This window comes from Artemia franciscana, chromosome 12 (assembly GCF_032884065.1).
Source record: "Artemia franciscana chromosome 12, ASM3288406v1, whole genome shotgun sequence".
Taxonomy (NCBI): Eukaryota; Metazoa; Arthropoda; class Branchiopoda; order Anostraca; family Artemiidae; genus Artemia; species Artemia franciscana.
The window spans coordinates 42,557,280-42,701,458 of NC_088874.1; the positions used below are offsets into that span (position 1 = coordinate 42,557,280).

General features: G+C 34.9%; 3 protein-coding genes and 1 long non-coding RNA gene across 7 annotated transcripts in view; 2 read left to right on the forward strand and 2 right to left on the reverse strand.

The window, feature by feature from the left end:
• LOC136034152 (uncharacterized) overlaps window positions 1–6,958 on the forward strand; it is a 91,502-nt gene extending 84,544 nt beyond the window's left edge. For all 4 annotated transcript variants that reach the window (XM_065715332.1, XM_065715333.1, XM_065715335.1 and 1 more), the window contains one exon: window positions 6,042–6,958. In XM_065715332.1, coding sequence (XP_065571404.1) covers window positions 6,042–6,121 — 80 coding nt within the window. In that variant the 3' untranslated portion in view covers window positions 6,122–6,958. The remainder of the gene's footprint in view (window positions 1–6,041) is intronic.
• An 8,317-nt stretch (window positions 6,959–15,275) lies between these two features.
• LOC136034153 (transcription elongation factor S-II-like) lies at window positions 15,276–40,954 on the reverse strand. Its single transcript, XM_065715337.1, has 6 exons — window positions 40,832–40,954; window positions 29,834–30,008; window positions 25,999–26,199; window positions 19,068–19,270; window positions 17,442–17,588; window positions 15,276–15,492 (listed from the first exon to the last, which is right to left on the reverse strand). The coding sequence occupies exons 1-6, from the start codon at window positions 40,892–40,894 to the stop codon at window positions 15,412–15,414; spliced, it is 870 nt and encodes a 289-aa protein (XP_065571409.1). The 5' UTR covers window positions 40,895–40,954; the 3' UTR covers window positions 15,276–15,411.
• Window positions 40,955–45,652: 4,698 nt separating this feature from the next.
• LOC136034220 (uncharacterized) lies at window positions 45,653–114,831 on the forward strand. Its single transcript, XR_010619147.1, has 3 exons — window positions 45,653–45,733; window positions 108,050–108,175; window positions 114,362–114,831. It is a non-coding gene; the product is annotated as an uncharacterized LOC136034220 (long non-coding RNA).
• Window positions 83,994–89,879, reverse strand: LOC136034154 (lactose-binding lectin l-2-like). The gene is made up of 2 exons (XM_065715338.1): window positions 89,811–89,879; window positions 83,994–85,550 (listed from the first exon to the last, which is right to left on the reverse strand). Exons 1-2 carry the CDS (start codon window positions 89,860–89,862, stop codon window positions 84,874–84,876), a joined length of 729 nt encoding a protein of 242 aa, XP_065571410.1. The 5' UTR covers window positions 89,863–89,879; the 3' UTR covers window positions 83,994–84,873.
• Window positions 114,832–144,179: the final 29,348 nt, after the last annotated feature.

The following is a 144,179-nucleotide window of genomic DNA, read 5'->3' on the forward strand; positions in this document are numbered from 1 at the left end:
ACATTTTGCGAGCCTACATGTGTAACTTCATACCGAAAGGATAATATACTTATATCATTGAATTCACTGGTTTCGGTCAATCTGATTGATCGAGCCGGAACTATAATACTAGTTAGCCTTTTATTAGAGAATGATCCAAACAAGCTTGAATGAATTCTTTATAAAAAAAAGCACTTTTAAAAACCACATATTACGAATGGAATAAAAAGGGGAAAAATACATTTTTAGGCTCTAAAAAATACTTTTGGTATACATATTTCAAAATTTTCTGAATGGTGTGAACTCTTATGCTCAAACTTATAAAAAATTTCTAAAAATTTAAACGTGGTGCACACTTCAGTCAACTGATATCTAACTATTATCATACAAGCACAATTTTATGAATGCTGTGGATGACAAATTCACAGTTCTTTATTTAAGTAAAATGAGCACCATATTTAAATTTTTAGAACTTTTTTTTACAAGTTTGAGTAAAAGAGCTTAAGTAAAACGTGGTAAAAATAGGCGAAATTTCCTCCTTCATATGTATTTACAGCCTGTTTACAGAGTATTTTTGAATATAAAAAAAAAATTGCAAACCAATTTGCAAAAAGTGTAATTCGGAAGATATATAAAGCTGAATCTCAGGTATCGAGTGAAAAAGGAATTGTTAACTCAAACTGAAACCTTACGACTACTCAATAATAAGATACAAAACACTCGTACAGGTAACACACACTTTCATATTACCTTAAGTTGCAACTTAGAGTTATCTAAGAATTTTTGCTTGTGAAGCTCCAGAGACAAGTTGTTTGCAGTGCTAAAATTCATCATTAATTATTTTTAAATGAATTATAATATATAAATTAATATTGAGGACCATTGCACGATCATTGTTATGGAACTGGATCTAGATTTAAAGGGGTTTCAGATACTAAACCAGATGTAACTCCGCGAGCTCCCAAAGATTTTTTTTTCATATTTCACTATAATTATCATGCACTAGCTATTTTTAGAACAATTTTCTATGACAAACTTTTTAACACATGCCTGTTTTCAGCTTTTATTTCAAAAGAGGTTAAACTAATTAAAGACCAACTGAAGGGACTCGGTTTTTCTCCAAATAAAATAGTATCCGATGCTATGTGTGTACCTTAAAAATAAAAGTAAATAAAAGATAGGAAATAATGACGAAGACCACACTGCCTTTCCATAAAAAAAATACAGAAGAGAGAATAATGAGGACTTTTCTTTTCCCAAAACAGTGGAATGAACAAAACCTATTTGAAAATGTCGGCCCTATATCTAAGGGCCTTTGCTGAACACGTCACTTAGGCATAGGGCCGAAATATTCAAATAGGTTTTGTTCATTCACTGTCTTGGGAAAAAAGTCCTCATTATTCTCTCTTCTGTATTTGTATAAAAGATAGGAAATTGCTAACTTTTTTGGCGAACATTTTCGTTCCATAGGGTAGGCTACTTCAAAGTGGCCATATTCACCAATATAATTTGATAATGCCAAAGCACAAAATGCTAACCATACACAATTTCTAGTTATAAATTATAAACAAAGAAATTTAATAAAGGAGCTTGAATTATTATTGGTCGAAGTTTTCACATGCTTTCGTTCCCCAGTAGTTCGGATGCACGTCAATGCAAACGTATACACGGGCTTCAAATTAGGGAAATGCATGAGGGAAGATGTATTTTTAAAAAATGTAGGGGGGGGGGTGTCAAGTTTGTTGTTTTATCGTTTTTTACAAGGTAAATACCAATAAATGTTTTTTTTTTATGAAAATACCTTCATACGTATATATAACACTACTTAATAATTTAGTTGTGTTTAAATTTTGAATCAAATTTTTGGAATGAAAGCAAACTCTTGATAAAATTAGTTACTTTGCATGTAATAGCACATGCAATTCAGTCAAAATACATTATGTACCCTTCAGCTGGTTTCAAGGGCATTCCAAGGAGAAGAGGGGGGGGCGGGGATACTGGGTTTAACCCCTCTACCCTATGCAAATATTTCTGAGAAATTGGCCGTGAAACTCCATGTAAAAACACTATTTCTCCTAAAAAATAAAATTATTGTTCCAACTTTTATATTGGTCTTGAAGATTCGGGTAAAAGACAAATAAGCCTCGCCTGAAGAAAGAATTGCATTTTAAAAGTGTGCAAAGTTGCATATTTCAATAGTCTCTGATTCCGCTTGTCTTGGCAAATGGTATTGGTATTTTGGGATATTTTGGTATACATTTGGTATATTGGCACACATTTGGTACATTGGCATATGGTATTGGTTTAATGGTATATGGTATTCTCTTACCAAACTTGGAGTAATTCCTTTGTAGTATTTGTTTCTCGTTCTTGATGGACTAATTGGTTGATTGGACTATGGTCAGGAATTGCCTCTCACGGTAACATCTCAACTAGACCCAAAGCTCGCCAGGGAGGATCGGTTTGCTACCGTATCCTGTTACTACTTTTCTTTTTTCGGTGTTGCCACGTGTTATTCCCTCGTATTTTTCATGTTTAACTATTTTGTCCTATATTACATATGCTTATAATATGGTGTTAATTAGCCGTTCTGAATTTAGCTTAGTTAAATCCTGCCAGCTTGTTTCTATACTTTGTTTGAATAAACTGGCCTCAGTTTAAATACTGACTAATGTGAATATTTAGTGCGTAACGCAAATTACCGAAATAACGATCTATATGAGACATACAAATCTTGTACTTCTGATTTTGCAAGTTATTATTGTTCAAGCTCAATTTATTAATATAATAATGCGCATAACAAATAAAATACACTGGGTCACCACGGAGAGATAGAGCTCGTGATTGTGGCAACCCGTCAATATTTACAACATAAAGAATATTAGTTGAAGATCCAATGCCCAAGTCCACGGCCCACCACACAAAGCCTGATTGTCTATGCCTAAGTGGTATAGAAACTGAAAGATTGTTCATGACTTTGGTGCTCCTCATATTCCGACGTCTTCAAGAGGAGGCCTACTTAGGGTCACCTCCTTTTCTACTTTTGTTCCATTGTTTTGATGCATTTGCTTTTTTAGTTGGGAAATTTTTATTTTATTTATTTGCTTTCTTTGCATTATTCCACTTCTCGTTTTTATACAGTCGGTTATCAATAAATTTTATTACTGTTAGTACAAGAATTCGTCAATATATTTTCAAAATAACTAATCAAAATACTTTCCAGTCATTGACTCCCTTAACAATGCGTTTAGACTTTTAAAAGAGCCGAACTATGGGTTTCTTGTGGCATTTACTAAAATAATTTTCAAAACGTCAGAAAGCTAGAAGTATTATTAAGTTGATTTTTGAAGTACAGGCGTTCCTCCCTTGTTCCAATTATTTGATTTTTTTCTAATTCTAATATTCAATGCTGCAGTTGGAATCGTGGTTCTATCCTTTTTGAACATCTTGTTGTGGCAAACAACAGAATTACGACAGTAATAAATTTTTTACGTCTTTCACTGTACCAGACCGCTAAAAACTAGTGGCCTAACTCCCTAGTCGACTCTTTGCCGTGGTTCCCCCCCTAGATTTGTCTCTGGCATTTACTATCAAAGTAAATCAGTAGATGGACTTTAAGGAATGGCCCCCCTCTTGAGACCATTCTAAGCGAAGATGCTATCTTTCATTTGTTTATATACACATTTACGCCATCGTTTGAAGTACCAAGGACATGAAAACGGAAACGTATTTTACCCCTATCCCCAACTTCGGTGCATTTATACCTGAAACCCGGGATTTTTTACGATTTTTCTTTTGGTTATTATCAAGTATCAGTATCTGCTATCTTTACGTTTGATGTGATTATTCATTTTAATTTCTGTCCTTTTTGAGCTTAATTTATTCTTTGGTAGAATAAATCTAGTTGTTGTTAGTTTCTATTATTATGGGACTTCAGTTCTGCTCGTCTTAAGTCTCAATATAGTTCTTTACTTTTCTTTGAAAAACTTCTTTGCAAGTTTTATAAACTAATTTCATTTGATTTTTGATTGCCGAAGTTTTATCATTAGCTAGTATTATGAATATTTCTTCAAATTTTCTGGTCTTCAGCATATGAAATAAAATATCGGATTCAAAATTGCAAAACACTACATTTATTAGCGTCATTCCCGCTAGACAACAACGGTGGCCACATCGAGCCATGGGTTCAATGAATATTCCAGGAAATAAAGGATACAATAAACCTATAAATATTTTGTTATTCTTATATCATTATATTATATCATTATTATATTATAAAAGGTAAAAAGGTAAAGGATACGGCATTAGACTTTACAGTCCCTACCGGCGGTGCTGATCTCCGTTTCTTAGCCCTTCAGCCAGGAAGTGGCTGATACTATACTATTATATCAGTATCAGTATAGTATACTATTATATCAGTATCAGTATAGTATAGTAATACTATACTATTATATCATATACGTCCTGGCCGAGTGGGTTGGTGCGCTGGATTCGGGATCCCTTGTCTGAGAGGACGCGGGTTCGAATCCCAGTGTTACCCAATTCTTCAGTTTGGGACGAGGGTCAGTGGCGTGACTCTGTAAGCTTAGCCAGAGTCGACCCAGCTCTAAATGGGTACCTGGAGAAATCTGGGGAAGGTAAACAGGAAGGGTGTGCGAAAGCACAGGATGGCTGGCCCCCAACCCCCCATTGCACTTCCTGGCTGATGGGCCAAGAAACGGAGATCAGCACCGCCGGTACGGACTGTAAAGTCTAATGCCGTATCCTTTACCTTTTTTTTTACTATTAAATTATTATATTATATTATAAACTAATTTAAATAAATTTTATAAATAAAATTATATTAATAAACTAAATATTTTGTTATTTGGTTATTATTATATCAAGTTTTTTTTTTGGCGCAAATTCTCCCCTTTGTTGCCACATTTGAACCGTGAAAAGAAACAAGCGGAAACTTTTCTTGTTTACAAACAAGCCTAACAAAACGGTTGCAACGCTCAATTTATCTACAGCTGATCGTCGAGTAATACAACAATTAATAGGATGATACAACCGTGATATTTACCTTGACTATTGAAAAAATATAGGCTAGTGGAAATATGAAAAAATTAAGTAGTAAAAGTGGCATTTAAAAGAAAAATTAGGATTCTATTGATATGTCAGTAGACAATTAAAGGGACAAACATAAGAAAATAGAATAGCCTAATTGGTCTTTCTAAAAAGATGTTTATGTAGCTAAATTAATTAACTAATAATTTGAAGTTTTTAATCTTGAATAAAGTTACTAATATTCATATTAATAACTTAATTAATGGCAGATTTTGTCTTTTGCTAAAGCAATCAGGAAAGTTCCACGTCTTGAGCTACATAATGCCATATCCTTTTCGTTCATTTTATGCTTATTTTCTACACACGTTCCTTACTTTCAAACTTAGCGCCCTCTCAGCATAAAAAAGCCTACTTCGTATGGACGTTTTTTCATCAAAAACTGAATTCCGGGGTTTTCTTAATTTTTTAAAAACGTATATGGTTGTGTAAGTTTCACATAACTAATTTATTAATACTAATTTCAGACTCAGATTTCACTTTTAAAGTCCTTGGTACTAAAAAACAAGGTAAAAAAGGAAAAGAATAGGGCATGAGACTTTACAGTCCCTACCGGTAGTGCTGATCTCCGTTTCTTAGCCCTTCAGCCAGGAAATACAATGGGGGGTTGGGGCCAACCGTCCTGTGCTTTCGCACACCCTTCCTGTTAACCTTCCCCAGATTTCTCCAGGTCCCCTTTTAGAGCTGGGTCGACTCTGGCTGAGCTTACAGAGTCACGCCACTGACCCCCGTCCCAAGCTAAATATTTGGGTACACGAGTATTCGAACCCTCGCCCTCTCTGACAAAGGATCCTGAATCCAGCGCACCGATCCACTCGGCCATGACTTAAAAACAAGGGAAGGATAAATGGTGTCTTTACAATTGCCAATGGTCCTGTCTTTTATATAGATTCCTTATTGCAAATTACTAATATTACTATTTTAATACAAGTTACTAAGCATATTTTATTTTCTAGGACTGGAAATCTACTTCTTTCTCGTTGTAATAAGCTTCTACAAAAATCTGAATGGAACTGTCATCGTTAGCAACGCTTAAAGTATCGTAATTTTGCAAAATCACCATTTGTTCTTAAATATAGTGTTTTAAAACTTCATCATAAGTATTTAAAAGAAGAATTTTCTAACATTTTGACATTGAACATTACCTATATGGGTGGTTTTTTTGTTTTATTTTTTTAGATTTTTTATTTGGCTTAAATAAGTGTTAGAATCTACTATCACATTCTAATGAAAAGTAGTAGAGCTGAAAGATTAAAGGAATTAAAAAATATGAAATAAAAATCTCGATAACACGGATCAATTTGTAACAATATAACCTTTTCCACATTAAAATAAAGTTTTACATTGTGTTACGGGCAAAAACCTACCAATGGTTTTGACTCGTTATCTTTATATTTTCTTTTATAAATTATTGGGAAAACGAAAAAGTCTAAAAAAGTTAAAATAAGTCTAAATATCATACGTGCTAATTACGTTACAGATCTTTGTGTTAAATACATATATTATTATCGAATATAAATATGCGAAACATTATACAAGTTAATATTTCTGCACTTCAGCTGGAAAATATTCTTTTTTACTTTGTTAGAGAAATTCTGTAGATTGAGAATTCACGAACCCCCCTCCCCTCCCCAAAGGGCTATTTTTGTCATTTCTTTGCTGTCTGGTTTATAATACTAGAGTACCTTGATATGTGTGTGTGTGTGTGTGTGTGTGTGCTTAACCCAGCTTGGAGCGTTTTGTTTTTACTGCCAGAGGCGCCTACGAGGACTGCCTTATCTGATTCTTGCTTTGCTAATGAGTGCCTTTTTTTCACCGTGAAGTTTTTCTCTGATTACTCAAAATTTTTAACAAATAAATCGTCTGTTTTGAATTGCACTTGTATCTAAATCACTAGGCTCCAGATTATTTTTCTGCATTTGCCAAATATGACGGGAAGCACAGCACTGCTTGGAGACTTAATGGTACAACATAAAATTCAAAGGGTGGAATTTATAGAAATATAAATAAGAATAAAGACAAGATTTTGCAACATTTTGCAGTCAGGTTTTGCCGTTAACCCGATTAACCCTCCCCTTTTTTTAGTCTCACCCCCTTTTTCTTAGAGCAAACTAAATAGCAAAAACTAGCGACAATCTGAACCTTTTCATTGTTCTATCTCTGTGCAGCAACAAAAATCACTGATAATTACCTTTAGTCAAGGTCGTATCCAGGGGAAGGGGGACCGAGTTTGACCCCTTCTCCTGAAATTTTTGTCCAACTCATAGAAACGTATCAAAAATGCACATATACAAATTTTTGAGGCTTCTTTAATTTTTCTGTTCTCTCCTTCCCCCAGAATCGAAACTCTGGATACGCTCTTGCTTTTGGTGTAATTGGATTTTTTCTTACGAAACAACCCTCTTTAAAAAAAAGTAAATAAATAGAAGTTGGGTTGTAAAACAAACTTCAAAACGAGCTTCGTACAAATCTTTATATACATGAAGTTAGTTGTGTTTATATGTGCATAGCAGAGAAGTAGAGAAGGCCTTCTCATAGAAACTTCTCATAGAAGGTCCAACTCATAGAAACGTATCAAAAATGCACTTATACAAGTTTTTGAGGCTTCTTGGAATTCTTATATGTACCCCACCCCCTCCTCGGAATCAAAACTCTGGATACGCTATTGCTTTTAGTATAATTGGATTTTTTTTTTCTTAAGAAAAAACCCTCTTTAAAAAAAAAAAAAAAATGGAAGTTTGGTTGTAAAACAAACTTTCAAAACGAGTTTCGTACAAATCTTTATATGCATGCATTTAGTTGTGTTTATATGTGCATAGCAGAGAAGTAGAGAAGGCCTTTAAGTGTGTATTAAGGAGGCGCAAAATGGAGGCCATGGATAAAACTGGCGAGGATTTGGAATATCCAGCCAGACGGTATAATAGTAAAATATTGAAGTGGTATGCTAAAAACTGAGGAAATAATCAATCTGGGTTCGTACCAGTTAAGGATAGTAAAGGGGACTCAATTAGTTATAAAAAAACGGTTGAAGAGAGATGGTCAGTACATTTTAAGAATGGTTTAAGCAGTGATAACGTTGTAGGAAAAGATGTAAAAAATAATGATACAATTATTTTATAGCTTGGAAGCAAAGGTTTATTTTTCGGAGAGGGCTTAGAAATAATTTTAAAACGATTAAAAATTAATAAGGCCTTGAGTACTAATAATGTTGTTAATGAGTTTTTGAAGTGTGATGGTTGTGAAGCTAGAGATAAATTAATAAAATTAATTTATTAATTTAAAACGATTAAAAATAAAAATTATGAATAATATGATACTGGTATGATAAAAAATTGGGAAAGAACAGTCAAACTGGACTTCTCCTAGTTAAAGATAGGAGCTGAACCCCAATTGGCGACAATAGAAGTGTGAAAAAGAGCTGGATAGAACACTTCGAGAATTTGTTGAGGCATGATGAAGTTGTAGGGAGAGATATATAAAAGCGGGGCAATTTGAAAGAGAAGGTAGACTTATTTTGCGAGGAAAAGCTAGAAGTAGTACTAAGAGGATAAAAAAAACAATAAGGCATCTGATGCTGATAATATTGTAAATGAGTTTTTGAATTTAGAAACAGTTCGGGAAGTATGCTTTTCAAAAACGGGAAATACCTAGTTTTCTTAGGAATATTTTAATTAAGTCCCTTTATAAGAACGAAAATGAAAGCAAGTGCGGTAAGTACGAAAACATTAGCGTGGTTTTAAAGGAAGAGAATTACTGAGCATGGTGATGCTTATTATTAAGTCATGATAGAAGAACAGCGTGGCTTTAGAAAGGGTAGAGGAAGTGCTGACCAAATTTTGACTTTTACATCTTGTACCCGGTGCTTGTATTATTCTGATTGACTTTGTTTTAAGGCACACGGCTATGGGAAAAAATGGAATCAAATGGGAAGGTAAAACTCTCCTCGACTTAGATTAGACAGATAATCTGAAAAGTTTTTAGATATAAGTGCAAGCGAAACGAAGGAATTTTTGAAAGTTAAGGGTGCACGAACAGGCTTACAAATTAACATTGGACATGGGATAGATGGCAGCGATAGGAACATAATGCTAGGTAACGAGAAAATCTATTAAGTGGATAGTTTTACCTACATGGGTAGAATTATTAGCATAGATTGTGGGTGCAGTAAAGATGTAAAAGTAAAATAGCCAGGGCACATGGTGTTTTTCTGCGATTGGAAATAGCTTGGAAGAATAGGAAGCTAAGTCTATAAACAGATATCAGAATATGAGGAACCACGGTCATGAGAGTCAGGGCCGTAACCAGGATTTTCGTAAGGGGGTGGGTACAGAAATTCTTCCCGTGGACTTCGTTTAACGGTCAGTCGTAGAGACCATCAGTCCATCCCTTGCGAACGAGGACGCGTCCACTAGGCATTAGTATCGCATTAGCCTACCAAGTATTTAAGTATTTATGTACATTATATATCTACAGAGCCAACCAAGAGTTTTTGTCAAGCAATTGTCAAGTTTTTATTAATATGCTGTTGTCCTGCCTTTTCTCCGCAACAGAAATGAAGTTGTGTACGGTTAATTGCTGGTTCGTGACTAGTCTAGCATTTTATTGCATCCTTCCAGTTCCTGAAGGGTTAAAAATTTCCTAGTTGATGATGGTTGCCTTTGCCAGCTGTTTCGGTCGAAAAAAGAAGACAGAATCGACAAAAAGTACCGTCCTCAGATGACGAATAGGGCAACCAACTGAAAAGAATGAACCAGCCCAACTGAAACTTCAACTTTCTTTTCTCAGATATTGGAAAAGTATATTCAATATCTGGAGTCCAAGGACTTTAGCAGACGAAGTTTGGACGCTGTGTCGAGTAACTACAATTTGTGGATAAACCGGCTGATGTCGTTTGGAGACAATAAGAATTGGTAATAGCGTGCTGCGAAGTGACTGTATCGAATGGAATGTGAATCAAGTTTAGCGTCCTCAAGTTTAACCTGAACATCAGCAACCACTTCCGTGTTATTTAAGACCACAGGGGTAGATGAACAATCCATAGACGACTCGCCAACGCTACTATTAGAAGTAACTAACCTTGTTCGCTTGGGGAAAAAAAAATAAAAAATGTTGTATCCCATTTTTTGGACCGCTCTTCACTTAACACAGTTGGAAACTAAACTGGCAACACAAACTGTCTTGTGATCCCTTTATGTTTCATCTTTCAAAATTACAAGTTCCACAATGTATGGACCCCTGACTGCAATAAATTAGTGATTATCATGGCTACTGTTGGCAAAAATTTATTTCTATGCATTTTTGTACTTTTGTACGATCTGGACATTTTTTTTTTTTTTGGGGGGGGGGGGTTACAACCTGGTAACCCCCCCCCCCCTTCCGGGTGCGATCTTGATGACAGTAATGAAATTTTGCTCTGAAGTGTGGCTGATGAAAAGGCCGATGAAGATTCTTGGCCGACCGAAGACCGGACAATCTTTTAATGGCTATAGGTCTAACAAGAAGCTTTGCAAAAAATCCCCTTTTCTAGGGCTATAATGAGAAAAGGGTTTAGATGAATAGGTCACATTTTGAAACTGAATGACAGATTGTCAGATTGCGTTTTCCAGTCATTTGTCTGGTACTATACAAAATGGAGGTCGTTCCCGATTAGGATAGGAAGTTGTCACAAGAAAGTATTTAAATGCAATTAAAACTGTAAGAGAGAGGGTGAAAGTGAGGTTTTAAATAGATTAGGACTTAGGAAGAACGTGCGCTGTTTGCTTCAGATGGTTTGCTACTACAGTGAGCTGTTAGTAGTAGTATTAGAAGGCAATAAAACCCACCAAGCGAGATAATTGCTAGCCAACAGGCCTGCAAACTGGGCAATTTGGATAGTAACTTGTATGGTTTTTCAGTCAAGAGGTCTAATCAGTAAAAAAAAAAAAAAAAAACATTTGCTACTTAAGGTCTTTCATGTAAAAGCTTAAATAAGAATCAAATATACAAAATAAAGCAAGTTATAGTAAACCAATTGCTCAAGATTTAAAATTACTACTACTACTGCTACTAACAACTCACCGGAGCCCCAAGCCACGTGAGGCCAACACAGCTACACACGCCCTCCTCCATCCCAATCTATCCAAAGTTTCCCTTTTTACACCCTCCCAGGAAGTTCCCATTTCCATTAAATCTTTCTTTATGATGTCCTCTCACCCGAGACAAGGACGACTTACTTTCCGTTTAGCCCTTGACGGTTGGCCGAAAAGGATACTCTTCGGCAATCTGTCATCCTTCATCCGCATAATGTGCCCAAGCCATCTCAACCTTTCTTTTATTACAGCCCTAAAAAGTAGGATTGAACTCCATTTTTCGTATAGCCTACTGTTTGAAATACGGTCAGTCAGTCGGGTACACAGAACAGTCCATAGGCAATTTCTCTGGAATAAATCTAGCAAATTTTCATCGCTTTTTGGAGCACCCACGCTTCACAGCCATATTTGACCTAACATGTCATCATTGTAGCTTCTAATATTCTATTCTTGGTTTGCAGACTTATCTTCATATTTTTCAAAACTTTTCTTTGAAATTTGAAAAAAACACCCTGAGACTTGGCTATTCTACCTTTAACATTGATGTGTGCTTTAAACAACCTTCTATCGACCCTTCAATCTTAACCAAAGCTAATTTCAAACTTAATTTTAACTCACGGCCAGATTTTTAGTTTCACTTCTTAGCAGTGTTGGGTGATAATTTGATTAAACGATATATCGATGCTGTTGCTTTCGATATTCGATTTCAATATTTGTGCTCAGTTTTTTTTTTGTTCAGATTAACAGATTAAAAGTTTTTTGCTCAGATTAACTTTAGGGTTTGGCAAATTCAATAACGAAATTTGCAATTAAAGAGTATTTCGCACCTTTTTTTTCCAAAGTTTGAAAAAAATAAAGACATTACATGAATGAACATTACAAAAAACTTATTTGGAATTACTCGGGCTCAGGATAAAGAAAAATAAGTTACTGGCTATTCAAATCAGCAACATGTCAATATTCTCCCCTGAGAATTGGTTCAGCCTTTCAGTGATTAAATCAAAAATATCATTTTTTTCAACTGAAAGCAAGGAGCAACATTAAAATTCAAAATAACACAAATTTTCCCGTATATAAGGGGGATAAACCATCCTCAATACCTCACACTTCACGCCAGAATTTTGTTTGCGTTTCAAAAATCTCCTGACTAATTAAACGGCTTTTGTGTTTTAGGCGTTATTTTTAAGTAATTAGGACAAAAAGGTTAAGATTGGAATAGAAAGCGAGGTATTGAGGAGGGAGATACGGGATAATCTCTGTTTTAATGCTGCTCTTTACTTTTAGTTTAAAAATTAGTTCTTTTTTTTAATTTAATTTCTGATCGTTTTTCAAATAATGCCGAAAATTTCCAGGCGGAATTATCCGCAATTTTTTTTTTTAAAGTTTCTCCAGCATAAGGTCAATTTTCAGCAGGGATGGAAATAATTCCATCCCTGCTGAAAATTCCCCATAAAAAATTTCTTGCGGACAATTCCGCCCGGAAAATTATTTTTAATATTATTTTAAAAATCCTATTCTCTTTTGAAAAAGACTTCTTTTTCTTTTAATTTCTAATCATTTTTCAAATCATACCGGAAATCCTCCCTGCGCAAAAATTTGTACCTGGAAGTTCTCCCGTCCCAGTGTCTCAGCGGAAGGCTTCTCTGAAGCGAAATTCTGCCATGGAGAATATCTCCTGCAGAAAATCCCTCCCCCCATCATAAAAACTTCAACTCTTTTGAAAATTTTCCCTGGGGTATTTCACCGGAATATCAAACGTGAAATTGAATTGGCAAAGACAAAGTAGGTCCAATAAAATGAATTTTTTACAAGAATTCTGGTTAATTCCCCCGTGTACAGTTTCCCTTTGAAAGATTATTTCCGAAAACTTCCCTCCCCATGGTAAATTCTCTCCTTGGGAAGTACCCCCTAAAAAAAGTCTTTTTACTCCTCAATAATAAATACTATACGTAAACACAGGACGAAAATCAAAAGTTACAACCTTTTCCCCAGATATAACTCTATTAACAAACAGGTAAACTCGCGTTCCATATTTTTACTTACTTTTGATGTGTCTTCCATTGTTGTTGACGGGTGACTGACCCAATACTTGAACACAACTAGTCTAGACGCTCAATCACAAGCGTCAATCGTTTCAGTCATTCAAACTTTCTATCAATCCCCGTCAACGCTTGACTGAAGCGTCAAACAGCTTCCTAGACGGTCAATCATGCTTGAATCAACCGATTGACCGAAGCTTGTGATCAAATGACTGACCTTCTAGGGCCTCCTTTAACAAAAAGTCCATCAAAATGATCCATATAAAGGGGGATAGAACACAGCCCTGCTTAACTCCTGATTCAATACAAAACCAGCTGCCAACCTCATTTCCTACCTTAACCACAGCAGTATTATTCTCGTACATCGTACTAATCACTTTAATGTATTTGTCTGGTGTACTATATAAGGACAAGATGTTTTCTAAACCTTTTCTATCAACAGAATCAAACGTTTGCTCATAATCGATAAAACTGAGGACCAAAGTTATTTGATAGCTCAGGCACTTCTCAATTATTAACCTAAGAGGGAAAATTTGGTCTCCACATCCTCTACCTTTTCTAAAACCGCACCATCCTTCTATTAAAATTTTGTCTATAGCATCTCTGCGTTTAAAAAGTATCATATTACTAAGTAATTCGCTAACTACAGAGACCAGACTAATGCCTCGATAATTACCACGCTCACTCATATTGCCTTTCTCATACAGTGGTTTAATTAAGGTTTTCCGAAAGTCGTTAGGTACTTCCCCCTTTTCAAAAATCACACTCAAAATCTTCAGTAACTTATTTCACCATATTTAAAAAAATCACTCACCAGACTGTCCACACCTTGAGCCTTATTACTTTTAAATCCTTTTAGTACTGCCGCCAATTCTTCCTCGAAACAAAAATCTTCCTACACATCCAAAACTTTTCCATTTTCCTCTATATATTTTCCTTCAACTCCATCTCGGTCTAGCACATTCTCAAAATGTTTGGCCCATCTCTCTTTAACTCTTTCATTTTCATTAATTGTGGCCCAATTTCTAATTTTAACTGGGACAAGTCCGGATTGACTTCTCCCTCTCAATTTATTAACATGCGAGTACACTATTTTACTACTATGCAGTCTAGTGGCATTTTCCAGATTCTCAGCAATTTTATCCATGGCCTCCACTTCACACCTTTTTAGTTCATATTTTAATTCTTTCTCCACTTTCTTTACGTTCCTTTTGTTTTCATATGATCTATCAATCAGATAATTCTTGTACAAGCCCCTTCTCCTCTCTATCAAACATAAAGCTTTTCCACTAATATTCATAGATGCAGTCCTAGAAGTCTGTAGCTATTACTGTTTTCTTTTTCTACACCAAATTTACTTAAGCTAGGATACCATCTATCCTTATTTCTACTGACCTAGTCGATAAAATCTCCTAGCACACCCATCATATTTCTACCTGGGACCCTGTCTATTTGCTCCTGTAACTGTAAGTAAAATTCATCAGAGTCACTAGTATCTCCGTTAGTCGGTTCTGCGGGAGCATATACTACTATAACTGATACCCAGAACTTTTAGTCATAAGATGAGCAATTAGTATTCTTTATTAATACTTTCTAAGCCTAAACAAGACTTAGAAGCTTTCTTATTCATCGTGGGACCTACTCTCTGTCTATGTACCTCAACCTCCCAGCCTGAATAAACACATTCTATATCACCTAATTGCTTCCTACCCCTAGGATATGAGTTTCTGAAACTCCTAATAAGTCAAGTTCGAGTTGTTTGAATTCGTCAGTCAAAATGTCGATACGATAGTCATTTTTTAACGTCGTAACGTTCCAAGTTCCAATTTTTAAGTTTTTAATCATTGAAATTATTTTGGCCTCAGGAAAAGCAATGATCCCCGATACCAGTGCAGAACAGGGATTACATATCTTCTCAAGTCTACACCGAAGCGCTTAAGCCGGCTTAGAACTCAATAGCAAGAAGTCAATGGGACCTCCAGTATGAATGGAGGCTTTGAGCAATTCTGAGCCCATCTTGGTCACAACATTGTTTTCAGCAGTTAGCAGTGCTCTCCTATCAACAAGAGTTGAATCCAAAATTACAGTAGTGTATATTTTTATTTTATATCTATCATCAAAATATTCGTTAAAACCAAAGTGACAGGGACAGTATTCGCTTTGATAATTTCACTATTAAAAAATAGTCTTAAACACGTACTTCACTGTCAAAAACTAATCTAGCAAAACTTCCAGCGATGGCCGCATTCATTACACAATACAAATGTTGTCATAGGTTCATCAGCACTTCTTGTTTGCAGCTAAAAGAAAAATGACAGCTATTATTATGACATTATATGACAAATGACATAATACATATAGCTATTATATGACAAATGTTGTCATAGGTTCATCAACACTTCTTGTTTGCAGCTTAAAGAAAAGACAATCAGCAAATGACAGCTATTATTGGAACCGAAAATTTTACGTCTGATAACTTGTTGAACCCAAAATCTTCCCATAACACAAGTTCAAATTGGTTTAAATCCTGTTTCATTCTTAGGCTAAATCTAATATTTTCAAGTGGGATCGTGAGTTCGAATCCCACAACCAATTACAATTTTATGTCAGAATAAAATCCTATTTTCAAGATTTTGAGGTTATTTTTCGAATTTTTTCAACATGGTTTTTTGAATGAAGAGATCTGCGTTTCGAAATTATCCCCCAGACCACCCCTTTCCTTCCAGGAGGGAGTCAGAAACAAACGATTTTTGTACGTCTAGATACAATACTTCATTTATTTCCTTGAGTGAAGTTAATTTGCCCTTTTCAAGCTTCAACCAGGTTTGCCACCAGGGGTATAATTTGCTATGGGGCAGGGGGAAGGGGCCAACTGCTCTTTCCAGACCCAAATTTGACCCCCTTCCCCCCAAAATGGAATTTAGTTTCTTCAAAAGTATTGTCAAAACTAAGATAACCCTACATAATTAAAGCATCCAGAGTAACAGGTAAGTTTTCTTTAATATGTCTTTGCCTTTATGGTACTATATGACTCATTTTCCAGTCATTTTCACTTGATTTGGAAAAATTGTTTCAAACTTAGCCCCCCCCCAGGATTTTGATGAAATTACTCCACTGTTAGCCACTTCTCATTTTATTTTCTGTATTTTGTAAAACATTTTGAACATTGACTGCTTTCAATATTACAACTAGAAAAAGAAACAATATATAATTAAGACCAAGCAACTGAGGTATTTACAACTTAAGCAACAAACTACGCTTTTCAAATTTTCGGGGATTTTAACGGGAAAGATATCGGTTGACAACCTTGTGTACGATCTAAGCAAATGCTATAGAAACACGTAAGCCAAATGGTTCAAACTATTAAAATAATAACATTGCAATGAGCAAACGACGATTATCAATTGCAGACGATTATGCCATGCAGGAACTTAAGGAATTTAACACTCTTTTAAAATTTTTGGGGATTTTAACGTTGAAAAAATCGTAATTTTCTAAGTAAGCTCCACTGAAACGTACGGACGGATGACTTATCTATTTACAAATGAACTGACGTCATTTTTATACAATCCCAAAAAGGGCTTACGCCCGATCTGCCTCTCAATCACTCGGACTATCTGTGTTGGCTTTTTCTACAATCAGCCATGTCTTGATGCCCGTAACTACCTGATTTTAATTCTAGTATTTTTTTTTTGTTTTTCCACTTTGCATTGTACAATATAGTATATAGAGTAACGAGTACCGAGAACCCTTTGTCAGCCTACTCATTCTTACTTCTATGAATACGTTATATTCCTATACTAATTGCTGTTTAATCCTACTTCGAGTCCATGGTCAAACCAGAGTTGCAACTACTAATTCCTAAAAACTGTCCCAAAGCCAGCTAAAAAAAGAGCATGTCTAGTTTGTTTGTCTTCAAAGAGAAAGATTACCTCTAACAAAAAGTGTTAGGATGTAGTGGTACAAAGATCGACCAAGGCGACAATGCATATTGCAAAAGTACCAAAAAAGGTCAAATAATATGTATTTAAAGTGAATATTTTGGGTTTAAGACGCCCACTCAAACTTTTTAGGTGGTTCCTCGTTTTTATGATGGACTGACCGCCTGTATACATAATAATACAGAACTACAAGTATCTAACACTATAATTTTGATAGTTTCAAAGGTTCAATTATCAAGGACAAGTACCACACATAATGGGGAATTGCGTTTTAAAAGTAAAACTAAAAATAATGTATATAATCTTACCTGATTATAGGTACAATTCCGTTTGTGACATTTGCCACACTTGAGCAGATCTGTTTTGGTTCCTTCAACAACTGCCAACTGAGAGTCTTCTATGCCTTCTTTGACAAACTTGTCACGAAGAGCTTTCATCTCAACAGACGCCATTTCCTGTAAATATGGTAAATGGCTATTTAAGAACATGGATTCTTAAAACAAGAACCAAGAGCTCATATGGCACTTGTACACACTATACCTCTCGAAGGAAACGAGGTATTTTGATGAAACTTGGTGTGAGGATTATTTGGGTGAAGAGTAAGGTCGAGTTGGTAGTTGGTAGATAGGCTTTGTGGCCTACATTTAGAGATGGGGGAGCGGTTTAAAGTAAGGGGCTAATAAAATATTTCTAAACAGCTAATGTGATAGTCGTCTGATCCAAATTTAAAATGGGGCATCTAAGACACAAAATCTTTCTATATATTAAATTTCATTAAGATCTGATCATCCATTCGCAAGATAAATATGCCTCAATTTCCATGATTTCCTCTCCCTCCAGCCCCCCAGATCAAGCAACCAGATCAAATCGGTCAAGCAACTGTTCTCAAGTAAATTTATGTAGGTCCTACACACACCTGCCAATTTTCATCGTCCTAGCACGTCCAGAAGCACCGAACTCGCCAAAGCACTGAAAATCCCCCCCCTCCAAAGAGAGTAGATCCGGTGAAACGTTTCAGTGCATAAATCCACTGAAACGCATGGACGGACGATACATAGGCTTATCTATCAACAAATGAATGGAATGGCTTGAGGATTTTTTGGGTTAAGAGTAAGGTCGAGTTGGTAGATGGGCTTTGTAACTACAGTACTCTATCGGTACTTCTGCTATTTCTTGCGTCGATTCATTTATGTATATAGGAGCACGGTTCACCTGTACGTTACGTCAGATAAGAGTGGCAATATGTTGTGAAATAGTGAAAAGGTTCCAAAAATTTTTCGAAAGTTGAAAAATTCCTAGTTACGGTTCGATGATACAAAATCAAGGTAGATTTTGCCAGAAAGATCTTGGAATAATTTCCTCTTCTTGAGTCGCGCTCCACGTTACATGTTTGTCGGGAGTGCTCCTCCTTTTGACAGGTAGAGACATGTCGCGTCTTAGAAAAAATTACTCTATGCTTTGTAAATATTTCCTATGTCTTTCTTCTAGGCAGATAGTGTTGAGCTCCGTGCTAAGCATAAATGCGCATCAGCAAATTCGCGCCTCATGCCACTTTCTTGTAAATAGTGTTTTAAGTGATTTTTAATGTCTATTTTTTTCTTATTTCTGATATACTCCGTTTCTTCCTTTGTGTTTTTATAGTAGGTCGATAAATAAAAAAACAAAGAAAGAAAAATCATGCAAGTATGCTCCACTTTAAGCCAGATGAACGTAAAAATAAGGTTCTTTCTCCATTGTTTTATTATTAATATAATTAATTTGAAACATGTTATGTGGAATAGCCCTTAAATATCATTACTTATACATAACAAGAAATACTTAGAAAAAGAATTGTTTTTGTCTTTAGAAAATTTTCTAATCACTAGCTTCTCCGATTTGTCAGTTCATTTTACTTCAACTTATGAAAAATAGTAAATCAAAATTTTTGATCTTACCTCTGGAGTCATTTTCGATAACTTAGAAGCGGACACAGCTCCAGTGAGAACGTTCAATCGAAGCATGTTATTACTTTTCAAATTCATAATTCGACTTCGTATTTTGTTCTTATATTTCTCGTTTGTAGACTTGAAATCAGCATGAATGGCGTCTTCAATCTGTTCTGCTACTAGACCTGGGTCATTGCTTCCATCAGGCATTTCTATAATAAAAGTCATTTTCTACAACGGGAGTTAATAAAGAGCCCTATTATATTTAGTGTTACCCTGGCTGCCCCCATTAGCTAAATATGGGTTGACTGTTTGTCTATTGTTCAGAGTTTGATCTTGGTATTCGGTGATAGGAACTCACGTTTAAACCTTCCCTCAGTAGCTGCCACCTTTTTTTACACATGCAAAAGGTCACTGGTTCAGGTTCATTTTAATAATAAAATAAGTTACAAAATGTCCAGAGCCCGGCTGAGAAGACAACTTCGTAATGCACGGGATGAAAAAAAACTTCTTTAAATAAATACAACATCCATACTTCACTACATTTAATTCAAACAAGTGTAATTAAACATATTCCCCGTCAATTGCCCGGTCAACAACACCAACCGTTGACGTGTCCAGCGAAACAAACATATAAATAAATAAAAGATACCAAGAACCCTATAGAATGCCCAGGTCCAATATACTACCCCCACGACATTGCTCCAAAGCCCTCTTCAATTACGATGTTGGAAGATACTAAACTGTAAAATGCACTTTTTGAAACGGTAAAAAAATGTCAGGTGCAAAATAAATGAAAATCTTCAGTGTAAAGTTTCAAGCGAAGCTGATGATAATACCGCCTATAACGAACCAAAAACAATAATAGGACGGTGTTGTGAACAACTTCAATGACCTTTCTGTGGCACATTCACGTTCGTCGAGATAAGATAAGGCTGTTTCTCATCTTTTAAAGCAAACCTGCCTCTAGAGAAAGGTAAACTAACCTGGGATGTTGTGATACCCCACTATTTTTGAAAATTTTCGAACAGAATAGATAACAATAACACTAAGAGCCTATGTCAAATAATAGTAGGGATGGGCCGTAAATATTTACCAAGATAATGAGGCTATCCCAGGGCGTATAAAGCAGTAATTTTTTTGCAAAAGTAAAACGGATCATACAAACGAGATTAGATAAAAAAATATCAGATATAACGGAAGAATTTATCACGAATAAAATCCATTTTTCAAAAATTCTGTTTTTAGCAGCTTGAAAGGAACTTCGTTATTCTTATGTTAATGCGCTTTTCAACGACTTTTCAACATAATTCAACAAAGCCGATCATCCGGAATATGATAAACGCATTAGCGATAGACTTCGACTAAACCCAATTGAAATGCATAAAGACTCAGGCTGAATACACATATTCCGCGTGGGAAGTAAGTGATGTGTTCTATCCTTTACTCTTAGCTCTTCCTAACAGAAACGTATACAGGATTTTTTCGAGAGGGGGAGGAGCGCCATAATAAATGGTTTTCGGGGAAGGGGTAAGAAGGGCAATAATAAAAGCACAAATTTTATTTGATTAATTTCAAAAAGACGTGCCCATAAATTTCCAATTATCCGGGGGGACGGTGACAGTAGGGTTGACTCTGGGCTCCCCTCCTCTGCGCACCTCCCTGAGTCTCAAATAACCCTATGCAACCCATAGGAGTGTACCAGCAAGCCTACCTTACCGCATAATAAATTGAAGCGCATATTAAATTATATTTTCGTGTTATTGGCAAGTGAACCAAACTAGCATTGTAATGCTAGACCCAAACAAAAACTAAGTCCATGGCAAGATTAATAAAAATTTTATATTCCTTTTGTAAAATTTTGTCTGTACAGAGTGCGTAAGTAAATTATGGTTATTGTTACAATTACAAAAAAGAGAAAAAAAGTGACGGAAAAGGATGCCTGCCTTGGAGAGGGGGAAATACCTTACCCCAACAAAGCCATATAAACCCAATAAATAGAAATTCTTCAATTCCCAGGCAAACTATTCCTTTTTTTTATCAAGGAATAATTCCTTTTAGTCGACTAAAGTTAATATCATTCATTAATAAAACGTAAAAATGAGAAATAAAGTGGACTGGGGCTTTCATAATAAAACAGGCCTTTGAATAAGTGAGCCTAATAGGTATTGAATAGTGTACAATGACACTGAACCTTAACGAACAAAATATTAACGCCGTGTCGTAAATCACAACCCATGAGTAGTTTCAAAGGTACAAGTAACTATTATGCAACTAACTAAAAGTACTAACTCCTGCCTAAATCATAATGTATATTAAATATTACCAGATAAAAAGATTATTTTAATTAGAAAACTGATTCCAAAAAAGCAAAAGACTGGCTTTAACTGACCCAGATTTTCGGCAGTGTTCGCCGAACATCTTGCATGGGAAATGGTGGTATGCACACTTAAAAGTTTATGGTGAAAATAAACAATTTGCTCATCACGTAAAGTACTAAAATATTATTCGGGTAGATTGTTATATATAAAAGAAATAATTTAATTTTTGAAGTACTAATAATTCGGGGAGTTTTTTTTTTTTTTTTTTTAAAGTTAAAAGCGTGCCATACCTTCAGAGTGCCACTATATTTCATTGCTTGAAGGCTGCATTTTTAACATTTATTCTCAAGAGGACTTTCTACAACCCCAGTTGTTACTAACAGTTTCCAGTTGACTAATATTTTTTTTTTCTTCTTAAGTTTACGGCCTCTTTTTAATACTTTGCATGTTGACTCAATGAAGCAAATTCGAACAATCAGGGCTTGTAATAATCCGTTAAAAAAATAGGTTTATTTTTTATCATATTCTTTATCATTTATAATTTATTTTTCATCATTTATTTTCATCATTACTTTATGTTTTTTCAAGTTTCAACGTATTTCGTACTTTGACTCAATGAAGTAAATTCGAATAATCAGGGCTCGTCATAATCAGTTTAAAAAGAAAATCTTATTTTGTCATATTTATTATTTAGCTTATTGGTTATAGTTTTCTATCCGCTAAAATTTATCTAAAATCATAAATTGAATCAACTCCAGGGTAATCAAAATATAGATGGCATAAGTAATTTTTCAACTTACAGTAAATATTTCCGAACGCTACCCATGTTATATTCAGAAAATTAGGGTTGCCACCACGGTATCAATTCTTGGAGCGCTACAATTGTCAAAATTTGCGTACTACATAGCAATTTTCGGTACTATAACCAACAAATTTACTGCAATATTGGTAAAACAGTGATGAAATAGCACTTTCGCTCTATTTTAGCAACCATGAGCACATGCTACAGTTCAACACATAATAAAATAGTGCAAAAATAGTATTCACGTGCTATAGGTGGCAACCCTGCTAGACATTCTCACCACAAGTGCTGACATACGCACAAACAAACGAAATAAAAAAAAAGTGGATTCAACTGATTTGAGTTGCGGAAACGCAGATAAAAATTTTTAAGATATGTATCTTATAAGGCTTTTACAAAAAGTATTAAAATACTATAATTTTCAAATTTTAATTTCACAAAATTTAAGAGGGGAGGGAGCTTGTTTTTTTTTTTTTTTATCTAGAGGAAGGAGCTATATTTTTGCTTTTTCCCGTTTTTTTTTAACGAAAATACGAAAAAATAATTTTTCCATGTAAATACCAAAAGAGGTATTTTAAATCAGAAAAATACAAAGACAAATGTATAAAGAGGATTAAGCTGACCTATTTTCTTTACATACAGCAGCAGCTTCTAAGATACAATTAAACTATAGATAAATTAACGGGTCGGTTGTAGTAATTTCAAAAGGCAGTCTGTTACACTATGTTTATTTACTATGTTTTCCAGATAGGTAAATATTGCTGTTTTTACGTTTTATATTCGGTCTCGTTTGAGGGGTTTTAGACTCCTTTTTAAAATTTTTAATAAAATTCCTTTCCAGAACTACAGAGAAACATTTAGTTTAATCAGAAAAAAACAAACAAACTATTTCTATTAAACGTCGATTGGGAGCACAATCCTTTAAAACCCGTTTTTTAACCTTCGGGGACATTAGCTCTTTCGGGTATTTTCGTTTTTAACGATAGGTTGTGGTTCTCTTTTTGTTCAGTTGCAACTACTGTTGCAACCATGATTTTCAGTAAAAGTAACACGGTGAAAAATACAATTTCCCTTACTTCTTGAGTACATCCCTTACTCACAAAACTTAGGCTAATTAAAAATAGAAAAAAGCAATATGATTTTTTCTTCGGAAGCATTGGCTTGTATATATCGATCTTTACATATCAAACAGTTCGTGGGAACGAACTGTAGTAAGGAGCAACCCGGCTCAATAGTAATCGTAACTCTAAAAAGCGGAATTTTGATACCAATAGTTACATCAAAAGAATGACATTTTGATGCTGATTTTAAAGATTTAAGTTTCCTGAAGTTTAGTCTTACCCATATAAAGCTACGAGTCTGAGAAAATTTGCCTTATTTTAGAAAATAGGGGGAAACACCCCCAAAAAGTAATAGAATCTTAACGAAAATCACACCATCAAATTCAGCGTATCAGAAAACCCTACTGTAGAAGTTTCACGCTCCTATCTAAAAAAATGTGGATTTTCGTATTTTTTTTTCCAGAAGTCAGATCACGGATCCGTGTTTATTTGTTTGTCTGTTGTTTTTTTTTTCCTGAGGTGATCGTATCGACCGAGTGGTCCTAGAATATCGTGAGAGGGCTCATTCTAACGGAAACTAAAAGTTCTAGTGCCCTTTTTAAGCGACCAAAAAATGGGAGGGCACCTAGGCCACCTTACACGCACTTTTTTCCCCAAAGTTAACAGATAAAAATCTTGAGATAGCCATTCTGTTCAGCTTAGTCAAGAACCTAATAAGTATGTCTTTGGGGGCGACTTAATCCCCTACAGTCCCCCGAGGAGGGGCTGCAAGTTAGAAACTTTGACCATTGTTTACATATAGTAATGGTTATTATGAAGAGCACGGACGTTTTCAGGGGGACTTTTTCGCGTTGGGGTGGGGGTGAGTCGGGGGGAGGGGGTTACGAGGGAGGATCTTTCCATGGAGGAATTTATCATGAGGGAAGAGAATTTCCATGAAAGGGGCGCAGGATTTTCTAGTATTATTAAAAAAAACAATGAGAAAATAAATAATTTTTTTCCAACTGAAAGTAATGAGCAACATTAAAACTTAAAATGAACGTCAAATATTAAATAAATAAGGGGGTTCATCTCCTCCACAATACCTTGTCCCTTACGCTAAAGTATTGACGAGGAGACAAACCCCGTCATATACGTAGTAAAGATACACAAATATAGAAGTTCGTTACGCAAGTTAATTCGTAAGGAAGGTATGTTTATTACTAACAAAAACGTTCGTAAAAAAATGAAAAAATCTAGTTGCATTTTTAAGTAAAAAAAAATTGAAGGGCAATTAGGCCTCCTCCCCCACCCCTTTTTTTTTTATCAGAATCGACCGATCAAAACTATATCGACCGATTTAAAATGTAGAGTTGTGACAAAGAGTCAAACTTTAGCATAAAGAACGGGTCGTTGAGGAGGGGACAACCCCTTTCATATACGGAATGATTTCAGTTGGTTTTAAGTTTTAATGTTGATCCTTACTTGCAGTTAAAAATAAATTTTTTTTATATATTTTATCTGAGAAGGAAGGGGAAAACCCTCTTGTCCGAAGCTTCTGTATTATGAATTCCAATGTTTAGTTTTAAGCTGCATTTCTTCTGATCTTCTGATTTGTAAAATGACCAAGAATCTAAGAACTCAACAAGGGTTCAAACTCTATTTCACAACTATTTTGTTTGCGAGAAAAGAGGATACTTAATGCTTAAAAGAAACCTACTAAATATATTAAGAACCCAATAAAACAAAAACAAGACCAATCGACAGAATAATGTTTAGTTTGACGAAATCAAATACAAATCTAAGCAGTTAAGTTTCTTTCTTGCAATGTCACATCACAGCTTTTAAAAGTCGAAGTTAAGACACCAAAAATGATTATTTGGACAAAGAAAAATCTGTAAGGAGGAAACACTATAAAAACGGTGTCCATGTGGCAAAATCAATTAAAAATATATTAATTTCTATAATATAATTAAAAAGGACTAAGAATTTGGGGGACAGGGGAAACTATTTTCCTTCAATATTTAGGAACCGGTAGTGCTGGAATATTTTTTCTTTTTCTATGCCTCTTCGGCTAATATTCCAAATTTTTTTTTACCAATTGAGATAATTGTCACTTTTCTGAAATGCACATTTTAATTTCTTAATTTCAACTTATGACAACAAAAACACAACAAGTGCCAAGAAAAAGCAGATAACATATTTAAAGTACTATTATTCATCTGCTATGAAATTAAAAAAGCTAATTTAAATCTTATAATTTTTTCCAATTAACAACAAAGAACAGTATAAGCTGGCTAACCATCTTATGACAAAAATATTGACAGAGAAATGTAACTAAAATTTAGAAACAGTAAAAACGAATGTCTTCAGCAAGGGTGTATACACAAAATTTTTTCGCGGGAGGGGGGATTTTACAAAAGGCATAAAAAATTTGTTTATATGCATCTTTGTTAATTTTTTTGATAGGTCGGATATTTTCTTCTTCTTCCTTTTTTTTTTTGGGGGGGGGGAGGGGTCAAACCTGGACCCCCCCCCCCAAACTGGATACAGCCTTGTTCTTAAGCTACTGTAATTCTATTGACAATTCAGATTATTTTCCAAAGAGATAACGCTACATATCACAAATATGTTAAACAAGATGTAAGACAACCCGCGGAGGAATTCAAAAAAAAAAAAAAAAAAAAAAAGTCGATGAGAGAATTTTCCCAGGTGTATTTACACCTCTTAACATAGACAATATCTAGTTAAGAAGAACCATAAAAACTATATAGTACCGCCGTCTCCACGGAGCACATTTTGGAGCATCTCTCGACATTTGAGCCGAACAGCATCGTTTGTATACGAGGGCAAGGCCGGAAAAGCACGCTGAAGTGCTGAGTTGTCTTCATCAGGTTTCGAAGCCTCTTCTTCTGCTGCCTCTTTCTTTTCCTTTTTATCATTGTTAACCTCTTTTCCAGATGAGGCGGCAGGTGGATCTGAAAATAACGACTTTAAATATCTGATCAAACCATGAACAAAAAATCACTGACAACAATCAGCCAAACTAAATACCAATCCATACCCATGGGTAGAAGGGTAGCTTTTAGATAACTAACAAGACCGTCTGAATTTTTAACTTTTTCCTCCAGTTAGTCAAATTGGCTTCCTCCAAAATAAGTCAGGTTTGTCAGAGCCAGACTAATAGTAAATCTTGCGCCGTGTCACTGATCCCCGAAGAACATAATATTAGCGATATTTCCTGAAACAAGACCCGTGCGTAGTCTTGTGTAATTCTGTATTTTCACAACATTGGAAGTGAAATTTTTAGGATAAGATAAAGGTAAGATATATTACAAAAAAAGCACACAGTAAATATAAGACACAGCAACACGTAAAGGCTCCGCAGCCTTTCAAGGAGGGGACATCTCATGATTTTCTAAACCCACTAACTCCCACTCTGAAAGTATGCCTTGGCTAATATCTATCTAATTTCTGAAACAAAGGCGGATGCAAGACTGACCAAGCTGGGTCTTAATAAGAAATTTTCAATTTACCTCAATAGCAAATCCGAACTCAATTTGGAAGGCAAAATAAAGGCAAGTAAAAATAGGTAATGCGATGCGGATATGTTATAAAATACAAGTATGAAATACTGATGAAATACTAATACTAATAAATACTAATTATGAAATACTAATATTTATATACAATTATAAATACATTTATAAAATACTGCCAGTATAAAAAACTCTCAGTAATAATCGATAGATTACCAGATTGCCAACGGTAGACCTTTTTGGGAAACATTCTAAGGCCAAAGGAAAAGCAGGCCGTCGTCCCAGAATTGACCGGGAAGAGGTCATAAATAAGGTTTAAGGGGAATTGGAACTTCTTGGGAGGGTATACAAAAGGAAGCTTTCTACAAATTGGGGCGGAGGAGGAGCGTGAATAGCTGCATCGGCCTGAGGCGGCTTAGTGCTTCAATGAGTTTTTCTTAATAGCCAACACACACGAGTTGAGAAAAACTTCTTGTAGGCAGTTAGCACCCCTCAATTGTTTTGTATTTTTAAATGTGTTTTGTGTTTTCAAACAATCCAAAACACAGTCCTTTATTTCAGGTTTTATGCTAAAAACGTTGCAGACTTTCCTTAGTTATTTAGCTTCACAAAGAATCAATATCTTCTTATTTTGGCTTCAAGACGATTTTCCATCCGCAGGTAATGAGGGTCACAAAGTCTTTCTATTATTTGTTCAATCTATGCACAAATGTTATCAAACAACAAGAAATTGATGATATTTCTATAAAGCCATCTTTAAGAGATAGCTGTAGACTTAAGAGCAGCAACAAGTTAATTACAGGTATCAGGTTTGCAACGTTGAGGTTCTTCCTAATATTTACTACTTCTTACTGGATGGATTGACATCCAAAAATCAAGCAGCTTAGAGATTCTGGAGTAGAGTCACAAAATCTGCGGATTATTTAAGAAGCTACTGCTCAGCCGGTAGAGTTTGTCACGCATAAGAGAGCTGACCAATACTATATCCAAGAATTGTAGCTGTATCCCAGAATTTCTGAGTCAGTTCACCTAGCAAGAAGTAGTAAATATATAGCCCACATATTTACTACTTATTGCTAAATGAACTGACTCAGGAATTCTCGGATATAGTTGCAAAATCTGCAGCATGGATCAGCTCGCTTATTCCTAGCAAACTATTCCTTTCTCAGGGTCAGAGAGTTGTTTTGATTCTACAACAAAAAATATTAACTTCCCTTGAAGAAAATAGCCAATTCTGTAAGAGTAGCCCAAATAGCCCATTACCTGCCCATTTCGCTTTTGAAGGAGCTCTTCTCCTACGCATGTCTCTGGACACTGGTGTTGATAAAATTATTTAAAAAGCTCCTGGCCAGTTACTCTGCTACCTCATTACATTTGATGTCTTGATGGCTGGGGATGTGCTCTCTTATTGTCAACATGGCTGAATCTGTAGGACATGGATTTGAAAACTGGATGTTAACATTTATACAACCGACTAATTATTATCAGCTAATTAATTTCCAAGAAAATACCCTACAAACTATAATAAAGACACGTAGATAATACTGACATAATTTGATTGTCAGGTTTTATCCATTCATTGATGTAGTTAAGAGAGCAAAAGCGGTAGAGTTGTATCTGGTCACAGCATCTTCTTGGGAGCTATTTAGATAAACACTTTTATATACATATATTTTTTTTATCTTATGAAATTTTAGGAGGGGGAAGTGCCAAAACTTATATCACTCCAGGGTATTGAGAAACTTGAATAGACGACTTTGGGTTTTAGTTTAGTATGGTATTTTTATACAAGTTTTGATGCTTTAAATGTTGCTCTGAATGTTTGTTAACACATTGTGACCTCTTCAAATTTTAATGAAAAAAGGTGTCAGACCAAACTTACAACAGAAGCATGGGCGCTATCAAGTGTACTACGTTCAACAAATTAAATAGTCATGCATATATTTCCTCGAGCCGTCCTAGCGCGGAGATTAGCAATCCAGACTGGAAATCCTGAGGTCAGGGGTTCGAGTCCTGGTGTCACAGGTTATTTGGTTTTGAGCCAAGGTCAATGGTGTGACTCTCTAAGCTCACCCAGGGTCGACTCTGCTCTACATGGATGGTTTTGAGCCGAGGTCAATGCTGTGACTTTTTAAGCTCACCCAGAGTCGACTCTGCTCTACATGGATACCTGGAAAAATCTGGAAAAAAAAACCAACCGAAATCGTCGTATGATTTGCCCCAAACTACGCATGGGACTCCCGACCGAAGGCATCGAATCATGAGACGGGTACCTGCGCAACGCAAACCATTGGTCAGCATTGGTCACCATTGGTCCGCGATAAAGTAAGTGTTTTTTTTTTTAACTTTAGTAAGTTACAAAAAGTATACATTTCTTTTGAAAGACTCTTCCGAAAATTGAACTGATAATTATACCAAACATTTTTCAAATATACTAAATTAAGAAGATTATTTAGAGTGGCTTTTGCATAATATTTGCTGATCAATTGAACAAAGGAGTTCGAGTCCTGGTTATTTGGTTTTGAGCCAAGGTCAATGGTGTGACTCTCTAAGCTCACCCAGAGTCGACCCAGCTCTACAAGGATTATTGGAAAAATCTGAAAAAAAACAAAAAAAACCGAAATCGTCGTATGATTTGCCCCAAACTACGCATGGGACTCCCGACCGAAGGCATCGAATCATGAGACCGGTACCTGCGCAACGCAAACCATTGGTCAGCATTCGTCACCATTGGTCCGCGATAAAGTAAGTGTTTTTTTTTTAAACTTTAGTAAGTTACAAAAAGTATACATTTCTTTTGAAAGACTCTTCCAAAAATTGAACTGATAATTATACCAAACATTTTTCAAATATACTAAATTAAGAAGATTATTTAGAGTGGCTTTTGCATAATATTTGCTGATCAATTGACCAAAGCTAACTGGGCAAAAGGTTAAAACAACAGTGAATTTACCACTTTCAGATGCTTCTTCGTCAAATTATTCAAAAATATGACTTGCTTCTATCACTGAGGTCTGAAGTAAAAGTCACACGAATTGGATGCCATTGTCTCAGACACCAATTGAGCACTTACCTAAGAATTTTTTCCAACTTTTAATTAATGCCTTCGACAAAAAAACGATTTCATCTTCCGTAGTGCTTTTCCTTAAAGAATTTACCGTCATTCCAATTCTGGTAGTTGTTAAAACTTCCAAATTGATTGGCAGCTCTTTCAGTGTCAGTAGGAGATCTTTGGCTTGAGATCCATCCTAAAACATACATTAAATTAAGCTCTGATGCAGGGCCGTAGCTAAAATTACGCCTCTCGAAAGTGATTCAACCATTGTGCAGGGATCCAACTACTGATAAAATATAAGTTTTAAAAAACTCCCCCTGGCTACATCACCAATATAGGAGGTAATCTATCCTAAAGATAAACACATTTCACATTATCATTTTATTGCCCTAAATGGCGATTGCGGTAAATACATCCTAAGAACATTTAATTTGTATTAAATACATTCATTAAATGGCTATACATGACGTACAACAAAGCAGAAAAAATAACAGAAGAGTAATAAAATTAAATAGCCGAAAAACGAGGATAATATCAGCCACTGGAACGAATAGAAGCGAAAATAAGCAGATATTTCGACAAGGACCTCGGCCAAGCCGTCGCGGAGTTTACTTCAAAAGGTTAATTTTCCTTCTTTTTTTTTTCAAGGCGGCTTGGCAGAGGTCCTTGTCAAAATATCTTCTTATTTTCGTTTGTTTTCGTTCCACTGGCTGACAATAACATCGTTTTTCGGCTATTTAATTTTATTATTTTTTCTGCATTGTCACAAGGCGATTGGGGGAAACTAAGGTACGTTATTAGTTGTTAAAACACAAAGATTATTGAAGATTGAATTATTATACGAAAAAAACGCTTCTTTCACTGGGTCTAGACTATAATAGTCATAGCCAGAACCTATTTTACCAGCAGGCTAAAAACCCGGATTGGAACCTGGTTTCATCGATTACATTCAGCTTGTTGTCAGCTAGAACCGCCCACACGCGCAGTGGCGTAGTAGGCTATAATTTTTGTACCAGTAGGAATCTGAATGTAATATTTTTATAGTACAAGGAGAAACATTTAATTGTTACAAGGTAATGAACGCATTTAATATGCATTTAGCGTTTAATATACTACCAAGAGGCTAAAGGTTTAATTCTAACTGAATAAATAAAATTGAAAAAGTAGAATTTTTTTCCTAATAAATGAAATTGAATAAGTAAAACTTGCATAGTGTATTATATATTTTCAAATATAAATATTTGTAATGTAATCCGCTTTCAGTGAAGCGCCACGCAGTAGGCTTTAGATTTTTAAAGTTAGGAAAGAAGGGAGTAACTAAATTCTTGTTTGTAGTGAAACCAAATTTTTCGTGAATGGTCTTGGGAAGGAATAAGGTTAAACTAAATATTTGATATATGATGATGTCAACTGCTGAAAAGCCAATCAGTCCAAAATTTGATTTTTCTGTAATTTCATTTTTTATTTACAATGTTGTAATAAGCACGTAAGAAAATGTTTGTAATAAAGCACCATTTTCAGGAAAGCGCCAATGACGCAGTAGGTTTTAGACTTTTACAGTTAGGGAAGGAGGCAGTACCCATACTCTTCTTTGGATTAATTTTTTGTTCGTTTCAACTTTGATTCGCCCATTTAATTAGAAATTTATTTGTTTTAACGTTTATTTGTTCATTTACATTAGCACTTTTGTTATGACCGTTTATTTAGTTTCTGTTCGTTTTGGGTTTCATTTATGCAAGAATAGTAAATATTTGTGTTCGTTTTAAGCTTGATCCGCATATTCAATTTAAGCTGTACACGTTTTAAGATTTATTTATTCATTTATATTAATACAGCAAAAGAATAAAAACAAAAGCAAAACGAACCAGAAGAATGCAAGAAGAGATAAAAAAAAAATCTAGAAACAAGATTTTCAAAAAGGAGAACCAAAAACAATTAACCCCCCCCCCTCCCGCATAAAAAAAAAGAAATCCAGTTAATAACGAGTCCAGTTGAGGATGGGACAGCCCTTTCATATACAGAATAATTTCTCTTCGTTTTAAGTTTTAATGTTGTTCCTTGCTTTCAGTTAAAAAAAAAACTTTTTTTTTATTAATTTCTGGACGTTTTTGAATTAATGCAGCTTTTGAATTTGGTTCAACATACATGAATAATTCAAACGAAATTTGCATATTGACTTTACTTTTTTGAAATAATAATAACCTTATAACAGCCCAAGTTTGATTTTTGTTTCAATTGTTTCAGAATGACTCCTGAATCACAAAGGCTATTTAATTAGAACAATAGCCTCTTTTAAAGGTTAAAAAAGAAACTTTAGCGTAAGAGCAAGCTACTGAGGAGAGGCAACCCGTCTCATATACGCAACATTTTCTGTTCTTTTTAAGTTTTAATGTGGCTTCTTACTTTCAGTTGAAAAAAGAAACTTGTTTTTTTATTTATTTAATTGCTTGTTTTTTAAATAATGTCGGTGTTTTATAAATGATGTCAGGAAATCCAGCTCCCCTCCACGGAAAATTCCCTTCCCCCACGAGAAATTTCTCCATGGAAAGATTCTCCCACGAAACTTAAATTAACGATATTTGCGGAACTAATTTTGTAAGGCATAGTAACAAAAAGGCCAAAGAGGTCGGAACTATTTTTATGAAAATGAGTCACAAGTTGAGCAATTCTCAAATGACTCAACTGAATGATAGAAAAGATCTTTAAAAGATATACATAATAATTTACGATCGTTTTAAGTTTTAATGTTAATCCTTACTTTCAGTTGGAAAAAACTAGTTTTGTTTCTAATTTAATAACAATCACGAGCCGAACACATACAATATCTTTGGTTTATTATCACATAAAAATTATAGTTATGAAGCTGCTAAGATTGGTCGGAAAATATCACAAAAAATTATTGCTTATATCGACCAATATTTTACAATTTTCGAACTTAAACGTAAAGAGCGAGGTATTGACGAGGGGGCGAACTTCCTCATACAAATAATATGAGGGGGTTGGCCTCCTCGTCAATACATAGCTCTTTACGTTAAAGTTCGAATTTTGTTCCTATTCTTTAAGAATGACTCCTGTATCACAAACGCCATTTAATTAGAATAACATAGCTCTTTTGAAATTACTAAAATACTTTAGCCGAAACATCGAGGCATTGACGAGGGGACGAACCCCTTCACATACGTAATAATTTCTGTTCGTTTTAAGTTTTAATGTTACTTCTTACTTTCAGTTGAAAAAAACTTGTTTTTTTAATTTAATCTCTGATCTTTTTTTCCTGGGAGGGTGTAACGAGGGAGGCTTTAAATAGATTAGGTTGGAGGAGGAGCGTGCGTAACTGTGTTGACCTCAGGCGGCTTGGTGCTACAGTGAGTTATTAGTAGTAGTAGTAGTAATTTTTTAAATAATGCTGGGATATCCAGAACCCCCTTCATAGAAATTATCTTCCCCCATGAAAAACTCCTCCATGGAAAGATCCTCCCACGTAACCCAATCCCCCCGCACCCCAGAAAACGTCTGTATACTAACCAATAGCAATACTACATGTAAACAATGGGCGAAGTTCATAACTTGCAGCCCTTCCCCCGGGGACGTTAGGTGATTAAGTCGTCCTCAAGGACATAGTTATCAGATATTTTTGCTAAGCTGAACAAATCGGCTATCTAAAAATTTCGACCCGGTGACTTTGGGAAAAAATGAGCGTGAGAGGGGGCCTAGTTGCCCGTCAATTTTTTGTAACTTAAAAAGTGCACTAGAACTTTTAATTTTCGTTTGAATGAGCCCTTTTGCAAAATTTTAGGACCACTGGGTCGGTACGATCACCCCTAAAAAAAAAAAAAAAACAAAAAAAAACTCATCTGTGATCTTTCTTCTGGCAAAAAACACACAATTCCACATTTGTGCAGATGGGAGCTTGAAACCTCTACAGTAGTGTTCTCTGATGCGCTGAATCTGATGGTGTGATTTTGATTAAGATTCTATGACTTTTCTCAAAAATAAGACAAATTTTCTGAGGCTCGTAACTTTTGATGGGTAGGACCAAACTTGATGAAACTTATATATTTAAAATCAAAATCAAAATTCAATTCCTTTGATAAATCTATTGGTATAAAAATTCCGTTTTTTACAGTTTTGGCTACTATTGAGCCGGGTCACTCTTTACTTACAGTTCGTTACAAAGAATTGTTTCATTTGTGTTTGTTTATTTTGTGTGAAATAAAATCTTGAATCTTTGAAAAAAAAAACACAGCCTATTACTCGACGAACAATAATTTTGGTTTGAAAAACTTCAAGTTTTACATTCATTATTCTTTAAAACGATTATACGTTATAGAAAAATAAAATAACGTTTATTTCATTTGAGTGAGCTGTTGAAAATAAAATATTTCAAAAAAAAAATCTTGATTGTCAAATAGTTGGTGGTAACTGTAACCAAGGAGCAACCCAGGTCAACAGTAACCAGAGCCTGAGAAAATTTGCCTTATTTTCGAAAAAGGGGGAAACACCCCTAAAAGACGTATATTCTTAAAGAAAATCATACCATCAGATTAAGCGTGTCAGAGAACCCTTCAGTAGAGGTTTCAAGCTCCTATCTGCAAAAATGTAGGATTTTGTGTTTTTTGCCTGAAGGAAAATCACGTATGCATGTTTCTTTGTGTTTTTTTTTTTATTTTTCCCCCAGGGGCGATCGTTTCGACCTAGAGATCCTAGAATGTCACGAGAGGGGGGCTCATTCAAACTGAAATTAAACGTTCTAGTGCCCTTTTTAAGTGACCGAGAAATTGGAAGGCAACTAGACCCACTCCCACGCTCATTTTTTCCCAAAGTCACCTGATCAAAATTTTGAGATAGTCATTTTGTTGAGCATAGTCAAAAAATCAAATAACTATGTCTTTGAGGACGACTTAATCCCCCAGACTCCCCGGAGGAAGGGCTGCAAGTTATGAACTTTGCCCATTGTCAAACAGTTCGTGGTAACAAACTGTAGTAAGGAGCGATCCGGCTCAATAGTAAACAAAACTCTAAAAAACGGAATTTTGATACTAAAAGACACATCAAAAGAATTAAATTTTCATGCTGATTTTAAATATACAAGTTTCATCAAATTTAGTCTCTGTCATCAAAAGTCACGAGCCTGAGAAAATTCGCCTTATTTTGGAAAATAGGGGGGAAATCACACCATCGCATTCAGCATATCAGAGAACGCTTTTGCAAATATTTCAAGCTCCTATCTACAGAAATGTGGAATTCCGCATTTTTTGCCAGAACACAGGTGCGAGTTTATTTGCTTATTTAATCCCTGAAACTAGAGACAAGACAGTCTTACTTTACTTCAATATTAAACTATCAAGCAGGCTTATAAAATAACCAGGAAAATTACTGGGCATTTTTGCAAGCTTGAAAAGCCTCTAAAACCCCATTTGGAACTAATAGCCCTTTGACAAAGGTAAAACCACTATATACCATTTCCCTTAATAGACAGAACTCCTTCCTAATGCCTTTTGCCAACTCTTCAAACAATTTTTAATTTCTACTGATTATGGTTATGGATGATTTCCTTACTGATTATGATCTACTGATTATGGTTATGGATGATTTCCCAACCAACAAGATTCAGCCAAGATAGGATGATTAGCGGACCTGCACAAAGGGGGCCAAAGAAATTCAAAGGAATTGCTCCAAATACTTCCTTACAAAAAGAGAAATAAGAAAACAACTCCAAAAGGGAGCTTTAAAACTAGCCATTATCTTATGGCTTCAAAAACTCGAAAAATATTCACTTACACAGTAAATTTTATTTGGATAAAACATTTTACTAATGTAAAACTTCTTTATTAAAAAATGAACATTAGACTTATACTCATTTAGATATCTAACATGAACAATACCACTACCATTGATGCAACAAAGGCTTAAAGATTCTCAATACAACTCATAAGGTCAATCCCTTGCTGAGTAAGGTAAAAAAAAAAAACTTCTTTTACCTCCTTGTTTTCAGAAAATGGCCTTTTGAGCCCAGAACACATAATGAAATGAAATATTAGCTTGATTTAAAAGTGCAATATGGTTGATTAAAAAGTCCAACTTAGGCTTTTGTCTAAAAATCCTTTTTTGCTGGCTAGTGTTTAAAACTTATACTGGATTTAACTTAATTTGAGGTTATTTCTTATAAAATAATTCTTTTGACAGAAGAAAATCAATTAAAGTAATGTGTCTGTTACCAACTAAATACCATTTTACTATCAGCATATTTTTTTTTCATTTTATCATCATTTACTGACAAAATTATAAGCATTTTTTGGGGTTACTCTTACTGGTAAGCTGCTCAGTGATGACATCTACTTTGGGACAAAAATTATTAATCTTTAGATCTACCCATTATGGATCCTCCATAATAGATGATGCACAATTATAAGCAACTGCACATATTTTCATGAAATATCAATTAGTTAAGACTACTATTACGATAACAATGTCTATTTTTACCCTTTATCTTATATGGACTAGACTAGACAATTTTCTAGACACTATGAACAAATATCTCACAGCATATCATTACTTTCTCTGCAACTGGGAATCTCAATGCATATAAATTGATGCTTATGAATTAATCCCCTATCTCAGATTCATCAATTGATGGCAGGATTGGCCCCTAAAGGAAAACCTACCAAAGGTTTTCCCTCTTTAAAAGAAAATCACAGTTTGGTCCCTAAAAATGGCAGAAAAGGCCACTCTCCCACTACAAAGTCTTTTTAATCACTGAAACAAAGCACTAGAGAATCCTATTCCTATTTTAACGAGCCATCTCACAATCTTCAAGGTCCCCTGTCTTATGCAATCACTCCATCAGAAAACTAAAGAAAATTCAAACAAAAAAACATTTCCATAATCTTTCTTTTGGGAAAAACCTAAAATTCAACAGCTTTGTATATGGAAGCTTGAAATTTCTAGTACAGGGCTTTCTGATATGGTAGATCTGAGGGTATAATTTTCATTAGGATTGTTTGATTTTTTTATGGTTGTTTCCTTCTGTTTTGAAAATCAGCCCAATTCATTTTTCATTAAAACATGAAAAATGTCATGTTTTATGAATCAATATCAAAAGACAATCATGTTGATGGATTAATTGTTGTTAAAATTTCTTTTTTTACTCCCTTCTTAGGTTGTTAATAAGAACTGTCTGATGCATAATAACCCTTATAGAGCCTATACCTAGAGTTCTTAGGCTAACCTAAACTACTTCAAGTGCAAGAGTAAGTGTGATATTGAACTATCTTAGGTAAAATTCTAGTTGATTAACTTCTAGCTATCTTGGAATGTTGTTGGGTTAGGGAATTGAAATTTTCAGGGGTAGGTCTACAGAAAAAAGTACATCCTGGGAAAGTATTTTGAGGTCCCTAACTATACCCCCTCCCCCCTCATCTATATAGTGCAGCTTTTTGTGCATTACAGCTTATATTTTGGTCAAATTTGACCCTATACTACTATTAGAAGTGTAAATCCTTGCTTACCTTAGAAAAAGTTAACTTTTCACTGTTTTTTAAGCTACTATATTTCATAATTAGATCACCAACATTAAATGACAATTATTACCTTTTATGGTATAGTCAAGACTGGAATGTGGGCATTTAAACAAACCCTTTGGTCAAGTTGAGACAACAATATTTTGACATGTTTTATCTAAAGGCCTTTAAACAGGGGTAAATAAACATGAGAACATTGAACTTAAGGGCTTTCTCACTTCAAATTACAATTAAGTGCAGGTTATCCTTAGCAATTCTTCTTGTAATTATTTATACAATATAATTTTTTATGTTAATCTATGGAAACTTTCAATATATATTCATGAAAGAAGAGGCTTTTTTAATTTTTGTCATATTGATGTAATATCAAACATGCCAGCTATATGTGATTACTATTGTGCTACTACAGGGCAGTTGCCCAAAAAAAACTTCAACAATTTGTTATTCAAGAATTAGTTTTTATAATATGGCAACCCTGCAAGTCTTCTGTTCTTACTTAGATAAATCATTTTTTTTGTCTCTTATTGGCTTTTCTGGTTTGTTTTTATTTATTCAGATTTCTTGTGTGTTAAAGGGCATATACAAGTTTTTGTTGGGGGGAGGAGGGGTGGAAAAAAAGTACTAAACAAAGGAACAATTTGTTTAGATGTATTTTTGTTACTTTTTAAAAATTGAAAAAAATTGGGCAAGGTTGAAACTTGGTAGCCAACACCCTGGGTATGGCTTTGATAGTTTCTATGTGTCAATAACATTTATTTTTTAAATCATAATGGTGTAGAGAAAGTCCGTTTGTTCAAAAAGGCTCAATAATGATTTTTAGAAACCTGAAGAGAGGCAAAACAGAAATCTGAGACCAGTGGTGTCAATTACAGGAGGGACAAGGAAACCACCCTATACTCCCCTCTAGACTTTTCATTGTTCATTGAAAATGCCTTTATTTTTATTTTCTTTGAAAAAGAAAGACAAATTCCCCCCCCCCACTATATTTTCAAAATGCATTTTACACCCCTCTAAATTTTGAGATTTGACACTGTCTTAGACAGGAGCTCTCAATTCAACAAACACAAAGAAGACTTATAAACAACTTACAGATTTGTTAGCAGTCTTTAACAATATTTCCATCATTATATCCAACTGCAAATAAATCTAACTTTTGAGCACCAAGGACAAATTGGGGGAGGCCCTTGTCAAAACATCTGCTTGATTTTTGTCTTCATATTTTGCTACTGGCTGACAAGATTCTCATTTCCTCAACTATTTGATTTTTTTTTCATTAATTATATCTTTTCCTTTCTTGGTTTCTCACAAAACATTAAGTTTTAAATATTACAGGAATGTGTTGATGCTTGTCTTAAGTTTAATATGGCTTTTTACTTTCCTTTGAAAAACTTCTTTTTTGGATAGTTGTGTTGTAATTAATGTTTATTAAGGGCTTATTTGTGGTTTATTTTGCTAATTTTAAATATATATTTATAAATCTATAGTGTATATATATATATATATATATATATATATATATATATATATATATATATATATATATATATATATATATATATATATATATATATATAATATACATAATATACATATATATTGTATTACTTTCAAAAGAGCTATATATTCTAATGGTAAAATTCTAGCTGAGTAACTTCTTGTTATCTCAGAAAGGGGTTAGGTTAGGAAAATGAAACTTTCAGGGATGGGTTTACAGGCTAAAGTATATCCTGGGAAGGTATTTCGAAGTACCTACCTCCACTCCTTCTCCCTCTAGAGGGCCCTGACCTTTGATGACCTTTAAAAATATGTATAATATAAAAGTGAAACCTTGCAAAATAAATCTTCTGCTTGAATGAAGTACAACAAAACTGCTTTCAGCTTCACAACTCTGCTCAATCTCAATTTATAAGATTTTAAAAATAAGAAAATATATTTCCTAAATTTGAAAAAAAAACATTGGTATGGCTCAGAATTCTAGTCAAATACAGGAATTACATTTTCAGAACTAAAGGCAGAGAAAAAGCAACTGGCAACTGAAAATTAAGGTAAAATATTGTTTTGTCAAAATTTCAATAGGTATAGACCTGTCATGTAGGCAAATTTCAGAACTCTCTATAGGGAGAAGGTGTGGAGGTGGATACTTTAAAATACCTTCCTAGGATATACTTTAGCCTGTAGACCCATCCCTAAAAGTTTCATTTTCTTAACCTAACCCCTTTCTGAGTTAGCAAGAAGTCACTCAACTAGAATTTTACCTAGAATCTTTGGTAAAATTCTAGTTAATTGACTTCTTGCTATCTAAGAAAGGATTTAGATTAGGAAAATGAAACTTTCAGGGATGAGTCTACAGGCTAAAGTGTGTCCTGGGAAAGTATTTTGAAGTACCTACCTCTACTCCTTTGCCCTCTAGAGGGCCCTGACTTTTGATGACCTTTAAAAATATGTGTTGTAAAAGTGAAACTTTGCCAAATACATCTTCTGCTTATTGAAGTACAACAAAATTGTTTTCAGCTTCATAACTTTGCTCAATCCCATTTTATAGGTTTTAAAGATATGCAAATACATTTCCTAAATTCTGAAAAAAAAACATTGATATGGATCAAAATTCTACTCAAATAACAAGAATTGCATTTTCAGAACTAAAGACAGAGAAAAAGCAACTAGTAACTGAAAATTAAGGTAGGCTAAAATGTTGTTTTGTCAAAATTTCAATAGGTATAGATCTGTCATGTAGGCAAATTTCAGGGCCCCTCTAGAAGGAGAAGGAGGTGGGTACTTTAAAATACCTTCCCAGGACATACTTTAGCCTGTAGACCCATCCATGAAAGTTTCATTTTCCTAACCTAAACCCTTTTTGAGATAGCAAAAAGTCAATTAACTAGAATTTTACCAGAATCTTTCCTTTAGAGTGGGCCTAATAGCCTAGTAGTCTAGGGTAATACTATATGCATCATTCTAGCTAGCTATATAGGCCTATAAAGGATTATAAGGGGGGGGTGTCAGAATTTAAATAATATTTTGAAAGCATTAAACAAATAGTCTAATGATATTAATTTTATTTCTATTGTTTTTCTGGTTCCTGTTTTGTAACATTTGACCCAGTTTACATGAACAAAGATTGAAACAAGAGATGCATGGTGGATTATAGCCTATTGTTTGGGTATGTATTTGCACATACATTAGGGAAGGGATCAGAAATAAAGTATAATGCAACTGCAGTCAAAATTTGTTAGCTACAATTGGTCTGCAAATTATGAAGTAGCCTAGCCAAAGATTGCTTTCTTAACATAATTCTTTCTTCATAGCCTAGACCCAATCCTCGACTCTTACCATATTTTCTTCTCAAGAGTCCCTAGTCTAGAACATTATCGCAAATTGTAAACTTTCATCAAGACAAGTCTACATTCAGACATTGGAAGGGGTTTGTCAAATTTACTGTAAACAACCCTTCAAATTAAACAAACCAAAAGGTCTGATCAATAAGACTTAAACTTACAGATCCAGATATTATCTTTTCAAGTTTTTTCTGAATCTTGATCACCTCATCTTCACAACCCATCTTTTTCTGTCAATAAAAAATTTGAATATAAAATACTTCTATTTCTTCGGTGAAGAAGTGTGGTTAGTTCGATCCTGTTTTTATTAAGGAACATCATTTCAACTCATTTCCACTTTCTACGTTTTATTAAAAAGTGATATCTCCTTAAATCGCAGCTTGGAGCGATATAAGGATTATCCATCCTTGTGATGCTCTATGAGAAAAAAAAAGAATTCGTTTGGTGTAGATTGTGGCTGTTAGATTAGACTCTTGTGGAGGACTCTGCAGCTTCCCAATTGTAAAGGAAACTCCTGGCAGACCCATTCCCTATCAAGGTGGGACTTGAACATGTCAATTGAAGTAGCAGAAACTGTTTCCTCAGAGAGCTGGTTCCACATATTGATGATTCTTTGGCTGAAGAAGTGGCTTCTATGTCTACTCGTGGAACGCTGCATGGAGAGCTTCAAAGAATGTCCTCTAGTACCAGAATGCAAGGGCTGTGCAAAGAGACCGGGAAGGGTATTTTTAGAGAGGATTTTTTTGGTTAAAATAATGTCACCCCTTTTCCGTCGGTATGTCAGCGTTGGCAGCTTCAAACGACGTAGTCTATCTTCGTATGGAAATTTATTCATGTTGGCAACCATCTTAGTGGCACGACGCTGGACATCCTCAAGCAACTTCCTATCTTTTTTGAAGAAAGGGGCTGCTAATGACATTCCAACCTCCAGGCGTGGACGTACAAGCGCCTTATATAACTTCATAAGAACTCTAGGGTGTCGGCTGGAGATGGTTCTTTTTATGATACCGAGGGTTTTATTTGCAGAAGATGAAACAGACTTAGCATGGCTGCTAAACTTTAATTGGTGATCTACAATAACCCCAAGATCTCTTTCATCGGAAACAGCAGAAAGGAAGTTGTCTTGAAGGAAATACTTATGATGCTTGTTATTTTTTCCAAAATGAATTACATGGCATTTGTCAACATTGAAAGTCAGAAGCCACATGTTAGCCCATCCTACTAGACTATCAAGATCTGTTTGAATTGATTGCTGGTCAGAGGGAGTAGCCGCTTTTCCAACTAGTTTTGAGTCATCAGCGTAAAGGGTAATAAGATTTGAAAGAAGGGTGGGTAATTCGTTAATATAGAAGTTGAAAAGTGTTGGTCCAAGAATAGTGCCCTGGGGCACGCCACTTAATACAGTTGTGGGAGAAGAGAAATGAGGAGTTCCTTGCAAATCAAAAACTCTGACACTCTGTGATCTTTCAGAAAGGAAGCCCCTAATCCACTGTACAACACTTTCGTTGACACCTGCAGCCCTCAATTTGATTATGAGGAATTCATGACAAACTTTGTCAAATGCTTTGTACAGATCAAGAAGAATCATGTCGACAGGAAAACCCTCATCAAGCAGTGTAGTCACTAATTCATATGTTTGGATAAGGTTAGTGTCCACAGATCTACCAGATCTGAAACCATGTTGTGATGTGGAAAGGATATTATTGACCTCAAGATGTTCAATTAGAGCTTTATTAACAAATCTCTCAAGCACCTTAACGACTGCAGAGGTGATGCTTATGGGACGGTAATTCTCTGCCGAGTCTCTTCGTCCCTTTTTATGGATCGGGGTTATATAAGATGTTTTCCAATCATGCGGTAGGTCCCCATTTTGAAGAGATAACTGGAACAGCATGCACAGGGGGTAGCTGAGAGCTTTTCGACACTCCCTAAGAAGACGTGGATGAACACCGTCTGGTCCCTTTGACTTATTTACATCAAGCTTCTCAAGGCTATTGAAAACCATTAATTCACCTACTGATAAATCAGGCATAGGGAAAAGCACTTCATACAATGGAGGATCTGGTGAGGAGGTGCCTGAATTTTGGGTAAAGGCAGAAGCAAATTGTGCATTTAGAATGTCAGCCTTATCTATTGGAGATGAGTGTAATACACTGTGGTCAACAAGGTCAGGAATAGTATGATGATTTGGGTTTTTAGAAGAGACATGTCTCCAAAAAGATTTTGGGTTTAACTTGATCTCAGAAGCCAAATTTTCTTCGTAGGCAGATTTCAGTTTTTTTACAGAATCTGTTACACGATTCCGTACTGCCTTATAAAATGACAGGGTCTCCTGGTTCCTCTTCTTCACATACCGTTTCCAAGCTCTAGATTTCTGGTTAATCAGCTTCTTAACTTCCTTAGTGAGGAAGGGAAGTGTTTTGGGCTGTTTCCTAAAAATAACCCTGGAATGTTTCTTTTCAAGAGCAAGAAGAGTTTTTTTGAAATTTAGCCACGACTCATTGATGTCACTGGTGATAAGCATTGACCAGTTTGCAGATGAAAGTTCCTGCTGTATTGCCTCATAGTCGGTGAAAGTCTGAGGACGAAATTTAGGTTGAGGACGACTATTTAGGGACAACACAGACAGAATAACTAGGTGGTCACTACTAGCAATTGGCGGTAAATAATCATTACGAATGAGGGAATCAGTATCACGCAAAATAACAAGGTCTAACAGCGAGGGATTCTGATCAGCTCTATAGCGTGTAGGCTTATCGATAGTCTGATGAAGAAAATTATTTGATAGGCAAGATAAAAAAGGTGAGTCTCTACTATTAGATGAAATATGTCCAGTTCCTTCAACCCACTCAATTGCAGGAAAATTAAAATCTCCAGTGATTATTAACTCAAATGAGCTAGGAAGGGAAATTGAAGGTGTCATTTCATCAATGATAGTTTTGAGGGCCAATTCACTATCTTCAGGGGAAAGAGCACTTGGACTTCGATAAACGCACCCAAGACGCAAATTTTTATTAGCAATGGAGATATCAAGCCATACACTTTCTATCAAAGATATATCAAGCATAGTAAGATTTACAACACTAACCTGGATACCATCTCTTACATAAACATCAACTCCTCTTCGACAATTTGAATGCTCCAAGTTGCTAAAAAGCTGATATCCCGGGATGTTTCAGTAGCCGCCAAAAAACTATGTTTCGGTAACAATTCAACAAAGCTCGCAATATCTGCTGCTTCCTCCCTAAGAAGCACTTCGGATTCTAGAAGCTTATTTGTCAGACAGTCAACATTGCTTGAAAGAACACGGAAAGTATTTTCAGAAAGGGGCTTCTGACTCAGGAAATTTGGCTGTTGAGACTCAGAGGTAATATCAGATATAGTACTTGAAAAACTTGAATCTGCTGAATTCTGACATGACACGAGCGAATTATTAGATATAACATTTGAATTAACATTAGCAGAAATAGCTCTTAAATCGACATGGGAAATATTTGGAGAAAGATTGGATGAAGCTTCACAAAAAATATCAACTGACGATTTATCAAAACGAAGCACTGGGGAAACAAAACTATTTACATGAGGATGCGATGATATAACTAGGTTTCCATCGTGGATTGCTTTGGAGGGGGCCGGGGTGGCGCTTCCCAACTGCGATGAGCGGCCTCGTTTTTTGGAACGATTTGGCCCTTGAAGATCATGAGGTTGGGTTCACCTGAGCTTATTCTTCTTTTCAACTCCTCAACTAAAGCCTTCCTCCTGTTTCTCTCTGTTTTGGATGCGTCACCACGAAATTGTATATCCTCGTGGAGCTCGCGGGAGCGGTTGATGATTGACCTTTTGATGACCAAGCTTGGGACAGTAAAAAGGACAGGAGGAGGGCGTGCAGATGGCAGAGAATTAGTAGGGATCGGAAGTCTTCTCACATTATTGATATGAACGTCTCTGAGCTTATACTTTTGATCAATATAAGACTTGATGAATAGTTGGTCATTGGGTTGCGGAGGGATCCCAAACGCAACAATGTTAAGGGCTCTACGTTGTCTGTCCCTTTCTTCAGAAAAGTGGCGCTGGATCTCACTATCAAGATGCTGGGTAAGATTGGCTTTGATGCTTGTTGTCTCTTGAAGAACTACCGTCTGGACTTCGGAACGCATTTCAGAGAGCGAGCATTTTTCGGACACCCGGGTTTCCAGTGCTGACACTTGTGATTTTATCTCACTGACAGTTTGTGAGATTTCAGCTTTTAATGATGTTTCCAAGTCTTTTAAAGATGCTTGGACAATTTCTTGAAAGGCCGCTTGAGATGGGATTTTATCAATAATCTCATTTTTCATGCTATCTATTGTAGCTTTTACGATATTCTCAACACTAGCATTTTGAGTATTAACAGATGTTGATCCGTATTTACATGCTGGGCACTTGATACAAATATCTACACGTCGGGAGATTTTAGTGATAAGCAGATATTCAGGTTCAGGCATGTCTAGACACTCGGTACATATCCACTTGTCACACCCATCACAAAGAATGGCATAAGAATCATTTTCTAATGCAATATTGCAGGCAAGACAATTGTCGGATCCTTTTTTCGGACTTATATGAGTCCTTTTTGGTCTTCTACTTGATGTGGCCTTAATTTCGCTAGGTGGCGGCATGATATGAGAAAAAATCGCTGGAAAAAAATGCGGGGGAAAAAAAGCTTTTCAGCCAACAGATATCAATTTATCACGGGGTTTTCAGAACTTGGGGGACCTGTGGGAAGCGCAGATACTCAAATCGCCTATCCCCAGCAGTTTAAGGATGAATATCCCGCCGGTACCAATATGGCTCTTCGTGTTTGTTATCGCTCTCTTCTGCACAGGTTTCCCCAAATGCAGAAAATAAACGAATCAGCTTACGTAATCTGTGGCTTTATAGAAGAAAAACAGATACTTCACAAATTTGGACCGGCAACACTGTATAGGCAAAAAAAGGAAGAACGGGATGATGTGCAATTCCCTGGAGAATTGAAAATAAAACGAATTGCCCAAAAGTCTGAATAAATCAATCACAGCACTGAGGTAGGTCCCTTAAATCAAAACCTAGGGTATCACAAGACCAGGGAAAATGCAAAAAACAAAGAAAAACAGTTTTATCTCACAGTTTAATACATATATATCCAGGGTTCAATGCTCATACAAAAACGATTCGCTGCAATATTTGAAGCGCAAAAAAATATTATGATATATCTAAACAGCACTACTCATAAAGAAATGTTCCACTGCAGTAGTTGAATTCTATAATATATCTAAACAGCATAGGCATGGGAAAAAGCTAAATCTAGTTGTATCAGCAATGAAAAATATGCAAAGAGCTAAACTTTTATTACTCGAGGCTAGCTATGCCCAAATCAAATATAATTCCTACCTAATATATGTATTTCCCTAAAAATATCCTTCTAGGTCATGAGGATTGAAATCTGGGATTAAAAGAAAATGGCCCTCATGCTGTTTGTCAGATTTTATTGACAAAATTCTGATAAATACAATATGTTTCTCATTAACTTGAAATTTACAGATATGAATTTGAACGGCTCAGTAAAAATATTCTCAAGCAGCCGTTGAACCGTTGTGACACATGGACTTACTGTAAAATCCAAGGAAAAAACGACAAATCACTCAAAAATGGCTATTTTTGCGTAAAAAGACGTCAGTGAGACCTTAGGATGGGTGACACTTGGCTGACATTGTAGTCAATTCAGGGATAAGAATATATATTAGGAACAACTCCAGTGACCATTATGCATAGCAGTAATTACCTTTTAAATTGAATATTGCTCAACTTTTGATCAAAAATTTTCTGATTGACCTATCAGACTCGGAAGTTGAAGCATATTTTTTCAGCTGGAAGAGATGGAACCTTTAAAATATGTTTTTTTTTATCTGTAATGGAATTCTGGCGAAGTATAAGAAATATATGTATTGGTAGAGGATATTATAGAAAAGACAATATTGGTACAAGGTGTTTTAACCAATTTCTTGCAATTTTAGTTTTATGCTTTTGGAGTTAAGTTTGACGTTAAAATAAAGAATGACTGCTTTTTTTCATTAAATTCGGTCTTTTTTTATTGAAAAATCTGAATATTGTATGGCTCGGGTATAAAAAAGAATAGGACAAACTTTTTTCCTTTATTAACGAATCAAATACAAAAGATAAGTTTTTTTTCATAACATTAAAGAAAGAAGCTGTGTCTTAGCAGAGGAAAATAAAAAAATAACAGAAGTTATAATGGAAAATGAACTAAAAGTCGTAAGAAAAGGGTATGAGGCTTTATTAAGAGCAAAATGAAAATGAAATCTTAAAAAATGCTCAAGGCAAAACTTAATCCATAAAATAGGTTTCTTAAAAAAAAGTAAGGAGCTCCATCAAACCAAAAATGAACAGAAATAAAAACAATAATCTATAAGTACAAAACTACCACAAATTATCATCAATAGATATATGAAATCCAAAACGAACAGATATTTTTTAAATAAATTTCCGAATCAAACCTAAAACGAGCAGACATTAACAAGCCTTCTGAAGACTAGAAGATAATTTGCACTTTACTGAAAACAAAATACATTCTAAATATTTTTACTTTTTGAATTTATTAAATAAAACATTATTAAGACTTTAAGTGAAAAATATCAGTGTATGTATATTAAATAGTCAATCCATATTCATTTTTTATTTCCAGTGAAGTCCAAAAAAATGTTCCGGTCTTGAGACAGAACATAGTCTTTCCGGAAGAGTCACTCTCAAGATCCTGAAACTAATCATGAGAAATCACTCTCAAGAAAAACCTTTAATAAAAAAAGCCTCCCTTCCCCACGATTAACTCTTTCTCCCATAAACTTTTGTAATCCTTCTTCTGGAAAAAAAGTACATCATTTAATTAATCATCAAGAAAATCAAATTACTTAAGCAGTGTAAATCAAATTACTTAAGCCACAATTGGTGAAAAGGATAGAGTTAAAGATAGATGGTAAAAACATTTTAAGAAATACTAATTCGTGATAGAGTTAAAGGAAAATATATAAAAGGAACTAAACGAAATTGGGACAGTTAGAACTTTAATGAAGATTTATTTTGTGAGGAGGAATTAGTAACTGTACTAAAAGATTAAAAATGGTGAGGCCACAGATGATGATAGTGCAGTAAATGAGTCTTTTATATAGAGTGGTTGTGACGTTACAGATAAGCTACTGAGGCTTGTGAATGCTTTTTGAAAAAGTGGTGGTACCTAACAATTTTATGAAAACTTTAATTAAGCCCCTCCATAAGCAAGGTGATAAGAGTAAATGCAGCAGTAATTATAAAGGCTTTAGCCTGTTTTATGTAGGTAGCAAATTGCTTAGTATATTGTATATGCCAGCCAACCGTCTAAGGCCAAACAAAAATCATGTATCTCCAAATAGAGTGGGAGGTGGTCCTAAGGAATAATATAAGGCTATAGGAACTTCTTGGGAAGGGATGAAGAGAGAAACTTTGAATAGATTGGGATGGAGAAAAATAATTTGTAGTTGTGTTGACATCAAGTGGCTTGGTACTGCAGTGACTTGTTAGAAGGAGTAGTAGTAGTAGGAAGCCCTGACCTTTGATAGTCTTTTTGTCATAATAGTAAATCTTTACAAAATATTTCTACTACTTAAATGAAGTATAGTTAAAGTCTACCGAACATTGTACCATTGCTAAATTAGAATTTGCAAAGTTTTAAAGGTCTTTGAATCTTTGTCTTAAATTTAGAAAAAAAAAACTTGAGAGACCGTGGTTTACATTTCCATTGAAATAACACGAGCTGTATATTCAAAACTAAACCCATAACCAAACGAAAAGACATTAAAAACTCTAAAGTAAGGCAAAAAATATTTGGTCAGCATTGAGATAGGTACTAAGTCCTAGAAATCCAAAAAAAGTTGAAAAGGTTGTCCACTCTTTCCTAGGACATATTTTTGGCCCTGGATTCATTCGTGAAAGTTTCATTCAACCTAACTCAACTTATTTCCAACATAACAAGAAGCCTCAAAACTGGAATTTTTCCCTTGGGAGCTGAGAGGACTATACATATATCGTTCGTATTCTATGATTGTTGTGAGTCTTTAGTTCCTCTGCTCTGGAGGTACAGGAGAGTTTCTAATTTCATAGCCATACCCATGTCACATGGATGAGTTCAGACTTTCATAGCCTATTTCAAAATCTGTTTTCCAATAAATTTTTTTGAAATACCCTGAGCATGGATCAAAATTTCCAAACAATAGACATTGGATTTCAGAATTTCCCAGCGGTTTTTGAAAAAAATATTATCACTATGAGTTATTACAAAATTTGTTTCAGGTAAATTGATACCATAAACAACCTTTTGTCCAATATAGTTTATATTGGACAATCTTGTCCAATATAAACTTTTTTAGTCTGTGTGGCCAAACTGTCTAGAATTTATTGGGCGGTCTTGCCCTAACTTGTAGAGCTTAGCTAAGCGATCCAAAAAAACAGCTGAAAACTAAAAGCCAAAATCAACTTTCCCTAAAATCTTAGAAAAAACTGTAACTTCTCTTTTTTTTTGCTGGAGATGGATAGAGTTAGTTTAAGAGGAACTTGTATCATTAGAAACTGTAAATCTTGTTTTTTTAATCAAACGGAGCAGGATATACTTTTTTAAAATTTAGTTAAGGGTTGTCTCTGAGACGTTACAGTATACCGGCTAGGAAAATGCCTAAAACTACCTCAAAGGAAATGTCATTTGATCAATTTCACAGCTCTTTACATTTTCTAAGGTTGAACCCATTTTGATTGAATACTTTGCCGAGAAAACACCATTGTCTTTTCAATCCAATCTCATAATCAAATAACTAATTCTCAATAGCTTTCAATGATAAGTAGTCCCCTGGAGAATATGCTAATGGACCGTTTCCCTTTGAGACGGTCAGCCGACGTTGACACTCACAAAATGATGTTTAAAGTATTAACTCCTCTTCAGCTATGGGTGACTTTAGGGGCGAAGTTTGTTTTTACCCGATACATGTTATACAAAAAAATCGTAATAATATCCACTGTAAAGTGAGCCAAAATATCGAAACACTTCATGTAAGTTGGGCTGAGAAGTAATAATATCTAGTCTAGGTTGGATAGAGAAGTCATTATACCTTGTCAGTCAGGCTGAAAAGTCTTGATATCTTTTGTAGTTGGATGTTCTAGGTGGTGTTTAGTGAAATTGGTGGTCCTAGGGGGAGGGAGGAGAAGCTGCTCCTTCCCTGCCTCTTGGCTATGCACATGATTAAAGAGATGGTCAATTGGCCAAAAAGACAATATTTACCCGCTACTACTACTACTACTACTGGTACAACTACCACTTTCGCTACTGAGTACCACTACTACTACTACCACTAAAAGTACTGCTTCTGTAGCAAGTACTACTTAGGCTGAGGGCATTGATGTGAACATATGAGGAAATGGTGATGGGCAAGTTAAATTAAATTAAAACTTTCAATGTGTATACAGATTATGAAAAGGGTGCATCAGTAGTATTTTTGGAACGGCTTACCGTATAAAGATAAAACTTCCAGGAAGTCATGAAGGAGATGTTCCACTGACCAAAAGGCAGTATGTATATGCTACTACTGCTATTAATACTGTTATCCCTACTTTTACTGCTACTGCTAGTACAACATTACTACCGCTACTACTGCTTCTATCACTACTACTACTCATAGGATGCTAGTAATATTAAGGGTAAGCGTATGAAAGTGAAAATTTGAGAGAATATTGAGGAAATTTTTCAACTAAATCAAAATACACAAAATGTGTGCAGATTGTCAAAAGGGTATATCTTAAGAAGGGGTTTGGGCATTAAGTTGGAACTTTCAGAAAATGCTTAAAAGGGGAAGATCAATTTACCTAAGGCAATATGTGCAGGGTACTATATATTGCTACCGCTGCTAATTTTACTACTACTACTGCTACTGCTAAACTACTCCAACTTCTACATCTGTTGCATGTATTTGTAAAGCTAAGAGTATTAAGATGAGAAGGGTGTCAAAAGGCGATCAAAAGGTTGAATTAACAATATCTTAGGAACGCTTTCGTGTGTTAAGTTGAAACTTACAGGGCCGGTTGTTGGGGATGTTTAACTACTCAAAATGCAGTATTTGTATCCTAACACTACTGCTACTACTTCTTCTACTGCTGCTATCTTTAGTACTACTACTTCTACTAAGGCTTATGCTCCTATTATTAATTCTACTGCTACTACTTTTACTACTCTTGTTAGTTTTGGGGAACATTGAAACAGCACTGAACTAAATCAAAACACACTAAGAGGATACGGGTTTTCAAGAGGAAGCTTCACGAACGGTTTATTGTATTAGGGTCAAATTTTCAGCTTATGTTGAGGGGGATTTTGAAGAAAAACGAAGTCGCTATGTGCATACTACAACTAATACTACTACCAGGCCGTTACGCATGGGGGGGGGGGCTTCTCTAATGTTTTTGGGCACTCGGTAAAAAAATTAGTAGGTAAAGTTGTGGTGTTAAGGTCTTTTTCTTACACCGCCAACATTTTTCGTTCGGTCAAATAAAGACCACAAAATGACTGAAATTTCATCTACAGAAATCTTGACCTTGGTTGATATTTTTAACTGAAAGTAAGGAGCGACATTAAAACATAAAACGAACAGAAATTACTTCGTATATGAAAGAGGCTGATTCCTCATCAATGCCCCGCTCTTTACGCTAAAGTTTGACTCTTTCTCTCAATTCTTCTTTTTAAAACAGTAAAAAACTTTATTGTAAAGAGCGGGGCGTTGATGAGGAAGCAGCATCTTTCATATACGAAGTAATTTCTGTTCGTTTTATGTTTTAATGTCACTCCTTACTTTCAGTTAAAAAAACTTGTTTTTTTATTTAATTTCTGAACGTTTTTGAATCAACGCATGTTTCGATTTTGGCTCTCTGCAGAGGAATAATTAAAACGGAATTTGCATTTTTTTCTTTTGCTAAATGGCTTTCTCATAATTTTGATCGAATGATTTTGAGAAAAAAAAGCGGGAGAGGTAGCCTAGTTGCCCTCCGATTTTTTGGTTAATTAAAAAGGCAACTAGAACTTTTAATTTTTTACGAATCTTTTTATTAGTAAAAGATTTACGTAACTTATAAATTAGCTTACGTAAAGAACTTTTGTATTCTCATATTTTGATTACATATATGAGGGGGTTCGCCCCCTCGTCAGTACCTCGCTCTTTACACTAAAGCTTAAATTTTGTCCCAGTTCATTAAGAATGACCTGAATCACAAAACCGTAGAATAAATAGTTGAAATTACTAGAAATACTTTAGCGTAAAGAGCAAGGTATTAGGAGGAGTTGAGCCCCTGATATGGGTAATAATTTCTGTTTGTTTTAAGTTTTAATGCTGTTCCTTACTTCCAGCTGAAAGAACTTTTTCACATTTATTTTTTCATTGTTTTTTTTTTTTTTTAAATAATGCTAGTAAATCCTGCGCTCCCTTCATGGAGATTTTCTTCCCCCATGACAAATTATCGATGGAAAGCTCCCCCAGCATATCCCCCTCTTCTGAACCCCTCCCCCCAACCAAAAAATCCTCCTGAAAACGCCTGTACACTTCCCAATAACCATTACTATATGTAAGCACTGGTCAAAGTTTGTAAGTTGTTGCCCCTCCCACGGGGACTGTGGGCGAGTAAGTCGTCCCCAAAGACATAGTAATAATGTTTTTCGACTACGTTGAATAAAATGGCTATCTCAGAATTTTGATCCGTTGACTTTGGTAAAATAATTAGCGTGGGAGGGGGCCTAGGTGCCCTCCAATTTTTTTAGTCACTGAAAAGGGGCACTAGAAATTTTCATTTCTGTTAGAATGAGCCCTCTTGCAATATTCTAGGACAACTGGGTCGATACGATCACCCCTGGGAAAAAAACAAAACAAAAAAAAAACAAAAAAACAAATAAACACGCATCCGTGATCTGCCTTCTGGCAAAAAATACAAACTTCCACATTTTTGCAGATAGGAGCTTGAAACTTCTACAGTAGGGTTCTCTGATACGTTGAATCTGATGGTGTGATTTTCGTTAAGATTCTATGACTTTTAGGGGGCGTTTTCCCCTATTTTCTAAAATAACGCAAATTTTCTCAGGCTCGTAACTTTTGATGAGTAAGACTAAACTTAATGAAACTTATATATTTCAAATCAGCATTAAAATGCGATTCTTTTGATTAGGTATTGGTATCAAAATTCCATTTTTTAGAGTTTTGGTTGCTATTGAGCCGGGTCGCTCCTTACTACAGTTCGTTACCACGAACTGTTTGAAACAGGAATTTTACCCACCCCTATCGTGATTTTACGAATCGTATTCGAAACCGACATTATGCTAACTATTGACAAAAACAGTCGGTAAATGGCCAGCCAGTCAGTAAAGTCCCTCGCTTCCCCAAAACATTTCGGTCAGTAATGCTTCTGGCTATTACCATAATTATGCTACTACGCAAGCTAAGCGTATTAAGGTGACGTTTTCAAGGAATATTTAGGTAGACGTTGAACGAAGTCAATATGAGCTATGAGCATGTAGATGGTCAAAAGGGTGCAATAGCAATATATTAGGTAAGGCTCTCAATATGAAGTTGGACCTTTCAGGGTATGTTGCGATGGATTTTGAACTAAAATGAAGGCATTATGCATGTACTATTAACCTAGAAATTATGATATCTGTAACAAAAGTCACTAAAAGTGACTTTTATTATATATAGCTTTTCTTGTATTATGATCATGACGGTCTCTATTAAAAGTAAAAAGATTTTCAAAAGCAGGGGTGAGCAGGCCATTCAAGTATTATACGAGAAAATCGCAACTTGGTAATCACGAATTTGGGATACATCCATTAACTTATTCTTTTTAAAATGCTCATGAGCAGGAACATCATCAGAATCATAAAATTCCGATAATAATTTTACAGCTCTATTCTGAAGTTTTTGTACTCTTTTAAAACATGTTACAAAATTACTTGCCCATATAGAGCATCCGTACCTAATATATGGACAAAATATTGAAAAATAAATCATTTTTAGAATCTTTTTGGGACTAGATTTTTAATTCTTCGCATCACCCCAAGACCTCTGCTTAATTTTTCAGCTATAGCATTTGAATGGTTTTTCCACGACAGTTTTTCATCAATTAAAAACCCCAAATATTTTGTTGTTGCTCTTTTTATCACATTTCCTCGAACCATAATTTGATCATTGCCAACACTTGACGAAAGTCTAGAGAATATCATGAAAAAAGTTTTAGAAAAGTTTAGGGTTAACAAATTTTGTTGAGAAAAAGTTAGAAATTCAGAGACACCATTATGAATTTTATTATACAAAACATCAAGCGAAGGCGCAGCTAGAAAGAGCAAAGTGTCATCTGCAAATAGGATCACATCAGCTTCCGACAGGTAATGATTCATTCGATCAATAAAAATGATGAAAAGGAGGGGTCCCAGGATTGACCCTTGTGGGACCCCGCACTCTATTTTCTTTTTTGAACATAAAAATGATCCATTCTGTACTATCTGATACCGGTCGTGTAGATATGATGAAAACCACTCAATGCTTGAACCCCTCACCCCAATCGAGGCGAGAACTTGAATAAGCCCTGGGTGGTCCACCGTATCGAACGCTTTTCTTATATCCAAAAATACAGCTGTAGGTATAAGACCAGCTTCAAACGCATCATTAATCCAATCAACCAATTTCAGGACTGCCATATCCGTAGATAGCCCTTTTCTGAACCCAAATAGGTTTTCCATTATAATTTTATTCTTTTCAATATAATAACTTAACTGGGCATGTACAGCTTTCTCATATAACTTAGAGAAAAATGGGAGAATAGATATAGGTCTTCGATTCGATGGGTCATCTTTTTTCCCTCCTTTATGAAGAGGAACCACTCTTGCAATTTTTAGTACTTGCAGGAAGACTCCATGATCCAGAGAAAGGTTGATGAGGTGCGTCAAGATAGGTAAGACACTCGTTTTTGCGGCTTTTATGAGTTTCAGCGAAAACTCATCCATCCCACTAGAACTAAGACGACCTTCCGTCGTCTCCATGGCTCTCACCTGCTCCCTACTGTGAAAATTACCCAAAAGTTTATATATTGTTTTCCATGTATTATTCATATTCCCTTGATTTTCATGAAATTCATTTTGGAAATGAAGTTTCTGAGCTTTCTCTTTTACCGAATTTAAAATATTCTGAAACTTTTTGAATTTTATAAAATTATCATTTGAACAATCCTTTAAATAATTCACATAAAGTTGGTTGTCTGCTTTATTGAAACTAGAATGGCTTTTGTTATCCATGGTTTCTTAGGAAAATTTCTATTAGGGTTGATTCTTCGTAAGGGACATGTTTCATTCATTACATTAGTCACTATCTCACTGAGGAGGTCATATGCTGCATTTAGACACTTTTCCTCCATTACACGTGAAAAATTCATTTCATCCATCTTATTTGCAAAACTGTTTAGGTTTTTACTTTTCATTTCACGGTAAAACGATGCCCTTGCACACCGTTTATTTTCCTTTGACTGATTCAGATTTATTTTACTTATTATAACCAGGTGATCTCACCCGTCGGACACAATCACATCTGCTTTGGATCTTTCAAGTAATCCACTATTAACGAAGAAATTATCAATTAAGGTGGCCGAAAGATGCAAAATCCGAGTTGGAATAGTTACAAGAGGAAAACTATCATGTGATACCATCATATTAACAAAATCTGAGGTATTCGCTTTTTTTTAGTAAATCAATATTAAAATCTCCCATCATAAATTTATTTTTATTTTCATTGTTAATTTTATCTAATAACAATTCAAATTCACCAATAAAAAAACTAATATCATATGACGGATTTTTATAAATTAACCCCTAAATCAAATTTTTTTTCCCTTCATTTTTTATTTCGATGAAAAGGGTTTCGGTCCTACCTTCCAGCCACAGGGTGAGGTCATCACTAACCCAATATTGGGTACCTTCATTTATCAAAATACATAGACCGCCCCGCTTCATGGTTGTCCGTTCTCTTCGCTTGCAAACATATCCATGAAAAGAAAAATCCCAGGGCAGTGACTTGCTAGAAACAAATGTCTCACATAGGCCTACAATGTACAGTTTCTTATCTAGTAAATTTAAAATATCACATAAAGGAGAATATGCCGTTCTTAGACCTTGAAAATTCCAGAAAACGATCGCTCTTTCATCTGCACTCACAGGTTTTGAATACTCATAAAGATTATTCGGATTTACATAATTACTTGGGCGACAATTTAACGAAAAATTATCGATGCATTCATCATCCTCCGCAAGTGTGTCACGAGCTTGGCTTCCAAGAATAAACCTGTTTTGTTCAAATTCATTCAAAGGGTCATCATATCTGTTCACGCTCATTTAAGGTGACTATTTAATACGAAAAAAAATTTGATAGGCAGAAAGAAGAAGGAAAAAGAAAGAGATAAACATGGAAGAAACTGACATTTTGCCTATAAAATGCAAAGTAGAAAACAAACATACAAGTAGTGCAACAACACAATTTCATAACTCAAAATTATGCGATCGAATTCGACAAATGGACCACTTCAGCCATAGCTCTAATTTTACGGATCTATCCTGCTGAGTCTTTTCCAAAAATTGTCCCGTTGTTCGACCAAACATTTCTGTTTCCGAGCTTACTTTTAGCCAAGTCAAGAATCTGTTTCTTTTTTGATGTTAGGTACTCGGTAACAAATATTTCCGACCGAGCAAGTTTTGACTTACATGAAAATACTTTTCTTGCAGTTTCAGCAGACTTGAACACAACCAACACAGGCGCAGGACGCTTTTTTGCATTTACAATGGTGTCCGAATCAGTAAAATTTGCTCGAAATTTAAATACAGAAATTATTGCGGTCGAAGAAAAATCAGAAATTTGCATTTTATCCGTAATCACATTCAATATACACTCAGAGATGGGAAGACCCCCACTTTGTTCAACACCATGAAACACAAGCTGATTTTGTCGTTTTTCCTGCTCCATACAATCAAGACGGGTTTCAAGCTGTTCAATCCTGTTTTCTAGGGCTAGGTTTGCGTTTTGGAGAGCCCGTAGTTTGTTTTCAATCTCATCTAACTTGGTCGAATACTCGACAAGTATAGAGTCGTGAATCTGAGAAACAATAGAGTCAATTATATCCCCAATATTTGATAATCCAACTTTTTCACGTACTTCTTTTTCAATATCATTTCGGATATTGGATTTTAGCGTGTCCAAGTTCGATAAAGCAGAATTTATTGAATTCGCCGATGTATCTGGTAAACTAGAACCACTAATTTCGAAATGCTTATCAGGAAAATCAGCTAATTTGGCAAAAGCGTTCGCAACGCCTAATTCATTTTTCTTCTTAGCCTCCTTTGAAATGCTAACAAAGGCCGAAAGCTGTGAGGCTGTTGTTGTCACGATTTCATGGCTTCCGTAACAAAATACAACATAGCATATTTTTTTTTGTTCTTGGCCTGAATTATATCCAACACTTGACATGGCCATGGTGGATAGTTTTTGAATTTTGCTAGAACAACAGCATCCTTTGTAAACTGAACCATTGAACGCCTCGTTGAATGCTCCAAACCAATAACAGGTCCATTGGCAATATTTGGGAGGTCTAAGAAGAAGACCAACCGCAGCGAAAACTCAGCTCAGTGCCGCTAGAAATGATGTATCACTGTTTGGAGCACTTAACTTGGGCAGTGTTGCTCGAAGAGGCGACATGGACGCCTTCTTCAAACTCGAAAAAAGTCAGTATCCTCCGGCTTTGACGTCTGATGGCCAGATTCGTGTCGGCAACAAGGCTGAACTTGCAGATGTCTTAATCAGCTTAACCCCAGCTGCTGAGGTTAACGTTCCAAATGTTACAGCAAAACTGATAGATAGAGCTGCTCTGATGCAAATGTTGAACCCAGGGAATTCAAAGACCTTCGGAGAGTATGCCGAAAAAGTGTTTTTTCCCATGATAAAGTATCAGCTCAGACATGTCGAGAGACTTGACCTCGTATTCGATGTTTACAGATTGGATAGTCTAAAGTCGTCTGTCAGAAGTCAGAGAGCCAAGGATTCATGACTAAAAGTTGTTCCGAACACACAAGTCCCATTGAAGTGGAAAGAATTCCTGCAAGTAGATGCAGACAAAACAGACTTGTTTAACCTGCTGTCCCAAGCTGTCCTGAAAAGGTCTTCAACGTCAAAACGAGTATATTACACTACTAAAAACTTGTGCATAGCTAACCAGGCATTCGAAGAGCGGAACCTTATCCAGTTATGTTCACAGGAAGAGGCTAACACCTGCCTTTTACTTCACGCTTGTGAGGCAGTCTTACAAGGGTATGCATCGATTCTTATATGAACAGTGGACACAGATGTGATTGTGACCTCATGCTTTGATCGCGTTGGAGTATCCAAATTATTTATTGCGTTTGGTGCCAGTACACTCCTAAAGTACGTTCCCATTCACAAAATTGTTCAGTCGCTCGGGCCGACGAAATCACAGGCAATTTCGTTCTTCCACGCGCTTACAGGATGTGATACCGTTTCTTCTTTTATCCACCACTTAAAGAGGCAGTTCTTCGCTACTTGGCAAAATATGCCCTGACTGATAGAGACTTTCCTTCAAATGACAAACCAGCCTTCCCAAGTGACAGAACTGCAAGTACACGACCTTGAACGCTTTGTCATGAAGACATACGACGGAAAACAAGACTGCGACGACGTGAATAAATTTAGGAAAGAAACATTTCTCCGACAAAAGACCAAGAGCATGCAGAGACTTCCTCCACCTAGTGCTTTGCTTTTACAAAATATGCTTAGAACTGAACTGAAGTCAGGTCATGTGTGGAGTCGCAGCCTGGAATCAACACCCACCCTTCCCAGTTTTTCTGACTTTGGCTGGGTCAGAGGCACCAATGGAAAGTGGCTTCCCAATTGGTTAGGTTCCCTTCCGCCAGCGTCAAAAGTCTGTCGTGAGACAGTGCGTTGTGGTTGCAAAAAAGGATGTGAAAGAAGGTGCATCTGCAGGAAATTTGACTTTAACTGTAGCCCACTATGCTGGTACAGATCAAAGTGCTTTAATTGTTGAACATATGACTATTCTTTTTACCAGAAGATTCGATTGATCTCATTGTGTTCCTGATAAAATTATAATTCTTAAATGCTTTAATCCCTCCGTTTAGCTATGTTGATTCATTTACAATAAATAAAGAGATGAAGAGTTAACAAGTATTTAACTGATTTTGGGTAGCAAATGTAAACAAAGGCCATAAATTGGACACGTCTTGATCTAATACCTAGGCAATTTATACTGTACAGACTGTATCACTATTAGGCGTATGTCGGAATGGCAGCACGATATTTAAAACTGCTGCATTAATTACTCCACTCCAGCCTGTTATATCGGGATCATGAACCTCGCGCGATTCGAAAACTGACATTTTCTTCCGCCATCTTTGATTTTAGACCCCAAGTGGATCAACAGTACAACTAAGGTATATTTAGGTCCATGTACGTGGGTTTTCAGAATCTGAAGTGTCGGTTGCTCCTAATCCGCCCATTTGAAGTCGTTACTTTTTGTTTTAACAAAACTTGTATTTTTCAACTGCCATCTTGAATCTGAAGCGCCTACCGACACTATGGTACAACTTAGGTTAGTTTTACGTTCATATTCGTTCACGTTCATATTACTTTTACATTAAAGAGCATGCTCGAACATACATCTAGGCCAATTTTGGTGCTTTCCTCAAGTTAAATAAGAAAAACAAGTTTTTTTTAAAAATGAAAGTAAGGAGCAACATTAAAACTTGAAACGAACAGAAATTACTCCGTATATGAAAGGGACTTTTCATCCTCAACGCCTCGCAAAATACGCTAAAGTTTGACTCTATATCTTAACTCTATTTTTAAAACAGTAAGAAAACGAAAAAAAAGAATTAAAAAAAAAAAAAAATTTTAAAGTAATGAAAACGAACTCTGATCATGTAGATTGTTGAAAGGGTGAAAAAACAATATCAAAATAACGGCTTAAATTATTAAGTTTGACCTTTTAAAGTGACAAATTTTGAGCTAGCCAGAAAGTACCATGCGTAGGCTCTTATGACAGACTCTTTACAAAACTTTATTTCTTTATTTTATGTTTACTCTCCCTGTGAAAGTATAGTTACACGCAAGCCTTTTTATGGCATGTTTTTACTACTGTTTTTACTACTTTTTATGCATAAACAAAATTGCATTTCTTGTGCATTTCTGAGTATCTTATTATAATTTTGCCTTACTATTTTAATTGGCTTGACGTCGCGTGTTTCATCAAAACTATGCAGAAGGAATGCAAGTTAGTTTCAATCATTCAAATACAGTTGCGCAATTCAAGGTACTCTTCCAATCTAGCACTTACAGTTGAGTACCTTCAAGATCATTTTCCTTAAGAACTATATATATATTGAAATGTGATTTTTTTTCATAAAGCTAAATATTATATTGAAAGAAAGCCTTTACTTCTCTAGTCGCTGATTCAGTAGTCTTTTCTTTTGTTGGGATTGTAGATTTTGTTGGGATTGTTGATTGCTTTTGTGTTGCTGGTATTAAAACAAGGTCTCACACAATATCGGTCTTAGCTAAAAACATGGGCTGTCTCGCCATTTGAACTGCACTGTAAACCCTTCATCTTCATGTCCAACGAAATGAACACACTCACTTGCATTGACGCTATATGAAGGTGAACCATCGTTCCAGCTTGTGAAGTCATACTCAATTCCATCTACATACTCAAAAGTTGAGTTTTTTCTCCCTTGTCCAACCCAAGACTTGTGTCTTAAGTCATCTTGAAACACGTAAATGAACTTATTCTTGTCTTCTGAGTGGAATGACGGGAAGCTTCCCTTTAGTGCTTCACATATTTCCGCGGCAACGTCAAAACGAGAAAATCTTTCTAAATATAGGAAACAGCAACAGTCATTTTCATTGCTGCAAACTAGGCTCCATTCATCCAAACAGTAGTCACCATTTTGGGAAACTCTAATTCTAGACTCTGTAAATAATGTTACGTCTTACGACAGTGAAAAATAATTAGAGTAAAATTTAGAATAAGAGATGATAGCTTCTTTGCTGTGCCATAACCCATAAATAACTTTGTTGTTCCTTGGGGTTATTACACCCTTACTTCTAGTGAAAATTTTTGTATCAACTGAAACTTAGATTAATTTACGGAATCGGAAAATCTTCTATATCAGATTATGACCCTGGAAAAAGGAAAGAAGAAAAAAATAGTTAACTACAACTATGTAAAAACTCTTCCTTCTAAAAGTCCTAAAAAGCTTGTTTGACATGATGTACAGAAATTTATTGCTATTTTTCACAATAAATAATCTATCTAGATCCCCTACTTAGAGATTGTGTACCCCCTTTCAAAATGTAAGCAGCTTTCCTATTGGCTCGACAGTTTAATGACAATACAATTTTATTAAGAATTTTTTTTATAGCCACACATAATGTTTTAAAGAAGTAGATTGAGATTTTTCTCGGATAAAGCTAGAAAAGTTTTCGGTACCACAAATAAAATCTGCAACATAATAAATGATATTTCGGCGAAGATAATGAAGAAGAAAAAACTTTTCATATTCAATAAGAGCTCTTCAATCACTTACAACGAAATTACCAACTAACATAGATTCTTTTCTTAATTAACCCATAAACCCAATTTTTAGAAAAATGTTAGAACGTCATAAAGATACAAATGAAAATGTTAATACACTGGAAAACAGAAATAACATCACAATAGAAACAAGAGAATATAATATCTATTAATTAAGTGACTTGAAAAAGTGAAAAGATGATTAAATTAGCTGATTACTATATTGATATGTCTCACTTCAGCTGCGTAATTTGCTAAGGGGTGGGGGAGGCTACTGTCCTCTCCAAAAATCAGTTTTCCCCCGTACGTCAGTCCCCCCCCAACTGAAATATAGTTTATACATAAACCTTATCAAAACGATCAGTTTTGACAAGGAGAAAGCGATCGGTTTCTTTTAGTATTTATTTGCCCTAATGGTAGTATATGGCTCATTTTTCATTTTTTACCGTCATTTTGACTTGATCTGGGAAAATTCGCTCCAGCTTTGCCGCTCTCCAGGATTATGACAAAATTACGCCACTGTCTCACGTGGCTTAATGTTTCGACAAATTGATATACCAACTAAAAAGTATAAATACGACAATGCATGTCGAATGAAAAACAATACAACTTATCGAACCAATCAGCAGCACGTCGATACAGATCACCATAAAACATAAAAGTGTTACAAATATAAAATCTAGAATCTTTACTAGAAACCCCGGGCTGAAAAGTCAGGAAACCAAGGGCACCAGCAGAAAACTTTCCAGGGGAGGGGGCAGACGCCAAAATAGCAATGGTCGTTGGGCGACAGTTTAAGGGATTGAGGGCACCAAACTAAGACTTTACCTTGAAGAGGACGAATTTTAAATCAATTTTAAGTTTTAAGAAGCTAATTGATTTAAAAGTATAATTATATATATATATATATATATATATATATATATATATATATATATATATATATATATATATATGTATATATCTATATATATAAAAATAAGTTGTCTGTGTGTGTGTGTGTGTCGACTGACGTCATGTTTGTGTGTCGACTGACGTCATTATAAGGATTGAGCTTTATGCGTCATGAAGTTGTTTGTCGACTGACGTCATGTTTGTCAACTGATGAAATTGCATACCGGGACACCGGGACACAAATGACGACCGGGACACAGGGAATATAAATGACGACCGGGAACATCAAAGAGAAATTACAGACTGGGACACCCGGATACAAATCACGACCGGGACACAGGGAATATAAATGACAACCGGGACATAGGGACACAACTACAACGGGGACGCCGGGGGCACAGGCGGGATATATAAATGACGACCGGGACACAGGGATTGTTCGAATAGAAATTACAGACCGGGATACAAATGACGACCGGGACACCGGGACACAGGGAATATAAATGACGACCGGGACAATCCAAGAGAAATTAAAAACTGGGATACCGGGACATAAATGACGACCGGGACACAGGGAATATAAATGACGACCGGGACACAGGGGCACATCATTAGAATAATGAGGTATAGATCTGAATACGGATTGTTTTTCCCATGGACATTTATATGTTGCATGTTCAAGAGTTAGTAAACCTGACAATCTATTTATATGCACAGACAATGGGACAGCGCAGAATGTTGTATATTCGCATGTTTTCCATAGTTAAAAATATATATATATATATATATATATCTATCTCTATTCACAGGTGGGACACAGGGACACAACTACAATGGCGCGTAACTAATATGGCGCGTAACGACTTACGCGCACGGGGGAGGCTTTGGGGGGCACGAAACGCCCCACCAACTAGGTGTTATGGTGGCGCGAAGCGCCACCCCAACAGCTAGTATATATATATATATATATACAAATATTATTATATTTTATATTTCAGTATAATTTTATACTAATTGACTAAAAACTATACTTTAGGCTTCCCAGTTGCAAAAGAAGTAATGCCAAACGGTGGTAGTGCTGGATTCAACCAAGTTGATTCGCTTCATTTTTAATCAAAGTAGACTACGTTTGATGATCTGTAATTGCGTATCAGCTATAATGAAGGAAGTGAGTCATTATTTAGGTGAGGGTAGGGTAGATTCCTACAAAAGTACATTTTAATGGACATACTGCTTACTCTTCCTGAGGCTTCGGATAAATGTTGAAAGAGGTAAGGGGGAAGCAGGAATCAATTAAAATGTTTCTCTATAAAACTAAAATGTTATATTCCCATATGCAAAAGATCAAAGGGGGAAAAGGCCTGGCAGGTCACAACCAACCCTGCCAGAAAATTTCTTTCGGATGGCAAGTACTGCTAGGAAATTAGTTTTTAGTAATTTTATATGGTAATATTTTGATTTTTCTATTTATGTGAAGAGTTTCAATTTATTTAAACGAATGTATATAATGTATTTATCGATAAGAAAATCCTATTGTAGAAGTTGTGATGGCTTCAGTTATGTAGAAGGTCAAAACGCTCACAGAATTTCCATCCATACTAACACTAATACTCCTTTTCATCAAACCGAGATTCTTTTGTAGTAAAATTAACAAGGACTTTTCACCAAAATTAGTAATCATCGCCAATTTTTAAAGTATATATCCAAAATTGAAATTGTAAATTTAAACGTAGGACGGTAAAAACGTAGGCCTGGGTATGATTTGGAAAAACAGTCAGAAATTAAATAAAAAAGAGCTTTTCATCTAAAACCAAGGAACGAGGTTTGGAACCTATTTGAACAAAATACTCGTTGTATGAACGAGGGCTGTCTGATCCTTAGCTCCCTACTCTTTACTGTGAAGATTGTTTTTTTCCGACTTCTTATGAAAATATACAATTGGACAAAAAAAGGTTTTTCAAAGCACTAAAAATAGTTTGTTTAATGAATAAAGTGTTGAGAAGGGGATATTCCCCTTGTATACGGAGTAATTTATATTTATTTTAAATTTTAACTTGCTCCTTACTTTAGTTGAAAAACCTTTTCTGTTTGTTTAACTACATTTCATGAAACTGTAAAGTTTTATTAATATAATGCTTTTGGTAGCGCAGAAAAAACTAACAATATTTCAATGGTCTCTGTTTGAATTTTGATGAATTATCAAACAGTTCATGGTAAAGAAATGTAAGTAAGGAGCGACTTGGCTCAATAGTAACCGAAGCTCAAAATAGCGGAATTATGATACCAATAGATAGATCAAAAGAATAGGCTTATATGAATTTCAATAAGTTTAGTCTTACCCATCAGAAGCTGCGAGCCTGAGAAAGTTTGTGTGATTTTCAAATAAAGGGGAAAAGACACCCTAGAAGTAATAGAATTTTAATGAAAAACAAATCGTTGATTTAGCTTATCAGATAACCCTAATGTAGAGGTTTCAAGTCCATATCTGCAAAAATGAGGAATTTTGTAATTTTTGCCAGAAGAAAGATTACGGATGCGTGTTTATTTGCTTTTTTCCCCTAGGGATGATTGTATCGTCCCAGTGGGCCTAGAACATCGGAGTATGATTCATTCTAGTTTTAGTACCCATTTTAGGTGACCAAAAAAATTAGAGGGCAAATAGACGCCCCCCTGCTACTTTTTTCTCCAAAATTTTCCGATCAAAGTTTTGGAGATAGTTTATATTTTAGCAAACACCAAAAACAAGAACAACAATAAGGAATTTCTCAAGACAGTGGGAAACAAATTAGAAGAAATATTTGTTTGACGGAACAAGTACAGATGATAATAATTTTGAAGTCAACAAAGCTATTTCGCTAATCTCTTGAAAGATATTTATATGGGTATTGTGTTTATACATACGGGTAGAAAAAATTGTCATTTTTGACGGAACTCATACAGTCAATCATAATTGTTAAATCAAAAATTTTTATGGAAAGAAAACTAGAATCATATTTGTTGTCATGGAAATATACTTAATCGAGGAGAGTTCTGTCAAAACAGTCAAATATATGGGTTATTAATATAACAAAACAACTATTAGGGAGAGGGCTTATGGTGCCTCTATATCTTTGTTCTAAGAGACCTCGGATAAAGAAACATCAATACCACCGCTAGCAAAGAGTTATAGAACAACTGGTAGTAAGGAAATACCACGATCAATGAATCCTATTCGAACGATGAATTTAGATTATGCATTAGATAAAAAATTACAGGGTGCAAGTCCCACATATCTGAATACACAAGAAGTAAATTTGTTTAAATTCTCTTTGATTATCGTTTCCACATATGGAAATTCTTCTTTTTATAGCATAGATGATTCGAATTGCCCAGTACCCATTGTAGCATAGATGGGTTTAAGGACCTAGTACCTCTTATAGCATAGATGGATCCAATGGGGAACATATTTTTTACATATACCTACCTACATAATCATAAATTTAACCTTACTATCTCAGTAATATTATACTGTTTGAACTTTACTTGACCACATATGTTGCCATAGGCATAGTGCAACCACTTGTATCGGAATAATAATGGGAATGACCGGCTATATCAGAACTTATTTCAGACGGAACTTATGGTAATCCATGCCCCACCTACGAAGTACCCCAAATGCCCCTCTACCAGCACCTCTCCCCCTAAAAAAACTAAAAACAAATCGTTATGTGTGTGTGTGTGTGTGTGTGTGTGTTTGTGTGTTTGTTTGATGTGTGTGATGGTGTTTGTGAGTGTATGTGCTTGTTTGTTAATAATTTTTTCTTATTTATTATACAAATGGTTCAAATAATATAAAATACAGCTTGTTATTATTTTTTATTTCAGCTTTGTAAAACAGTACCAAATTCAAAAGAAAATGACGTCTATTATCATTATTCTCATTTAACCTAGTTTTACTTTCACCACAAGCTCATGGGATACACAACCTCATTGATGATAAGGTGATACCTGTGTTGACGCCACCAGTGTAATTTAAAAATGATCACGAAATTGAATTATCTTCTGATGACAACGAATTAGAATGGTAGAAAAAATACTACTGAACGATTGCTTTTGAGAGGTGATTGATGATAATGTATCTCAAGATAATCTCCATATCAACTTGCCCTCTGATAACAACGACCTGGATTGGATTGATAAATTTTGGAAAGATTACTTTGGAGAGGCAAATGTGACTCCCCTAAATATTTGAATGGAGATGATCCCAGGTCAAACAAGGGTTATTGACCAAGAGGGTGACACTGGCTGGGTTGACCCCACCATTCATGAGGCGTTTGGGAAAATTATCAATGAACTTTATGATTCGCCCTCCTGCTCCACCCCTCTTACAAATAGGAAAAATCGGTAGTGGTGATGCAGTATAGGAAAACTCTTCAACGCCGACTGTATTGCCAGCTTTTCATCGGTTAAAATCTGCGTTACACAATTTATAAGTTTATAGGGCCACATTTTGGGATCCGTTTAATGCACTTATGGCTGGAAATATTATCACAGATCCAATAGACGTAGTACACTTCTATGTGGGAGAGATTTGTGCCCTCTTTTAACACCATATTTGGGAATGGGGTTGAAGAGATAATATAAAAGCATCCATCTAAGAAAAATTAAATGAGAAGTCGGATTATTTGTGTTTGCACTATGTGCAAAGAGAAGCAGTACCACTTCAACTGCACTTACATAATTTTGAGGCTGTATTCTTTGACTGGGTTGAAAGTATTGTGACAAAACTAGATAACTATAATGAAAGGAGGAGTGGTTTAGTAGTATTATCTATTGAAGACTTAGATGTAAATGTATATAAATTAAAAATGATTTAATTTTAGAGTTTGGAGTGGGAAGAGGGCTAAAGGTTCAAAATATAATTCAGATTTAGAAGGCTGTAGAGGTACACAAAACAAATTCGTTTTGGTACAGGCCTTCAGTGTGTCAAATGTGCATTCCTTATAAAAGCTTACAAATTGCTTGAAGAGAAAGCTAGTGATACGCATTTGGATGATTGGGCAGCTATTGAGGGCGGGGAAAAGTTTCCTAAAGTAGACTTTAATTGCTCAAAGTGTTAATATCCAGTAATGCTTAAATCAACTGATATTTTTCAGCGGACTAATGAGTATTTTAAGATTAGTGTTACTATTTTACAGTATGATACAGATATTGAGTAGGGTGAGCGCAAAGCTAACTAAACCTACGTTGCCCAGGCAACTTGAAGTGTTGCGGCGACCTTTGTCCAGCTTTGCCGACTAAATTGTTGCGAGAGCGACACTTTGGTTCTATTTCTTCGCTATTGATGAGTAATCACATGATCGAAGGCTATTCATCAGCGTTGAAAAAAACAACAACAAAATAGTATCGAAGAAGGGACTAAATTGACTGTGTAACCAGTTAAACTTTATCTTTTCCAATCGTAGACATCGTGAAGGATGAAAACTCGGAACAATATCTTATATAATCTAGATGGTATTATAAAGCTATTCCTAACTTTTCAGGGTCAAAATACCATAGATGACATTGTATTAATTATTACGAAACTATCTCATTGTTTTACATTCTCGTTTGTGCTTGTGTCTTTACTATCGGTTAAATGATGAAGTTATCAGCCTATCGAAGTTTTTAAAACGGTATTTTCAAACAAGAACGTAATCATTTATCACATGACCAAAAGCTATTCCTCAGCGTTGAAAAAAAAACAACTACAAAATAATATCGAAAGAAGGGACTAAATTGACTTTGTAGCCAGTTTGAATTTATCTTTTTCTATCGTAGACATCGTGACGGATAAAAACTTGGAACAATATCTTATATAATCTAGTTGGTATTATAAAGCTATCCGTAACTTTTCAGGATTACAATACCATAGGTGACACTAATTATTAAGGAACTACCTCATTGTTTTACGTTACCGTTTGTACCCGTTGCGTAAACACTTAGTTCTGACAGATTTAAAGAGATCGAATACAATGTGCACCAATTTGCACAAATTTCTAGCCCAAAGTGAACAGATTCTTACTTACAAGTCCCTCTCCCGTGATAGACATCAACTTTCCCCGGAAACAAATAAATGGATACACCAACTAGCAAAAGTTGTAAACCCCTCATCGCTGAAGATGATTGTAACTCAACAGCCGATTATTACTTACAATTGCCACACATGTCTTACCACTGGAACCAAATTGGTTTAACCATAAAATACACCGAAAAAAAATAATATGTACACCAACTAGCAAAAGTGGCAAACCCCGCCTTTCCAAAGATGATTATGAGCTAACAACCGTTTCTCGCCCAAAGAGAACCGATTCTTACTTACAAGTCCCTCTCCCGTGAAAGGCATCAAGTTCAGCAGAATAAAATAAATGGGTACACCAACTAGCATAGCTGCAAACCCCTTATTGCTGGAGTTGACTGTAGCCTAACAGCATATTATTACTTACAAGTCCCCTACATGCCTTACCACTGGAAACAAATTGGTTTTACCATCAAACACACTGGAAACAAATAATAGACACACCTACTAGTACAACTAGCAAATGTTGCTATGCCCTCATTGCCGAAGGTGATTATTACCTAACAGCCGACTGTTGCATACAAATCCTCTACGTGTCTCACAATTTGTATCGGCCTAGATTTCGTTTCAGTGTGTACCTTACTACTGAAGTTGTCAATCTCTTGAAACTTTCAAACTGGTATACCTCTTTTAAAGAATTTTTTACCAAAAAATGGATGTCATATACTGTGATAAGCTCATCAAGAGCTATCGATTGTAGTCGAAAAAAAAGATTTTTTTGCCGTAGGCCAACTTTCTAACGTCACCACTTAGAAAGGAGAAAAGGATAAGCTCCAATTTCCTTAGCAATGAGATAACTTTTAAAGTTTATTAGGCACATCTGATCCCATTTCTCTACCGCAATCCCAAGTCCGAAAAACAGAATGATAAACTCAGCTGAAATCACGAACAGAAATGGGTAGAAACAATAGATGGCAGCACTTTCAGACCCGTGGGAAAACGCCACATTTTTGCTTCTTTAAATTTTTCTATTTATCCCTCAAAGAAGATATATTGGCTGTGGGGCCGGGTAACTGCCGCATATATTTAACACTTATAGATTTTAGTCCCTCTTCAATTTGAAAGTGGTGCCTGCCTTTCCTGCTGAATGGAGCTTTCCACTCGAAAGCAGGAACATGGTTTGATGAAACAAAAGCCCGGCTACACAACTTCAGATACTCCTCTCTGACATAGGCTATATGACTCCATTTCACTTCGCACTCCATTGGCTCTGGCTCGTGGACAAGCGAAAACCATCCTTTTTGGCCCCAGCCAAGAATTCTGTGGAGCTTTCCAAAATGTAATGTCATATTCATCAATCAGGCCTGAGGTCCACACTTTTTGTAAAAACCGTAAAGGTTAGACCCTTACCAGTTTACTTGAATAAGCTGAGATCGATAGGCAAAAAAAACGGGACAAAACCAAAGTGTTGCTCTCGCAACACAAAAAGGGGGGATTATATCCAATGAGGGCTCCGTCAATTGAACTGGTGAAACACAGGGTATGTCTTCTTTAAACTTCTTCTATAGAATCTGATTCAATTGGACATTTTAATCCCATTAGAGATATTAGTCGGTTGTTTTTTTAGGGGGGGGGGGGGGGGCTGAATTTAAAATACAGGGGGGTTAAGGTGCTACTATTGTCCAATGTGTCATTCTAGATTTTATAGTGTATTAGGGCTAAAGCATCATATGAGTCACTCTTAAGAGTAATTTTACCAATTTATAGAAAGAGTTAATAGTGATAAGGTGATCTTGCGTTTCAAGAACCTTAAAAATTCCCTCATACGGAGTAACACGGTGGTATTATACTGCGAAGACAAACTCATGAATGATCCTTCAAATTTAAATCCTTTTAAAGAACATGAAGCCGTTGAAGTTTCCCATGCCCGCGTTCCAAGAAACTCGAGTGTGGACCTCAGGCTGGATTGATGAATATGACATTACATTTTGGCAAGCTCCGCAGAACTCTTGCCTGGGGTCAAAAAGGATGGTTTTTGCTTGTGCACGAGCCATAGCCTATGGTGTGCGAAGTGAAGTGGAGTCATATAGCCTTTGTCAGAGAGGAGCATCTGAAGTTGTACAGTCAAGCTTTCGTTTCATCAAACTAGGTTTCGGCTTTCGAGTTAGAAAGTCGGCCTTCGGCAAAAAAATCAACTTTTGAACTAAGACAGATACATTTTTTTTGACAGCAGTCGATAGCTCTTAATAAGCTGATCAAAGTATATGCCATTCAATTTTTTAATACAAAAATTCCTTCATGAGGTATACCAGTTTGAAAGTTTAAAGGGGTTGACAACTTCAGTAGTAAGGTACACGCTGAAACGAAATCTAGGCCGATACAAATTGTGAGACATATAGAGGACTTGTAAGCAACACTCAGCTGTTAGGTAATAATCATATTCGGCAGTTAGGGGTTAGAAACTTTTGCTAGTAGGTGTAAATATAAATAATTTCTTAGACCACACTGCTTTTCTATTTACGAAAACCTTTTTTTTATTTAATAAATTTTTTGGTGTATTTATTATTTGTTTCCAGTGGATTTGATCGGTGAACTTGATGCCTATCACGGGAGAGGGATTACTAAGTAAGAATAGGTTCACTTTGGGCGAGAAATGGCTGTTAGCTCATAATCATCTTCGGCAGTGAGGGGTTTACGACTTTTACTAGTTGGTGTACCTATTATTTGTTTCCGGTGTATTTGATGGTTAAACCAATTTGGCTTAGTGGTAAGACATGTAGAGTAATTGTAAGTAATAATCGGCTGTTGGGCTACAATCAACTTCAGCTATGAGGGGCTTACAAATTTTGCTAGTTGGTGTACCCATTTATTTGTTTCCTATGAATTTGATGACACGGGAGAGGAACTTGTAAGTAAGAATATATTTTTTTGGGCCAGAAATTTGTGCAAATTGGTGCAAATTGTATTCGATCTCTTTAAACCTGACAGAATTAAGTGTTTACGCAAGGAGAACAAACGATAACATAAAACAATGAGGTAGATTCGTAATAATTAGTGTCACCTATGGTAATTTAATCCTAAAAAGTTACGGATAGCTGTATTATACCAATTAGATTATATAAGATATTGTTCCAAGTTTTCTTCCGTCACGATGTCTACGTTTGAAAAGGATAAAGTTCAACTGGCTGCAAAGTCAATTTAGTCCCTTCTTTCGATATTATTTTGTAGTTGTTGCTTTTTCAATCCTGAGGAAAAGCCTTTGGTCATGTGATAATTGATTAAGTTCTTGTTTGAACATATCGTTTTAAAAACTTCGATTGGCTGACAACTTCATCATTTAACCGATAGTGAAGAAATAAGCACAAACGAGAATGTAAAACAATGAGATAGTTTCGTAATAATTAATAGAATGTCATCTATGGTATTTCGATCCTGAAAAGTTAGGGATTGTCTTATAATACCAACTAGATTATATAAGATATTGTTCCGAGTTTTCATCCGTCACGGTGGCTACGATCGAAAAGGATAAAATTCTACTGGCTGCAAAGACAATTTAGTCCCTTCTTTCGATATTATTTTGTTGCTGTTTTTTCAGCGCTGAGGAATAGCCCTTGATCATGTGATTATTGATCAATAGCGAAGAAACAAAACCAAAGTGTTGCTCTCGCAACATTTTAATTGGCGAAGCCGTAGAGAGGCTGCCGCAGCACCTCACGTTCCCCTGGCAACGTAGGTCTAGTTTGGGTTGAATTTGGGATATCATTTTTCAAGTCCTCCTATGGTGATTAATTTAATTTTAAAAATCAGTAAAGAAGATATGGATCAGCATCTGTTAATAGAGGAATCTATGAGAGAAGGTTATGTTCTTCACGGATATTTTATCTTGGAAACTGACCTGACTGGACAACGCATTAGAGGGAAGTCCGATGCAGTTTTTGTGAATATGAATTCTCTATATGCGTGGGCAATGTTTCACTACTATCTGCTGTGTTGTAATTACAAATGGCTTGACAGTCCATTGGCTCTAAATTTTTCGTTGAGGATAATGGACCCTAATGACGATTTTTTGAAATTTATGATGAAATACCTATGGAAATGAATATCTCAGTGAAGGATTTCGTTTTTCCGTGCATAAGCAGATCGGTGAGTAATACCTCATTGAGTCCACATAATATTTCTTTGGTAGAGGATGGGGGTATGCACTGGAGACTTATTGCCGACCTGGATCCGAAACAGAATATTGTTTTTCACCATGTTCTTTTGCAGTGGATGTTAGCCAACGGTTTCGGGGTTACAAAAATCCATATAGCCCATTTTATCAAAAAGCATATTTAAAAATGTTTATTTACACTTTTGTCAGTAAACATTTAAAAGCAAAACGAAGGTTGAAAAAGAAATTTTTAAGCTAATTTTAAAATCAGCCTTCGGTAGAGTGTGCTAGAGTAATCAGAATAGGAGTTATTTTGACATTGCAACCGACCTGAAAGAATGTGCTCAAATTAAAGCCGATAACAACTTAACATCGTTACCAAACATGAACTTCAATATGGTCCTTTTGCGTAGAAACAAAAAGAAATGTTATTTTGAAGAAAATATTACTGGTGGTATTGCAATTCTAAAAATTTAAAAAAAACTCATGTTGGAATTTTCATACAATGTGTGTAGACTCCAGTGGCCAAGGAAAGAAGAGTTCAAGTGTGTTCGGCAGACACTGATTCCCTTCTTTAAAAGTTAAACATAGCAGTTTATTAAGTGATATGAAAAATGGTGAGCATATTAGCTCTTGAATGGACTATAGTAACTGCAATGAGTCCATTTATCCAGAGCTAGTGAAGCAACAAATCCCAAATAAACTATTATATCCATCATCCAAGACAGGGAGTGACTCCAATGGTGTGCTAGTAGGTCTGAAGGTACACTGTGTGTAAATTAACAATGAGGATATCAAAAACGTCTGCAAGGGGTTGCGTACACACTATTTTAAAGATGATGTCGATATGTTTGTTTGTAGAAATTATGTGGAAAGAAGTTTAGCTCCAAGAAAAAAATCATGGTCATTCGTTTTTCAAAATTTTAAAACTACGCAGTTAGAGAATAGAAAAATGCAATATCAGCCATATCGGACAAAGTCTATGAATGTAAGGATGGTGTCAAGGTAATACCCCCTGGGCACTACCTCACTTCAGATCAAAATATATGTGTAACATATACACAACGTCTCAATCTGGAGAAAATGCTTTAGATTCAATAGTAGGCGAAATGTGGGAAGATATTTTTTAGTACTATGTTCAGTTTGCACAGCGAGCAGAGTTACTGTTGTTGTATTTTCAATACATTTTTATATATTTTTAAGATACAAATTGTTTTAATTTGCCCCTACACATATTCTAGTTTTTAAACTGTGATTTTTTCTGTAAACTGTAATATTTTGTTGTAAAGTGTAGATTAAAAATGCTATGTATTTATTTTTATAACAAAAAGGGGAATATGTGATATCCTAATATTTTGTTCTTGAACATTGTAGTGGGACTGATATGGAAATAGTTATTATTATTTGTTATTTTTGTCCATCACAATCTCTTTCATCAAAGCCAATCTATGAGATAGCTCACTTTGAACTATACCTTTTATATCATGTGCAGGGTTTTTGGTGATTCAATTCCTCTAATCACTCTTACTAAACAAATAAATCCAGGAGAACCAAACTTACTAATGTCATCTTACAATCAGGCAATAAATAAGCCCTATGGTTACATTCTATTGGATCTCATTCAGAATGCACCCGAGGATTTTCGTGCAGTTACAGGCATTTCTGACCATGAAATTACCGTATATCTTTTAATTATTAGTAAAAAAGGTCATTAGTAGTAATCATGAAACTGAAGAAACTACATAAAAATAGGCATTTATTTTCCGTACTAAGCAATTCAAAACTGGCAATTAGGAAAACTATACTCAAACATGGTGTTAACAAGAAATTCAATAATCTCATATCTGAATTTGGTTAAAATTTAACCGAGGGTAATGTTCAATTTTCAGAAGCAGGTAAGTAACAAATAAAGCTACATTGTCACATTGTACGTGTCCTGGCTAAAAGCTATAACAAAGAAAAAGATTTGAGACTAGAAAAAACTTCTTCTCCAAACGGGTGGCTGCTTTATTACACTTTTACCGCCAATAATTGCAGGACTTTTTACAAATATTTAAATCAATCTTGGAAAATACTAGCACACCTACCAAGTACTACGAGTTTTTTTGGAAACAATTATTTGAATACACCAGTGATGATGAGACGAAAGTGAAGACTTCTTGATATCAACTTATCCCAATCATCACCACCCACTAGTATGCAAAAGGGTAGCGGATCCTACACTATGTGTTAGTGCTCAAAATGATTAAAGTTTTGAAACATTTGTAAGAAAATATTGGTGAAGTGAGAAGTCTGAGCTCCCCCATCATACTTTCTCAAGTCAATGGACTTCAAAAAAGAATATCTAGAGAATAAGCTAGCAAGAGAATATCTATAAAATAAAGCAAGTTTAACTCTAATGAAGCAAGCTACATCGAAATCATTGGGTTCGTGGTAATCATTATCGAAAATATAAAGCCTTTACCCCACTGCATGTAATGCAAGCAGATCTTCTAATGCTAGATAGCATTCAAAGGCATCATAATACACACCAAGGGGAAATTTTCTAATTGCAATCAGTATCCTCAGTTGCTATGGATATGTAATTATGTTGCTGACAAAGAGAGCTGATGAAGTTGCTAAAGCTATAGAAAGTATTCTTGAGTAAAATTTTCATTGGAAAATTCAAACAGATCGAAGTAGCGAATTTGTTAATTCACATGTAGCGAAGGTATTGTTAAAATATAAAAAATGATATATCTCATAGTTTTAGTCCTATTAAGGCTGTATTGGCCGAACAATTGATAAGAAATGTTCAACCTCTAATTTTAAGATATTGTACATTGAAAAATAGTATTGCTTTTATTCAAGATTTAAGGAAAATCATGCAAATTTACAATCAGCGTCCTCGTCGTCTTTGTCCAAGATTCTCCCTCAGTAAGCTCAAAGAGGAAATCTTGATACACTTGACACATTTCTCAAATAATATTCTACTGAAAAAGTCAGGAAGAAGAAAAAATTTAATGTTTGTGATACAGTTGGCAGTAATAAAACTAGTAACATTTTTGGAAAGGAGAATTACTTATTGTCCAATGAAGTTATTAAAGTATCAATAATCCTAGGCATTACACCTGTAACGTATCGTCTACAAGATGCTAAAGATGAAGGGATTCTCGAAGGTTTTTATGACTATGAACTTCAAAAAATCACGAAACAATAGTGATATCAATAAAATTTAAAAGATATTTAAGTTTCATGCACACAAAGGCTAGAGAAACATTCTTGTTTGTTGGCTATGATGTAACTCCGATTGTAATTCTTGAGTAGCAATTGAAGACACGTGCAATACCAAATGATTTTTATGTGACGTTCCTATCCAATATCACTGATCCATTTTATAATGATTTGACTAAAACAAGTGATTTCTTCTCCATAATCTCTTCCACCATCTAAATCGATGGGGAGTATTAAGTTTCAAATATATTCCAATAAATGTTATTTTATGGATTTTTCCTTTGTTTTTATAGTTGTGCATGTGGTGGTCAAGAAATCTGAAAATGCTAAGTACTACTAATGGAGTTTCCTGTGAAAATTGTGTATTGCATAATTTTTAGACAAATCAGTGTGTCAATAAATAGAACATTTGTGAATACTTATAACAATTTCACGAATTTTCCGAGTAACACACAATTCATGTTGATGGCACCAAAGTTATATAAGGAATTAAGGGGTTCAGTCAATGGATATAAATATAAGACAGATACTGATTCTACAAATTCTGTTAGAGAGGCGACACCTGTTGAATTCTATTTAGTTTGGAAAATAAATCACGAGATATTTAATATACCCCAATGGTTACCAGCGAATAGTAAGACCGACATAAAATTAACGCTTGCCCCATCCAATTTCATTTTGCTATTGGTTTTTACTGCAGCACCGGATGTAACGGTCTCTCTCACCTTCACCATGCTTCATGTAAGAAAGCAACAGATTTTGGGTTCTGTTGCTTTGGAAGTGGAAAAACTGAGGGGTAGTGGATATAATATCAAGTTACTGGCTCCTCATACAATCACCAATCCGTGACATATTTACATAGGTTCAGGCACCTTAACCGATTCTTCATTTATCAATGGTGAAATTTCTCTTAAACTGGCATTGAAATTCGTAAAAAGTTTATAAAATTACACTTAAAATCCAATTCTTTTGATGTGTCAATCGGCATCGAAATTCTGTTTTATAGAGTTTTGGTTCTGCTACTATTGAGCCGAGTCATTCCTTACTTACAGTTCGTTACCACGAACTGTTTGATTTTTTAAATTTTCAATTACATCGAACTAAAAAAAGAATTTATTTAAAAAGTTTTGCAGCATACTCTTTATTGCAAGAGATTTCTCAAAATAATTTCTAAAGACAAAAATGTTATTTCCAGAATTGAGCGGCACGTGAAGAATTCATGGTTTTGAATTGATTAAATACTAGGCTGTTAAACATTTTTAGATCTCACTGACTCCAACTAGACAATTTTTAGAGTCCCAAGCCTCTTTCCAAATCTTGGTACATTTTACAGTCCACGTAACTCATTGGTTTTTTATGCTGTTTCAAACAGTTCTTTGTAACCAACTGTAAGTTAGGAGCATTTTGCGTAAGTGACCTGCTCCTTACTTACACAACATTTCTCTTATTTTCGGAAAACGGGGAAACATCCCCTAAAATTCATAGAATCTTACCGAAGATCGCACCGTATGATTCTGCGTATGAGACAGCCCTTCTGTAGAGGTTTCAAGCTCCTATCTGCCAGAATGTGGAATTTGTATTTTTTGTTAAAAGAAAAATCACGGATAATGCGTGTTTATTTGTTTTTTCCCAGGGGTGATCGTATCAACCCAGTGGTCCTAGAATTTCACGAGAGGCCTCATTTGAACGGAATTAAAAGTTTTAGTGCCCTTTAAAAGCTACCAAAAATTTTTGAGGATAACTAGAGCCCCTCCCATGGTCATTTTTTCCCAAAGTCGCCGGATCAAAATTTTGAGATAGCGATTTTGTTCAGTGTAATAAAAGAAAATCTAACCAAAAATATCTTCGAGGACTATTTAATCCCCCATGGTCCCCGAGGGAAGGGCTGCAAGTTATGAATTTTCCCATTGTTTACATATAGTATTGGTTATTGGGAAACATAGAGACATTTTCAGGAGGGTTTTCTGGTGGAAGGGGCGGTTGGGGGGAGGGATGATTATGGTTTGAGAGTATTTTCAGTGAGAGGATCTTTTCGTGGAGGAAGTTTTCTTGGAAAAAGAGCATTTCCAAAAAAGGGACGCTGAATTCTCCAGTATTATTTTTAAAAAACATTGAGAAATTAAATATAAAAACAAAGAAGTTCTTTCAGCTGAAAGTAAGGAGCAATATTAAAACTTAAAACGATCAAAAATTATTAAATATATTGTTTATCCCCTCCTCAATACCTTACTCTTTACGCTACTGTATTTTTAGGAATTTTAAAAAGAGCTACTTATTGCAAACCCCCTCATATGCGTAATAAAATAAACTAATATAGATGTTCCTTACGTAAGTTAATTCGTAAGTTATGTATATTTATTACGAATAAAAACGTTCGTAAATCAGATTAACAGTTCTAGTGGCTTTTTAAGCAATCAAGAATATTGGAGGATAACTAGGCCCCCTAACCTGCCCCTTTTTTCTTAAAATGGTCCGGTCAAAATTTTGAGAAAGCTATTTTCCCGAAAAAAGTAAAAATTAATATACAAATTTCATTTTAATTATTCATGTACGATGAGCCAAAATCAAAACCTGCATTGATTCAAAAAATTTTTGAATTTAAATAAAAAAACAAGTTTTTTTTTAACTGAAAGTAAGGAGTGACATTAAAACTTAATACGAACAGAAATTACTCTGTATAAAAACGGGCTGTCCCCTCCTCAACGCCCTACTCTTCACGCTAAAATTTGACTCTTTCTCACAATTCTAACTTTAAAACAATGCAAAACCTTAGCGTAAAGAACAGGCCGTTGAGGCAGGAACAGCCAATTTCATAAACGGAATAACTTCTGTATGTTTTAAGTTTTAATGTTGCTCCTTACTTTCTGTTCAAAAAAACTTATTTTATTTTATTTAATCTTTCAAATGGATAAATACCAACCACAGCCTATATCTGTTAGCTGCATCTGTTCTTTCTATAAATTGTGGATTTAATTTATTGTTTTTACTATATTGGAAGGTGCTAGAGCTATTCAAAAAATTCAAAGGGTTAATCTAAGGAGTCCAATTTCACCTATAAAAATGCATGTTAAACCTGTTTTTTTGGCTTACTATTCTACTTGCCTTGACATTGTGTGATTCAATAAAACTAGGCAGAAAGAATACAAGTTAGCTTCAATTATCCAAATACAGTTAATCAATTCAAGGGACTCTTCCAATCGAGCACTTACAGTTGAGTACCTTCAACTTCATTTTTTAAAACTATATATATTAAAATATAAAATATTTTAATTTTTCTTAAAGCTAAATATTATATTGAAAGAAATTCTTTGCCAGTAGTGCATGCAAAAGTCGTTTCTTTTCTCGTAGATTCTGTTTCTGTGATTGTTGCGGTTGTATTCTCTATATCCCCCTTCAGGGACCCCAATTCCCCCTCCAAAGATTCTTACACCCAACCCCGTTTTTTTTAACATGTATTATTTTAAACTTTTTTTCATGTCGTAAAATAACATTGAATATATTTATATCAAAACAAATTCACATAAATATTTTCGAAATACAAAATGAACTGATATGCGTGAGTCAGTCGTGACTTTTTCTTTTAGAAAAATGATATTTGTAGTAACTTTTTTTGAACTTTAATTTTTTTTACGTCTTATAATGACATGTAATCTTTGGTGAACATGGTTTTGAAATTTTTCTATGCAATCGTCCCCTGACACTCCCTGGATGATCATCGACATTAGTTGGTTTATTGTGTGATAAACATTAATTGTGCGCTGGAAGGATAAACACTTACATCATATTTAAAAAAAAAATCAAAGATGAAATATTTCAAGACGGTGTACATGCATGATAGTGCAATTTTAGAATTGAATGCTGACAAATATAATTATTTAAACTACGAGCAACTCTTGTGAAGGTGGATTTGCGACAGTGAGATCTCCAAAGACGATATCACTCAATGAGAGCGCAAGCCGAAAAGTAATAGTTGATGACAAAGGGAATCTTCTTCTAGTGCTTTTTAAATGTTAGCCGTTGAAGTTTGCCTAGTTTAAAATAAAACGGACATTGGCAGATAATATCAGCAGGGATATTAAAGATAATTCAATGAAAAGCAAAGCATTAATCAACGTTAATAGTATCATTGGTAGTTTAACAATAGATACAGCCATTGAACAGAATAATAGCAATGATGAAATGTGTGATGGGACCGTAGGTGAAAAAATATTAAAAATCATTTATGGCACTGAAATGAAATAAGTTCTATGTCAAGATAAAGCATGAAGAGTTATTTTTTGGAGTGAATTCGAAACATTCAAATTTCATATGATGACATTAATAACATGTAGTATTGTAGGGGCCGTTATTTCATTAAGAATATTTCATTGAATTAATCTGTTATCTTTACATTCTTTTTATGGTACACTAGCAACTCCATCATCTAGAATGTCTATTCAAAAGTCAGAGATGCAAGAAGCACTAGTTTTGACACAGACACAACCAGTTTTAACCAGAGTCAGAGGCATTCGAGAATTTATTGGCGCCATTTTGACACCATATTGCGATTTGACATGACTGCTAGGCAGTTTTCGATGATATGCCATAATGGATACCACGACAGCCAAACACCTGGACAGATAATGGATTTTTTATAACAGGTGGTCATGAAAAAACTTGGGCAATACCATTAAAATCTTTGTTTACGGGGAATTTCTGGGCACCCGACAAATCTTAGTTTCCGATAATTTTTTGGTTTGTTTCCAAGAATATCTTGGCCTGAAAGTATGAAAAAACATCTTAGGTTTTTGCAATTCTACTTTTACACCGCCCTTGCATCCACTGTTCTTACTAATAATGCTACTTAGGTAAGCAAAGCTGTCGACTTGATTGATCTTCTCATTATTCAGTCACACCTCTTCCCTTTCATCTATCACTAGTCTTAAGCACTTAGGCTTTTTGAAATTAACTTTTGACCTGATCTCTTGACTTGTACCCTGATCTCACAAAATAATATTACTACCATTTTCACGCAAGATACTTTAATCTTAGCACAATATAAGTCTAAGAGAATTTTACTTCTCAATTTATTTTCATGTTTCCCATTGTAAGTAAAGTAAATAGGTAAGACGGCACTTGACCCTTAAGGTCCGAACCGGTGGTGCTGATCTCCGGTTCATGGCCCTTCAGCCAGGAAGTTCAATGGGGGCTGGGGGCCAACCATCCTTTGCTATCACCCACCCTTCCTGCTCACCTTCCCCAGATATCTCAAGGTACCCATTTAGAGCTGGGTCGACTCTGGCTGAACTTACAAAGTCATACCACAAGCCCCCGTCTCAAACTAAATAACTGGTTCACAACTGGGATTGAACCCGTGTCCCTTGGACACAAAATTCCCGCCCCAGTGCGCCAACCACTCAGCCAGGATGGCTTGTTTCCCATGTTTCCCATTGCCTTTGTTGTTGCACTTAAGACAAAGTAATTCAATGCTATTACCAATATTGCTGCTACTACTAGTGAACTCTCAAGAGTTTTGGTTTATCAAAACTTAAAACAGAATGTATGCAATATCTTAGGAATTGAATTGGTTATTAAGTAGAATTTTTCTGAGGATGCTGATGGGGATTCAAAACTAAACCAGAAGGCACCATATGGATGCATGTTCTCACAAGGGCGCATAAAAAACCTCTCAGGATCGATATAGGGTATTGGGTTAGAACTTTTAGGGCTTCTACTATAAATACAAACACTATTACTACTACTGCAACAGCTACTACTACTACTACTACCACCACTACCAGTGCTACTACTACTTTTGGTGAACATGGTTTTGAAATTTATCTATGCAATCGTCCCCTGGCACTCTCTGGATGATCATCGACGACAGTAGTTGGTTTTATGTGTGATCAATATTAATTGTGCGCTGGAAGGATAAACACTTACATCATATTAGGGTATTAGGTATTGGGTATATAGGGTATTGGGTTAGAACTCTTAGGGCTTCTACTATAAGTAAAAACACTATTACTACTGCTACTACTACTACTACTACTACTGCTACTACCACTACTAGTGCTACTACGACTTCTGCTACTAATATCGAAAGAAATCAAGTGGACTTAAGGGCTTCAGGTTTTTAAAATGGCTTAAACGCAATATCTCTGGCTAATAATATGGTATTAAGATTAAAATTTGCTGAAAAGCAGATGGGGATTCAAAAGAAAGATCAAAAGGTGCTATGTGCGTCAAGTTGTCAAAACACTTTATTAATAATATTTCAGGATCAGCTTGATGTATGGAGTTAAAAATTTCAGGACAGCTACTACTACTTCTTCCGCTACTAGTACTACTGAAGCTATGAAGCTAAATCAAAATTAAAAGGGCTATCCGGGTTGTGCAAATGATGTCGATGCAATGTCTCACGATTATAGTTGGGTATTATGTTGAAACTTTCAGGGGAAGATTATGAGGATAAAAAACTAACTTAAGAGGCGATATGTGCATATAAGTTGTCAAAAGAACATATCCGCAATATTTTTTGGTACAGCTGAGAGTGTTAAGTTGAAACTCGCAGTGCTACAACTACTACTGGTATTAAACTAAAACATGAGAGTTGAAGTGCATTCAGGTTGTCATGTTGACACTTAAAGAGAAACTGAGAGGGCCGAAACATAAACTGAAATGTGCTATGCGAATCCCCATGATCAAAAAAGCCGCAATATAAGAACAGCTTAGGACAGTACATCAGAACTTTCAGGGCATGTTGTTAGGGATTTTGAATTAAATCGAAAGACACATTTACATCCAGGGTTATTAAAACCCCATACTTAGGATGCCCAAAAACTACCAAGGGTATCACATTGAAGCTTTGAGGACAACATTTGAAGATTCTATAGCATTAATGAATTCAAGACAGTTGAGACATTCAGGAATGGATATCAATTTACATTAGACTTTCATTCCATATTCATTTTTCTCAGTAAATTAGTAATTATTTTGATTTTTCTTTTGATGTTATGAAAAAAACAACCATAGCTCAGAATGAGAATTATTTTCAGTAGAGCCAGATACAAAGGCTGCCCACTACACAGGCTGGCAAATAATTACTGTCCTGCTTTTGGTAATTTCTGTTTGTTTTAACCGTTATTTACTTTAAGACCGAATTACTGAGCATAGGAAGAGGTGTATCAGCTATTATATTTTATACAACATATCATCTACTCTGTAAATACAATTGCACTGACTGCCAATTAATTGTACACTAGATACTATTTTTCGACTGAAGTTATTCTCTTCACTTGAACAGACCTAAACTAGATCAGCGTCATCGCTACGATAAGCACAAAACTATCTATCGATTAAGCAATAGGTATTAAAAAAACTAAATTACAGTTGCAAACATTGTTTCAAACGGGCCTTTTCGGATGAAAATCTATTTATTCAGATCAAAATTGATTCTTTGTAAAGGATTGGTCGCAGCGAAGAACAAGAGCTATAACGCCATTTAAGTGGAACGGTACAATTTTGATGAATTAGTAAGTAAAAAGCAAACATGATCGTACTAGACTCTCAAGGTCCAAACCAGCAGTGCTGATCTCTTTGTGGTCGTTCAGCCAGAAAGTGCAATGGGGGGGCTGGGGGCCAACCATCCTCTGCTTTCACACTTCCTTCCTGCTAACTTCCCTCAGCTTTTTCCATGCACCCATTTAGAGCGGGGTCAACTCAGGCTGAGCTTTGAGAGTCGTGCCACTGACCCCCATCCCAAGCCAAATAACTGGCCGTGCAAGGATTGAAACTCGTGTCACTCAGACAAAGGATTCTCAACCCAGAGAGAATTTTTCTCTCTGAGAGAATTTTTCTGAGAGAATTTTTCTGAATCTGTAATTCATCTTTATAGTTTATAGAGCTATAGTTTATAGTTTATAGTGTATAGTTTATAGAGCCATTAAAATGTAATTTTTCAAAATTGACACTTTATATTTAAATCATTTTTTCCAGAGCTGCTCCACAACAGGTGTAAATGGATGAAAATTTTGAGGGAATATTCAAAACCAACGTAAAAGTTCCTTTAGAACAATGCAATATAGTAGATAAAATTTCTTGGGTCATGAATAGGGTTTACCAATGCTATTCGATGAAACTAATTCGTCTAGACCTATATTTAAATCAAAGGTAGAACTTACAAAACTAGGGTACAATAGGATCAAAAGAAAACCGAACTAATAAAAAACCCTGCTACAACAGTTCTTTCTAATCTTGCTTTATATAATCCTTAAGCATGATCCGTAAGTTAGGTTACATGGTGCCTAAAATCCTAAAGACCCTTAACTTTAGAAAAAAACCTGTTTATTTGCATACATTAACAACATAAATAATTAAAGCCACCTAGCAGGACCTGCTAGTTCAGAAAGTAGAGCATTGGACTCTGGATTTTGGGGTCAAGGGCTTGAGTCAGGCTTAGTCCTTTTAGGGTGAAAGTTGTGTTTGTGATGGAAAAATCAATATTATGCTATTTCACAGATACGAATAGATAAATACAGATAGATAAATAATTCGGTAATAGGAAGGGGAGTCTTTTCTCTTCTTAAATGAGGGTATCCAAAGTACTGGTTGTGGTGTCTTTATCCTTTTTGTCTCACAGCTACGAGATCGAGATGAAACTCTCAGGCACAGCATTCCTTGGATAGGGGAAGAACAGGCACGGTGTCTTTGGTTTTTGAAAGAGGATGGAACCAAACTATCTTTCTTCTATGAATGATACTATTAAGCCTCAATATTTTTGTCAATTTCTTAACACTTATTGAATGAAAGCGAAAGCAAAAAACTTTATTATTATCCAATTAATGTTTCTTTTGGCTGAAAATAATATATCCTTTCAAACTTAAGGACACAAAAAGTATTTTAAAAAACGCTTGAAATCTACCCCTTTTTTAAACATTTTTCTACTAGTAAGTTGTTCTAAGGTAAACGTAGGCATTTTAATTCTTATTTGAGTGAGACATGATTATTTACACATCACTGTACGTTGGTACCTTGCATACAACAGTTAAACTGTCGCTAGTAGAAGAACTAGCCCTCCAAGATCTACTATATCCACTAGTGGAGTCAATGTAGCCAAAGGAGTAGCTATTATAGGAACTGCTGTACCAGTTTTTATAATTTACATATGTACCATCTACCCAATAAACTGAATTATACAAGCAGCCAATCTAAGCCTGGCCTGGTACAATTTCTCGGTTAAAGTTATTTTCTTCACTAGATTGGATCGAAACCATATCAGCACCTTCACTTTTAAAAACTGAAACACCCTCTCCCCAACACATACTCGATTTGACTGAGTAGCAATAGCAAGCACTATTTTGAAAGCACCTTTCCGTATAGTCCTTTGGACATGGGTCAGGTCGTATTGTTGTTGTTGGTGGAACTGTAGTTGCTGGTATAGAAAGTGGCATTTCAAATAATATTGGTCGCAGTTGAGTACAAGGACCATCACGCCATTTGAAGGGTACGGTGTAGCCCTCGTCTTCGTGTCCAACATAATGAACGCAGTCACTGGAATTAGCACCATTTGTGGGTGCATCATTGTTCCAGCTGGTAAAGTCCAAACTGCTTTCATCCACCCACATAAATGTATTATTAATTCTTCTCAGTCCTATCCAGGCCCCGTGTCGTAGGTCGTCTGGAAAAACATAAATGAACTTGTTCTTGTCTTCTGAATGGATTGAGGGAAGATATCCTCCGAAACCGTTACAAATCTGTTCAGCAATTTCGTAGCGAACGCAGCCGTCAACGTATTGAAAGCAGCTACAGTCATTTTCATTACTACAAACTAGGCTCCATCCATCTGCACAATAGGCCTCGTTTTTTGGCTCTGGATGCTTCAGGTCTAAAAAAAAGAACAAAGTTTCAAATTTACTACGAAGAAATACTTGATGATAATTATTTTCTGCTGACCACTGAACCTCCACGTTTATCATTGTTCTCCTTGCGCATAAAAACAGGGGCTCTATTGAGTCAGTGTCACCCTCACTTCCTCCCCAAAACAATGGACTTCTTACAATATTTTTCTTATATTTTAGAGTAATTTGCTTATGTCATTCATTGTTCGGGTTTTTCATCATTAATTTTTTTTTACATAATATCTGTTTATTGTTCTTTTTCACGAATGCTCCAATAAATACTTGTATTTGCTCCAAAACACCTGCTAGTACCACTCTAAAAGATCCAAAATACTTCCTCATGTATGCGTTCTAGCACCAGTTAGGCAAACTTACAACCTCTCACTGATAGATATGATGTGGCGCCAATGCCGATTTTCTACAACGTCTCCTATTACCCTCCATTTGATGACTTGTCTCTCTACTTGTACCTCGATTTGCATGGCAAACAGTCATAAGCGTAGTAAGTTCGAATTGAGTACAAGAGTAAACATCCCACACTGGTGACGGGTCCAACCGCTCCGTTTTTGTTATCATTGTGGCTTATAGTCCATCTATTTTCCAGCCTCTTTCCCCATTTCTTGTTTTTTAGGTTATACAGTTCTAGCATATAGACAAAAGTTAAATAATTTTTCTGGTTCTACCTATTTTCTCAATAATAGTTAGTATATAATCCTAAATAATACCAAATTAGCATTAAGAAAGAGCTGTGACACATTCAAGGGGGTAAATTCACAATTTATTTATTACTTCACTAGGTTGAACATGAACACATGACGTGTTATGTGCTTTAACACTAGTTTCAAATATGCAAAAATAAGATAAGATGTATTCTTCATGAAATACACACACAATAATGCACTTTACTGTTCACCCAAATGCTAATTGGTCTGTATATAAGGGAGGAGACAAATGAGTCACTAATTCTGAGAAAAATATTCAGACCGCCTGCAATCTCCATACCAAATACTGGTGCCGGTTCAAGTAGTGGTACTTTATTAGAAAATTTTTATGCCCCTATAGCTGATAATTCATCTATAGACAATAATACAGAATTTGACTCTTTAAAAAAAGAAAAGATTTGGAAAAAGTTGGATTCATATCTATGCTTACAAACAGTAACCGTTTATTGGGCAGTTTCTGCGCCCCCTAAAAGATAATCTATCAATGGATAATAATGGAGAATTTCACCCTTTAATCGATTAAATAAAAAACTAGTTTTTTAACTGAAAGCAAGGAGCAACATTAAAAACTTAAACCGAACAGAAATTACTCCGTATATAAAATGGGTTGTCCCCTCCTCAACGCCTCGCTCTTTACGCTAAGGTTTTTAACCGTTTCAAAAAGTAGAATGGTGGCAAAGAGTCAAACTTTAGCGTCAAGAGCGAGGGATTGAGGAGGTGACAACCCATTTCATATACGGAATAATTTCTGTTCGTTTTAAGTTTTTAATGTCGCTCCTTACTTTTACTTTCAGTTAAATAAACTAGTTTTTTTTTATTTAATTTCTGAACGTTTTTTAATTAATGCATGTTTGATTTTGGCTCTCTGCACATAAACTATTAAAATGAAATTTACATATTAATTCATTTTTTGGCTAAATGGCTTTCTCTTAGTTTTAATCAGACGATTTTGAGAAATAAGGGGTGGGGAAGGAGGCCTAGTTGCCCTCCAATTTTTCGCTTACTTAAAAAGGCAACTAGAACTTTTAATTTTTAACGAACGTTTTTATTAGTGGAAAATATACGTAACTTAAGAATTAACTTACGTAACAAACTTCTATATTCTTATGTTTTTATTATGTATATTAGGGGGTTTGTCCCGTCGTTAATACCTCGTTCTTTACACTAAATCTCAAGTTTTGTCCCAATTCTTTAAGAATGACCCCTGAATCAGAAAGGCCGTAGAATAAATAGTTGAAACTACTAAAAATACTTTAGCATTAAGAGCGAGGTATTTATTTCCTCCTAAATACCTCGCTCTTTATGCTAAAGTATTTTTGGAACCCCTCATATCCGTAATAATCTCTGTTCGTTTTAAGTTTTAATGTTGCTCCTTACTTTCAATTGAAAAAACTTTTTCATGTTTATTTTTTCATTGTTTTTTTTAAAGTAATGCTAGAAAATCCCGCACACTTTTCATTGAAATTTCTCTTCCCCCATGACATATTCCTCCAAGGAAAGATCTTCCCACATAGCCTCCTCCCCTCAACCTCACCCCCAAACCAAAAAAATCCCCCTAAAACGTCTATACACTCCCCAATAACCATTAGTTTATTAGTTTGTAGCTTGCAGCCCCCCCCAGGAGCTGTGGGGGAGTAAGTCAACCCAAAGACATAGTTATTAAGGTTTTCGACTATGTGGAACAAAGTGGCTCAAAATTTTGATAAGTTGACTTTGGGAAAAAAATGAGCGTGGGAAGAGGCCTAGGTGCCCTCCAATTTTTTTGTCTCTTAAAAAGGGCGTTAGAATGAGCCTTTCTTGCGACATTGTAGGACCACTTGGTCGATATGATGACCCATGAAAAAAAAAAAAACAAAAAAAAACAAACACGCCCCTGTGATCTGTCTTCTGGCAAAAAATACAAATTTCCCCATTTTTGTAGAAAGGAGCTTGAAATTTTTTTGGGTTCTCTGATACGCTGAACGACATGGTGTGATTTTCTTTAAGATTTTAGGACTTTTAGGGGGTTTTTCACCTATTATCCAAAATAAGGCAAATTTTCTGAGGCTCGTAACTTTTGATGACAAAGACTAAATTTGTTGAAACTTATATATTCGAAATCAGCATGAAAATTCGATTCTTTTGATCTATATTTTAGCATCGAATTCCGTTTTTTAAAGTTTCGTTCACTATTGAGCCGGGTCACTCCTTACCACAGTTCGTTACCACCAACTGTTTGACAAAGAATTGGAAAATTTTAATTCATATCGATGCTTAAAAACAGTGACCCTTTATGAGGCGATTTCTACACCCGTTCATATGCCAATTCTAGGTATAGACAACAATATAGAATTTCACTCTTTAATCGAAAAGAGCTGAGAAAATTTATACTCACATCGATGCCTAAAAACAGTGACTAGATTCATAATTTTTAAACATATCATTTGGTGAAGTAACATGGATGACGAAATATTAATTTGGAATTAAGGAGGAAAATAAACTAAAGGTTTTCTTATCATCTTAACACATACGAGAAAAATTTTTACAGTTTACTCTTGAAAATCTAAATAAAATACTGTTTCTAGATAAGGAGATCAACATAAAACAATATACATCTTAATATTAAATCAAATGACCTCACTTTCCAGTTATATATATATATATATATATATATATATATATATATATATATATATATATATATATATATATATATATATATATATATATATATATATATATATATATATATATATATATATATATATATATATATTTATATATATATATATATATATATATATATATATATATATATATATATATATATATATATATATATATATATATATATATATATATATATATATATATACATAGATGTTGAGTATAGCCCTCCCATCTATCCTGACCAAGGCTCTCTTAAAGTTTCAAATACTTTTCGCGTTGACTAAAATTAGAAAACCCTGAACACAAATGCATGAAAGTCGCTTGCCTTCACATTATTAATATTTGCTGGATTATAGAAATCCGGCAATACCCGGCGGGTTTATTGATAGTCTTCACCTTATTTTCAAATACTTTAATTTAAAAATTCGATTTTCGCTTTACACGAAGGGAAAATTTTCCATGAGGGAGTCGTTTGGAGGGGAGGATTATCCCCTTGATGCTGAGAGAAATATTTGGGGAGAATTCTCTGTTTGGAAAATGTCGGATTAATTTTTTTTTTTGGCAAATTGGAATTTTCTGTTGCGGAAATTCTTTAAATAGGAGAATGAATTTCCACGGGGTGGGGGGTATTTCTGAGGTGAATTTTCTGAAAGAAGATTCTTAAAATACTTTGAAATTGATCCAACCTTTAATAATACGCAGTCGAGGGGGGGTTCCATGACAGAGAAGTCTGGTGGAGGGGCTCTATATAATCCTTGATTATATCCCATACCTTAATGTGTCATCTATTGTAATAAATACTAATGGAATTACAACAAAGCAGTTTTAACACAGAAAAAACAGATGACGGAATAATATAATGGAATCTCAAAATACCTGCCAAGGATGAGCTGAGAAAAACAAGTAAGTAAAAAAACATTGAAATCATCTCGTAAGATTGATTTGACAACCATCAGAAGACACAGTTTTGTACTTTATTTTTATCTAAAACAAACACTGACATCATAGTAATTTATAGGGATGATTTCATGGATCCAACTACAGATCAAATCTATAATTCATCAGTTCTATCCAAATAACAAACAAACGGGAACATTTTCCAGGATTTACTAAAACTAAAAGTTTCTTTTTAATAGTCCCCAACATATTCAAGAATTACGCTACGTAACATCTGACAAATCCGGTTCCTCACTCTGAAATCAATTATGATTTGTCTACTTTAAGTGAGAAAAACTATGATGTAGTTATATTTTTATTAAACGTCTAATATATCGATGGGGCAAGGGATTAGATTAGGTTTTAATACAATACGTTCTGCAAGGCCTGGTTTCCATAATTCTTTGTCATAGTTTCCACAATTTTGTTTCTAAAGTATTATATTATAATCATATTTTGGTATGTTTCATTGTGAATAACCTAACTTCAATTCTAAGTATGTTCTGGATTGTTAATAGGTACCAATTAGAATTTTAGAAATGCTACAAGCTATGTAATTTACCTTTTGTTTAAATGCTACTAATGCTAAATCATTGCAACGCTAAGCCCTCTGAGGCCAACGTAACTAAGTACGCTATCCCACTCTATTCAAAGCCGCCTTCTTTACACCATCCCAGTAGGTTCCTAATGCCTTTTAATCTTTCCTAACTGAATCATCCCAGCCCAACCCTAACCTACACAGTTGGCTGGAAGGGACAATCTTTTTTAATGTTTCATCCTTCATTCGCAGAAAGTGCCATAGCCACCTCAACCTTTCTCTAATTTTAACCCTAGAAAATGGGATTGAACAGCACTTTTAATACAGCTTATTGTTTGAGATACTGTGCACGGTGCACGGAGTCAGTGATGCCAAAACAATCCGCCCAATCCGTAGACAATTTCAAATATGGAACATACATTTAAGTGTGTTCCTTTTACTTTCAATAAATTTTATCTTTGTTTTCAGCTGTTTATTTAAACAAAAAATATCCCTCGTCACTTTAGGACCCCATTATTAGTGAAAGGAGACCATCCCACTCAAATTTCTTGCAAGACTCTCGATAAAAGCCTTCCTTTTATTGAGTTTTCTACCCTTATTTCAATCCTTTTTTTCATCTCTAAGCTTCAATTCTAAGTTTTTGGACTTTGATGTTTCAGAAACTACTCTTTACAAATTTTCAGGTATATGCAATTACGCTCTTCAAAATTCAGCGAATTAAAATTTTAATCAATTTTTGACAACAAGTCTATTTTCGATAATAAAATTCTTTACATTTAGAAAGTTTAATTCTTTTTTATACATCTAGCCCTCTAAGATTTTAAGTTTTCAGATTTATGCATCTAAACTCTTTAAAGTTTCACCTATTCAGCTTATGTATCATTTATGGTATTCAAATAGTATTCTAGTTTTTTCTTAATTTCAATTTTCATTGATATTCATAAGTTGCTGAAAATATTCAGCAGTATTTTATACTTCCCCATTACGAAAATGGGAGTACCTGAATTAGTAAGTTGCATCCCTATTTTGAATCTTGAAGGGCACAGACCGAATGCCGAAGAATCTGCTTACCTGGTAGTTGGAATTATCTTCATCGAGACTATATCGTATATTTTTAAATACGAAGTGCGGCGGATGTAGACTCCAAAAAGGAATAAAAGTAAAAATACCACCCATACTCAATATTGTCTTCCCCAGTTCAAAATTTCTCACTACCATCAATTCTATCTTCGCATCCATTTCCAACACGGCGGCAAATGTCAGTATACTTATAAAGTTCTTTTCTAAACATCAAGCAATAAAATAAAAATTCTCTGCAAATTATTCTTCAATGTTTTGAGGGGATTTTTCTACTTTTTCAATCTTCCAAAAGAAAATAAACCGAAATAATATTTTTAGACAAAATGCACCAAACAAAGTAATTTTTCAATACTTAGTAGGTGGGGGGAGGCAAAAAGCTAAGAAGAGGAGGAATTCCCTCATTTAATATCACTGCGCAGTAGTCAAATTGTCGGGCCACAATGCCATGTATAATTGATCTTAGATTGACTAACCTTGAACACATCAAAAGTTGACCTGATTACGGTGAACAAAAGGTAAGCAAATTAAGCAAAATACTTAATTAGTTTAATTCTAATTTAAAATTTAGCTGGATAGTAGCATCATTATGTAGAGAAAGGGATGACACACACCCCTTCACCCCCCTAGATGTCGAAGAATAAACTTTTGGGGGGTGTTCAATCGAAAAATACATTTTTTTTTAATTTTCATAGAAAAAATTAAATGAATACTTTAATTATGTCCCACCCTTCCTCTAGATTTAGAAATTTAAACTATATCATCTCTAAATATTCATAAATTACCGCCACTGGAGCTAAAATTAGATTCATACCATGGTCAAACATATGCATCTTCGATTAATAGGTTAACAAAGTATGCAGTGGAGAGAGGCATGTTTTGGCTGGTGCACTTCCTCCGAAAATCTCAAATTCTTCTGATTCAATCTAAAATTTCTGGCATTTGTCATATAGTGGTAATAATTAATTTCGTTTTTGAGATTGCTTCCCCTACCCCTCAATTCCTTCCCAAGACTACCCGCAAATGAGCCTGAACTGGAGCCTAAGAACACATAGACCTAATTTTAGGCAAATGGTTTAAAATCAACAATGATGAATGCAGCGACATACAGATTGTGTTCATGCTTAATTATTTTAACTTTCTCAAAGGTTTCTATCTTTCCTTCTTTCGTTGCTGAGGAATTGTATTTTCTCGCAAAGTCACGCATCTTTTTTACGAATAAAGGAGTTGAACCTGTTTTTATTTTAGCCTTCTTTACTTTTGATATTTTTCAAACTCTGATATTCGTTTTTACCGTTTAATACCGTTAACTGGTTCTAGGGGGAGGGGCTCTTTGGCCTCTTCTCTTGCTTGTGCTAATTTTGTCTCATAGTTTCTACATTTCTCATTCATATTTTTTTCAATAGGTTTTCTGTGGGAATAGTCATTTTTTACTACCTGACTCGCATTTAAAAATAAAGCGTCCTCGAAAGGCTGTTATATATTCCCAGTCTAACATCATATTTGAAACACGCTTGATGTATTTGCAATTGTAAAAATAAATAAGCTGGAAATTTCCTAGAGGGTTCCAGGAGACATGTATAAAAGATTGGTCAGCGTTTAATCCCATGGAAAATACCGCTACGCGGAAAACACCCCCATTTACAAACTTCTACTTCCTGATGATATGGATCTATTTAAAACTGAACGTCTCTATATGAGGCCCATATTAAAAAAAATAAATTGTAAATTGTTTTTCTAGGATATCAGACAAATTCAGCATCGGCTTTTAGTTTTCACTCGTTTATTCAAATCTATTATCCAAGTTCTAGAGGTTATTTAAGGCCACCAACATTATTCTAAATAGTTTGACCACACAAACTAAAAATATTTATAATGGACGAGACAGGGCAATTCTTTTTAGTTTTGATGGGCCTTAATTAGACTAAAACAATATTACCTTAAAGATTCTTCAGATGGGAAATCTTCTAATCAAGGATTTTAATTTTGAGGTAAAGTAATGGGCTCGTCGAAATGTGAAAATTTTAAAACCTGACGTTTAAAAAGCCGAAATATGGAAACGAGGAAACATATAAATTTGGAATCTTAAGGTGCGGGAAAAGAATAATAGGCCTGCATTGTCGAAATACTAGGTATCGTTGGTATGGGTGTGAAAAACAAATTTCGAATTTGTTTTAGACCATTCCATGCTTCTAATGTACTCTGCAATTATGGGCCCTTGGACCTAGCAGAAGGAATACTACTCCACTAACCCCTCAGCCAATTTCTCGAAATGGTTACGGCAAAACTTTTAAGATAGCTATTTTGTTAAAAATAGTTCAAAATCAAAGTAACAAAAGCTCTGGGTTCGACACAACCCCCAGAGCCCGGGGGTAGGATTTGTAAGTTATATCATGGTGGTATATAAGGTTTTGTGGAAGAGTTTTTAAAACAGTTGAAAAATCATATAAGCCTGATACCCACATCCCACCCAACTAAAAGTTTATTAAAGCTATTTGATTCCAAAGCTCAAGGGATCTGCCTCCTGGCCTTCCATGGTCTAACTCCCTTTCCATAAAAGAAAAACAATCTGTTGTATGTTATGCATGCCAAAACTTACTAGACATGACCCATGGCCTAACACGGCCTCACTGCCCCTCCCCCCAAGGAAAAACAACTTATTAACGATGCTTAATCCCAAAACTTTTGGGAGCTGACCACTGGCCCTTGAACGACCGCCCGTCTCAAGATAGAAAAAACTAAATGAATTAACGATATTTTGTTCCAAAAATTATGAAAGGTGACCCCTGGCCTTCCAAGTCCTGACCTCCAACCAATGAAAACTATCATAGATAATTTATTCTCAAACTAACGTAAGCTAAGCCCCGGCCCTCCTTGGCATGAGCCTCCACCCCCCCAAAAACTCATTAATTATGTTTTTCCCAAAACTTAGGGGAGCCGATCCCTGGCCCACCATGGCCAGGTGCCTCACTCCAAAAAAATATTGACGATATTTCATTTCAAAGCTTATGAGAGCTGTCTCTCGCACTCCATGGCTCGACCTCCCCCAAAAAAGGTTATAAGCGACGTCTTATTAAAAAACTTGGGAGAATTAGCCGCTGGCCCTCCTTCCCCTAAAAAAGAAATATTAAAGATATTTTATAAAAAAAACTGAAGCGAGCTGACACCTGGCCATCCATGGCGTGACCAGCCTCCCATCAAAAACCCTAACAATATTTGGTTCCTAAGCCTACGGGAGCGTACTCATGGCCCTCCTTGGCCTAATCCCTCCCCCAAAAAATTATTATCGATATTTTATTCCAAAACTTGTTGTAGCTGATTCGTGGCCTACCATGGACAGACCCCCCTTCAAGGAAAATGTATAAAAATCCATTATTCCAAAAATAATGGGATCCAACCCCTGGCCCTCCATGCCCCCTCCTCCAAAAAATTTTTAACAACATTTTATTCCCAAACTCATGGGTAATCATACTGAATTCGATAGATATGGATACTGAAAAGAAATTCCCAAAGGTTTTTATATGACAAAAGGAGATATCAAGAGGGCAAAAATTTGTTTTTTCTTTGTCTCCATTTCTCCTTTCAATATGGGGAATATCCTCTACTGGTGATTGATAAGATAACACTGGAAGGGTTTGGACAATACCAGCAAAAAGCTGTTAAGGCTATTGATTTTAGTTTCACGATGTTCATCCTATTCATTGGATGTTCATTGATTTTAATTTCAGGTTGTTTCAGGCTGGTTATTTTGAATTTTTGTGCGTTTTGGGTTTATCGATATTGTTTTTTGGTAGTTTTACGCTTGGTACATTATTTGATTCTATTTTCGCTCATTTTTGGCTTAATGGAGTTCTTTAATTTTCTTTGAAAAACTTATTTTGAGGAAAATGTCTTTTTAATTTAATTTCTGTTCGTTCTATATTAATTTAGTCTTTTTCAGAAAAAAGGAAAAAAACTTTTTAAATCTTTTCGACTTTTTTTTCAATTATAAATTATAAAAATTAAAATTTGACTTCCTATTTGTATGCTGGAGAAACTTTTTCGACAGTTCTTAACAACATACAACCTTTTAAAAATCTGGACAAAAATAGTAGTATTTAATTTAGCTTTATGCCTCCTCTAGTTGATACGAAAAATAAAACTTGATACAATTCGCAAAACATTCAGTCTATTAGCTTCAGTCTATTAGTGTCATTAGCTACAGCAACCGTAGAAGTAGTATTAAAAGTATACACATAGTACTTTCTGGCTAGTTCAAAATTCGTCACAACTTACCCTGAAGGGTCTACATTAATTATATAAGCAGTTATTTTGATATTCTTTTGTCCCCCTTTCGACAATCTACATTTGAAGAGTTCGTTATGATATAGTTCAAGATCCACCTAAATATTCTTTGAAAGCTTCACCTTATTGGTCCTAGATTGTGGAGCAGGAATAGTTGTAGAATCAGTAATAGCATATTATGTAAATAGCATATTATATATGCCCTTTTGACAACCTGCACACGTGTGGAGTGTTTTCATACGTACAACAGAAGTTTTTCAGAAATATTCTCTGAAAGTTTCACCTTCATACCCTTAGGCATAGTTGTAATAGTAGTCAAAGTAGTAATACTACTACTCAACCTGCAAGCACACAGTTTTTTTGTTTAATTAAAACTCTCCCTAATTGTTTCTTAAAGTAACACCTGAATATAATAAGCGTCATTGCTTACAGTAATCGTACTATAAGTATTAAAAGTATATACTTAGCGCCTTTTGGCTGGTTCAAAATACACCACAACTTGCCCTGAAAAACTTGCCCAACTTAATAATATAAGCCATTCTTGAAATATTGCTCTGTCAATCTTTTGACAATCCACATGGTCGTTGTTTGTTTTCATGTAGCCCAACATCCACCTAACAAAATTTCAGTGACAAAACAATTTCAGGTGTATTTTTCAGCTGTCATAGATCAAAATTAGTTTCAATCGTTTTGAATTTTTCGACAATGTTAGTTTTCTTTCAATATTTTTTCTTAAAGTCTGTGCTGTTTTTCTTTACAATTATAAAAATCTAAAAGGGATCAAAGAAGAAGTTCAGTCTTATTTCCTTATTAAACTCAAATTGCTGCATCTTGGTTTAGTCATATTTTCACCATAATAAAAATGTTTTTAACAAATTTTATGATGGGCTAAAACTCAATATTTTTTATTGATCTAATATCAAAACCTAGACAACGGGAGTTGAATAGCATAAATAAAACTAAGAAGAACACAGAAAATTACCCCGAGGAATGCCAATTTAGACTTGAAAAATGCCAAAAGTAATAATATTAACAAAAAAAAAAAAAATGAATTGTTGAACCTGTACGAGGTGAAAAAGATAATATCTTTATTATGAAATCTATTTCAAATGAGAGATTCGCTGAATTGAATTCATCCACTATCTACAAAAGGTCATTGAACTATTTTATTATTGTAAAAGGTATCACTTAAACTTTAAAGAAAATCTTATAAATAGTTCTCTAAAAATTAATTTAACTCGAAAGTAGCAAGTGCCTATGAAATTTTCCCTTTTTGAATTAAAAGTGCTTTAAGTATAGGGATTACTTACAATATTTTGAAAGCTTCTAGGAACCATTTAACTAAAGTATTTGAAAAATAAGTAAATTAGGAGAATTATGTCAAGGAAATTTCCAAACAAAACACGAAGATAATTATGAAAGAAAGACTATGTTTTCTTTATTTTCTGTGTAGTTTTTTTTTTTTTTTTTGCAAAGTCACTTAAACAGTAGTGTCATTGATCCCAAAAATCAAGTTGCCAACAATTAATGGCTAATTAGAGAAAAAGCAAGGACAGATAGTCTGAGAATAGTTTCTCTTTCGGAGCTGTGACTCCCAATTCAGTTTATTGAGCAGAGATAAACAAAGCTTTGGCATTGAAGTCGGTCTTAATTTTTAGTCATGATTTATCCAATAATACCCAAGTCAGTGTTTCTCAAACTTAATTAGACTATATCTTCCTTTTAACCCACAAAACACATTAGGTACCCCTTCTCAGTTACCCGTACTAAGTAAAATATAGCGAAAATATAAATAAAATTGCCAGTCCTAGCGTTAAAGGGTTGTTTTAGCTTTCGTTAGTCGGCCGCGTACTCCCTAAAAATTTGTGCGTACCCCCAAAGGGTACGCTTACCATAGTTTATAAACCACTGCCCCAAGTCATTATTTTGAAAAATATTTTTTTTTTTTAATTTTACAAAACCAAAAACATTAAGTGAAGTACCTAAGCATCGTAACTTACGAATTTAGCCTTCTTAGAAGCTTGCTTCCGTACTAGTGCTGGCGAAAAGCGTCAAAAAACACCAGAATACTTCCGTATTTGGGGAAAGCACTAAAATTGGCTGATATGTACGTTCGAGTATGCTCTTTAATATGGCTCGATCACTCAAGCGAAATTTTTCAACGGAACGCCGCTAGGTGGCTGGAAATCCAAGATGGTGGGCAAAAATACGAATTTGTGAAAATGAGAAGACATGGCCGTTCAAACAGGCTAGTATGGGGTAATCATCACATCATTTTTTTTTTCAATTTTTTTTTTTACTTCATTTTTTTTTCAAGAAGTCATTGCTTCTTTTTTTTTCAAAACCTTAATTTTCGACCGCCATCTTGAGTCTGAAGCATCTAGCAACACTACGGTAAAGCTTATGTTAGTTCTACATTCATATTCGGAACTTCTGCCATCGTTTACCCCATATTGGCCTATTTGAGTGGTTATATCTTTTCATTTTGACAAACTCATATTGTCGACCACCATCTTGGATTTGAGGAGCCTAGAGGCACCACAGTAGAACTTTGGTTATTTTTAAGCTCATATTTGGAACCTGTGCCATTGATTACCCCATACTAGCCTATTTGAACGGCCATATCTTCTCATTTTGACAAACTCGTACTTTCGTCCGCCATTTTGGATTTCGAAAAATTTTGCTTGAGTAATCGAGCCATATTAAAGAGCATATTCGAACGTACATATCGGCCAATTTTGGTGCTTTCCTCAAACACGGAAGTATTCTGGTGATTTTCACCCACACTATGCTTTCAAAATTCCATCATTGACTCCTTGATTTCAACTACTCATAATTTTGCCTCATAACATATTTATTATAAACAAACAGTTTCCCATGGTACCAAAATTAACTTTCTTTAAATCAAATCAAACCTGTGAGAAGCGAAAGGTAGAATAAATAATCCTGAAAATGTTTTCTCCTCCTTTTCTTGCGCTTGCTGAACTAGACACCAATACCTATACACTAGGAACAGTCTCACAGAGCTAGCAGGTTTTAGTAGCCCAACTTCTTTCCTAGAAGATCAAAGTTATCTAAAAACAGAGAATATAGTAATGCTGACAAGATACTCAGACGATTTTCAGGACAAAATATTTTGTAGCCTATAGTCCTGTGTAAATTTTTGGCAACTTCCATTTTCACTTTTAGAAAATCTCCGGAACATCATTTATAACCAAGGGGACTATTTTACATTAATTGAACAAGGGAACCCAATTTTCCGATTGTTTTTTCTTAAGAAGAAAAATAAACTAATTGTTGGTTTTAGTTTTAATTCTGATTTCTTGTAAATATAATATCATACTTATTTATACATTTTGCTGACGACAGCTCCTACGTCTAGAGCTAATATATTATTTAGTTTTGTCTAGATTACTACTACTACTACTACTAATAACTCACTGCAGCAACAAGCCGCCTTAGGCTTGGTTTTATTTTCTTTTGTTGTTTGGGATAAAATTGAGCTTTTTTTGAATAGCAGTTACAGGTGATTTTAATTATAGTTACGTAATGGTTTCTTAGAGTTTTTTTTTAAATCACTGTCTCTCTTTTTGGTTTAAATGCATTTTGAATTATTAACTACAAAAATTGAATGATAATAGCATAGATTTTTATTTTTATCTTTAATTTTTGGAACTACCATTCTTAAAAATTTGGAAGAGATAATATATACATAAATGTAAATAATGATTGCAAAACATTAGTAGTGTTGTGATTAAAAATAAGAATCCCAGTTGTCTGTGATGTTCACTTTTTATCTTTTAGACCTCAAAGCTCAATACCAAATATTTAAATTTTGTTGCAAAGCAAACATGAGAGTAAGCTGAAATATGACAACACTTTTTTTTCATCAACACTTTATTAGAAAAAAACAGCTCATGTATTTTTCTTCTTTAATCAAACAAAAACCAATCAAAAATGCACAAAGAAAAAAGTGGAGAGTGAAATCTAGACCAAAAACTTGGAACAAAGGAAAATATTGTGAATAAATAAACGAAACCTAAAATTAACAAAGAATATAATGAACAATTTAATCAAATTTAAAACGACTAGAAATTAACATTATATCGAACACTCTAAGAGCTATATTGTTATTTGTGCTGTACTGAAAAATATTTTCATCTTCAACAGACGGTTTTAAAAAGTTATTATTAGTTACAGTTAGATTTTTATTTAGTTTTTAATGCTAAGCATCAAAGTAGTGATCTTGCTTGTGGTTATTTTTTAGTTAAGCTCGTTTCTTCGATTCGGTAGCTTGGTATTAGTATTTGTTCATAATAATCGGCTTTTCGATCTTTTTCCTGATTAATCGGCTTTTCAAAATTTTCCCGAACCGAAGCAGATTTTCACGAAAGGCTTTATCCAGACTTTATTCTGCATATTGCGATCATTCTATATTGTTTCTTTCCGGTTTGCGCCCGTTTTTTTATTACTCAAGATTCACAAGGTATAAAAGCTCTGTATTTTCGTTATTGCAAATATTTATTGTATCTGCCGCGTTCTTATAGAAATCAGAAGATTATTAGAAAATTTTGTGCCACTGATATCATTTTTGTTTATAAGAAACTCTATGCTAGATTAGGTGCTGAGGCCTGTCAACGCTTGGGTCCTTACCACTCTTTGATTAGACTGTGTTGATTGTATTGTTTGTGTTATTATGTTTTCTTTCCTTTCCTTAACGTTTATGTTTCTCTTTCCTTAACGTTTTTACTCCGCTTAAATTGTCAAAACAAGTGGGTAACAAATAAAGTAATTATTATTAATTAATTAATATTATTTAAATTAATTATTAATTATTACTGCAACAACCAAAATAAAATCACAATAACAGTACTCTCAAAGGCTAAGGCTGACAAATAAGAAAAACTACAAATGAGACTTGGAGCATCGCCTCCTCAATGAGTTTTATAAATCCTAATATCTTTTGCATTAGGATCGAATAAATTTGACAGATTGAATAGATTGGGATGGAAAAGGAGCGCGAGTAGCTGTGTTTGCCTCAGGTGTTTGCTGCCACGGTGAGATGTTAGTAGTAGTGGTAGTAGTTGTTTTGTACTCCACTGGAAATAATATTTCAAAAATCCTGTTTATTCTTGACACATCATTAACAAAGAAAAAGAACAGATAAGAACATTTTTATTAAAACCAAAAAATGCATGCAGACAGAAATCAACAGATGGAAAATCACAATACTCATCAAGGATGCAGGAAAGGAATGAAATATTAATAATACTTCAAAAAGACTATCAATTCCATTAATTTTCAAGAACACTTTCTTGTGAAATTCTTAACTTTCTATCCTATTTGTTTCAAAAGACAAGAAAATTGTTTCTTAATTCAAACTTTTGAAACAGACATTGGTAATCTTGAATCACTCAGCTTAATTTGTTGGTGACATTTAATGGAAATGATTTAACATGAATAATTTACAGCTGAAATTTTACATATCTGAAATAAATATATTTGAAAGTATGAATGTATTTACAGAAATTTATTAAATACCCAAAATCTAAAAATTAAACTAGATGAGGCTCTTTATCCCAAAATGTTTCTTTGTGAATTAGGTTCTGCCTAATCAAAATAGAAACGCTAATAAATAGCAACAAAATAAATAGCAAAAAAAAAACGCTGGGAAACTGAGGATTTAGGGATTAGAAAGGCACTGAAAGTAACAGGAAGTTTTAGAGGCACTGCGGAAAGCGAGGGATAGCATAGGAAGTAGGGAAAATACTAGATTTTATATGCATTATAAGTTGATTCGGAATAAGTATAAGAAAATGTTGAAGATTAAGAAAAAAGAGCATGAAATTAGGACAGGAGAGCAACTGAAAAAAGATTATAGAGAAGGAGATATTAGGACCTTTTGGCGTAAAGTTAAGAAATCTACAGGAGGAATGAAGGTTTGTGATGGTATACCAGCAGTAGATTCTTGGCCAACATATTTAGAGGAGAGAGAAAACAAAGTGATTAGGGACCAAGCAGGAACTAGTCTAAATGTAGATCTGGTATCTGCTTTACGTGATGTAGTTGATAGGCCAATGCAAGATTGTGATTATGATTTGGTTGCTCCCATCCAAGTAAGTGAAGTTTGGGAGACAATGAAAGGAATGAGAGGCGGGTCTGCTCCAGGTAAAGATGCAACACCAGCCGCACTTTGGAAGTAGGGACGGGTGTGGCAGCTGCCTGTTATAGCGGGGATGTTTTCAGGTGTATTGAACAGTTCAGAATGGCCCTTGTCTTGGGCTATCTCTGTTCCAGTGCCGTTATTTATAAAGGGGGATAGATTAGACCATGGGAATTATAGAGGTATAAGTCTAAGTAATTTGTTTAGTAAGGTTTTTGCTAAGATATTATGTTGTAGGATAGATAATTGGATAGACCAAAATAGAATTTTATCAGATTCCCAAGCAGGGTTCAGAAAAGGCTATAGTCCTATAGATCTGATTTTTATTTTATTAGAAGTGATTAGGAAACAGGTTAGGGGATAAGAGGACACGGTATTTGTTGCATTTTTAGATTTAAAAGGGGTTTTTGATGGAGTAGATAGAAGTTTAATGATACAGTCGTTGTTAGCACTGGGAATACCAAGCGCATTTGTTAAGATTATAGGATCTATGTATAATATAGTTAAGATTGTAGTACGAGTAGGCAAGGATTTCTCTAGGGTTACTAGGAGTAGACTTGACGTTAAGTAGGGATGTACAATTTCCCCAAGGCTATTTTCATTGTATGTTAATGATTTTGAAGAATATTTGATAGGCAGAGTGGCCCCAAAAATTAAGCTTTCAAGTGCAAGCGTTATGGCATTACTTTTTGCGGATGACATAGCATTAGTAGCGGAAAGTAAAAAACATTTGCAACAACTGCTAGATCTAGCAACTTCTTATTTTAGGAATGAAAAACTATTATTGAACATAAAGAAGTCGGTGTTAATGGTTCTTAGCAAAATTTTAGAACAGATAGATTCGCAGTGTTAGTTTACGTATGAAGGTAGGACACTAGACTACATTGATCAATTTCAGTACTTAGGTTGTAGGCTTTCGTCAGATGGGAAATAGAAGACACATCTCAAGATAGTAGAAAGTAAGGGACATAGACTACTAGGATCGTTAAGTAAAAGTAATATCAAAGGAATTGGGGATGTAGAGCTGCTAAAGTAATGGGTTAGTACTAAGAGGGGCTATAGGAATAAAGTGTATGAGACAGAGTAGGTTTATTAGCAAGGCTAAATATTGGGAAAGGATATCATCGATAGAAGATAATAGGCTAGTTAAACAAGCATTTTTAATGATGCTTCAAGATAGGAGGAAGGATTCGTGGCCAAATCAGGTTAAGAATATATTAGATCGTGCAGGCTAGGTGATTGCTGAAATGAGGGAAAGGGGATAGGAGAGATGGTAGGGACTGTTTCTAGGTTAGCTGCCACTAGGGTAGAATCTCGGGAAGTTCAGGTTTGGCAAGCTGAGAAGGCCACCTCGCCGTCCCTTTGGATATATGCGGAGGTCAAGGAGAACTGGGGCGAAGAAATTTACATAAAAATGGGATTGGCTCCGGATGATTTGAAATGGGTAATGTATGTAAGGGGAATTTTTATGCCTCTTGGAGAACGAAGGAAATATTTAGGGAGAAATAGATTGAGGTATGGTCCTTACAGTTGCCCTATGTGTGGAGAGATGGATGAGATTTTTCAACATTTTTTAGGTGATTGTAGGGGGTTGCACTTGGAAATATTTGGTAGGGAGGCTGGGGGGGGGGAGAAATTGGATTTCGGAAATTTTGAGAAGTAGGTGTTACTTAACTATAAATAATATTGGAAAGTTCTTCCGGGTAGGTATGAGGTATCGTGATGTTTTCTTAAATAATTAGTTCAATGTCTTTTCAGTCTATGTTTGTTGCTGTATTAAATTTTCACTTGCTTTGTGTATGTCACCATGGCCCAATTGCGATTTTCGTGTGATTAAATTTATCTATCTATCTATCTATCTATCTATCTATCTATCTATAAAATAATTCGATGGGGGCCTTAGCTCTCTGTCGCTCATAATAGTATCTATTAAAGACATGCCTATAACATATTAATAAGAAGAACCCAACTTGCAAAAAATAGAAATGATGACCCGACAATCAGTTTGGATATTTCTGGTCTTTCCCCATTCTAATCAAACAGTTCGTGGCAACGAACTGTAGTAACCCGGCTCAATAGTAACCGCGACTCTAAAAAATGGAATTTTGATACCAATGGTTGCATCGAAACAATCGAATTTTAATGTTAATTTTAAACATATAAGTTTCATCAGGATCAATTATACACATCAAACGTTACGAGCCTGAGAAAATTTGCCTCATTTTAGAAAAATAGGGGAAACACCCCTTAAAAGTCATACAATTTTAACGAAAATCACACCATCAGATTCAGCGTATCAGAGAACCTTCTTGTAGTCGTTTCAAGCTCCTATCTACAAAAACGTGGAATTTTGCATTTTTTGCCAGAAAACAGATCTTGGATGCGTGTTTATTTTATTTTTTTTTCTCAGTAATGATCGTATCGACTGAGTGGTCCTAGAAAATTGCGAGAAGCCTCATTCGAATGGAAATTAAAAGTTCTAGTGCCCTCTTTAAGTGACCAAAAAAATTGAAGGGCACCTAGACCCCCTCCCACGCTCATTTTTTCCCAAAATTCACCGGATCAAAATTCTGAGATAGTCATTTTATTCACCATAGTCGATAAATGTAATAAATATGTCTTTAGACGACTTACTCCCCTGCAGTCCCCGTGGGAGGGGCTGCAAGTTACAAACTTTGACCTGTGTTTACATATAGTAATATTCAGTATTGATCCAGTCTTTGACCTATATTAAATAAAAAAAACAAGTTTTTTTAACTGAAAGTAAGGAGCGACATTAAAACTTAAAACGCACAGAAATTACTTCGTACCTCTTTCATATACGAAGTAATTTCTGTGCGTTTTAAGTTTTAATGTCGCTCTTTACTTTCAGTTAAAAAAACTTGTTTTTTTTATTTAATTTCTGAATGTTTTTGAATCAATGCATGTTTTGATTTTGGCTCTCCGCAGAGGAATAATCAAAACGAAATTTGCATATTTTTTTTTGGCTTAATAACTTTCTCATAATTTTGATCGAATGATTTTGAGAAAAAAAGAGCGGGGGACGAAACCTAGTTGCCCCCCGATTTTTTGGTTAATTAAAAAGGCAACTAGAACTTTTAATTTTTTACGAATCTTTTTATTGGTAAAAGATTTACGTAACTTATAAATTAGCTTACGTAAAGAACTTTTGTATTCTCATGTTTTTATTACATATATGAGGGGATTCGCCCCATCGTCAGTACCTCGCTCTTTACACTAAAGCTTAAATTTTATCCCAATTCATTAAGAATGACCCCTGAATCACAAAAGCCGTAGAATAAGTAGTTGAAATTACTGAAAATACTTTAGCGTAAAGAGCGAGGTATTAGAAGGAGGTGAGCCCCTCATATGGGTAATAATTTCTGTTTGTTTTAAGTTTTAATGCTGTTCCTTACTTCCAGCTGAAAAAGCTTTTTCACTTTTATTTTTTAATTGTTTTTTTTTTTAAATAATGCTAGTAGCATATATCCTGCTCTCCCTTCATGGAAATTTTCTTCTCCCATTACAAATTCTCTAAAGAAAGTTCCCCCAGCATATCCCCCTCTTCTCAACCCCTCCCCCAAACCAAAAAAATCCTCCTGAAAACGCCTGTATACTTCCCAATAACCATTACTATATGTAAGCACAGGTCAAAGTTTGTAACTTGTTGCCCCTGCCACGGGGACTGTGGGGGAGTAAGTCGTCCCCAAAGACATAGTTATAAGGTCTTTCGACTACGCTGAATAAAATGGCTATCTCAGAATTTTGATCCGTTGACTTTGGGAAAATAATTAGCGTGGGAGGGGGCCTAGGTGCCCTCCAATTTTTTTGGTCACTTAAAAAGGGCACTAGAACTTTTCATTTCCGTTAGAATGAGCCCTCTTGCAACATTCTAGGACAACTGGGTCGATACGATCACCCCTGGGAAAAAGAAAAAAAAACAAAACAAAAAAACAAATAAACACGCATCCGTGATCTGCCTTCTGGCAAAAAATGCAAAATTCCACATTTTTGTAGATAGGAGCTCGAAACTTCTACAGTAGGGTTCTCTGATACGCTGAATCTGATGGTGTGATTTTCGTTAAGATTCTATGAATTTTAGGGGTTGTTTCCCCCTATTTTCTAAAATAAGGCAAATTTTCTCAGGCTCGTAACTTTTGATAGGTAAAACTAAAGTTGATGAAACTTATATATTTAAAACCAGCATTAAAATGCGATTCTTTTGATGTAGCTATTGGTATCGAAATTCCATTTTTTAGAGTTTTGGTTACTATTGAGCCGGGTCGCTCCTTACTACAGTTCGTTACCACGAACTGTTTGATAGATCTAAACTAGTTTTATTGTTTGGCCAGTTTTCGACTTTTTGGATAGTTAGTTCATTGCGCAACGATTGCCTTTGGATATAGTTGGATTGATCTGGTTTTTGTCGGCCACTAAAGACAAAATTTTTGAGAAAAGCTCGAAGGCCGGTACGAGGGTAAATAAGAAAGGCATATCGGAGGTAAGATTTTGTCATAATATTTAATACACTAAGATGAGCGATGAAGGTATAAAACAACTGATAAAGGAGATGCAAAGTCTAAGAGCCTCAGTAAATAAAATAGAGATTTTGGCTGAGGGAATTGAAGGCCTAAAGACGATTTTTTCGGAATTTTCTTGCAAGGTAGAGGAAACCAACAGAGCAATTAAATCGGAGATAGCGGGACTGGCATTAAGCTGCTCGACTGTTAATGAAGATTTGCGGAAAACCCAGTCCAAGATAGATTTTCTTGAAAAAGAATTAAAGAACATGAATTTGATTATATACAATTTTGACTGTAAACATCGAGGACCCAGTCTAGCGTCAGATATTTTGTTATGCTTAAATGAAATTGTCCCGAATTTGGATCTAGAGAGGCGAGACATAAAGGATATTTTCCGCCTTCGTTCTAAAAATAATGGCGTGCCCCCGGTTGTCATTAAATTTATTAGCAAGCCTCTAAGAGATTTGGTGTTGAGATCCTTTGGGCTATTTAGCCGTCATAAGTTGAATATATCCCAACTACACGGAAAGAGAGCGTATGGCTCGAGATAAGCTAAAACCACTGCTAGCGGAGGCTAGGTCAAAAAATATGCTGCTAAATTAAGGGGGGTAAGGCTAATTTTAAAGGACATGATTTTGACGTATGATTTTGAGGATGAGAAAATAATTGAAGTAAGTGGTCCGAGTGTCAGAGATATGGTCCCGATAGCTTTGGGAAAGCTTCAAGGTCAGAGCCGTCAGTCCATTGACCATGAGACTCCAACGCGTAGCAGGGCAGAATCTACAGGTAGCTTGCAAGGTTATTTTTCAGCCAATGAAAATGAATTGGACGATCCAAACACGGATATTCGAACCACAACGACATTTATTACACCGAAAAATACGGTTGCTTTGAAGATGCCCGGGAGGCCTGAACCACGGGCCAAACGCGACCATGCTAGGATAATAAGTCCAAGTGACGATCAAAATCAGCCTATCAGAAAGTCACGATTAGTGGGAGGGCTCAACCAGGAAGCACCAATTGAGGGCAGTGGTCTTGAGGTGAGGGCAAGTGATGGTGAAAGCGTGTCAAGAGAACAGCCGAGTCAAGGGTCTATAGTAACTGCTGGTGATGAATAGGATTCGAGGGCCATAGTGAAAATTCTAGTGAAAGGGTAGTACGCATGGTGCATTGGAATATACAAGGGTTTTCAGCGACAAAACTAAGTAATCTGTGGAAGGAAGCGTGTATTGATAATGACAAGAAAGATATAGTTGGACTAGTAGAGACATGGAGTGATGGGAAAAACCCATTAAGTGTTGAAGGGTACAATGTTTTTGAAAGAGTGAGAAATAAATCGAGTAATGGTCGACATTATGGGGGATAGCGATATTGATCCGGGATGATATATTTGATAGCATCCATAGGCTATTAAGTGCGTCAGAAAATATTGTGTAGTTGCAAATGTCCATGTGGGATAAGAGGTATGTTATAGGCTGTGTATGTATACCCCCTGAAAATAGTTCTTATATGAATGAGTATACATGGGACATATTAATTGAGGAGTATGTTAATTATGTTGAGCTGTTCAGTGACCATTCTTTTGTATTACTAGGTGATTTCAACGCCTACACGGGTACGAGTACGGAGGTTGAAGACATACAGGTGGATCTTGGCAACCCTTGTTTATCAGGAATGGAGAGTATGGTTGAATGGTATGGAAGAAATGGATGCCCGAAAGGTAGAACAAGCAAAGATTAAACTAGGAGGAAAAATAGGTGGGGCCATAAGTTGATAAATTTTTGTAGTGAGGGTCGGTTGATAATTTGGAATGGAAGGGTGGGTAAAGATCATGAAAGGGGAGATTTTACGTGCTTTGGTTCGAGGAAGCCTAGCGTGATTAATTATGTTATGGTTGATAGGAGGTTATGGGAAAATTGTTTGGATTCTTATGTTATGGATGTTGTAGGATCAGACCACCAGCCTATAGAGGTAGTCATGAAGGCAGGACAGGCGAAGAAATGGATGTATGAGATAGAGGGTGAGAGATATAGTTGGGGGAATGAGGGGAAGAGGGAAGGTAAGGGTAGGAAGGTAATGAAGCAGCAGATTAGGGTAGATTGTATAGAGGAAAACCGTTTGAAAAATTTATTGGAAAGTGAACAGATGCAGAAAAGGGCGGAGGAATGCATATATATACTGGGAGAAGGGAAGTTAGAAGAAGCCGTGCAAGAAATATCAGAGGAAGTATACCAGAAATGCAGTGGAATATCAAATAACAAGGAGATGGTGAGAAATACAAACGAATTCTTTGATGAGGATTGTCAGAGGCTGAAAGTAAACCCTATTCAACTTCTCAGGAAAGTGAAAGGAGCACTAAATGACCAGGAAATGAATAAACACTTATCGGAGTACCGAACAGAGAGAAAAATCTACAAGAGGTTAATAAAAATGAGAAAAAAACAAGTAGAAGAGATTAGGGCTATAAAGATCAGCGAGGAATACTTGTCAAAAGACCCAAAACAGTTTTGGAGTGAAATAAGGCGGGAATTCAAGGCCAACGACAAACTCATACCTCCAACTGAGTCGTGGAAAACATACCTGGAGCAGGACACTAGCAAAAGGGAGCAATATGGAGACGGTATAGGGAGTCTAGTAGAGGAGCTACGAGAGCAGAATGGGTTCCCCTTAAGACAAGAGGATTATAGTCTATTAGAACCGATTAAGGTGAGGAAGTTTGTGCAAGCCTAAAAGGAATGAAGGGATCTTCGGTGCCGGGGGTGGATGGAATACCAGCAAAGATTTGGGAACTGGGGAAAACAGTTCTAGTACCAGTTTTAGCAGCAGTTTTCAGTTTTGTGACTGAAAATAGGAAATGGCCTGACCAGTGGAATGTGTCAGTAGGAATACCAATTTTCAAAAAAGGTAACAGACAGGATAATAGTAATTATAGAATAATTAGTTTAGGAAATGTGATGTGTAAGATTTTCTGCAAGGTTATAGACTCAAGATTAGGGAAGTGGTTGGAGGTAAAGGAACTGCTATCCCCTTTTCAGGTAGGGTTTAGAAAAAATCGTAGTGCAGTAGATCATATTTTTACTTTGAGAATTATGGTAGAGAAGTATAGGAAAGGAAAGGGGGGGAGGTTATATGCAGCTTTTTTAGACCTGAAAGGAGCATATGATAATGTCGATAGGAACCTGTTAATGTTAAACCTGTTATCTTTAGGACTGCCTCACTATTTCGTATTGTTGCTGTGCGAAATGTATAAGTACGTGAAGTTAGTAGTGAAAGTCGCGGGAAAGTTCTCAACTCCGGTGCAATCTTTATTGGGACTAAAGCAGGGATGTGCGCTGTCACCAAAATTGTTTAGCATTTATTTAAATGATGCTAATGAATTTTTCGTTAAGAATAATGCGCCAATGTTATCGATAGATTTGCTTAAACTGTGCTTACTACTATTTGCTGACGACATCGTATTACTGGCTGAAAAAAAGGAGAAACTGCAACAATTATTAGAGATTACGGAGGTTTATTTGGAAGAGAAGAAGTTAATCCTGAACACATCGAAGTCAGTGGTGATGGTATTTGGTCGTAAAGCCATGGAAAGTGAAGATGTGAATTTTTTCTTTAAAGGTGAAACTATACCAGTGAATAATGAATTTGTTTATCTTGGGGTAAAGTTTACTAGTAATGGGAAATTCAGTGGGCATCTGGATCTAGCGAATGCAAGGGGGAGGTATATTAGCGGTGAAATAGCGAGGAGTAGTCTTAGACGGGTGAGAGATATTAGAGTACATAAGAGGATTTGGACAAGTAAGATAGTACCGGCGATGCATTATGGAGCAGAGATCTGGGGCTATCGGAAAGGTCCAAAACTTGAGGTGGTTATGATGAGATATTACAAGAGGATGTTAGGACTATGGGATTCGTTTAGTAATTTGGTAATCCAGGGGGATTTAGGGCTAGTATCGCTGCGATCTATGAGGCTAGTGACCATGGTGAGATATTGGGTTAGGATACTGGGTATGCAGAGATTTACGGTAGCAAAGGCAGCATACTTAGAGGCGTTGAGACAGAATAGTAAAACAGGGTGGCCAGCGGAGATTAAGGATATATTAGATAAGTGTGGATTAGGGGAATGGTGGAATGAAGGAAAGGGGATTATGGGTATGGAGGAAATAGTAATAAGGGAGGTACAAGAGAGATTGAAGAATCAAGAAACACAGATATGGTGGGCAAGTCTGGATCGTTCAGGGTCGTTAAAATTGTATAGACAGATAAAGAGGAGTTGGGGGGAGGAGGTATTTTGGAAGGTTGGGTTAAGTAGAGAGGATTTGAAGGCGTATTTGGATTGGAGGGGAAATGGATTTTTGATTGGGGAGAAAAGAAAGTATCAAGGGAGAAAAGGGGAGAAGGTAGAATCTATTGCTTGTCCTATATGCGGATCTCAGGATGAAAGTTTAATACATTTTGTGTGTGAATATGTCGAATTGAATGATTGGAGGCGTGAGATGTATGGTAAAGAAAAATTGAATGAGATATGGATGGTAGATAGAATGAAAGATACAAATTTCCAGAGTATTAAAAGGATAGCAAGGTTTGTCAGGATTGCAGCGGTGCATCGTGAGCGTTTTCTTTGAATAGTTTTAATTTAATGTAGTTAATTTGTTGCTTGTGTATTATGTAATTTTCCTATGGCCCACGGGCTTTTTTTCTGGAATAATTTATTATAAATTATTATTATAAGATACAATATGAATTATTAGTATAAGACACAAAGACAGCGAGTCTAAACAATTTGAGACCTAGATCTGGAGAATTTCCTAAGCAAATTCTTTCTTCTCGCCACGTTCCCGGAATAGAATTATACTAAATTTCCTCCGTTGAATCCTAGTTGAGAGTCAACTTTTTCCCATCAAGATTGGAAGTGCTCTCTCTTTCCCAATATACGATACAAAACACAAGAATTTTTTTTCTCTTCCTTTTTTCTCTCTCTTTCAATCGGGAAAGCGGAAGATTTATGTGACGACCAATTAAGCGTGGGGTCCTTGGCAATATTTTTAGAATAGGTTGTTAAGAGTGAAAATGTTATTAATAAAGGGGAAAAGTCCGTTAATCCTTAGTAAGGAAAAAAGTTTATATGATTAACTTATTTTGTCGTTAGATTAGGTATTTTCACGCTGTATTCTGTTTCTGTGCGTGCTTGTAATTTGTACTGTTGTTTAATTTTCTTGCTTGTTTGTTATTTATTTATATTTTTCTGTGTATATGGCCCTTAGGCTTTTGAAATACACTTATCTATCTATCTATCTATAGTAATAGTTACTGGGAAGTGTACAGACGTTTCCAGGGGAATTTTTGGTTTAGGGGGGAGAGTTGAGGGGGGGGGGGGTTAAATGGAAGGATATTTCCATGGAGAAACTTCTCAGGGAGAAGAGAATTTCAATGAAGGGGGCGCAGGATTTTCGGGCATTATTTGAAAAAACAATGAAAAAATAAAAATGAAAAGTTTTTTCTACTGAAAGTAAGGAGCAGCATTAAACGAACAAAAATTATTACGCATATGAGGGGTTTACCTCCTCGTTAGACCTCACTCTTTACGCTAAAGTATTTCTAGTAGTTTCAACTATTTATTATACGGCCTTTGTGATTCAGAGGTCATTCTTATGGAATTGGGACAAAATTTAAGCTTTAATGTAAAAAGCGAGGTATCGACGAGGGTTGAACCCCCCTATATACGCAATACACATACGAATATAGAAGTTCGTTACGTAAGTTAATTCGTTACGCATATTTTTTACCCATGAAAACGTTTGTATAAATTAAAAATTCTAGTTACTTTTTTGAGTAATCAAAAAATCGGAGGGCAACTAGGTCTACTCCCTCGCTCCTTTTTTCTCAAAATAATCTGATTAATTGCAGTTAATTAATGTGCAAGTTTTGTTTTAATTATTTATGTGCGGGGAGCCAAGATCAAAACATGCATTAATTCAAAAACGTCCAGAAATTATATAAAAAAAACTTTTTTAAATAAAAAGTTTTTTTAAATGAAAGTAAGGAGCAACATTAAAACTTAAAACGAAAAGAAATTACTCCGTATATGAAAGGGGCTTTTCTTCCTCAACGCCCCGCTCTTTACTCTAAAGTTTCTTACTGTTTTAAAAATAGAGTTAAGAGAAAGAGTCAAACTTTAGCGTAAAGAGTGAGACATTGAAGTGGAAAAGTCTTTTTCATATACGGAGTAATTTCTGTTCGTGTTAAGTCTTAATATTGTCCCTTAGTTTCATTTAAAAAACATGTTTTTTTTGTTTAATAAATATATAAGGGGCTAGGTACGCTGGGTTTTGTGCGACAGTCATTTCCAAAAAGATTGTCATACAAATTTTGAAATTCAATAAAAAACAAGCTTTGAAAGGGAACTTGTGGCCTCCTTCGCATTAAAGAAATCTTGGGACAAATAGTACATCGTAGTAAACTTTAAGAAAAGAACAATTTTTCTACGAGAAGTCCGAACTGTGAAAGGCTAGGTTTTGGTTAAAATATTATGCAACAATGAAACTTGCTATCTGTTATTACTTTCAATGTGTAAAACACATTAATTTTAATTAATTGCTTTACTTTAATTACTGTAAATGTACAAAACATATTAATTTTAAAGTCATTAGAAGCTATTAGCAAAAGAAGATTTGCACAAGTTTAAATACAAAAACCAAATCTCCCCAAAAGCAAAATTGGAACATTTGAAGAGCTCACATGGAAAACTGATAAAAGGATGACCGCAGAATTTTAGATACCCCCTCCCCCTCAGAAATAATTTAAGGAGAATAGTTAATTATTGACACAAACGATGGGATGGAGAGGAAGAATGGTAAGTTTCTTCATTAAAAGAGCTTTGAATCACATTTCTTTAAATTTAAAACTATAAGAAAGGAGAAAGTTTATTATTACATTAACCGAAATTCTAAAAACAAAATCCAGCCGTAATATTTAAATCAACACAATATTCTATTTATACCGATTCAAAGCCTGCAAAATCCATGAATTTTAAATTTATTCAGCAAAAGGCATACAACTTTTTTTTTCCTTTCATTTGAAAATGGAATTAAAGATTTTCCAAAAGGGATCCAGCAGAAAATTATGTAATAAACTAAGCATGTCTCTGACTCAAATAGACACAAGCTTCAAAAGTAATAAACTGTTTATTTTTCAATATGATAATGGTTAGACTTATTTTCAGGGGGAGGAAGAGGAGATAGTTTTTACGATGTCGGTAATTGTCTTATGGTTGTAGATATTAAATGGGGATTCGTTCAAACGAAATTTTAAGGATAAAGAGCTATTTTAATGAAAAAAGATAGTGCTAAGACGAAGCTGTAAATTTTACCTAGTAATGCTTGTCAACAAAGGGCTGATACCCGGTATATTATGTCTTAACAGATAAGAATTTTAGTCTGACCAGGACTTAATACCAATTGAGCAAAATTTCAGGCAAGGAAAATCGGCTAACAAGTGCTAAAAGAATCCTTATGCTTATATATTTTTTTTATTTCAACAGTCTCTCAGAGTAATAGTTGAGGCTGTGTACCAACAATTGAACTGGAGTCCAGTATATATATATTTGGATGGTTTAAGGATGTACAAACTTCAGAAGGAAATTTTAAGCCTCATATTTTCTAAATTCATATGACAGGTGAATTATAGGAGTATGTTCATATATTCATCACAGATATGTTCATATGAGAGTGATTAATATTAAATTGAATAATAGTCTCTTGCTTCTCTTAATTAGAAAGAATGCTTATATCATAAAATTTGGGTGAGCATGGGTGAACCTAACAGGTGTGTTCATATGAGTTTGATTAGTATTCAAGTGAAAAAATATTTAATTTATTGCCTTCTGTTATTAAAAAGAATATTTATTAAGGTGAAACTCCGAAGAAAAGTGCAACATAAGTTTTGAGGAGGAATGTTGTTGAGGAGTGCTGAGTGTTGAGGAGGAATGTTGAGGAAAGGAAAAGGAGAGGAATGTGTTCCACTTGCCACAGAAATAACAGTTTTTAACATGGACGTCAGTTTTTTAATTTCACCGTAGTGTGATCAATTGTTGAGCTCAAACACAGAAAGTGGGTGTTTGATTCTCTTTTATTTTGGAAAATTTCATGCCAATTTGAAAAGCAAAGTTGGCTTGTGTAACGCTATCTCTATTTACTGTTATGCAGAATAACATTTTAGCATAATATAAGTATGGACATTATCTTGATTTTCCTCATGTGGATAATGTTAGCTAGTCTTCAATGTCTTCTAGTCTACAATGTCTTCTTGTCTACAATGAGGATACTGGGTAATTTTTATTCCTGGCTGTATCAACTCAATATAAAATTTACCTGTTGGTGACCGTGCTTCTTTAGTATTGGATAAATGCTCCATTTCTTTTATTACATCGATTTACCTATAAAATAATTTTATCTGCATGTTGAATTCTCATAAGGGCTAGCTTATGATCAATGTCATAATTTCGTAATTGGGAATCAATTAGTCTGTACTGAAGTTCTGTTTTGCTCTTTTCACGGACTAAGCTAAATTTTATTGAAATAAACTTATGATTAAAGTAAGTTAAATTTTATTTCCTCTTTGATTTTATTGGCTAACGGCGTCATGTGACGGTGAAACAGGTGATGACTTTACCTCGATTGTGTATATACACTTTCAAATTAGTTCCTTTTCAGGATTCAGCTGGTTGATATTGGAGTTGACATTGAATATAAAAATGAGCTATTTGCTATCTCTGTGTTAGACTGATTTCCCTGAATCCTGATAGGGTTGGAGAAAGATTATTGAGAGTTATAATCATTTTAGTATCCAACGGAAGACCCCCCAAAACTATATTAATTAGTAGTGGTACAAGTCGTGGCCTTTTGGGTCAAATGATTTAGTTCTTACTCTTCCACAGGAGGTACACTTTTTGTACCCACACTGGTTATAACATCGGTGCATAAAGAATCTGTAGAACCCTTGGTCCGTCTTGTCCATAGCAGCATTCCCTAGTATCACCAGTAGTGGCACTGTGGGTGCTGTGCCATGTAAACTGGAACCGTTTTAGAATAAACAATAAATTTCTGTTAAAAAAATATTGCCATAATCTTTTAGTCGTTGAACATTATGTTTGAATTTTTGGTTTTTTTCAAAGATTTTGCGTGTGTCCGTTGTTGTGACGGGTGTTTTAATTCTGACGTGTAACAAATTCCTGACAAAATCCAACAAATCTTATTGAAAGGGTGTAATAATCTACTGTAAATAAAATTTATTCTGGTTGAAGGGAGGATTGCCAAAGAGATTACCACACAACTAAAAACAAATCCATGGAGTTTCTTATTTTCAGTTTTGACTAGGAATTGATAGTACTTCTTTTACCCGAAACTTTGCCCGGCTTGAGTTTTTAACGCTTATATTGCCAATAAAATAGTTCGTCGCAGCATAAGAAAGTCTTCTTTTTTTTTTATAGAAGCTTCGTAACTATTGACAGAAGCTAAAACTTCCTTTAGTTCAATAAATCAAGCATAAGCTGGCTAAATTCTGTTGAAGGATTTTGGAGCCAATAATGAAAAAAATATTTTTATTTGATAGTTTGATTAATAAGTGTCCAGAAATCAGGGAAATTTTGAATTTCGGGGAGTGGAATTCTCCGAAATTTATTTTGATATCTTGGTACTTAAAGTGAAAATGGAAAATTTTATAACAGTCGGTTATCGCAAGCGGAAAATAGATGAAAAAACAAAGAGTGAAAACATGGCACTGCACAAACTAATATGAGAAAAGCAGGAATTAAGCTGAAGGACCTTCACCCATAAGATCATTTGTACTTTGTATTTTCTTTGTTATAATATTGGTGCAGGAAGAACTTGTAGAACCTTTGGTCTGTCTCGTCCACAGTAGCAGTCTCTAGTACCACCAGTAGTGGCACTGTTGGTGCTGTGCCACGTAAACCAAAGAACCTCCAAAAGACTTGATTGCAACAGTTTGATTATTCACTTCCCAAAAAATTTGGAAATTAGCCAGAAGTTTTCAAGGTAAAACTTGAGAATTTCATCGCTTTTTATATCAGCTATAATAAAATGTGAAGTTGTAAATGTAGCAACATCTTTTTGTTTCAGACAATAGCAACTATTGAAACACCTGACCGGTAATAAATGGTTGAAGACCCAATTCAGTCAAGTTTTACATAGGACTAAGTTGAATCTGTTAAGAAGTTGCGCAATACAAGTTTTTAGACAATTTTTACAAGTTTTTTCTCACCAGAAAAAACTACTGATTAAATAAAACTGTAAAAGTAGTACAATTAGCAGAACTTACCTTATTTGATAACTGAGACTAAGGATTATAATAGCACAGTCCCAAGCTTTAATTAGCTATCTAAGCATAACTTATTAGAAATAATTAGTAGCCCTAAGCTTACAATAAACGTTTTTCTCGTTGACGACACGTGAGTAGTGGAAGCAGCCTCCTTGAAATTACAGACACATACCATACTAAACAAATCAAATCGGAAGAGAACACGCACTGGGGAAGATTTTATATAACAACCGGAAATTCAATTTTTCTCTTCTTTTTTCATCAAATTTAACAATAAAATTAAGTTGTCACCGAATTTTGAGCACCGATTTGAACTAATTGATTCCGTTAAGAGCACTACCCATCGAGTGATCGATTCCTTGAGAGCTTTAAGTAAGGAACTTACAACCGGAAATCAATAGGATATGAAGGGGTTTAGAAAGAGAGGTTAGCCAAAGCCTGCTTAAGGCAACTACAAGACCCTGTTTCCTGGCGCTAAAAAGAGGGAAAGCTTACAATTGGTGACAGCGGTGGTCAGGTTTTATTACAACTCACGTTTAAGTGGGGTAGGATAAATATATTTATAGAATCTTGGTCAAATTTAGTCCTCTCTCTCTTCCAAGAAGGTGTACGTTCAGTTTGTCTGGCGGTTGTTTCTAACCTGGCAGTGACAAAAAGGTTTAAAACTGCTTTGACTTGAATAAAAATTTTGACAGCGTTTACCATTCTATATTTTTTTCCTTTCTCTTTCTCTTTCTTACAGGTTCCAATATCTTTATCGTCAGTATTTTAAGTCCTTTTAGTACTAATACACCAGGTTAATCATCTTTAAGAGTGTGTTATCATACTACTAGCTTTAGTTTTTTTTTTAAATTGAGATATTGAGCTAATCCTTGCACAATTTATAAACTAATTAACTTTAGTAACTTAAAATCTTTTAAAATTCAAAATATTTCCTCCGTTAAGTTTTTATAAGGAAAGAACCATCATGAGTTTTAGTCAAAACCGGATAAGAGACTTAGCAATAGCCTCAGCAAATACTCATGAAGAAAAATTAAGAACAGAAGAGATTGCATGATCTTGAATTAGTATTCTAGGAAAGGAATATTTTGACAACCCTATAGTCAGCAGACTTCAAAATCTGTTCGTAGAACAAGTACCCCTCATCTCCTTGCTAGAATACCCAAATGATATTCACTCATAGATTACAGCTCATAAACACATTCAACGGAATTTGGAAAAGAATGATCCAGCTTTGATTAATCCAGCCATTTGCCGTACACGGAGAGGAATTAAAATATTTGTAAAAAGTTTACATGTTTCTAAAATCACGATGCTAGACCACTTAGAAAAACTTCTTAAGGAAGCTTTTTTAAATGAAGAGGCAGCTGCACAAAAATTACAAGAACTCTTATCCGAAAAACAAATATCTTCTGAATTAGTTCTTCAATTCTATTCCCGAGTTAGAGGAAAGGCACTTGATTATTCCAAGAAATATCCCTGTGTAGTGACAGATGACGTAAATATTGGCATTTTAAAAGTAACATAATACCTTTAGTTGGAAGGAGAGTGTTAGAGCAAGTTAAACCAACGAATGATAAAGATGAACTGTTGGATCTGAAAAAAAGATTTGAATCTATTGATTTAATGTATTGGGACTTCTCAGATATGGTTTTGGGAGAAGTGGTGGCTGAATCAAGAGACAAGATTTCTCCTGCAGAATAAAGTGCTAACTCCAGAGTACAATTCACAAACATAGGAAATTATAATTGCACACCAAAGAAATGTTTTAACTGTGGAGAGTCTGGAAATTTTATAATAGATATGTCAAGACCAACTAGAGGTAATTATTCCAGGAATACTTTAGTGGAATAAAACGCTTGCATAAAATGCTGGAATTGAAGGGGTCCACATAGACAATCAGAATAGGAAAAATCTCCAATGTGTGTCTGCTGTGGTGAAACAGGACAGAGATCTAGATATTATTTAGCTCCAGCACCTATAAACCAACCACAAGTATACCCCAAAATACTAAATTATTCAAATTTAATTGTGTGAGTCTATTAGCATAACTTTACGTCATACATGAATGTATATATAGTTAAACAGATAACTATATCGCAAATTTTTTTTATTGTGAAAGTTAAACCAAAGTATGCTGACATTTTTTTTTATAGGTCATGGAGGTACTTTCAGGTCAAACCTTCACCAGCGTGGTAAAATTGTATCTCAGAATTGATCACTGAAGTCCTTTACTCCTCATCTCCTTTAGTATTTTTTAACCATACGCGATACCAAGTAACCTTATTATGGGGTAAACGAATGGGAAATTTTGATCTTACACCTGATAGCCTAGCCTCGAGCTCTGGGCTACACTCAACTCGTATCTAAAAACAATTGTTTCTTGCTAATAAAAGTTAGGTAGATATAAAAACCAAATCGCCTATTTTATTTAAAGTGAGCTAAAGATGTAAATAGCAAATTCTACCGCGTTCCTTTTTTAATAGATTGTGATCAGTTTTCTTTTCATCTTATCCCTTGAATTAAAATCTCGTGACTCTGTGAGCCGTCTGAGTCCCGAGTTTTTTTTTAAAAATACAAGTTTTATCATAAGTTGGAGAAAATTATCTCAGACGGGCTCAAAAAAGTGATAACGAAATAAAAGCAGAGTATAAATTTTTGAAACGATTTGATTTCAAAGAAATGAATTGATTTTTGGGAAATGGAGGTTCAGAACTGTGGCTTCTGGGCGATTGCTGGGCAGCCACCAGATGACTTGAGCCTAGATTCAGTAGTTTGCGGGAATTGCCTAACCGTTAAGAGTAGGCCTATTGTCACTGAGAGCTACGATCTGGGAATCACGGGAAGTATATGAGTCATATACTTCAGAGGGAAGTTAATGAGACCCCTCTTAAGGATGCAAAAAAGGGTTGCATTCAGGCAGCAAAGACAACTACTAATTCAACTACTGCTACTACTTCTGCTGCTGCTACTACTATTGCTACTACTGCTATTCCTTAGACTTAGGACTTCACACACCGGTCAGTGAATAAGGTGGTAACGATACTTCTCCACGATGAGCTCTCTAGTGTCTTCGGCCAAAGTTCATCAAGGGTTGTTCTTGAGAGTGCTTTTGCTTTTTTTGTGGCTTTTTGTGGCTTTATGAGGTAAACAATTGCTACCCATTCTAACTATGTGTCCTGAATATAGCCACCGACTTCTTATGACTTTATATTTAACGACTGGCTGTTTAGTCTTCTAATGAATGAGTTGGTAATTTTGTCCGTCTAGCTGATTCTGAGAATCCGTCGAATACAATTATTTTCAAAACTTTGGATTCTTTCCTCTAGCTGCTTTGTCAGCGCTCAACATTCAGAATCATACATTAGTGCTGACAGGACATTACTATTGAGGAGCCTCAGTTTCAGCTTCAAAGAGAATGTGGCTTCTCTAAACGCTTCTTAAATTATCAAACGTGGTTCCGATACATGCGACAACTTCATACTCGGGGCTTCCACTAATGCTAACTAGAGTCCCAAGATATCTGAACATCTCTACCTCTTCAATTACCTTCACTTTATATGTCAGTGTCTCAGCAGATAGTTTATTGACATCATTGAGCATGAGTTTCGTCTTTTGCGTGCTTATTGTCAAACCTATTCATTCAACTACTTTCCACAGCTCCTTTATCTTCTACTGAAGCCCCTCTTTTAAGTGAGAAAGGAGCGTTATATCATCTGCAAAGTCTGCATCAAATAAAGTGCTCTTTCCATTCAACTGGATCCTAACCTTTAAAATTGCACGTCCACAGGATTGTAAAAATGAGCATTGTAAACAGTACTGGGGACAGAAGGCACCCTTACTGAACGCCTGGGTTGACTTGGAAACTATTAGTTCATCCTCATCATCGGTTCGTACAGCACACATTTTTTCATCATATAACGCCACTATAATTCTAACTATTTTATCAGGGAAGCCATAATAGCGCAATATTTTCCACAGTGACTCTTTATGGAATGAGTCGAAAGCCTTAAAAAATCGATGAGAGCCCATATGATTTCAGTTCGCCATTCATTTGATTCTTCAATAAGTATTATAAGACTAGGGATCAAGTCCGCACATGACATATTCTGGCTCTGAGAATGACCTTAACTTTTGTTTGGATACGATTCAAAAGTACTTGGTAGTGGACTTTTCTAACTACAACCTGTAAGGAGATACCTCGCCAGTTGTTGCAATCAGTTGTTCTATCCTTTTTTAAATAGTTTCACTATAACCCCTTGCTTCCAACCTGTGGAAAAATCCTCAGTATCCCATATCTGCATTAAAACTCAGTGAAGCAGCTCAGCTAGAAAACCAGCACCGTATTTCAATAGTTTAGGAGGTATACAATTGGTGATAATTACTTGGCTATTCTTTAGTGTACGTAATACTGTCTTTACTTCATGCAAACTAAATGGCTCTGTACTTATGTCTAATGGAATAGGGGTTGTCCATCTGGGGGTCTGTAGAATCAGCAGGAAGGGCAAAGTTAAATATTTTGCTGAAATACTATTTCCTTCGATTATCTATTTTTGTTTGCGCGTTGGCAGTCGTCCTGATTTACTTTCAATCGCAACAGCAGGCTACTTAAAATCTCTTGAGATCTTTTCTGTTACGCGATAAACTGCCCTGGTATCACCTTTACTAGCAGTAGCTTCAAATTCGGCAGCATACACCTCAAGGAAGCAACGTCTATCTGCTTTACTCGACCTTTTTACAGCCTTGTGGGCTTCTTTGTACTTACTCCTTAGATGTTCCTTATATTCAGAGTTGGCACTGGGTAATTAGGAGTCTAGTTGAATTTTTCCCTCTTTCCTCTTCGACACGAATTTCCAAGAAAAATCACTTATCCATTGTTCTCTTTTCGTTTTATAAAAACCAAGAATCTCTTCAGTTACACTTTGCGCAGTTCCCATCATCTGGGTCCATGTTTCACCACTAGATACTATCTTTCCCTCACAAACTAGGCTGGAAAACTTATTGGAGAGGGATAGACAATAGTATTGTCTAATTCCTTTGTCCCTTGGCTTCTGTACATCAGCTTGAAACGGAAAATCTCTAGTGGACGATCAGAGAACGAATCAGCACCACCAAAAAGAACACGCTTCCTCCAAACACTGCCTCTGCTGCTTCTTGATGAAGAGGTAGTCAATTAGGCTTGATTTCAGTCCATCAGGGAAAGTCCAAGAATACTTGTTGATTTCCTGGTGGGGAAACCATGAGTCACCAACAATTAGGCCACAGCCAGCATATATATTTATCAATCGCATATCATTATCATATATGACACACAAACCATGTTATTCAATCACTTCAGGTGCATAACTGTGTTTTTAACACTAAAATCCCCACATGTAACCAAAATATCGTGTCCTAGTACTGAATTGACTAGATCATTAAGTTCATAATTGGAACGGTCTTTTTTGGAATTGTCGGCTTTAGTTGTTGGAGCATATTAAACAATGATTATCAGCTTTGACTGTGAGCTTGCGAAACGGAATTTCATCATTCTTCCTTTTTTTGGGACGAACTCAAGCACAGATTTCTTTGCATTCCTGCTGACTGCAAGGGCAACGCCAGCTTCACACTTCTTTTCTGTGCCAGAAACAAAACTTTATAGTCATCAACTGCAATAGATCAAAACCCTTTCAATCTAACTTCAGATAAAGTCGGTATGTCAATATTATATGTTTGGAAGTGTTCTAATAACACCTTCTATGTGACCAGATGGTCTATCAGGTTTTATAGTGTGAACACTCAAAAGGTCAAGACAGAAAGGTTGGCTCATTGTCAAAAATCGTGTTGGGGGATGATCGAAAGATGTTTTGGATGAGATCAAATTGGGTCCGAGGCTTTTTGTTGTCGTTTCATGAGTCAGTAATGTTTTACAGTGATAGGGGATTAACCTATCGCCATACTTTCCTCGTTTCCTGGCTTGGGACAGAATGCTCATCAAATAAAACAGTTCGTGGTAACGAACTGTAGTAGGGAGCGACCCGGCTCAATAGTAAACGAAACTCTAAATAACGGATGCTTTTGATGCTAAAATATACATCAAAAGAATCGGATTTCATGCTGATTTTAAATATATAAAGGTAAGGTAAAGGATACGGCATTAGACTTTACAGTCCCTACCGGCGGTGCTGATCTCCGTTTCTTGGCCCTTCAGCCAGGAAGTACAATGGGGGGTTGGGGGCCAGCCATCCTGTGCTTGCGCACACCCTTCCTGTTTAAATATATAAGTTTCATCAAATTTGGTCTTTGTCATCAAAAGTTACGAGCCAGAGAAAATTTGTCTTATTTTAGAAAATAGGAGAAAACACCCCCTAAAAGTCACAAAATCTTGACGAAAATCACACCATCCCATTCAGCGTATTAGAGAACCCTGTATAAAAATTTTCAAGCTCCTATCTACAAAAATGTGGAATTTCGTATTTTTTGCCAGAAGACAAATCACGGGTGCGTGTTTATTTGTTTGTTTTTTTGTTTTTTTTTGTTTTTCCCAGGGGTCATCGTATCGACCAAGAGGTCCTAGAATATTGCAAGAGGGCTCATTCTAATGAAATGAAATGTTCTAGTGCCCTTTTTAAGTGACCGAAAAAATTGGAGGGCACCTAAGCCCCCTCCCACGTTCATTTTTTCTCCAAAGTTAACAGATCAAAATTTTGAGATAGTCATTTTGTTCCGCATAGTCAAAAACCTTAATAACTATGTCTTTGGGAATGACTTACTCCCCTACAGTCCGTGGGGGAGGGGCTGCAAGTTACAAACTTCGACCAGTGTTTACATATAATGAAGGTTATTGGGAAATGTACATTCGTTTTCAGGGGATTTTTTTTGGGGGGTGGGGTTGAGGGGAGGGGGCTATGTGGGAGGATCTTTCCTTGGAGAAATATGTCATGGGGGAACAGAAATTCAATGAAAAGGGCGCAGGATTTTCTAAAATTACTATAAAAGAATGAAAAAATAAACATGGAAAAATTCTTTCAATTGAAAGTAAGGAGTACCATTGAAACTTAAAATGAACAGAGATTATTACGCATATGAGGGGTTCTAAAAATACTTTAGCATAAAGAGCGAGGTATTTAGGAGGAGATAAATACCTCGCTCTTTATGCTAAAGCATTTTTAGTAATTTCAACTATTTATTTTACGGCCTTTCTGATTCAGGGGTCATTCTTAAAGAATCGGCACAAAACTTACGATTTAGCGTAGGTATTAACGAGGGTACAAACCCCCTCATATATATAACAAAAATTTAAGAATATAAAAGTTTGTTACGTAAGTTAATTCTTAAGTTACGTATATTTTTTACTAACAAAAAAATTCGTTAAAAATTAAAATTTATAGTTGCCTTTTTGTGTAACCGAAAAATTGCATGGCAACTAGGCCTCCTTCTCCATCCCATATTTCTCAAAATTGTCTGATCAGAACTAAGAGAAAGCCATTTAGCCAAAAAAGGAATTAAAATGTAAATTTCATTTTAATAATTTATGTGTGGAGAGCCAAAATCAAACATGCATTAATTCAAAAACGTTCAGAAATTAAATTAAAAAAAACTAGTTTTTTTAACTGAAAGTAAAAGTAAGGAGCGACATTAAAAACTTAAAACGAACAGAAATTACTCCGTATATGAAATGGGTTGTCACCTCCCCAATCCCTCGCTCTTGACGCTAAAGTTTGACTCTTTGCCACCATTCTACTTTTTGAAACGATTAAAAACTTTTGCGTAAAGAGCGAGGCGTTGAGGAGACGACAACCCATTTCATATACGGAGTAATTTCTGTTCGTTTTAAGTTTTTAATGTCACTTCTTACTTTCAGTTAAAAAACTAGCTTTTTTTTATTTAATCGATTAAAGGGTCAAATTCTCCATTATTATCCATAGATGGATTATCTTTTAGTGGATGCAGAAATTGTCCGATAGACGGTTACAAAGCAGAATTTTACTTTAGCGTAAGAGCGAGTTATTGAAGAGAGGAAAACCATCTCATATACGTAATTAAATAAAAATAAACAAATAATAAACTAAACTAATTTTTTTAGCTGAAAGTAAGGAGCGATATTAAAACTTAAAACGAACAGAAATTACTCCGTATATGAAATGAGTTGTCCCCTCCGCAATGCCTTGTTCTTTACGCTAAAGCTTTTAATTGTTTTAAAAAGCAGAATTGTGGCAAAGAGTCAAACTTTAGCGTAAAGAGCGAGGGATTGTGGAGGGGACAACCTATTTCATATACGGAGTAATTTCTGTTCGTTTCAAGTTTCAATGTCGCTCCTTACTTTCAGTTAGAAAAACTAGTTTTTTTAATGTAATCCCCAAAAGGCAGGGATCTTTACAGGCAGAATTGAATGCTACTAATATTACTAAAGCAAAGAATAATACTAATTCTGCTACAATTACTACTACTAGCATTGCTGCAACAGCAACAACAACAACTACTTCTACTATTACTACTGCTAATACTACTACTAATACTACTACTACTACTACTACTGCTGCTGCTGCTGCTGCAGCACTACTGCACACCTACTACTACTACTTTTACTAATATTAACACGAATATTACTACTAATACTACTAATATCATGTATTTCATCTTTACCTAAACCATATAGATTTTTATCACTCACAAAAATCTCACAAAACAAAACCTGGCTATTTAATGTTTTTTAATCAGAAACAAGACTACCATAAAAGAAAAACTAGGCTAAAGATTTGGGGAAATTTTTACTGGAATAATAATTTTCATTAATTTAGACTCTTTGGAAAATTTCCTGGAATTTCTAAATTCAGTTTATGGTTCATTTTATGGGGAGAAAAGAATTCAATCTTGCATTTCAAGCCCCAATCTTTAAGTAAATCCGCACCAAACTAAAACCTGGTTGTTTAATTATTAAATAGAAACAAAAGCTCCATGTAAAAGTAAAAACCTAGGTTTAAAATTTCCCAAAATTTTCACTGGATAAAAACTTCAATAAATTTAGGTTCTTCTGAAAATTCTCAGGGAGTTCTAATTTAGTTTATGATTCAGTTTAAATTGAGAAATGAATAAAATCTCATAACTAAAGCCACACTTCTTAAGTAAATAGTTACAAAACCAGAACCTGGTTATTTAATTTTTTTTTAATCAGAAACAATAGCACCATATAATAACAAAAAAAATGGGGTACTGTAATAAAAAATTTCGATAAATTTAAGTTGGTCTGGCAATTCCCTGGAAATTCGAAATTTAGTTTATGGTTCAGTTTAAGGAAAGAAAAGAATTCAGTCTTCTATTTATCGCCACACCTTTTAAGCAAATCTTCACAAAACCAAAACCTGGTTATTTATTTTTTTTAATCAGAAACAAGAGCACCACATAAAAAAGTAACTGGGCTTAAAATTTAACGGAATTTTACTGGAATAAAAGACTCGATAAATTAAGATTCTTCTGGAAATCCTTTAGAAACTAAATTCAGTTTATGGTTCATTTTAAAATGAGAAACTTTTTATGTAAATCCTCACAACCAAAACCTGGTTATTAAATATGTGCTTTAATAAGAAACAAGAGCACCACATAAAAAAACTGGGCAATAGTTTCACAAAAGTTTTATTTGAATAAAAAAATTGATCAATTTAGATTCCTCTTGAAATATCCCGGAAACTCTAAATTTAGTTTGTGGTTCTGGTTAAAGTGAGAAAAGAATACAGTATTCTATTCAAAGTTATACTGTTTAAGTAAATTCTCACAAAACTAAAAACTGGTTATTTCATGGTTTTAATCAGAAACAAGAGCACCATATAAAAACAAATGACTGGGATTAAAGATTCGTGAAATTTTTACTGGAATAAGAAATTTGACTAGTTTAGGCCTATGGATTATTCCCTGGAAATTCTAAATTCAGTTTATGATTCAGTTCAAAGTGAAGAAAGAATCTATTCTTCTACTTGAAGCCATACTTCTTAAGTAAATTCTCACGAAACCAAAACCTAGTTATTTAAGGTTTTTAATCAGAGACAAGACCATCATTTAAAAACCTAAAACTTCGCAAAATTTTCAGTGGAATAAAAAATTTGGTAAAACTAGATTCCTCTTGAAATTCCCTGGAAATTCTAAATTCAGTTTATGGTTCAGTTTAAAGTAAGAAGAGAATTTAGTCCTCTATTTAAGGTTAAACTTTTTAAGTAAAATTCTCACAAAACCAAAACCGGCGCTTTATGGTTTTTTAATCAGAAACAAGAGCACCATACAAAAACAAATACTGGGCTTAAAATTTTGCAGATTCTTTTTACTGAAATGAAAAATGTCATTAACTTAGGTTCCTCTGGAAATTCTCTGGAAATTCTAAATTTAGCTTAAGGTCCAGTTTATAGTGAAAAAGTATTCAGTCTTCTATTTAAAGCCACACTTTTTAAGTAAATCCACACAAAACATAAACATCGTTATTTATTTTTTTTATCAGAAACAAGAGTACCATATAGAAAACCGCGCTTAAAATTACCGGAACTAAAATGTGGTTCCAATAAAAAGTTTTTGGGTTCTTCTGGAACTTCCCTGGAAACTCTATATTATTTAATGGTTTAGTTTAAAGTGAGAAAAGAATTCAGTCTTCTATTTAAAGCCATACTTTTTAAGTAGATCCTCCCAAAACCAAAACCTGGTCATTTAATGTTTTAATCAGAAATAAGAACACCATATAAAAACAAACAAACTGGGCTTAAAATCTCGTGAAATTGTTATTGGAAAAAAATTCAATAAATTTAGTTTCTTCTGGAAATTCCATAGAAATTCAGTTTATTGTTCAAATAAAGTGAGAAAACAATTCAGTCTCCTTTTTAAATCCATACTTTTTAATTAAATCCTCTCAAAACAAAAACAGGTTATTTAATGTTTTTTATCACAATCAAAAGCACCATATAAATAGTCACAAAACCAAAACCTGGTTATTCAAGGTTTTTTTAATCAGAAACAAGAGCACCATATAAAAAAGAAAAACTGGACGTAAAATTTAACAAAATTTTTAATGGAATAAAAAAATGATTAATCTAGACTTCTCTTGAAATTTCCTGGAACTTTTAAATTCAGTTAATGGTTCAGTTTGAAGGGAACAGAGAATTTACTTTTCTATTTACAGTCAAACTTTTGTAAGTAATTCGCCACAAAACCAAAAACAGGTTATTTAACGTTTTTTAATAAGAAACAAGAGCGCTATATAAAAAAAATGCTTTGCTTAAAATTTCGTGGGATTTTTACTGGAATGAAAAATCTGATTCATTTAGGAACCTCTGGAAATTCCCTTGAAGTTTTAAATCTAGTTTATGGTTCAGTTTAAAGGGAAAGAAGACATTAGTCTTCTTTTTAAAGCCACGTTTTTAAAGTAAATCATCACAAAACCAAAACCTGGGTGTTTAATGTGTTTGAATAAGGAACAAGAGCACCATATAAAACAAAAAAAAAAATGGGCTTAAAATTTTGCAAAAGTTTTACTGGAATAATAAGTTCAATAAATTTAGGTTCCTCTGGAAATTCTCTGGAAATTCCCTGGAAATTCTAAATTTAGTTTACCGTTCCGTTAAAAATGAGAAAAAAATTCAATCTTTTCTTTAAAGCCACACTTTTTAAGTAAATCCTGACAAAACCAAAAATTAGTTATTTTTAATATTTTTTAGTCAGAAACAAGAGGACGATATAAAAAAAACTGGGGTTAAAATTTCACGACATTTTATTGAAATAAAAAATTTGATTAGTTTGCTCTCCTTTTGAAATTCCCTGAAAATCCTAAATTCAGTTTATTTTTCAGTTTAATGTGAGAAAAGAGTTCAATCTTTAATTAAAAGCCACACTTTTCAAGTAAATCCCCACAAAAACAAATCGTGGTTGTTTAGTGTTCTTTAATCATATACAAAAGCGCCATATAAAAAAACTGGGCTTGAAATTTCGCGAAATTTTTACTGGAAAAAAATTCAAATAATGTAATTTTTTGGAATTCCCTGAATATTCTAACTTCAAATAACAAACCACATTGGCCTGCCATAACAAAAAGAAGGAAAACGTTCAAAAATGGGTTTTTAAAGGCCAAATGAAAATACTGAAGATAACACGGAAAGCGAATATTCTGAGAGAACAACCGCCTCTCTTTTTCAGCACAAACAAAGTAATATGATCATGAAGCTGTTTTCACTCTCTATACGGAGTGAGTCACAATGTTGTCTTTCGTGTGCTTCATGATTGCATTCAGTTCATGTTTTAGTCTGGATATAAGCATTATATTCTCTTTTGCAGCAAAACACAATTGTTCTTCCAACATAAATTTACTTAAAGATATAATATATCTACTAAAATTCTCATCCCACTCAAGTGTTATTCGACAATTCTTTTCAATTTCAACTGCTATATTAGTTGCTCTTGTCCTCACATCATAACTGTCAACTCCTTAGGGTGCAATAGTGTAAAACAACTGAATTTTTTAAAATAATAGAACATTTATCGAACTTGAATCAATATGAACTAATTAAACGAATATTTAGAACCGTGATTCTAAGTAACTCTTCATCCAACTTGTATACCCGTGATCATGTCATCATTGCCAGATAAATACTGTGAACTGAACTAACACCTGGCGAGCGATGTTTCCATGAAATGTTCTTATCACCGGAAGCTGAGATACCGCTATTAGTTGTGTGTAGGAGTGTTCGGATATGTGTGCTCGGAGTATTGCCCATAAACTACATCTGGCAAGCAATATTTCCAGGAAATATTTGTATCACTGGAAGCTCAAATAACGCTATGCTGGTCGTAGGAATGATGGCATACTTTGCGCTTGTATCTAAGGGGTCCAAGGGGTGTTGTGCGCTTGAATCCAAAGGGAAGATAATACGAATAAAGTACCCTGACAATTATGCCAATTCATTTGCCAAAAATCTAATACCTGCCTCATTTTGTGGCACTGATATAGCTGACAGTTGTTATGAAGATACCGGCTTATCATCTATTATAAGGATCAAGGTTGTATCTTTCCTTATGCTGAATGGCTTTGAATCCTATTGTAAAGAAACTTATGAAGCATATACCACCTCATACCAATCTGGAGTTGGAAATGTTTCTTCTCAATTTTTTTCAGCCAAGTCTATGTTAATCAGGTAAGTATATTTCACATCTTCGTAGATATAAGGCCTGGTTACATTTTTTCTCATGCGTGAGACACATATGAGGGCACCACAAGAACAACTATGCTTTCTGGCTTATCTCAACAAGATCCTTTGCGTGGTAATACCTACTGAAAGATGCATTGAAATCGTATTCTGACCCTGAATCAGTTTTCTTCTCTCATAGAGAAACATTTTGGACACAAAAATCAAACTGCCTCAAGAGTTTGTTGTCCACTACATCAAAATGGACTGTTTATTTTCTGCCAATCCTTTGCTGCGTCTACTTTTCACCTTGATTGGGGTAAGCTTTTTAGCCTCAGTAAAACTTGGCTTTTTTCATATAAAACTTGGTCAGCCAGCCAACCAACAGACTAGACTTTTTCTTATTCTTTGCCCTTTTTCTTCGCTTTGGAGTACGTTTACCAGCAGTAACAGTAACAACATTAGCAATTATTCCCTCATCCTCAAATTGTCATTTAAAAATGGGTGTGTTCTCGTACGTTGTATTTTGAAAGAGATTTCTATGTTGTCCCATTTGTGTAGGAGCCTTTCGCATTGGTGTTTAGACGCTTAGATTATCCATTCATCTTATATTGCCCACTTGCTTCTCCGTGATCGTATCAAAGAACAATCAAAAATATTACAACTCACCAAATTCAATGGGTAACGAGTGCGTAACCTAATCTTTGACTGGTGTAGCCTCTGACTGGCCAACATATATCGACGTTTGGTGGCAGTCTCGACCTCCAAAAAATTTTTTCAATGTCTTACACAAGCGGCGAAGTAAACCAGTTGATCTCCCGCTGCGTTGCATTTCGTCGATAATAAACTAAATTAAATTATTTTACACAAAATTCTTGGGAGAGCGGATGTCCTACTTTCTCCTTTTCCACTGCCACCCCTATAAGATTAAGGATGAGGATCCGTGGTTGAGTTTTCTTAGCCCTTTATCAAAGGTACTGTCATACAGGTTCAATTTCCTTCGATGGTTGGAATAAATCGCATTTTTCTAATGAAATATAAAACAATTCGATACTAATCTGTTGCAAAGTGAATGAATTTAACTGAAACTCAATTCAAAAAGACACTAGTAAAACTTGCCAAATTTATCCAATCCAGGAAATGATCTTTACTTTTTGATCTAAAAAAGTCTTAAAAGTGTAATTTATCCTTTGAAGTATTGTGCCACTCAGTGGATGATTCAATTCAGTCACAGCTTACCTAATCTCCAAAACTTTTGCGTACCTAATGAGTGCATTGTAACTAAAACTCGCTTTTATCATAACAGTCAGGTTACAACCTTGTTACTTTTTATAAAATTTACAACTATTTTTTGTATAAAATTTATGCACTCCTGTCTTTTATTTTATTTACTTTTTCAAGATAGACCAATGAGCCAAGTAATTGTTAAACTTTACTAAATAAATAATATTTTGCTTCATTTATCTGAATTAGCGAAAGCGAGAATCAAGAATAGAATTAGAAACAATATTATGTAAAGCTAACTGGAAGACATTTTTACTCAACACTGTTATCTAAAACAAATAAAAATATAATCAAACTCATAGTTTTTGGGGTCAAGTATGATCAATCCTATTAACTATCAATCCTTTTAAAATTACTACTGAAATTCTCAAATTTTGGAAATCTTACGAAGCTAAAACTAATACGAAAAATTATTGAATACAAATTATGTTAAAATAATTATTAATACTTTTAATTAGTCACAATTTGATAATAATTAGAAACTATGAATTTTAATCTGTAAATAAAGCTTGAAACGAACAAAAATTAGTAAAAACAAGATTTTGGCTTGAAACGATCAAAAATGAGTAAAAACAAGATTTTGGCTACTGTCTCCTTCACTAGCTGTAAAAAACTAAGGCCTATTGCATCAATGCCGCCTATCTGAAAAAGAGTTATATTACAATTGTTTTCTATTGTACCTAGTTAACTTTTGACTTATACAGTCTTGAAATCTTAATCTTCAGAACCGTAATAAGCATTCCCATGAGCATCCTCAATAACATTGCAGATAATGCATCGGACTTCAACATGCGAGTAAACCCCTTTAAATCCATGTTAAAACCAATATGTTTAATTAAATCATCGCCCAATTTATCCTAATCCTATCTCTCGTGAAAAATAAGTCACCTTTAAATTACTTGATGTCACAATTATTCTAATTCAAATTGGAATATCTATGTTCAATCTATGATCCATAGAACTAATGCGCCTGTCTCCCTTCTGAAACTCTTAAATTAATTTAGCTCTCCCCTTCCCATTCCTTAAGCATTGATACTCCTTTTGTCGGTCCGTATTTTGAATATGCTTGTCCAGTTTGACACCTTAGTATCTCCTGCGAAGAATCGGAAAAGGTTGGATTCATCTAAAAAAGATCCCTGTGAGAAATTTTCAAAGAAGGCAAGGTGCTATACTCTGTGTTTCCAAGAAAAGCCAGGTAGGAAAATATTGAGCGCAGGGGAGTTACCTTGTGCCTTCGTTTTGAAAAAAAAACAATAACAAACCCTTGCATTGAGACTATTATCCCCAAACGTCACCTTCCTCCCAGATTCTGACCACCTCGACCAGTTTTATTCCATACTTATCCTAACCCATATTCGATGCTTATCTTCCAGATATGAAAAAAAGCTTTACAAAAAAATCTGTAAAATGTCCCGCTAGCTTACCTTTTTTCTTTGGATAGCGTTGCTGCTCTAGTTTTGTATTTTTGTTTGCTTGATCCACCCTGTTTTAGTGTCCCTTATAACTTTTTTCATAATACGCTATATATGAATTTTATAGTTTGACCAACTTTATATTTTCAACTTTTGAATATGAAATTTCCCTGTTTAAATACTATTACGGGGGCTAAGGAGTGGAAGGTACCAAAAAAAGGTATGAAATGGAGGCTGACGGTGCTCTAGTCTCTTTCGGCTCTTAAAGTGGAGATTACAACTTTCAATTTTGCAATGTAATGAGCTACCTCCCAAGTTATAGCGATTATCTCATCAATGCAAATGGACTCGAGAATAAAATTCTGTTGGGACATTTCCGGTACTTTCTTAGGCCCCATTTTTCGAAGAACCGGTATTTTTTCTATTTTACTTCTGTATTAGGGCTAATTAAGCCCAAGAACTTCCCATTAACTAGTACTTGTAGTTGTAGACCAATATCAATTAGATTCAATATAGCCTATGGAGTAGTTATAATAGGAACTATACCAGTTCTCATAATTCATATAGGTGCCATCAACCCAGTAAATTGAATTATACAAAGAGCATTTTTCTGTATAGTTTTGAGGACATGGATTGGGTTGTAGCGTTGTTGTTGGTGGAACTGAAGTTGTTGCTATAGAAAGTGGCATCTCGCAGAGGATTGGTCTCAGATCAGTACAAGGACTATCGTAACATTTGAAGGTCTCTCATCCACCCATGTAAACAAAAAATAATTCTTCTCATTCCCATCCAGGCACGACGTCGTAAGTCGTCTGGAAACACGTAAATAAACTTGTTCTTGTCTTCCGAATGGATTGAGGGAGAATCGGCTCCAAAACTGTTACACATTTGCTTAGAAATTTCATAGCAAACATAGCCTTCTACCTATTGAAAGCAGCTGCAGTCATTTTCACAACTTGAAACAAGGCTCCACCCATCGAATCAATAATCTCCTCTCCTAGAAATTGGAGCGACAGTGTGTAAAGTAAAACTATATCTTAATATCTTCACAGAAAAAAAGAATAAGGTAGTTAATTATATGACAGGAAAATATCTTTCATATTATCGACATTGAAGTCTGTTTGTTACCACAATGTTGTTCTGTTTTTTGAAACCGAATCTTTTGGGCCCAAAATATGAAAATTTTCCAGACTCATTACTAAAAATATTTAGTGATAGTTAATTTCTCATTAGCATTGTGCATTTATGTGTTTCATATGTATAACCACATAAGCTTAAGTACACTTACTAAAGATTAACATAGAAAGAGACACAGAAGATCTATCATTACCCATCCCCCTAAAAATACCATTGTTCCTATATTATCTTCTATGCTAGATCAGTTTAACCACTAATACTAACCATTTTAATTATTCCTATTTGTTTACGTAATATTATTTGTTTGTACTGGATTTTCATAAATGCTTGTAACAGATGCCGACTATTTGTACAGGGTCCCAGAACCCTACTTGCTCCACTTTAAAAGATCTAAAATAGGGTTTGAAGGGGTTCAATTACCAATTGAATGATTTTACGACCACTTACAGCGAGATAGGACACGGCGATCCCAACAAACCGAAAGGCCAATCCCAGAAATAGCTTTGGAAACAGAAAATACCATTTTGAAGAGACCAGTCCTAGTCCAACTATTTAGAAGCAAATCGTCAGCATAAGCCAGATAAGAAACATCTGAATAATCAGATAAATGCGTAGAGCATACTTTTGTAAGGACACCAGAAATACAAATTTAAAAAAGTGTAGGTGACAAAACGCCACCTTGTCTTATGCCTTTTTTAACTTTAATAGTAGTAGTTGAAGAAGATTTCAAACTAAGGAAAGAGTTAGAATACCAATACTACAGATGCAGAATAATTGAAAAATTTTCACCTGAAATAAAAAGCGAATAAAAAACCTGGGAATGGATTGCACTGTCAAACACGTTGAAAAGATCTAAGCCACAAACATAAATTCCAATGAGCAAAAAGTCAAGACAGAAAGGTTGATTTATTGTCAAAAATCGGGCCCGGGGACGATCGAAAGTTGTTTTGGATGAGATCAAATTGGGTCCGAGGCTTTTCGTTGTCGTTTTATGAATCAGTAATGTTCTACAGTAACAATAACCTATTACCCTACCTTCCTCCTTGCCTGGCATGGGACAGAATGCTCACCAAAACCCCGAAAGGCAAGGATTCTCAGAGGCGGAATTTAATACTACTAATATTACTAAAGCAAAGACCAATACTAATTCTGCTACAATTACTACTACTGCTACTACTACAACAACTACTACTACTACTACTAGTTTTGCTACAACAACAACTACTACTACTATTACTACTGCTAATACTACTACGAATACTACTACTACTACTACTACTGCTGCTGCTACTGCTACTACTGCTATTGCTACTGCTATTCCTACTACTACTTCTACTACTACTGCTGCTGTTGCTGCTGTTACTACTACTACTACTAATACTACTATTACTACTACTACTACTACTACTGCTACTACTACTACTACTACTACTACTACTACTACTACTACTACTAATACTACTACTACTACTACTACTACTACTACTACTACTGCTACTACTACTGCTACTACTACAACTACTACTACTACTACTACTACTACTACTACTACTACTACTACTACTACTACTGCGACTACTACTACTACCAGAACTACTACTGCTACTAGTACTACTACTGCCAACATTACTACTGATACTACTACTAATACTAACACGAACACTACTACTAATACAACTACCATCACTTATTTCATCGTTATCTAAACCAGATAAATTTTTGCGGGCCCCAACTTACGAATCTTGAGCCCCTATTTTTTCATCACGCCATCTTTGACCCCCGTTTTATCTCCCACGGGCTCCCTAGAATCCAACTGGATCATTTTAGGAACTAGTGGAATGAACTCTAATGGTTAAGCAATTATGGGCTATGAGACTTGATTGCACACAAAATTAACTATCCCTCCTCTCACACATATATTAAGACATTAAAAATGCGACACATTATACATATTATAGTCACATATTCAAAACTACACACTACATAAGGATCATTAATTCATGGCATTAGTAATTCCTGAACTAGAATATTGCTCAAATTTCAGGCATGAAAATGTATATTGACCAACAAGAGTCAAAAGAACAGCTTCTCAAAGAAATTTATTTAAAAATTAAATCTAAATAACAATTAAATTAATTAAATTTAATTTATACAAATCTGACGTTAAGCCAAGAACAACTTTCAGGCATTATTAAAACTTTGCATTTTTTCAACAGATATAAATATGGTGTGGTTTGGGCATTAGGCTTCCACCCCCTATGGTATTCAACATGTATGTCAAATTTCAATTATTATGGAATATTCATTGAAAAAGCATTAGCACTTTGTGCTATCAATATATGATTTTGTTTATACAGAACGAATACGTGAGAGTGTGATAAATCAATTACAAGGATTCAAAAGTAGGAATTTTCAAGCGGTCAAAATTAAATGATGGACGACCTTTTTCCTCTTGACATTTTAAAAGCTTTATACAAAAGTCTTGTGCTATGAAAATCAATGACCAATTTAAATCTCAATTTTAATATAAAATAGGTTAAGTTTCAATTTATTTAATTCTAATTAACCATATTATTTAGTATCTTATGTTGATCTTAGGAGGGCTTAAAGTACCTATAATATGTTGGTTCTTCTTAATCTTGACGACGGTTTCGATTATTCTACAGGTTTTTTGCAAAAAGCTTTAAACTGCAATGTCAAATTGTTTTTTTAAATAAAAAGGAAGATGAAGTTTTTCTTATGTTTTGAAACCCAGACATTTCCTTATAGTGACCATTCAGAGATAATATGGCACTGAATGTACTGATGATGAAATAATTAAGAACTTAATTTGCATTCTGTGGTCTATTGTCTATTTGACGACTAAGACAAAACAGTGACAAAGGAAATGTTTAAATACTTCTTGGGGTTAAAGCGTCCCAAAATATAAACTATAAGAAATACTAAAGGATTTTGTTCATTTACCCTTTGCTTACAAGGCAAAAAAAATACATGAAAAATTTTGCTTTTTGTGCAGATTTATTATTACTATTTGTTTTAATTTGGTCTCTTAGTCAAAGAGTCAAAAGTCTTAGTGATAAGCCAATATTAATTGCTGATTAAATTATTGCTTCTGAATAGAATCACAAATTACAGAATCATTATCTTCAAGACTTTTTTATTAGTTCTTCTTCTGTCCTTTATATTTTGCATTGTTGCAGAACAGAACCAAAAACAAACAGAGAGTACATAATAAAGGGAGTTTTCCTTCAACAAAAGAGCAGAGCGAAGCTATGTATTGAGCAGAGCAAAAAAAAAGTAATAGAGATTACAATGAACAACAAGCTTAAAGCTTAAAGATAAAGATGTTAGACATAATAAAAAAAGAAACTATTAATGACACGAAAAACAAAACTGATGCTCAACTCAAACTAAAAACAAACAAAAATTACTAAATATATGAACTGTGAAGTTGTTCTCTTTGTACCCCCATTTTAATTAAAAAAGGGATAACTGGCAGATATTAAAATTAAATAACGCACCAATTAGACTTGAAAAGAAAAGTTTTTTTTCAACAAAAGGAAAGAGTGAAGCTATATATTAAGAAGAGTAAAAAAAATATAACCGAGATTATAATGAACAACGATGCAAAGGCTGAAAGAAAAAGATGTTAGACCTAATAAAAATGGAACCAGTAATGAATTTATAATGAATGTACCGTAATAAAAATTATTCTCAACTCAAACAAAAAAACGAACAGAAATAACTAAATATATGAACAGGGAAGTCATTCTCTTTGTACTCCAATTATAATTTAAAAAAATATTAAAAGGAAGATATTAAAAATATAAAGAACAATTTGAAAAAAAATGAAACGAATAATGGATTTACAATGTAGCAAAAACAAAACTGATAATGAACTAAAACTCAAAATTACAAGAATTATGAGATATATGAACTGAAGTTGCCCCCTTCTGCCCAAAATATGGCACGAATATTATTGCACTTTACTAAAATCAAACAAAACCAGAAGTCCTTTCAAATAAAAAACTCAAGGTTTTTCTCAGAGTGAAAGGTGATACTGAGCATCAGTCCCCCTCCTCACCCAAAGGCTCAACTTTACTCGTAAAAAAGCTACAAAAATGCAAATAAACATTTTTTTTGTGTTTAAAAAAGAATTCTTAACATCCCCCCAACAAATGATACCCCCTCCCGTCAATAATTGCCCTAGATAAGGCTAGAAAAATAAACTGTACAAAAAACATATTGTTTTCAACGAAATACAGTTTAGGAATTGCAAAACCAAAGAAAAGCGATAGAAAGTACCTTTTTTGTAAACATATGCTGGTGGAGAAATTTTTTTAGTTTTTTCCCCGACAGACCTTTACCCTGGTCCAGGTTTTTAACCTGATATTGTTAATTATTGGTGAGATGGTACTTATGCAAATTTCATGTTCTTTCATGTTTTTGTTTATGTATTCATTGACCTATTGACCTATTGACTTTGGCATGTTTTTTGGACTTTGATTGTCACTGTCCTTGGTGTTTGTATATTATGCCTGTCCATGGATTATTCTTTATGGTTGATTGTGTATGGCTATGCTGTTTGACCTATGTGATTGTATGGATGAGTAGGGTTAAGGCCTCATTCAAGTGCTGGTCTATATTAATCACTAATTTAGGAAAACAATCTTCCTTTTCTCCTTCTGTCTCTCTTTTTGTTTGTGTGTGTTTGTGCTGTTGCATTGCTGATTTCTCTTTTCATGATATTATTCCAGGTTGGATCCAGTGCTGGTGGAGAAAATTTTTTTGTTCTCTCCCCGACAGACCTTTACCCTGGTCCAGGTTTTTAACCTGATATTGTTAATTATTGGTGAGATGGCACTTATGCAAATTTCATGTTCTTTCATGTTTTTGTTTATGTATTTATTGACCTATTGACCTTGGCATGTTTTTTGGACTTTGATTGTCACTGTCCTTGGTGTTTGTATATTATGCCTGTCCATGGATTACTCTTCATGGTTGATTGTGTATGGCTATGCTGTTTGACCTATGTGATTGTATGGATGAGTAGGGTTTAGGCCTCATTCAAGTGCTGGTCTATATTAATCACTAATTTAGGAAAACAGTCTTCCTTTTCTCCTTCTGTCTCTCTCTTTTTTTTGTGTTTGTGCTGTTGCATTGGTGATTTCTCTTTTCATGATATTATTCCAGGTTGGATCCAGTGCTGGTGGAGAAAATTTTTTTATTTTCTCCCCGACAGACCTTTACCCTGGTCCAGGTTTTTAACCTGATATTGTTAATTATTGGTGAGATGGCACTTATGCAAATTTCATGTTCTTTCATGTTTTTGTTTATGTATTTATTGATCTATTGACCTATTGACCTTGGCATGTTTTTTGGACTTTGATTGTCACTGTCCTTGGTGTTAGTATATTATGACTGTCCATGGATTATTCTTTATGGTTGATTGTGTATGGCTATGCTGTTTGGCCTATGTGATTGTATGGATGAGTAGGGTTAAGGCCTCATTCAAGTGCTGGTCTATATTAATCACTAATTTAGGAAAACAGTCTTCCTTTTCTCCTTCTGTCTCTCTCTCTCTTTTTTGTGTGTTTGTGCTGTTGCATTGGTAATTTCTCTTTTCATTATATATTAGTCCTTGGATGTCATTTTTCTCTGTTGCTTTGTTGTTGACGCTCTAACAAATAAAACCGAAGTATTTTTAAATTCATTGTTAAATAAAATTAAAATAATTGATAACTAAAATTCTAACAACAATCTTGATCACGCAAAAGAAAATGTATATATTTCGAAAAAAATTTATGTCTAAAGTCTTCTATTTTGGTCTATTTCTTTTAAAAACATAGAGCAATGGCACTTAAATTACATTTAAAAAATTAATCGTTTTAATTTTTGAAGAAAACCATTGTGTTCTTTGAAGTGACGAAAAATCTATTCGGCTCTCTTTTGCATTTTAAAGGAATATGCTTAGAATGCATATATCTCTATATCTCTGAATATCTCTGATAGAAGTAGATTGATATTATAAAATAATTAATTTCGAGAGCTTTCGTTAATAAATTCATTTCCCAATATTATAATGATAAAAGAAAAATCTCTTAAAATGTACATTGCTTGAATTAAAGCGTAAATGACACTCAATCCTTAATTGGGGTGTTAGGGAACTAATTCCCGGTTTTATATATCTAGTAATCTCTGTTTGTTTTGAGTTTGAGTTTAATATCGGTTTTACTTTTGGTACATTAGCAGTTTGTCATTGACTTGACTATTTTAAAGTCAAATATCTGTTCCTTTTATTTCTAATATTTGTCCTGCTTTCACCCGAATTTCCCCCTGAGTTGTATCCTAGCCGACGATCAAGTAATGTCTCTCGCTCCTGTGAGTTCGGCTCTTTAATATCTTTTCAATCTGGTAGCTTCCATTGAATCTAACTTTTGTAATCCTTAGTCATATGGATCACCTAGAATTTATTCATCTTTAATATCACATAGAGAACATGTCACTATTTTAATGTCCAAAAACTTGAAATTATAAAAAACTCAGTGGACCGCAGATAATTCTCTTTTTAAACACATTAGCAGTTCGATTGATTTGAACTGTATCACCAATATTGAATTTATTTTCATTTGCCTTTCACTGAAATATCGTTTAAGGAAAATGAAAAGTGTATCAAGATCTCCTCGATGAATTTCCAGAGGACTAAGATTGGACAGGAGTCGACGAGGAATTTGATTATAAATCAACTTGGTTTTATTTAAATTATGAGTAAAAGCAGTAGGATTTTTCAATGTGCAACATCTTGAAAATAATAGTTGCATTGTTCTTATCAGTTGTTTGGCCAATGCTGCCTTTATTGGACTATAACTATGATAGAGCATTGTATCATATTTCAATTAAATATTTTTTCCATGTGGATTAAAAAATTTACAACCAGATCTCTTTGAATTTTCTACAGCAACCTTGTTGAAGGATGGATTTCAGAGCTTAAGAGACTTCATCACCTCGGCTAAAAATAGCGACTAAAGACACAGATTGCACGTAAAATACGTTTGTGATGCCTTTGAATCTTGTCTAGAGTCAAAAGATCTGCTTGTAATATTTGCAATTGTGGAAAGGCTTTAGTTTTTTGGTAATAGCTATCGCGAACTCTATGATTTTGGTGAAGAGTGTAACTTGGTTCAATCTGTGAATACTTTGTCAGTAGCTTCTTCTTCAGTCTGGAGACTCGAGCAAGTGTGGTGGGGTAACTTAAACATGCCATTTCACCCATATTTCCATTAACATGTTTCAAAACTTCAACCATTTTGAACGTGAACAGGTAGTAAAGTGTCCACTATCCTTTTGCATACTAGCGGGAAGTGAGGGTGATGGACTGGTATTCAAACAACCCCGGTTGCGTCTCCCCACTCTGGTCAAGTTATCACCTCTCGGAGTGCTAGTAATTTCCAAAAATGATTTAAATCATCTAATGACATTTGACTATATTCTATGAATTCCTTTAATATATGTTTATTTACAAAGAATTTCTTGGGGAAGTTTGATGAGCTTAAAAATGCATTCTAATGATCGTCAAATGATACAACTCTTCTACTATTTGTAATCGAATCCGATACCAAATCAATTCGATTGTAGGTGTTGCTGTGGAATAGAGCTCAATACTTTTTATCATCAATTTGGACATGTTAACTTTCAGCGAGATAAGTCAAGACTATTTGAAACTGTTCATGACACGGTTGGGGAAATAGGTGTGCAACACTTGTTGAAGTTTTAGACAAAGGTGAATCTTCTTCTTCTTTTGGTGGTTGTGATTGTTTCAAAATTTCAGAATTTCAACGCGTTTCCCTTTTGCATCAATGCTATTTGGTTTGAGTGGTTTTTTGCGGTAGAGTTAGTGCCTCTTTATTCGTCAAAGTGCATTTTGAAGCAAAAATACTTTCGCATCGTCGGCAATATTACTAAGACTATATATTTATATATTAGTTGTTAATATTGTTTTGTTGCTGACTCGCAAAGAAACGATCTAAATGGAGTTTTAAATTGATACATATTAGTCTTCTCACTGTCAAAATACAGCTAACTGTAAAATGCCTCATTCTGTTGAATAAATAATAATTTCCCATGTTGGAAGCCGCAAAAATTAAGTATAGTACATGTTTCCCTTATTGACAATAAATGCACTGAAAAAACTTAAAAACACTGAAATATTACATTTTTTTATTTACATAAAATAGAAACTTGGAAATATACAAAATTAGCTAAAAAAAGGCACTTGGGAAAAAAAATGACGAAATTCCAACTTGAGTTTTTATGAAATATAAAAATGGCACTCCTAGAGGCAAATTTGCATTTAAAACAATATTTGTATTTTCTATGTAAGAGAACCATATTATAGTCTATGGTGATGAGAGATGTAAAGTTCGGATCGGCAATGATTCGAGCACATTGTTTTTGGTCGATCACAGCGTCACAATGACTCCTATTGTGGATACTCTAGCATATTTTACCGATAGCTGAATTTCAAATGAGCTTAAAGATCTTTTCTTTGATTTTGCTTCAGTGTGATTACAGACAGAAGTGTCAATAAACCTTTTCATGTAGGGATTCTAACAGAATTTGAGGACTCTCTGAATCTTTGTGACCTTGAAATCTTAAGATAGCATCTATCTCAAAATATTCTGTTTTGAATGAAGTTCTGCAATTAATTTTTTTTTGAATGTGTTCAGTGCATACCCCAAACCTCTACCAGAGAAAGATTATATAGACTAAGTTAGTCCTTATGTACGAATCTTCTTATGCACGAGAGAAAAAAAACAAAAAACAAGTAATTAAGTTCAAAAGGTATTTCACCTTCAGTTAAAAAAAAACCTTTGGGCCTATTCTCCTCAATGTTGGTAATGTCGGGGAAATTTGAATCAGAAGTATAGTGAAGCCATTTGTAATTCACACAAGGGAAAGATTAGTGAGACATTGCCAACGGAGAAAGTAAGTCCAAATCCATAAAAATTGCTACCGACATTTAACCATTGTGTCGTTCAATCGGGTCAGTTTCCAGGATACGATCTGCGTGGAAAATATAACCTCCGCTCATGGACCTCTCTAAGCATTAGAGTTGATCCAGGTCGGTAATCAGACCTTTTTTGTGCTTTTAAGAATTAAGAGTTGAGAATACTACCCCAAATCAATCCCAAATTCATTAGAGATTTTATCTGTGTTTTTCCATACAATATCAAACAACGTCAATAGATCACTTGCCAGGTAAATTTTACAATAATCTTTCCTATTTTTATACCACCCATCCACCCAAAATTTCTTAGCAAATTCATAGTCGTGGTGCATTGAAGATAGTAAAATGAATCATATCACGATTCGATGGGTGGCAATTTTTCCTCACGAAGCCTCAAGGTGGGGTTGTAGTGCTCATAAGAGTATATGCATTTACACGTTAATAAATCATACATTTCATAACCTGTAAAGTGATGATGAATGAGGTGGAAACTATCAATATCGTCGCTTTTCTGCACTTTAATTAATTGAATCAGGGATTTGAGGAAAAAACTATAGGAATCCAAAAAATGAATTTTATTCAAGTACTAATTACCATTATCTATTGTTTCCATCTTAAATCTAAGACTAGCGGCTTTTAAGATGATTTGGGTAGGATATTATAAGAAAAGAACAGTCTACCTATCCGAAATCTACAACTTCCCATCTCTGCAAACGTGCCAAAGCTGGTAATATGAATCGTAGTTAAAACTGTGCATGTTAACCTGTAGAAAGTACTGTTGTTTAATATTTTAATTAAAAGATTGATGGACCCTCCCGTACAAGTGACTACCCCGATGAAGTTAGGTTGCTCAAATGATTACAATTGTGGACTGGCACTGGCATCTCCCCACTACCCTCAACAAGTTTTTCCTTGCCAACCCAGTGTATAAGAATATGTTCCTATCTTTAATGACCAACTCATCTTGTAGTGATAGGGTCGTTGAATATGCTGTATTGTGGAACCGTAAAATTGACTTATTATCAGTTTTAATAAGCGCAATAATGGCTGTGCCAATATAATCCCCCCCCCAAGTTTCTCAAACACCTCTACCAATTGCACAGAATTATTCAAGTCTCTTTGTGCATGTGTAAAAGAGAGCAATGGCTTCATGTTCTTCAGCACGATTCTAATTCAATTAGTCGTACAGGTCCGTGAGTTTGTCTTTGCTGTCTAAAGCCCCTTTATCACTCTTTACGAGTGAATTATGAAAATTCTCTGATCTCAAGATGACACTGCCACCGCTAGCCTCTTCTACAGATCGATACCCATGACGCTTAGGGTGCCTCAAATGGTGCTTTAACTTTTATTGTATATGGAAACCTTATAGACACATTGGACAATAATTGCCTAAAGTATAACTTAGTGCTTTGCCGATTT

What these genes read in the sequence shown, in the direction of transcription:
- LOC136034153 (XM_065715337.1), bottom strand. Translation starts at nt 40,894, where the DNA reads ATGGGTTGTGAAGATGAGGTGATCAAGATTCAGAAAAAACTTGAAAAG. An exon ending in AAAAGATAATATCTGGATCT is followed by an intron (nt 30,009 to 40,831) that starts GTAAGTTTAAGT and finishes TGTATGTTTTAG; the next exon opens with GATGGATCTCAAGCCAAAGA. An exon ending in TGTGCTCCGTGGAGACGGCG is followed by an intron (nt 19,271 to 25,998) that starts GTACTATATAGT and finishes CTTTTATTATAG; the next exon opens with AAATGCCTGATGGAAGCAAT.
- LOC136034154 (XM_065715338.1), bottom strand. Translation starts at nt 89,862, where the DNA reads ATGATTTCAATGTTTTTTTACTTACTTGTTTTTCTCAGCTCATCCTTG. An exon ending in TCTCAGCTCATCCTTGGCAG is followed by an intron (nt 85,551 to 89,810) that starts GTATTTTGAGAT and finishes TCTTTTTTTTAG; the next exon opens with ACCTGAAGCATCCAGAGCCA.